This window comes from Schistocerca serialis, chromosome 9 (genome assembly GCF_023864345.2).
Source record: "Schistocerca serialis cubense isolate TAMUIC-IGC-003099 chromosome 9, iqSchSeri2.2, whole genome shotgun sequence".
Taxonomy (NCBI): domain Eukaryota; kingdom Metazoa; phylum Arthropoda; class Insecta; order Orthoptera; family Acrididae; genus Schistocerca; species Schistocerca serialis.
In genome coordinates, this window is record NC_064646.1 from 133,552,118 (window position 1) to 133,696,296 (window position 144,179).

Consider the following 144,179-nt stretch of genomic DNA (forward strand, 5'->3'; position numbering starts at 1 on the left):
TAGTCTAAAATATTTCAGAGCTGCCTGCATAAAATTAAATGTCTCACAACGTTAAATAATACTAATTTTGAAGACCTAAGAAACAAAACTGACAAAATCAGGAAACTCACAGACAAACAAACCAGACTGCAAACGAGAATCAACAAACACACAATAGGAAAGGTAATTTCCGATGAAGAAAGAATGAGATCCAAGAGAATGAAGAAGTACTGGGCTGACAGGAAACTGATAATTTCTTTGTATAAAGTTAGATACGGTGGTCAATGAAGGCCATAAAATGTAAATAATAATAATATTAATACTAATTTTGATGATTGTTAGAAGTATTTCATTTCATTAGAAAATATTTCAATGTTCTTCAAGTTATCAGGCATGTAGTATTTTCCCAGGACTGTGTGGACTGTCGTTTCACATCACATCTCCTGACACCAGCAGAAAGACCTCCTGCACAAGCGCCCTTGTTGGAGATATCATACATTCGTTCATGATTTAGAAATACTTTGGACCATGTATGTAGCTAACAGAAGTCCCAATACACCACCAATTGATTGCCATAAAAAATGAAGTAGCATCCCCTCTAGAAGTTAGTAGTCCATCAAATGAAAACGCGTATGGGATGATGTGAAGTATACCATTTGCTTGTTAGATCTGGTTATAGATCTAGCTGTTCAGTTTTTGGAAACTTGTGATAGGGTCTTACGGGGTCAAACTGCTGAGCTCATCGGTCCCTAAGCTTACACACTACTTAATCTAACTTAAACTAACTTACGCTAAAGACAACACACATACACACCCATACTCGAGGGAGTACTCGAACCTCCAACGGGGGGAACCGCACGGACCATGACAAGACGCCTCAGACTGTGCGGCTACCCTGCACGGCTGTTCAGTTTCATAGCTTTAGCGATTCTAAGTGAGTGGCAGTGTAAGTATAACTGACAACGAATTGTGAAAAGCTAGTAATTAAAACCAAAACCATGACTGAAAAGCCGACGTAACTAGATGGAAGAAATGGAAATGAGCGTTTGGCATCATTGGCTGGGAGGCCCCTTGCGGGGCACGTCCAGCCGCCTTGGTGCAGGTCTCATTACATTAGACTCCACATTGGGCAACTTGAGCACCGGATGGGGATGAAATGATGATGAAGACAGCACAACACCCAGTCCCTGAGCGGAGAAAATCACCGACCCAGCCGGGAATCGTACCCGGGCCCATAGGACGGCAATCCGTCAAGCTGACCACTCAGCTATTGGGGCGGACATGTAATTGAGATGAAGTGCCATCCTCGAGACTTACAGAGATTTGTAAGATTCATCATCAACGAATCTACTGCTATTTGCAGCGCTTGTAGGTGTACAAATCTTTCACACTGCTTGTCTCTGAAATTACAATACTGTTATCTTAGATGGTGTTAGCCAGAAATGATTTTGTTAGTCAGAAATGATTAGAAATTCCTTGGAAACGTTTGGTATCCGCACCTGCCGTTTATATGTAATGAGATATGGGACATGTTCAGTCCCATATAAGGAACCGTTTCCTCTGAATTGTAGGGAATGCCCTTGTGTGGAAACCCTTATCCTAAAAGAATCTGTTCTGTCACATCTATATTTGAAGACTGTTTTGAATAAACCGAAATGTTCGGTTACACAGCTGCAGCGATCTGTTCATTGACAGGAAGTGGCGATATTCTGTCAACACTATGCATATGTTTCTCGAATATCATCTGCGAAATCAAAGTGCTACATTCTCGCATAGTCATGCCCGAAAAGAGAGATAAAATTAGGATCTTGCCATCTTGTCAAAGAGTCAGAAAATTTTATACATTTGGCTGCCATCTAAACTTGACAAAAAAATGCCCTGCCGTCAAACAGAAGTCCCACATCCTATCAAACTAATATGGTCATTGAAACATTTCACAGTTCTTTTATTTCACAAAGTACAATTCTAATTCGAAAATATTACACGTGAAAAAATGGATTCTTCGTTTTGTGTCACAAATTCAGAACATATCAATGCTAACAGTAACATTCTCGTCTTGTGTGACACAGAATCGGCGATGGAATGTGTACTGATTTGCTATTTAGCAGCCATTGTCATTCTTCAAGAACTTGCTGTTAATCTCACATGTTTTCTGATTTTTGTAGAAACAATACCACTTTGCTCGTGATATTTCGACGTCCGACTTACAAATTTAGTGGAAACGTCTGAAGTCATTATATTTAGCATGAAACGTACCAAACGATCGAGAAGTGATACTTAGCCGGCCGAAGTGGCCGTGCGGTTAAAGGCGCTACAGTCTGGAACCGCAAGACCGCTACGGTCGCAGGTTCGAATCCTGCCTCGGGCATGGATGTTTGTGATGTCCTTAGGTTAGTTAGGTTTAACTAGTTCTAAGTTCTAGGGGACTAATGACCTCAGCAGTTGAGTCCCATAGTGCTCAGAGCCATTTTTGAAGTGATACTTCAGCAAGGTACCTATGTGAGAGGTGAATCGTTCATATGGCTGTCGCAACTGTAGTTTCTGTAAACTTCTGCATTAATGCTCCGCGAAATACGAGGTGCGTTCAAGTTCTAAGGCCTCAGATTTTTTTTCTAATTAACTACTCACCCGAAATCGATGAAACTGGCGTTACTTCTCGACGTAATCGCCCTGCAGACGTACACATTTTTCACAACGCTGACGCCATGATTCCATGGCAGCGGCGAAGGCTTCTTTACGAGTCTGTTTTGACCACTGGAAAATCGCTGAGTCAATAGCAGCACGGCTGGTGAATGTGCGGCCACGGAGAGTGTCTTTCATTGTTGGAAAAAGCCAAAAGTCACTAGGAGCCAGGTCAGGTGAGTAGGGAGCATGAGGAATCACTTCAAAGTTGTTATCACGAAGAAACTGTTGCGTAACGTTAGCTCGATGTGCGGGTGCGTTGTCTTGGTGAAACCGCACACGCGCAGCCCTTCCCGGACTTTTTGTTGCAGTGCAGGAAGGAATTTGTTCTTCAAAACATTTTCGTAGGATGCACCTGTTACCGTAGTGCCCTTTGGAACGCAATGGGTAAGGACTACGCCCTCGCTGTCCCAGAACATGGACACCATCATTTTTTCAGCACTGGCGGTTACCCGAAATTTTTTTGGTGGAGGTGAATCTGTGTGCTTCCATTGAGCTGACAGGCGCTTTGTTTCTGGATTGAAAAATGGCATCGACGTCTCATCCATTGTCACAACCGACGAAGAGAAAGTCCCATTCATGCTGTTGTTGCGTGTCAACATTGCTTGGCAACATGCCACACGGGCAGCCATGTGGTCGTCCGTCAGCACTCGTGGCACCCACCTGGATGACACTTTTCGCATTTTCAGGTCGTCATGCAGGATTGTGTGCACAGAACCCACAGAAATGCCAACTCTGGAGGCGATCTGTTCAACAGTCATTCGGCGATCCCCCAAAACAATTCTCTCCACTTTCTCGATCATGTCGTCAGACCGGCTTGTGCGAGCCCGAGGTTGTTTCGGTTTGTTGTCACATGATGTTCTGCCTTCATTAAACTGTCGCACCCACGAACGCACTTTTGACACATCCATAACTCCATCAACACATGTCTCCTTCAACTGTCGATGAATTTCAATTGGTTTCACACCACGCAAATTCAGAAAACGAATGATTGCACGCTGTTCAAGTAAGGAAAACGTCGCCATTTTAAGTATTTAAAACAGTTCTCATTCTCGCCACTGGCGGTAAAATTCCATCTGCCATATGGTGCTGCCATCTCTGGGACGTATTGACAATGAACGCGGCCTCATTTTAAAACAATGCGCATGTTTCTATCTCTTTCCAGTCCGGAGAAAAAAAATCGGGGACCTTAGAACTTGAATGCACCGCGTAAACTTCCACATGCTTCTGAATTGCTTTGATCCCTTCCATTCATCTGATTGCCTCATTAGAAAGTTCATCGCTTTATATCTCTACTGGAGTAGTAACACATGACATAGCCATGTGATTTCCACTTAGCTGCTGGCTGGACACTTGAGTTATAACATACATTTTCCTTCCACCAGATGGAGATAGTACTCTGTTGTATCACTGCTAGCCACCAGCACGAGTGGCACCAAACAAATGGGCCTATGGCTATCTGGCATCTCTGAGATATTTACCAAGCTACAGCAGCTTTGAATCTAATGGCTCTGAGCACTATGGGACTTAACATCTGTGGTCATCAATCCCCTAGAACTTACAACTACTTAAACCTAACTAACCTAAGGATATCACACGCATCCATGCCCGAGGCAGGATTCGAACCTGCGACCGTAGCAGTCGCGCGGTTCCGGACTGAGCGCCTAGAACTGCGAGACCACCGCAGCCGGCTAGCTTTGAATCTCAGTGGCCCATTCTGGCCTATATTTTCATACTTCTCTTTGTACAGGAGGCGTCTCGGTCATGCATCTAGAACTGTTGACCGTATTTCGAGTTGAACTGCTGCATGCAGCGATGTTATTGAGTTTTAATTCCGTAAAAAATGTTGTTTTAGATATTTGCATTTGTTCTGTTTTTGATGGTCCCGTTTCGGCTTTTCACTTCGTCTAAAGATGTTTTGCTTTCAATGTGCTTAGTACACGTCTGGTATACATGTAATCTTCACGTGTTTGGATGCACCTATGGGGCTAGTTTAAGATAGCTGCTGTCCATAAGACACACATATTTTTGTGGTGAATTTTTACAAGTATATTACCTCAATCTATTTTTTCTGGCTTCAAAACCATTTGCACAAGTTTTCCAAGATGACAAGTGTGGATTACCCAGTTTTTGAACTTCCCTGCAGAATGTTTGTGTGGGGAATAGATCGTTATAAACCTAACAGAATTTTGAATTTCGCTGCCATTTTTAAATATTGGTTAAAACATAAATTTGATGCTTTCATTTTCAAATTTCTCCTCCATATTAAATTGGGTCAATGGGCTGTGACAGCAGCGCTATCACAAACAGTAATACTATTGCTGGAGTTCAGAACTACTATTCTCCGATTCACATTAGAAAGATGAATCTGCAATATATGTGTGGCATCTCTGTACAAGGAGCTGTCACCAGTGAATGGTTGAACGACTGCAGGTCGACTTGGACTCGTGGGCTTTGGCTCAATCTGGCCTGGCTTGAACTGGCCTGTGACAGCAGGGCACAGCAAGGTGCAGAGCAGGGAGCGGGGGATTTGTTTAAAAATTTAGACTGCACTCGTTTTTAAACTTAAGACAAGTGAGCTGTAGGTTCATAGGACAACTAACAATTATTTTAATTCCCACCATTTTAAACTTAGGACCAGAGTTTATACTTCTAAACTTTCCCAGCATAGTACAAGTTGACGGATCCAAACTTAGGGTGACATCAGAGAGGAATTGCTTAAACTTTGGAGCTGGGCTAGCAACATTTTCACTTTTAGGGAAAGAGGACTTCCATTATGAACAGAACTGGACTGAAATCGGATCAAACTGGTTTCTACCTGTTGGGTGAAGAACATGTTAACTTATCTGCAGGCTGAGACTATCATCCTTTATCTAAGAGATAAAGGCTATGGATAGACCCCCTCCCACCTCCTCCAATGGGAACATTTTTTTACTTGGTTGAGACAGTGCTCTTTGTCCTAGGATTGCTACAGAGGGTGACTAACAATCTTTGTCTTAGAACCATGGGCTGAGACTCTGTCATCTGTTGTGCAAGAGCTAGGCCTGGACTTGTGGGGGAAACAAATTTCCTTGATGCCAGGGGGAAAATCCAGAATGTGTGGTAGCAACGCAGGGCATGCCAGTATCCCATGTCAGTCATGTTGGATTCCGAAGTCAAAGAGTCTGCGTCTTTATGCAAAGGTAGCAATCTTGGATCACGATCTTGCATTTTTTCACACCAACATGAAATTCAACATCTTGGATTTTTGAATTTGCCACCAATTTATACTCAAGGCAAAAGCTCTATTACCACAGTGACATGATAGCACTGTGGTGGGAAAACTGCTGTGGCACAGTTCGGCTATTTTTATTTTCTCATCACATTTTGAATTTCCCACTATTTTATACATAGAGAAATTGGCCATGTCAGAGGGGTTGAGGGTGGGTGAGCAGTCTGAAATCTGGCAACGGCGAATAACATTACAGAGGAGGGGAAAATCTAGCAACCACTTATTCTGTCCCAGAACTCTTCTTGTCTCGTCTGCTTAAGTTACCTGGAGTGGTCAGAAATAACTATAAAATCGGATAGTGAATATGACATTTTACGCTTCATTACAGGATCATTTAGTAATTGCGAAAGCGTTATGGAGATGACAGATAAACTCCAGTGGAAGACTTTGCAGGAGAGACGCTCAGTAGCTCGGTACGGGCTTTTGTTGAAGTTTCGAGAACATACCTTCACCGAGGAGTCAAGCAGTATATTGCTCCCTCCTACGTATATCTCGCGAAGAGACCATGAGGATAAAATCAGAGAGATTAGAGCCCACACAGAGGCATACCGACAATCTTTCTTTCCACGAACAATACGAAACTGGAATAGAAGGGAGAACCGATAGAGGTACTCAAAGTACCCTCCGCCACACATCGTCAGGTGGCTTGCGGATTGTGGATGTGGATGTAGATGTAGATGTAGCATTATTCATCAGAATGAAGGCAGATAAGACATTTAAGATGTTGACCTATTATTTGTGTAAGCATGAACTCAGAATTTATAAATACATTTCACCTGTCTAAGGAATCTGCACTGAGTCATTTCGATCTTGTGAGTAAGAAATAGGATTGTATATTTGAAAGTGGATCAGCATTTGTTCTCTTATAGCATAATTTTACCGTGTGCTGTACCAGTTGTACACAGTGTTAATTGGGTCATACGGTTTTCTTACCCACATTTCAAAATTTTGTTTCAGTACTTCATTTCAAAATGAAAAGAACAATTTAGTAGTTTCATTTATGCTGAAAGAATCTCAAATTTATCTCCTGATTAATATTATCGTGTCCCTGTATTACCATTGCTACAGTATTTTTCGATTTGTCTGTTTCTTTCGTAAAAACATTACAAAATGGCCCTAGCAGTGGTTTAAAACCTTTTCTCTCAAGATTTACATTTGGATTGACGTAAACATACTCCTTCTCCATCTAGTATTAGGAGTAGTTTCTTATGTTTCCACAGTGGAAGTACTTTTGTAGCATGAATTATTATTCTTGTCTCTCCCATTACGAGTGATGTTCTCTGTAAACAACCCAACAGGGGTCTGACAATTTTATATTATTTAGTGGAACTATGAAAATGACAGGTTCGTTAATACTGAAAAGAAACAAAACTGTCTTCCCTCACCATCATTTCCATTACTTTTGCTGGTGGGGACAGGTTTTTATAAACAATTAAGTCAGTATTTTTACTCCAGTTGTGACGACTGTATCTTCTAATTGTGCTCAGAATCTGTCGCCTATAAGTTCTGTATACTAAGAAAGAAATTCCTATAGTCGCACTGCTCACCCCTTTTTATTTTTCTGTTTTAGAAATAACTAGTCCACCGACGACTTAACTGCTGCTAACCATCAAGATATTTTTCTTTGGCAATTTTCTTTCTGTCACTTGAAGAATTTCATTGGTGTCAACAAGAAGATATTGAGCAGGACTATCCTTTAGAGTCTCAGTGTCCACTGTGCCCCTTTGTACCTACATACATCAAGCAACCAAACGTACAGGAGAAAAGTATTATAGCACAAGACAGCGTCTTAAAAATAGCTTTATTCCTATTAGTATCCAGTGCCATACGTGAGCATTTACAAAAATGAATTCGCCAGTTGGTAAAATCATGGTTCATTCTGTGGTGCAGTTAAATGAATTTCGTACACTCTAATTAGGAACTGACTTCGTCACATGAATAGTAAAACTATGTAAATAACAAAATATATTTACCACATGTTCATTTATCAAAAGGCTCCACACACAGGTAGCAACACTGATGGCAATGAATTATCTGAAAATCCACTCTGCTGTCTGGTAGCTTACAAGGAATAGGTACTACAATATTTGACAGTAATTACCTTCTGTGAATTTTACCTATGTGCTATGTGATAACAATTGCTGGTGTGTGACTTTTCATGCCTTCCTGACAGATCTGTTGCAAATACACTGCTCGGGTTTGTCGCCAGATGGTATTGTGTAAATAGCAAAATATTTTGTCGGTGCAACTGCTCGACATCTTCGGGTGGTGGTAGTTGCTGCTGTCATTGCTGCAAGGTGCGACTGATGATAATCTCATTCTTTTTTTTTTTGTTTATGGAATTTCAATTCCCTGTCTGGGATGGCCGGGCTGCAGCACAGGCACTGCTCTTCAGCCAAGAGACCATAAGTACATAACAGGAAGACTTAAAACAACATAAAGGAGAAAATATGTCAGGATGTAGATATAAAAAGGGGGAACACTATGGAAGAGAGTGTACAAAAGGGGATGACATTAAAAATGGAGGTAAAAATCTAAAAAAGTAAATTAGACGAAAAACCACACACTGTAACTATAAAAAGAACACAAAGCTAAGTACAGCTGGAGCATAAAGTCAAGCACACGATTAAAATCACAGCACTTGACGTCACTGTAGATTGACACTGAACACAACACTGACGTAGCACACTGATGACAAAGAACAAACTGCGAGCATCTGCCATGGGTAGGGATACAAGGGAGAAGAGAAGAAAAGGGGGGAAGAGGTGGTGTTAGAGAGGAGAAGGGGAAGATGGGGTGGGGGAGCGCTGAAGGGTGTTGGGGAGGGAAGGAGGGGAGAGGAAAACAGTTGAGGAGGGAGTGCAGAGACTCAAGGGCAAAGGAGGAGAAACCGCTCTGGAGAAAGAAGGGGAGGGACAGGGGGGCCCTCGAGAGGTGAGGGGGGGGGGACAAGCCCAGGCAAAGTTCATCATCTGGAAAGGAGGTGCTGGAAGTTACCCTGATGAAGGATATGGAGGATGTGGAGATGGAGACAGGGGGGATACAATGATAGAGGCACACCAACAGATAGAGGGTGGAGAGGAAGGAGGACACCAGAGGGTGGGGGGATCAATCCTGAAGACAGTGTAAAAGATGCGGATATGTTGGTGGAAAAGGAGGAGGTGTAGGAAGGTGGTGAGGTCGTACAGGAGCTGTGTGGCGAATGGAAGGTGGATACAAATGACAAGGCAGAGCAAGGATTTGGGCGGCCTTTAGGAATTTGTAGGTGTAGAGGATGGTGGAAGGATGCCATCCCCATGTCCTGCTGGACAGGAGTTTCAGGAGGTGGAGGCGGGTATGGGCTTCCAGCTGGATGGTAAGAAATGAGTGGGCCAGGTGAGGTGGCAGTTGAGGGTGAAGCCAAGGTATCTTAAGGTGGGGGTGAGGTGGATGGGACGACCATAAATGGTTAGGCAGAAATCATGTTGACGGAAGAAGCGCGTATTGCGGTCTATGATGATGATTGCCTCGGCCTTGGAAGGATTGATACGAAAGAATAATTATCGCGCGGCGGCGTCGAAATTTATCAGGCTGGGAGCAGGCAATACGCTTCGCGGGAAGACGCTCGCAGCTGGAGGAAAACGGTGCTTCTGGTGCCCCCTGCTGGGAGCCGCAGAAAGGCCTTCCATGCGTGTGATGTGGGAAATCACTGTGCTGCTGGACGCTCTTGTGGTTAAAATCTGAACTGACTCTGATGAATCGGAAGTTCTTGTTTTCCCTGTTTTGATTTAATGGCGGCTAGTGCTGCATTCCAGGCGGCACTTTGTTGAAAACCAGTATACTTGTTGATAATGTTGTCCGCCGTACGGATATGTATGGCCTCCTTAACAACACTGTTCCAGAAAGATGACGCTGGGGATAATATTTCAGTCTTTTCGTAAAACATACGATGTCCCATGTTTAATCAATGCTGCGCTACAGGTAATTTATCAGGTTGCTCCAGGCGTGTATGACGATGGTGTTCTGGTGTTTGACGAACCGTCCTTGCACGTTTTGGCATATAAGATTTTCCACATTGGTATGGGATCTTATACACACCACATTTCCTAAAGCCAAACTCGTCTTTGACCAAGCACACTAAATTCCTCAATTTTGCTGGTGGCCGAAAAACGCAATTGAGGCGAGCCTTTTGAGTGTTCTTTCTGTTCTTGAATATATGCCGCCAAAGTAGGGCAAGAACGCCGTTTTACTGGATGCCTCCGCATCGTCATTTACATCTCTGTTTCGAACTTCCATAGAACAGAATGCAAGGCGTATGTGTCTATCGGAATAGCCAATCTGTTGGAATAGCGTTCTTGGGTATTGTACCTCACCAGGTAGACTGTTGGCATGTGAGAGCACATGTGCTCTATGCACCAAAGAGCGTAAGACGCTACCGCGTTGTGCAGGGTGATGAAAACTTGTGGCCAGCAAATATAGCTCCGTATGAGTTTATCTGCTATAGACGCTATGCCCCAGTGTACCATCGGATTTTCTTCTGACTGTGACATCCAGGAATGGTAAAATGCCATTCTTCTCCACTTCCATTGTGAACTGTATATTGGGATGGAGCGAGTTCCAATGCCAGAGGTAATGTGTCTATTCTGTAGGGTCACACCACACATGAATCGTCTATGTACCGCCAGAAGCAGGAAGGTTTGAGACTTGCCGATTGTAGTGCTTTTTCCTCAAAGTCTTCCATGAAATAGTTGGCCACGATGGGAGAAAGAGGACTTCCCATAGCGACACTGTCCACTTGTTCAAAACATTGGCCATTGAATAAGAAATAATTTGAAGAAACATATTTTTTAAACAATGCCGTAATGTCTTTCTCAAAGTGGCTGCTGATAAGCTCTAACGAGTCCTGCAGAGGTACTTTCGTAAATAAAGATACAACGTCAAATCTAATCGAAAGATACGACGATTGTAGCTTAATTGCCTTCAGGCGCACTATGAAGTCCTCTGAATTCCTGTTATTGAGGTCACACTTGCCTATGAGAGGTCCCAACAATGTAGTAAGATGTTTGGCCAGAAAATAGGTAGGAGTTCCAATGGTGCTCACGAATGAGCGAAGAAGAATCCCATCCTTAACTATCTTGGTTGGGCTGTGCAGTGTTGGGGGAACTACAGCCTGTTGACATAGGCTTTTAATCACTTTTGAAGGAACAGAACTTTTCTTTAGAAGATCTAATGTTTTTCTCTGGACCTCTTTTATAAATTTCGACTCCTCAGTGCGATATTTATCAGTCGCGCCTTGCAACAGTGACAGCAGCAACTACCACCATCTGAAGATGTCGAGCAGTTGCGTTGATGAAATATTGTGCGACATACACAATACGATCTGGCGGCAAACACGAGAAGTGTATTTGCAATAGATTCGTCGGAAAAGCATGACAAGTCACATCTGGTACCTCTATGGAGAGGAGATGGCCACCCACATGCGTGAGTTTGACAAGCTGTGTAATAAGAGAGGTTACTTTGTGCACTATGGCGTTTTTATGGAAATGTCACGACAAGCAAACTGTCCCAACGTTTGCTAAATTTAAACATCTTATTGTCTCAGCAGCCACTCTTAGAATTAAACGACGTGCGAGTGCAGCCCTATTGAGAAAGAGGGTACTTTACACAAGACGGGAACTACACATGGTGTCCATGAAATTTCTATCATTTCATCTGAAGATATCTTCGAAACTCTTAGCTGCATTCTGGGACTGGGTAATAAGCGCTTCCTGGGCGCTAGCTGCCTGGTCAAAACAACACGCGAAGGTTCGCCAAATGTCAAAGTATATTTGTCTCAAGGCCCAACTGCAAGAAGGAAATGCACCACACTGATGCACACTGTGTTTAATCTCACGGACAGACTCCTGGACGACGCAGCCATTCCAGTGCTAAAGAAACGTTTGAACCATGCACTAACACCACGAGCAGCTACCGTTCGAGATGTCATAGCTGGCATAGAAAGGGCAATTTTGAAGCTTCCTAGTGACGTTACTGAAGAGATCAGGAGGGATACCTGTCTAATTTTTACACGAGCTCCACCAAGAATGTCCGACATCAGCTCAGGAAAGCGCAAGGCTCTGCGAGACTACAGAGCGGACAAAGACCTCGTCATTTAATCTGCCGACAAGGGGAACGCCACCGTCATTCTCTCAAGAGTTGAAGTTGGAGGCACTGCTCGACGATCCTACCTGTCACAAGCTAAGACAGGACCTGACTGGAAGGGTCCAGAGAAAAACATTAGACCTTCTAAAGAAGAGTTCTATTCCTTCACAAGTGATTAAGAGCCTATGTCAACAGGCTGCAGTTCCCCCAACACTGCACAGCCTAACCGAGACAGTTAAGGATATTCTTCTTCGCTTATTCGTGAGCACCATTGCAGCTCCTACCTTTTTTCTCGCCAAACATCTTACTACATTGTTGGGACCTCTCATAGGAAACTGTGACCACCATACCAGGAATTCAGAGGACTTCGTAGGACGCCTGAAGAGACTTACGCTACAATCGCCGCATCTTTTGATTAGCTATGACGTTGTATCTTTATTTACGAAATTACCGCTGCGGGACTCGTTAGAGCTTATGAGCAGCCGGTTTGAGAAAGACATTATGGCATTGTTTAAAGAATTGCATACTTCAAATTACTTCTTATTCAATGGCCAGTGTTTTGAACAAGTGGACAGTATCGCTATGGGAAGTCCTCTTTCTCCCACCGTGGCCAACTATTTCATGGAAGACTTTGAGGAAAAAGCACTGCAGTCGGCAAGTCTCAAACCTTCCCGCTTCTGGCGGTACATAGACGATTCATGTGAGGTGTGGCCCTACGGAATAGACACATTACCTCTGACATCAGAACTCGCTCCATCCCAATATACAGTTCACAATGGAAGTGGAGAATAATGGCATTTTACCATTCTTGGATGTCATCGTCAGAAGAAAATCCGATGGTACACTGGGACATAGCGTCTATCGCAAATAAACTCATATGGAGCTATATTTGCTGGCCACAAGTTTTCATCACCCTGCACAACGCGGTAGTGTCTTACGCTCTTTGGTGCATAGAGCACATGTGCTCTCACATGCCAACAGTCTACCTGGTGAGGTACAATACCCAAGAACGCTAATCCGACAGACTGCCTATTTGGATAAGCACATACACCTTGCATTCTGTTCAATGGAAATTCGAAACAGGGATGTAAATGAAGAAGCAGAGGCATCCAGTAAAACGGCGTTCTTGTCCTACTTTGGCGGTGTGGTGTGCGTACTGTAAGACATTCGGTACACACACCATCAGATTATTTGACTTGTCGCTCTAGCGAAGTAGGCGAGTGTCAGCAATATGTCTCGTGATCTTATCGTGGCGTATTTATCTTCTGCCGTTAGGTCAGATGATAGAAATGCCACTTGCACACTTACAGTAGGAGATTGACAGTGACCAACTTTAAACAGAACTTGATTAATTTTCACACAAATTTATTAAAATAATAATAATCGTAGACATTACGTAACTTAATTCTGGATTCTGTTTACAATTGACAATCTGACGTTCCTTTGGTCTTGGTACGTTAATCTTATTCTCACATATCTCTGATACTTGACAAAGTGTCTATACATTTCTCTTCATGGCTATGTACAGGAATATGATAATCTTGTTAGGTGCAGACTGAAACTTGACTATAGACTGGTACAGACTAATGCAGACTGACTAATCGGAGGTCTGTACACTCGTTATAATACCTCGAGCGTTCAGGTATCACTGCGCGAGTGTGATCCGCGAGGAGGAAAGGTTCTACGTTAGCAGCAATCTTATTGGCTGCGTTACATATTAATACGCGGATTGGCGCAAGCAGAATTTGGTCCATCTCTAAGACAGCGCCATCTCGTAGTGTGGAGACGGACGAGCGCTGCGCCTGCGCTGTTGTGCTTAGTGGGGCGCGCTCTATTAGGAAAATTGTGTACGCGCTGACTACGCGGAACTATGTACACAACAGGCGGCATATCTTCAAGAATAGAAAGAACCCTCAAAAGGCTCGACTCAACTGCGTTTTTCGGCCACCAGCAAAATTGAGGAATTCATTGTCCTTGGTCAAAGACAATCTTGGCCTTAGGAAATGTGGCGTATATATGTTCCCATACCAATGTGGAAAATCTTATATTGGGCAGACATGCCAAAACGTGCAAGGACATTGCGTCAAAAACCAGAGCACCATCGTCATACACGCCTGGAGAAACCGGATAAATCAGCTGTAGTGGAGCATTGCTTGAACATGGGACATCGTAAGTTTAACGAAAAGACTGAAATATTATCTCCAGCGTCATCTTTCTGGAACTGTGTTGTTAAGGAGGCCATACATATCCGTACGGCGGACAATATTATCAAAGAGTATATTGGTTTTCAACAAAGTGCCGCCTGGAATGCAGCACTAGCCGCCATTAAATCAAAACAGGGAATACGAGAACTTCCTATTCATCAGATTCAATTCATCTTTTAACCACAGGAGCGTCCACCAGTGGGGGATTTCCCACAGCACACGCGTGGAAGGCCTTTCTGCGGCTCCCAGCAGGGGGCAGCAGAAGCGCCGTTTTCCTCCAGCTGCGAGCGTCTTCCCACGAAGCGTATTGCCTGCTCCCAGCCTAATAAATTTCGACGCCGCCACGCGAGTATTATCAGTCGCGCCTTGCAGCAGTGACAGCAACAACTACCACCACCTGAAGATGTCGAGCAATTGCACCAATGAAATACTGTGCGATGTACACAATACCATCCGGCAGGAAACCCGATAACAGTATTTGCAACTAATGGTATAGTGACAGAAATGGTGGTAGTATATTCACTAGTGCAACATAATGGGCTTAGAAACTGTAAACAAAGCCAGGAATTAAATTAGTGAACCAAACACTTCAGATGCTCACGCACAGCTGCTAGTGAGCATTGCACAAATCACTGAGCCGACTTGTGTGGCCGAGCGGTTCTAGGTGCTTCAGTCTGGAACCGCGCTGCTGCTACTGTCACAGGTTCGAATCCTGCCTCGGGCATGGATGTGTGTGATGTCCTAAGGTTAGTTACGTTTAAGTAGTTCTAAGTTCTAGGGGACTGATGGCCTTAGAAGTTAAGACCCATAGTGCTCAGAGCCATTTGAACCATTTTTTGAACAAATCACTGTGATGCAGACAGTTTTGTTCTTCCAACATGCAGGGTAGACAAAACAAAAACATGCATTTCATGCGTTTGTGTCTGAGGTACAATTCTAATGCTGTAATGTCTAAGGAATTCTGTTGTTTATTGCAAAAACTGTAACTGTTGTTCTTCCCTGTATACATCCCACATAATTATTAATGATAACCACATGATAACAGTTGGACTTGCATATAATTGTACAAGAATTGTAGAAATTGATGTATACTAGATGGGTAAACAGAGGCCAACAGCTTACAGATTTTCTTTCTTTAGGCCACTGATTAACACATCGATTAATTAATTTTCAATGATGCAAATACAACAAATTAGCTGATGGAGATGGGAGGGGGTAATGATTCGGAACAGTGATCCAGTAAATTTACTTGGAAATCTCTATTTGTCAGAGAATGTACTTTCTAAATATAATGTAGTACACATGTACTAGTTTGTAATATCGTTTTAACAAGCAAATTACTATTTCACCATTACTGTTGCATTATGTACAATTAAAATAATTACAGAACTGTGTCAAAATTACTATTGTGTCAAATTCAATGCGCTCCATATATGAGATTTATGCTCAATGTATGGAACAGAACCAGTGTGCAACTTCTAGTCTTTGCTGAGCAAAATATTCCCCTGTTTCTGTTTCAGAGCATCCTTTCTCTGCCTCAACAATTCCCCTGATAGACATTCATACAGTGTGCACTTACAGCTATACTGTAATCAGCCTTTTCAATGAATAGTTATATCTGGCTTGATCCAGCGATCTTAAAACTAGTCCATGAACGGAATTCATCTATTATATCCCACTCTGAACGAAGTATCGTTCTCCACAGATATCAGAGTAGTTTCCAAAGAGCAGGGATATGACTGGTGTTCTTGAAAAAAGTATACTTTCTGTTGTGTTACATACTAATGCCTTAATGGATATTATTATGTAAGACCTCAGATGATTCACGTGTATGAGAGCTAATTCTGTCATGTAAAAATAAGAATAGTATCCAGTTAGACATCGAGAAAATGTCAGTGTCATGTAAATGGCAACTAACTCATAATGCAGAGGAAGGAAAAGTTGTCGTATCACCATATTGTGAGACCTTTAGAGGTGGTGGTCCAGACTGCTGTAAACACCAGTAACTCTAATACCCAGTAGCATGTCATCCTGCATTGATGCATGCCCATGTTCGTCGTGGCATAATATCCACATTGTCCCACTCCTCAATGGCGATTCGTCGTAGATCCCTCAGTACGGTTGGTGGGTCACATCGTCCATAAATTCCCCTTTTCAATCTATCCCAGGCATGTTCGATAGGGTTAGGGTTCATGTCTGAAGAACATGCTGGCCTATCTAGTCGAGTGATGCGGTTATCCTGAACGAAGTCATTGACAAGATGTGCACGATGGAGGTGTGAATTGTCGCACATGAAGACGAATGCCTCGCCAATATGCTGCCGATATGGTTCCACTATTGGTTGGAGGAGTGCGTTCACGTATCGTACAGCCATTACAGCGCCTTCCATGACCACCAGCGGTGTATTTCGGCCCCACATAATGCCAAACCAAAACAGCAGGGAACCTGTGCCTAAGACGTTCAGCCTGACCGGGTTGCCTCCAAACACGTCTCTAACCATTGTCAGGTTGAAAGCGTATGCGACAATCATTGGTAAAGAGAACATGATGTCAGCCCTGAGCGGTCCATTCGGCATGTTTTTGGGCCCATCTGTACCGTGCTGCGTGGTTTTGTGGTTGCAAAGATGGACCTCGCCATGGACGTCGGGAGTGAAGTTGCACATCATGCAGCCTATTGCGCAAGTTTGAGTCTTAACACGACGTCTTGTGGCTGCACGAAAAGCTTTATTCAATATGGTGGCTTTGGTGGCAGGGCTCCTCCGAGTCATAATCCGTAGGCAGCGGTCGTCCACTGCAGAAGTAGCCCTTGGGCGGCCTGAACGAGGCATGTCATCGACAGTTCCGGTCTCTCTGTATCTCCTCCATGTCCGAACAACATAGCTTTGGTTCACTCCAAGACGCCTGGACTGTTCCCTTGTTGAGAGCCATTCCTGGCATAAAGTAACAATGCCGACGCCATCGAACCATGATATTGACCGTTTAGGCATGGTTGAACTACAATCAACACGAGCCATGTACCTCCTTCCTGGTGGAATGACTGGAACTGATTGGCTGTTGGAGCCCATCCGTCTAATAGGCGCTGCTCATGCGTAATTGTTTACACCTTTGGGTGTGTTTAGTGACATCTCTGAACAGTCCAAGGGACTGTGTCTGTGATACAACATCCACAGTCAATGTGGAGTTCTGGTGGGAACCGGGCTGATGCATAACTTTTCGGATATATATATATATATATATATATATATATATATATATATATATATATATATATATGTGTGTGTGTGTGTGTGTGTGTGTGTGTGTGTGTGTGTGTGTGTGAAAAGAAAACGAGCATTAAAGCCCACAGAAGATGTTTTATAAATAAAAGAAGTGAAGCATATGTGATAAAAAAACAAACTGCCTTTCATTTGATTGAAAAGATGGAACACAGCTCCATGAAATTTTGAAGCAACTAAGGAATGACAGAAAGCGAAAAAAATGAAGATAATTAGTCATCATGTCATACAAATATAAGAGTAAGAATGTGTTGAAATATGAACTGGACTGACATTTAATTGTAGGGAAAACAGTTGATAAGGTCCTTGGAACTGCATTTTGTGTACTAAAGAGAGTGCACTCACAAAAGTTATATCGTCCATACTTGAAAATGTCTTTAATGTATGGTCAGGCTAAAGGCTACTCCACGTGCAATGACCTATCTGGGCAGATGTCTATACATGCACTGACCCACCACAAAACTTCTGGACCACACGACAGTTTCAAGCTACTGCATCCCCGTCAACTGTTGGTCAAGGAACAAACTTTCAGCAGCAAGCATCTACCCTCTCACAAAGGATATTTCAGTTTAGGACACTCATAATGTAGGAAATTCTGCTGTGGTCTGCGTTCGAAACTAGCCTCGAAAACGATAACAAAGTGCCAGAGGCGCAAAGAACGACATGGCTAAATTATCTATGAATGGATATATAGACGTTTATAGTGACACCATGTAACTCAGCAAATATTTGCATGAGGTGAGTAATTTCACCACACAAACGATTAATACCGACATTGTGACTTCTGGCAATGGGAAGAAATACAAACATTTTGAATTTTTCAAAATATTAATGTCCAAACAAGCATTGAGCGAATTATACTGATACATGTGAATCTCTATACACTGTTCTGAAAAAGGGTTTCAGAACAACAAGTGAAATATTTCAATAACATACGAAGTGTGACAAATTACAGATAATATTTTTACATTTTAGACATTTTTTGAAGTCTGTCTAAGTTGCTCTTGTGGTCTTCAGTCCAGAGACTGGTTTGATGCAGCTCTCCATGCTACTCTATCCTGTGTAAGCCTCTTCATCTCCGAATAAGTACCGCAACATACATCCTTCTGAATCTGTTTAGTGTATTCATCTCTTTATCTCCCTCTACTATTTTTACCCTCCACGCTTCCTTCCAATACTAAATTGGTGATCCCTTGATACCTCACAATGTGTCCTACCAACCGGCCCCTTCTTCTAGTCAAGTTGTGCCACAAATTCCTCTTCTCCCCAAATTTATTTATTACCTCCTCACTAGTAACATAATCTACCCATTGAAACTTCAGCATTTTTCTGTAGCACCACATTTCGAAAGCTTCTATTGTCTTTTTGTCTAAACCATTTATCGACCATGTTTCACTTCTCTAAATGGCTACTCTCCATACAAATACTTTCAAAAAAGACTTCCTGACACTTAAATCTATACTCGATGTTAACAAACTTCTCTTCTTCGGAAATGTTTTCCTTGTCATTGCCAGTCTACATTTTATATCCTCTCTACTTCGAAACTCATCGGTTATTTTGCTCCCCAAATAGCAAAACTCATCTAGTACTTTAAGTGTCTCATTTCCTAATCAAATTCCCTGGACATCACCTGATTTAATTCATCTCATTCTATCATTGTCGTTTTGCTTTTGTTGATGTTCATCTTATATCCTCCTTTCAAGACATTGTCCATTCCGATCAGCTGCTCTTCCAGGTCCTTCGCTGTCTCTGACAGAATTAGAATGTCGTCGGCAAACCTCAAAGCTTTTATTTCTTCTCCACGGGTTTTAATTCCTACTCCAAATTTCTATTTTGTTTCCTTCACTGCTTGCTCAATACACAGATCGAATCTTTTGTTGCTCTCGACACTTATAACTGCCATCTGGTTTCTGTAGAAATTGTAAACAGCCTTTTCCTCTCTGCATTGTACCCCTGCCACCTTCAGAATTTGGATGAGAGTATGCTAGTCAACATTGTCAAAAGCTTTTCGTAAGTATACATCTGCTAGAAACGTGGGTTTTGCCTTTCCTTAGCCTATGTTGTAAGATAAGTGGTATGAACAGTATTGCCTCACATGTTCCTGCATTTCTCCAGAATCCAAACTGATCTTCCCCAAGGTCGACTGCTACCAGTTTTTCCATTCTTCTGTGAAGGATTCGTGTGAGTATTTTGCAGGTGTCACTTATTAACTGATATTTCGGTAATTTTCACCCCTGTCAGCACCTACTTTCTTTGGGATTGGAATTATTATATTCTTATTGAAGTCTGAGGGTATTTCGCCTGTCTCATAAATCTTACTCACCAGATCGATAAGTTTTGTCATGGCTGGCTCTTCTAAGGCTATCAGTAGTTGTAATGCAATGTTGTCTACTCCTGGGACCTTGTTTCGACTTAAGTCTGTCAGTGTCCTGTCAAATTCTTCATGCAGTATCATATTTCCCATTTCGTCTTCAACTATGTCCTCTTCCATTTCTATAATATTATAAAATTTCCCTCAAGTACAACGCCCTTATATAGACCCTCTATATACTCCTTCCACCTTTCTACTTTCCCTTCTTTGCTTAGGACTGGTTTTCAATCTGCGCTCTTGATATTCGTACAGGTGGTTCTCATTTCTCCAAAGGTCTCTTTAATTTTCCTCTAGGCAGTATCTATTTTACTCGTCGTGATACATGCTTCTATCTCCTTACATTTGTCCTCTAGCCATCCCTGCTTAGCCATTTTTCACTTCATGTTAATCTCATTTTGGATACATTTGTATTCCTTTTCACCTGCTTCATTTACTGCATTTTTATATGTTCTTCTTTCATGAAAATCTCTTCCACTACCCAAGGATTTCTACTAGCCCTCGTCTTTTTACCTACTTGATCCTCTGCTGTCTTTTTCATCTATCAAAGCTACCCATTCTTCTAGTACTGTATCTCTTTCCCCTGTTCTTGTCAATCCTCCCCTAATGCTCTCTCTGAAAACTTTACAGCCTCTGGTTCTTTCAGTTCTATCTCCTTAATTTCCTAGCTTTTTCCAGTTTATTCAGTTTAGGCTACAGTTCATAATCAATAAATTGTGATCAGTGTCCCCATCTGCCCCTAGAAATGTCTTACAGTTTAAAACCTGGTTCCTAAATCTCTATCTTACCATTATATAATCAATCTGAAACCTTTCAATGTCTCCAGGCCTCTTCCACATACACAACCTTCTTTCATTATTCTTGAACCAAGTGTTAGCTATGGTTAAGTTATGCTCTGTGCAAAAGTCTACCAGGCAGCTTCCTCTTTCATTCCTTGCCCCCAGTCCATAGTCATCTATTACTTATCCTTCTCTTCCTTTTCCTACTATCGAATTCCAGTCACCTATGTCTATTAAATTTTCGTCTTCCTTCACTATACGAATTATTTCTTTTATCTCATCTTAAATTTCATCAATCTCTTCGTCGTCTGCTAAGCTAGTTGGCATATAAACTTGTACTACTGTAGTAGGCATGGGCTTTGTGTCTATCTTTGCTAGAATAATGCGTTCACTATGCTGTTTGTAGTAGCTTATCCGTGCTCCTATTTTTTATTCAATATTAAACCTACTCCTGCATTACCCCTATTTGATTTTGTATTTATAGCCCTGTATTCACCTGACCAGAAGTCTTGTTCCTTCTGCCACTGAACTTCCCTAATTCCCACTATATCTAGTTTTAACCTATCCATCTCCATTTTTAAATTTTCTAACCTATCTGCCCGATTAAGGGATCTGACATTCCACTCTTCGATTCATAGAATGTGAGTTTTGTTTCTCCTGATAACAACGTTCTCCTGAGTATTCCCCACCTGTAGATCCGAATGGGGGACTATTTTACCTCCGGAATATTCTACCCAAGAGGACACCATAATCATTTAACCAAATAGTAAAGCTGCATGTCCTTGAGAAAAATTACGAATGTAGTTTCCCCTTGCTTTCACCTGTTTGCAGTATCAGGCCAGCAAGACCATTTTAGTTTATGTTACAAGGCCAGATCAGTCAATCTCCCAGACTGCTGCCCCTGAAACTACTGAAAAGTTCACTGCTCCTTTTCAGGAACCACACGTTTGTCTGGCCTCTCAGCAGACAACCCTCCATTCTGGTTGCACCTACAGTACGGCTATCTGTATCGCTGAAGCACGAAGTCTCCCCACCAACGGCAAGGTCTCTGGTTCAGGAGGGGGATTCTATCTATATATTCTGTTAAATTATGGGAGTGGTCATTGAGGTATCTTTTAGTTTATTTCTGAGTATTTGGGGATTATCAACACCCTTTCTGTAGTCTACCAGCAACCTGTTACAAATTTTTGCACCAGCAAATAAAACTCCGTACTGAACTCTAGATAATGACGCAAAATTTTAATACTGTTATAGTGGTTTGTGCAGTTTAACTTTAATTCTCTCCTGCTATGAAGCATGTATTTCATAAGGGAGTAAATGTATTGACAGATGAATATAGAAATTCCCATGCCCAGAAGACACTGTGCAAGATGTTACTTATCGGCTTAACACAATATTCAGACTGCACTCTTCTGTAGAACTGCTTCGAAATGTCATGGCATTGGTCACCACCGAGTGATAGTGTGCTACCAGTCCACAGGTCAAAGTAATGAGAGAGATTTCAAAGCGCCAAACAGGCAGAACTTTGGTTAACTCTATAACGCTGTTTTTCTTTTTAATTAGTTGCCCTCTTTGCTGCGGGGTCTACTGCTCTTGTTTGCTCTATTAAAGCATTATTAGCAGCGGTCTGCTTATCCTGAATGCTGTAATCTTACTTTTCCTCAAACGTGTGTATCATCTATATATTTCACTAAATTCAGCCATAGACATCCTAAGGAAACAATGTGTATCAGCCATTTTAAAATTTACTGTATTTTCACCGACGAGAAATACAAAACGACAGTGACTTAAACACGTTTCGCACGCCAGATTTGCAACAATCTCCTGTCAGGGCACTACAGTCTGTCTGTGCAGACGTGATTTGCACAGATATTTGCGCTTGTGTGATGTGCGCAGACATTAGAGCAGGCGGATAGTTGCCTGTTGGCTGTTGCTTAGCCGGGTACGACAAGCACAAACAATCACTACGTTTACATGCGACATCTCTTCCGAAAGACGAAACCCGAATTTCGGAAACCGTTTATCACTGTCATGTTTACATGTTGAGTTCCGAAGCGGATTTGATAGCCCAGTTATATACGGCAGCTGGAAAACAGCTGTTCCAGTTTCTGATTTAGTCAGTTCAACCGCTATTTCTCTTCTCTTAAACATTAGAGGTAGACAGTTTCAGCTTCAGTATAATATTTCCGCTGCTCCTTCACTGCACAATAAGTCACCCCATTGATATTAGTCAAATATTTGTAAACAAGACGTAAACTGACAAACCAAGGACATTACAAAAACGGTTGTGCTTTTGTATAGAAGCGAAAATCGATTGTGGAAGTGGAAAAGCTAGAAAAGTATTACCAGAGTTTGGAGTGCTTACATGACTAATCAGAGACGGTAATGCGAAATCAGCTTGCGAAATCTGGTTATGGAAACCCCATGTAAACATAGTGAATGAAGACTGGAGCAATTTCTCGTATGCTTGAAAGGGCAATAGTATAACAGAAATACTGAAAACTCTTCACTAGAAGACTTTCAAAGAAAATGCCATAATTTTTTGTGATTCACACCTGCTTGTAGTTAAACTATGTTGAAAATTTACAAACATAGCCCTCGTAAAATTTTATAGTAGTATAGTCATCTGATGTTGCTGTCAGTAAAAATCCTGAGCCTGTTTTGGTGTGTTTGTATGAGACAATAACTTTTGTATGATAATATCTAGAAACGTCTGGTTCAAATTTACAAATAGATTTGTGCATAATCATAGAGCCAGTAGCTACAAGAACTATCAATAAATTCGATAGGCAACATATTAATCAGCCACTTAAAAGAGAGCACTGATCACTTGAAACTAATTTAGATGAAATAGACCTGGTACTAGGCTGTCATATGATCCTCCATAGGGAATGTAAGTCATGCTAGTCAGACAGTGTAAACGAGTATGCAATTCAGTTGTTTGAATTCAGAAGTGGGTCGATATGGATAAGTGACAGACTGGTAGAAATACATGATTTCACTCTGAATCATGTAGCCAGATTGGTTGATGAATGAACATGGACTATGCAACATGTCTACAAGAAATGGTGTATAATTTATAGTCATGTACCACATCATAAGGACAGTGGTTTTAAGGAGATCTAACTGACAGGGACCAGAGACGTGTGTCACACATTGTGAATGGGAATGGTTTTCAGACCTGACAGGAATTGTTACTATTAGTGAATGCAGGTCTGTCTCATTGAGTTTATGAGGAAACAATGTGAAGGAAACTGGATTCGATGGACATTCGGTGTCGCCCATCTAACAAAAGGCCACGACTTTCCCTGCTCTCAAAAAATGAAACGTGTTAGGTGCACCAACAGTCCAATGAAGCATTTAACCTGCAGTTTATGGAGAACATAGTTCAAACTGTAGGTGTTTCTGTAATGTTAGTGTTTTTAAGATAGTGGCTTGGATGCACTCATTGAGGTCACTGTGGAGTTAAACCAAAATCTTTTATTTCAACATTCTCATTAACTAAGTTTATCCTTTCCGCTACATCTACATTTTGGTAAGATGTGAGTATACACTCCTATGTTCCAAGATGACACAAGCCATGGTCACAAAGTTTCACATAAACGCTCCTGGCTTTATGAAACTCTAGCAGGGTATCGCTCCTTAAATGCTCTCTAAATTAATCTTAAGCCCGTGAGAACCGTCTGCGAGAACTTCTGTGAAGTTTGAAAAGTAGGGGACGAGGTACTGGCAGAACTGAAGCTGTGAGGACAGATCGTGAGTCGTGCTTGGGTAGCTCAGATGGTAGAATACTTGCCTGCGAAAGGCAAAGGTCCCGAGTTCGAGTCTTGGTCCGGCACACAGTTTAAATCTCCCAGGAAGTTTCATATCAGCAAGCACTCCCTTGCAGAGTGAAAATCTCTTTCTGGGTTCTTAAAACTGCGTGAATGATTAAGCCACACTTTGTCCGTTGGGCTCCATCTTTTACCTTGAAATAAAAGAAGATCTTCTACCTTGGAACATGTGATATTTGCAAATAACAAGAATTTTTTTTAATGTTTCAAAAGTGTTAGCTGTCTTGAAAATGGAAATTTGACCCTGTTTCCAATAACTTCTATTTCGAAATGTAGTTTACTTGTAAGTGGTTTCTGACAATACTTTTATTTCATTCGATATCATTAACTGATTATAATACTTCTGTTTAATTTGAGTTCATTAACTGATTGTTGATGTGTTGTAGAGTAGTTGTGTAACAGATAGACTTTTAAATACAGTATTCAGAATGAGTAAAGTGTCCTGAGGCTCAAGCTGTGTAAAATGTTTAAAAGTGCACATATAAATGTTAAATATCGCTGAATACTACATAAGAAGACAAACTTTGAGGCACCACTACCCATCTAGGAAATCACATGTAGTAGCCTCAAAGCACAAGATGCCCAGACCTACTGCACTTATGATATCATTCAGAAAGAGATAGTCAGCAAAGTAGCTGAAAAACCTGAAAAGAGAAGAAAAGAAGACCCACCCCAGGATGGGTGGACATACAAGAAATAATGCTTTCCTTGCAAATTAACAGCACATGAAATTTTGAAGAGAGGCATTGGCACTTCATTAGAAGATGGAAGGAAAATGACGTAGATTCTGCGAAATTGTGTGGCAAAAAAATCCCAGGTGATTTTACTCAGTCAAAGAATTTGTTTCAAATTATATATTTCCTGTTATGATGACAGTAGACCTACATATTACAAATAGAAAAAAATGAACATAAGGAAGTCGAAGTACATATAATATAAAAAGTCTTCACCTATACAGTTGTAGAGGCAACAAGCATACATCATTTAAGAAGTGAAATTTCTGGATGTATGGATTGGCAGAAACTGAGGGATGTGTCACAGAAAAACCGTATACACATAATTATGTAGTGAAAATTAAAACTGCAATACACAGTTAAAAAGAAAAAGCAACCAACATAATTATCAGCCAAGTTAAAAAATGAGATAGAACAAAACGTAGTCATAGAATGTTTTTCTGTCTCAGTAACTTCCTAAATCTCCTCCATAGGATAGGTGTCAGTGGCTTCCCAATTTGTTAATCAGAAACTATACTTCTGTTGGTGATTTCAGTTCTTTATTATTTTAGACTGAGTAATATCACGACAAATAAGCCAATCTGTGCAGTGACCATGGGACGTAAAGATCAGTTTCCCATCAATATAAGCATTACTTTCACATCAGACTATAAACAATTTACATAGTTGTCACGTTTATTTTTATCTGTGTATATGATTCTTTTACATCACAGATGCCATCTGTACCAGTGCAGGATCGGTAACTTCCTAGAATCCTTGGGTATCGTAGTGGCACCCACAATAAGAGCGGTATATGTAGAATGTTCTCTTGTCAAGTTGGCAGGTTTTTATATTGTTTTACTCGTTGACAACTCAGACAACAAACATGGCGGTGAATACAAAGTCATTAAATTACGAACAGGGTTAAAATGAATAATAAAAATTTCTACTGCTCTCACTTTCAGCAATGTAATGAAGGAATTCATAGACCGACTTTCCCAGTCATGAGCGACATCCTCAGCATGAGTAATGCTGCACGAGGTGTAGGGAGCTGGGATCATTCCTTTATTTCTGTATCTGGGATAAAGTAGTGAAATGTCTTTGCGATATATAAGGAGACTGTTAACGAATGAGATTTTTCTGATAGTCATAAATTGCGGATATACAGGTATTTGAAAATCTATAGTTCATCTCTATCCCCCAGTCGGTCCTTTCTCTCAATGTGTAGCTTTTATGACTTCCACAGCAGCTCTTTGTTTTGGATGTGCACAAATGGATCGTCCGAATATACAAACTTTGTTGAGTGATTCTCAAAATCGTGACTGAAACCCTTATTCTTCAATTTTTGATAGTGTTTGTAGACATCAGTTATCCCTTTTGTACCCAGAAGAATGACAGGCTTTATAGGTGGCACTAAAACTGTCTTATCCCAAGAACAAACACGAGCTATAATATACTTTTGTGATTCCCTTTTGATCCCGCTCTACACCCAAATGTGTTCTACATCATGTTTAAGGTGGCATTTCTTCCCATACTTGCAAGTAGTCATGTGCAACTCGTCAACCTCTACAATCTTATTGTTGCCACTGGTGGGAAAACTTTCGTTAGATACAATTACACAGCACACCTCCTGACCAAATCCATATTAATCACAGATGGTATTCACAGATATGTCACTTTCTGAAGCAGTCGCTCGCGATGTATAATCTCTTATCCATCACGAAATGATAGTTGCACTTTTCTCAATGCTGAACTTTAAGTTTTTGAACCAAATAAAATTCTAATTGAGGTCCTTTTTTGCATTGAGAACAATAAATTTAGAACAGAGAGTATCAGTCAGCTCAGCGGTCTTTTTCCTAGAGTTTCACACATGATCCTCTGTGACAATCCTTGCAATTTCTTTGATTTTGGTTCAGCAATAAACCATATTCCCAACAGAATTGTAAGTATTTCTCTACTGCACATATTCATGAAATTAAATTGCGCCATGTAATAATATTAGAACTCACTGTTACAGGAGATTTGCTCATGGCTCTTCAAAATGTTAAACAATATTCCCTTGTCAATCCGCAAAACATTATCCAAACCTGCAACCTCAGCAATCAAATGTTTGATATACATCACTTGCATTGTGGGTGCAACTTCAAAGCCATGACTTCGATACTCAAGACTTTTTGGACACAACTCAGAAGACACAAAGGAACTGTAGACATTGGCAGCGAGCAGGCATTGATTGAAATCAATCACACACTGCAGCCAATGTCTGCAGCAGTTGCACTATAGAACAAATTAGTATATTTGGAGTATTATTTGCCTTCATTTCATACTCTGATAATACTGAAGGACTGAATTTATGCCAGCCACTATGACATATTATTTTGATCTGATATAAGCTAATATGTTTTCTTTCTGAAGTATTTCTTTTAAAAACATCATATATAGTACTCCTGTATGTGGTACATACATCACAGACTGGTAACAAACAAATAAGACTACTTTGTCATTTATCTTGTAGACTATAATCCCACTGAAATGTGGGCATCTATTGCCTCTGTGATTTAATGGTTAGCAATGCTGATTACTGGCCTGAATGTCCATTGCTCATGTACAGTGATTAGTTTCGAATCTCCTGAAATGCAGTACACTTAACCTTGATAAGGGAGCTGAATATGTTTTAATTATACCAATATTGCCTATCTTAAATACTGGAGGCAGCATTTGTTCAGATAATTGTTATAGACATTTTAGTATAGAACAACTAATATTCTGAACATAATCCTCAGCAACGTGTTTTGGAGTCATGCTGACATCATCTGCTGTCTTAGGTTAAAGCTGCATAAACATGCACTTCAAAATCACTTTTGACCTTGTGTGTGTCTGAAGTGCACCCTTATGTAGCATATGAAGCCAGATGGTGTGAGCTTGACTCTCAAAACATATTGTTGAGGATTATGTTCCTAATATTAGTGGGTGCTTGCTAAAATATTTATAACAATATTTTACTTGTATTTTGTGTTGCATGCATATGTGATGTGGGTATATCACAAAGATGATGAAAGTGTCACATGTGTATCTACACAACAGTGTAGTGGCATTGTATGGTAAGCCACATGTGGCGTGCCTGCTGCAAGTTCATCTCAGTCAAGCTATTAATTTGCTCTATCCACAATAATGGTGTGCATCCTCTAGGTCTTTAGCCATCGAATTTTCTCGCTATCGATGTTCTTTCCATTGCTTCTTGGGCACTTATGCAGTTTAGCAGGTACGGAAAAAATTTTTCATTTTTTTTCAAAATTTGATCGATTATAGTCAAATTTGATACGCTGATTACGAATACGATATTTATTTTCGCCCCAGTCAATTATTTACATCAAAAAAATTGTTTTAAATTTTTTAAAATTTTTTATTTTTCAATATTTTGTCGATATAGTGAATTCTGATGCGCTGATTTCGAATATAACATCCATTTTCATTTTCCCTTGACCGTCGGCGATATCTTCTGCCCGATAAGCGCGGCGCTGCCGATGACGCAACATTGCGTAATACACTAACTAATCAGTATTTTCAAATGATAGGCGGCCGCTGCCGCGGCCGCATTCCAAAAAAAAAAAAAACTCCCAACCTAACCTCAAGTGGGCTACGCTACAGATCAATTTATGCAGTTTAGCAGGTACGGAAAAAATATTTCATTCCAAATGTATCTGGCTTGGAGAGCTTTGTGGGTGAATATGTAAAGTTTGTTGGTGATTGTACTTTGTATTTTCATAAATAAAGTGATATGTAGCGTAGCCCACTTGAGGTTAGGTTGGGAGTTTTTTTTTTTTGGAATGAGGCCGCAGCAGCGGCCGCCTATGATTTGAAAATACTGATTAGTGAGTGTATTACGCAATGTTGCGTCATCGGCAGCGCCGCGCTCATCGGGCAGAAGATATCGCCGACGGTCAAGGGAAAATGAAAATGGATGTTATATTCGAAATCAGCGCATCAGAATTCACTATATCGACAAAATATTAAAAAATAAAAAAATTAAAAAAAATTTAAAACAATTTTTTTATGTAAATAATTGACTGGGGCGAAAATAAATATCGTATTCGTAATCAGCGTATCAAATTTGATTATAATCGATCAAATTTTGAAAAAAATTGATAAATTTTTTCCGTACCTGCTAAACTGCAAATTTAAAAAAAATTTAAAACAATTTTTTTTATGTAAATAATTGACTGGGGCGAAAATAAATATCGTATTCGTAATCAGCGTATCAAATTTGACTATAATCGATCAAATTTTGAAAAAAATTGATAAATTTTTTCCGTACCTGCTAAACTGCATAAGTGCCGCTTCTTGCTTTCTGGCAGTGTGACCAAAATATTTCAACAGATTTTTGTTGAAAAGAGTCGACAGTCTTGTTCTGATGCTGTGCTGCCCCAAAATCTATTCATTTGTTTGATGTGCTCTCCAAGGTAATAGAAGTCGTTTTCTATAACACCATATTTCCACAGCATCACTCCTGAGGCGATCAGCCACCTTCTTTGTTCAAATTTCTGCTGAATAGATCATGATAGGGAAGATTAGAGTTCACAAGAGCCTGAAATTCTTCTCGGAGGTGAGGAGGTGTCCTTCCAGATGCAGGCACGTTTTGCTGTATAATTTCTCTCAATTGAAATGTGCCTACGGATCTCAGGCTCACAATCTCCAGTACAGTTGACAACGGCTCCTAAATACTCGAAGTGACTAATGATCTTGCAGCCTACAATATTTGTGACGTCAAGTCTGTTGTCATTAGGGCAGTCAACAATAATCACTTTGTTATTTGCATAGTTGATTTTAAGAGGAAATTAATTAATTAATAAAGGCTAGTTAAGTACAATATGTAACTTCATTGAAGTAGCAAAACTTAAATGAAGGTGTGCAGAAAAGACAGTAAGTCGAAATCTTTGATTAGCTTGTGATATGACAAACAATAATTGATTTCTAGCTGTCTAGAGTGCACATATTTATGCTTATGTAGTCATCTTGTGTAATGACATCTTTACATTAAAGATTGTAGTAAAAATAATACGAATTAGATCTTTATACTTAAGGTAAAATTATGCTGCATCAGTGGCGAAACAAACATTCAGTTTAACAGAACAAATAATGTGTAACATTTAAATCTCCATAAAGGAAACCATAGTCCACTTAAACAATTACAAAAGACTTGATTTACCTCCGCCATCAATTCTTTGGTCACTGCAATTTTCGGCTGCATCGTCCACCCAGGGTTGCGTGACATCCAGCTGCACACTCATTTTAACTTCTTTCCGGTTCAGAAGAATAAAAATCAGTAGGTTTTTCGTGGAGGTAGATATTAGCAATGATGCAGTGATTTTGTTGGTCAGGCTTTTTTTACATCGAGATTGGAAAAGACAGTGGCGCAGTTACTTTCTCCTCTTCACGTTGAAAGAAATGTAAAATATTGAACTTCTCGAATTGTTGAAGGCTTGGGTTCCTCTTACATCGTTCTTTTTTTTTTAACATTAACTTAATAACACTGTCCGCAAAAGGCCTAACAGCTCAAGATACTTTCCAAAACGAATGACAATTTTTGAACGTCACATAGCAATTGTGACGTTATGCAATGTCATTTGTCTTTTCAGATATAGAATTTTGTTTTAATACTCCTTGATGTTACTGAGCAACAGGAGGAAACTTGCACATCTAATAGAGCGAATGTTTTCCACTCCGCACGTTCATCTTGTGTTCTGTTCATCTTTGCTCCGTAAGTCATATCTTTGTGGCGTTGTAGCTTCTGAAAGCTGTCGGTTGGTGGATTTGTAGTTTGTGTCGCATTGTGTTTTAATTGTACAAATTTGTAAATTAAAATTTGTTATGATTCTTATGGAAACAGACTAGAAAATGAACATGTCCGCCTTATTTGCGTGCTCTAAGTGTTTCTCGAGGCATCCATTCGAGGAACTCTCCGTTGGCCAACAGTTGTGCAAAGTAAGTCTTGCGAAATAGATTTACTGGTGTAGTTTTAGGTGTTCCATGTTTCCTTACCAATTATTTATATGGAATCGATTCTACTTGAGTTGTTTTCATCTCTTCTAGTGTGATATTGATATGCGTTTGTAGAGTTAAGACCGTCAACACTCAGTGAAGGTGTTATAAGTTTGTTACTTGGTTTTAGGAATGCCGTGGCGCTTTTCCAGTTGTGAAGTGTACTTACTGCAGGTCTGAATTTCAGCAGACAAGGTAAGACGTCTTAGCTGAACCATTTTGCTGCTTGCTACATTAGTTATAAGCTATGATGCGATGAGCAATTTATAATTCCGTCATGGAAATATTTTGTGCTGATCGAATGAAAACAGACCATTATTGACGAAGCAGTGAATCTCGGAGAAGTGCTTAGTGACAACTTTTCTGATCTATATTTTCATTCTTATCTCGAACTATAGATCACTTCCGTATTATTGTTGGTGTAGGATATTTGTTACAGTTTAAATAACTTGCGGTGATGTGGCAGGGTTAAACTCTTAAATGAGTTTTGACCCTAAAGATGCCTTAGGTTTGATGATGATCACTACCAACGTCTCGCATTAAACTAGTGTATAAATTGAATTTCGAATCCTATAGACTGCTCCTTTGATGAGATAAGCGAAATTTTCATATTGTCCCCTTTTTTATTTTGTAAGGTAAGTATGTTTAAGTTATTTATTTAAATATTTAGTTTGGCATATAGATTTACTTTAGAGAGCAATAAATCTTATGTAACAAACCCCATAAGGAACAACTGACAACAAACCATCTTATCCTACATGATGAAGATATCAATAGACATTTTTATTGCTATATTAGTACCAAGAACAAAATTTTGTATTGTGTAGTTTATTTTATGAATGGAACAAAGTACAGTAATTAGAAATAGGATTTAGAGGGCCAGTTCAGTGCAAAGTTGCCCAAGAAATAAGAATTTATTTCCATGACTCCATTCTGGTAATAAACAGCAGGTTCCCAAGGTTTGTCTCTATCCGCAATAACTATTGTAACCATGTTTGTCTCATTTGCATTCTTGTGATACCAGTGAACTAATGTGAGGTTCCCGAAAAGTATGATTTCCATACTTTTTGTTCGTAGCTTATGGGTGATTTCATCTTGCATCATAGAGGTCAAAAGTGAATGTGTCACATTGCTATTTCAAAATTTGCTGCCAGGAAAAATCTATGTTGAATTTCCATGTGATACCTCTCCAAAACTACAATATTTTGATTTTCTGATGATTTGTTGGAAAATGCTAGATACCTCTCTAAATGAGCCTATTTGTGAATATGTTGTAACGAAAGGGAAAGTGAAAAATTGTAATAAAAAAACCAAAAGTGATAGAGATCTGAATTTATTTTCAATAAATACTTTGTTCCTAATACTATGAAATATGATAAATACATACACACTACTGAGCGCTCCCCCCCCCCCCCTTTTCCACCACCTCTCTCTCTCTCTCTCTCTCTCTCTCTCTCTCTCTCTCTCTCTCTCTCTCAATTCTCTCAATTATGAAGATTTGCGAGTCTCAAAGTTATGTTTTGAAAATATGAATAGTTGCTGAATGTTAACTGCCTTGTGAAATGATAAAGTGGAAGGACTGCTAACTAACAGCAATGACATTAACGCATGAAATTCTTAAACTCTCAAAATCTTTGTACGTAAAGATGAAAGAATCTGAAATTTTTTTGTTATTTAGAAAATCCTAAATGTTCTAAAATTTCATGGTACGTTAGTTGGTCATTATACTTGGGGAATGTATGATCAGAGTGAGCAATACTTGTCTGTAAAAATTTGTGGAATTTTTTAGGTAGGCCTAGCTCTACTCTCAAGGTCAGAAGATCATGGACACTTAAATATTTAAATCGATTGCTGATTTTAAGTAGGTGCTGTGCAAAACTGGTATTTCTGAATCAAAATAATTACTTTGCAACATTATAGTTGGGTGGGAAAACAATTCATAAATTTCTTCAGAGGCATTTTATAACAAAAATGAGGTATAGAGTCAAGTTATTATTGTCTTCTGTCATGATTTTACTTCTTCATGACTTTCCATGAATTAAAATTGCCTACAATGTAACAGTCAAAACTGCACTGTTGAAAAGAGTTCATTTTTTTCACCCGTTTGCTTCTCTTTGAATTTGAATAGCCGAGCTGAATTTGCACACTGATCTTATGATGATGGCCATCTGAAAGCATTAACAGGACGAGGTGGGGTCACAAAGGGGACAGTGTTATATCTTGCAGCTCTGTCTCACCCACCACTGATTGTCATACACACAAGAAATGAAGTGGCTCACTGCAAAGTCTTCTAATACATACTGTGGTCCCTGCATTTCACACACAGTAACAGGCTGCATTTTGTGGTTAATCACTCTTCCAATGTTTGTGCCACTCTGGGATACAGCCCAGTAGTGACTCGATTGAAGTCCTACCACAGGTTTCTTTCTTTTTTAAATGGAATTCCCTTAATGTACTTTCATTTAGAATTAAGAGTTTCTTGTTTGTTACTAATGTTGATACAGTGTGTACAAGTGCAGTAGCATCTCTTATAGCATTAACAGCCTCATACTGGAGGTCAAATCTTGTTGCAAGATGTTTACGGAGACCTCCTACATCATCACATGCACTTTTTCCATGACCTGTTGCTGAAAATATATTTTTTTCTGTACTACAATGTTGACTAAGATCATAAAGTTGAAAGTGGTTTTTAAAATTAGATACTGCATCATCAGTCAAATACACGTGTTTAGGAAATGCATGCCCTCTGCATGATATGTTATCAGTTATGCTGACAGCATAGAATGCATGTGCACTGTCATGAATGAGATCATCACTGACAATAGCAAAACAGTGTGATGTTCCATAGGAAGTGAGCAACACGTGTGAATATTGATACATATAATGTGTGCCAGTGTTAACTTTCAATTTCGTTCTGAAAGTAGTAGACCAGTTCTCAGCAAAGTTGAAATGAACAACAACTAATGTCTCAGTATTCTGGGATATGGCTGATTTTACTTCTGCTATGGCCTGGGATATGGCTGATTTTACTTATGTATGGCGTAGCCCAGGATCCTCCAGATGTGATGGTGAGCTATTCCTCTCATGACCCAATGCCTAACCTCTGTAATAAACTGTGGCTCTACTGTCTTCTTCAACAACTCTACTCCCTATCACAATGCACAGGTTATGTCCTTGTCAGTATCGTGAAGGTGTAATGCTCCAAGAGCCACCATTTCAGCATCAGGACACATTGCACCCTCCTACAACTAACATTTATCTTGCAGCTCTTGACGTACACACAAAAGCGTCAGGTCCATCTCTGTATAGGCTTACTTATTTCCTGTGACACTGCTTAATTGCAAAACAAATTTCAAATTAGTGTTTTAAATATATATGTATATTTCCTTAACTGGCTGGCATTTTAGCCATTTTGGGCGTAAGGAGTGGAATTTTGAGAGACCAATTTTCAAATTCGGGTTCTCCTTTTTCGTTAGGAGCTATGCTTCTCATATTTATCTTGTCGTGTATCTTTCTAACTTATTCATGATTTTCACTAACAGAGATTACATGAGCTTGATTAGGACTTTGCCTGCTACAATCTTTGTCATCACTTAAATAATATTCTGGAGCAACAGTAAGCTTATCATTTTACGATGGATGCCCACAGTAAGAATCTGGGCATGTTCGGGTGCCTTTCTCATTCTTTATTTTATGAGCTTTTGAAATCAGATAATGTGAGGAAGTGGATATGTATGTCTGTATCTGCTGCTTAGAATAACTACCTGGTATCAGGGTCAGTATCTGTACCTTCTCAGTGTAGGTGGTTGCTGAGATAGCAATATTTAGGTTCTGAAAAAGCACGTCACATTTTGTGTACATATCACTATCTTCAGGTTCTGCACCAAGTGCATCTACATTATACATGTCACAGTTTTGAAGATGTTACTTTCGTAAAACTTATTTCAATTTCTTCCACTTTTCTTTTTACATACTGTTTTCTTCTTGTGCTTCTTACCTTTCGTGGACATTTAAGGGGGGATGTGGTAGGGGCTACAAAAGAAGTGCTAACATTCAACACATCAACTACTTCACACGTAGGAATGTAAACGTCTGCATTGTCTTCTTCAGTTTCACATTCGGGTGATGGTGATCGTTCAGGTGGATTGTCACTAAATTTCTTCTTGTAGTTAGTTAGCAATTCCTGCACAATGGATGTAATGCTAATATCGTTACATGAGGACCAAGATATTTCTGCAATACCTCTTGACTTATTTCCGACCACTGGGAAGAGTTTTTCACTTTTCTTAAACATCACCTTCTTGTGGCTCTTTTTCATTGTCCACACACCTCACTGTTTCACTTCTGCATCTCCTCATTGACATTGTATCTTCAAAATAATTCGAACTAGACACACAACTTGATGCAGAATGGTTTTTGTGCAAGTCATTTGTTTATTATAAACAGAAGAGCACTGGAAACAGTATTGCCAACATGCATATTTTATGCTAGAAATTCAGTGATGCAAAATATGCAGAATGTTGAAATTTTTTTAACACTTTACACACTGTGTTCATACTGAATACTAACTTATTAACCAAACAATGTTTCGCATAATTCTCAAAATCTTTCGGATGGGGGATTGCGAGTAAATAATTTGCAAAGATGCAACTTTTTAAATTTTTAGTAATAAATATTTACAATATTCTTTAAGTGGAAAAATTAATTTAAATTTCATATTTTTGTCTTAAATTTGTAAGTTAATGGAAGCCCATATATGTGTGAGTATTAACTAAATTTCAACACTTTGAGAGGGAGCTTTAACGCTAAACATCTGCCAGGTCTCCAGTACTTTTGTTTTGATATATATCTGTTTTAAAAGTTATTTACAAAACATATGTTTTTCAAAAATTAATATAAAATGAAAATACTTTATTTCTTAACACTTACGATATAGAGGTCTAATATATATTTTTTCCCGGGGAAATTCATGACCATGAGTTGACAAGACCTTTATGATTTGAGATGAAATCATCCTTATTTTTATTTGCAATAGTTCTGATTATGTGTTTGTATTACTTCTGTAATGTTGCACAGCCTGAAAGTGATTCTGTAACTTAGCAAATTTTTCAGTCTGCAGTGGTGATTAGGCTCTGTGATACACCATTGTACTGGTCAAAAAGAATATTGCCTCAAGATACCTCTTTTGTCTGATGCTTCTGGTCTCATTTATCCACATAGATCTTGTAGCCATTATTTTATCTTGTGGGTAGTTGGTGTCTTCTTCTTTTTATATTGAATACAAATTCTTCCCTAGTATTCGACCAATGTTGATTTATTTATGGAACTGGGTGGCCCTCTTTAGCATTATTTCTTTTGTGATCAAGTTTAGTAGCTTTAATACATAGAGATTCTCACGGGTTTGAAAATAAAAAAAAAAAAAATTGTTTTCTGGGCCATAATTGGACAGTAGGCCCTTATGTCTGACATTGCGCATTCTACATATCATCAAAATTATTTTGCTGTACTACACAACAAAAACATCTCATGACTGGTTTATGGCAATGTCCAGTATGTGACTCACTGATGTTATTGCTGTTGGTTCAATAGACCATCAAATTGCTTCTTTAGTTTCACAAGGTGTACTGACTTCTATCTGAAATCAGAAGGCTCAAGAGTTATCTGTGTTAGTTGCTTGACTAGTTACAACAAGCAAGCTGAAATCTGTCTTCTTAGAATTAAAATAGTAAACACCTTTCTGCAAGGACATTTACCAGAATTGATGTAAAATTTAATACAACAAGTTCATGGTAATTGTGTTCTAAATTGCCCGTTCTTGTAAATTTTGTGATTTTAGTTAGGTGCTCTCGCAACACAATTGAAAGGAACTGAAGTTTGTAATAATAATGAGCTTGTGGTTGAAACTGAACATTTACAGTAAGGTATTGATTTAAAGAATAGCTTGTCAGTCCAAGTACTCTCTCTAGATACCATCTGCTATATTTAGATTTATTCATTGTGAATTAATTTTATTTTTCGTTTTATCTTAAGCTTGCATACTGTCTGTCTCTCAATCAACAGATACGTGATACTCTGGAAGCTTGTTACTTGTAGATGAGCAGTGGGATCAGTATGACTTAGACATTTTTCCAGAAAGTACGTGTGGCATACTCTTCCTTTCTTTTACAGGTTTATGTAAAGTGGTCTACCTAAATCTTCAGAACTGTCATATAATCTAGGGAATTAAATATTGTACAGTTATTCTGTGAAGTTTTAAGAGTTCCTTCTTTTTAACATTGAAATTTACAAGTTAAGGATAGGATGGTTGTAATCAGTGTTACGTTTTGAAGTAATAAGTTATAAGACAGAACTGCTGGCAAGTACTTTCTTTAGGGGGCAAAATATATAGTACCTCCAGTTAATACACTACATGTAAAAAGGACGTCCAACTTTTGTAGAGATGACACTTATCCTCACTACAGATCATGCTGTCTCATAGATGCCCACCCTCTCTATACTAAAGTAACTATACGAATGGTGTGAAGACAACTTTTTACTTCAGTTCTTGAAAACACAAGGTAGTTTAACATTCAAATAGAGGCTTAAAAATCCTCTCTGGAGACGTACGCTTCTGGGAAGTGCATACTGTCTTTCACAATCAGAACTGAGAGGCTAAAATGTCGTCAGAATTTAAGCTGTCTAGAAATCGAAAGGGATACATGTATCAACCTGATTAATAGCAGTAAGAATTTAGTGTGAAACAGACAACAAACTGGGACAACAAAGGAACGATTTCAGCATTTAACTTAAGAAACACCAGAAGATCTAAATTTGGATGGGTGGACAGCTATTTGGACAACCGTCCTCTTAAATGTGAGTCTGATGTCTTTCCAGTGTGACACCTTACTTTCTTAAATGTGTGTCCACACAATGCCTTTTTTCAGTTCAACTGTGCACATCCGCTTACATTTCCAACAGTGCAAGCAGGTAAGCATAATTGTGGCTGCATAATTTCTTCAAATTGGAGGGCCTTTGTCATAGTGCATTGCAACCTGAGTTTGGCTGTGATCTCGTGCACTGTTCAGTAGACGACAGGCAGGTGGGGCCAATATGTGTTTCGTTGTGTAATGTGTTGAAGTTAAGCTTTAAGACGATTTATGAGCAGTAAGGTCTGTGGACTCCAAAGAAAGCACACTGAAAACCAGGACGACTCATGGAATGCCACTTCTAAAGAGTATTTGAGTAGAAATTTGAGGTGTGATGCGCTTAGTGTCAAGTGTTGGATAAAGTCTCTGATCGTATTACTGTAAAGAAGAAGATAAGTCTCAAAGTAGGAAATCAAAAGAGAGGAGACTACAAACTTATGAAAAGTGCATAGAAAACTGTGCATAGGTATTCCTGTTATGGTGACTTAATTACACAAGTGAGGGCCGTAATACCTGAAAAAGAAAAAAAGAAAAAAATATGAAGTCGGAGTAGCTCCTCAACAAACCAATAGAAACTGGAATGAAGGACATTGATAAAAAATGAAAACACAACCTCCATTCTAATGGATTCTGGGGTCTGTAGCATTCCCAAGTTTGTGTGTGTATAATCTTTTTTAATTGAAGTTGTGTAGGCAACTTTTCATAAAATAAAATACTAATAATATACTGAAAGTCAATCTACCTTCACATAACGTAACATCTTAGAACCTCCCTGAAGTATTTCTCAGTTTGAGGAAAAATAACGAAGGCGGCCAGACATGCCCGGCCAATGACACCAAAAGCTCATTACCATTTACCGAAATGCTGTTGTTCTGTAGTATGAAGTAAATAGCTCAAACTGATATGTGTCACTGGTTGACAGATAATGATACGTTATTGCCAGCTGTATTGCTGCAGTTTCCCTAGCAGAAAATTTCAAATCTCACTGTGACCTCCTGAAATTTGTCAACAGAATCTCACGAAGTTTGTATTTCTCATACACGTATGTGCTGTTTTACCCATTACCACTTTAATGCTTTCTTTTTCTGTTGCCCTTAATTACAATAAAGACAGTACAGACAGCCAAGCAGACAAATGGGTTCTTAGCAGCCTGCTTGCACAGTGAAGCAATGTTTGGACAGGACAACACATGTGCTTACCTTTCATTCTTTGTACTAATTTTTGTGCGTGCGCTTTTGTTTCCAGACATCTGTGATTGCGGTTGAGAAAAGAGGCATCGTGTGGACGTACCTTAACCTTAACTTTTGGAAGTTGCCAAAAAAAAAAAAAAAATAATAATAATAAAAACCAAGAGGTCACAACAATAGTATTCGGAATAGAAATCAAGATTATGAAATTATAGTGACCAAGAAACAAATTCTAGGAGAGATGTTATGTGTAATGTTACAGAGGCAAAATGGTATAAAGGATAACCAGTGAGGAGAGATGATTAAGGTGGAAACATAGGAACAAGATTATGGTAAATAGTTGGGAGGAAAATAAAGTGATATAATTAACAATTTGGCAGCTTCAGACAGGGATAGAAGAGATTAAGATAAGCTGATATCAAGATGGAGGACTATTTTAAGATTGTATAACATTGCGACAATCATAGCGTTCAATATGCAAGCGAACAGTTACAAATAATATGAAATACATTTGATTGCAGAAATAACATTAAACTGATGGGGTAACTGTAGAAATTAGGTGGGTTGTGGGTGGGGACAAACTAGACATATAGCAGTCTTAATAATGTAGACATACCAAAAGTCTTAATAATGTAGACATACCAAAATAACAACTAATGCTCCCACGTCTGAAATGCAACAATTTTGGACATTCTCATACTTCTCTGTAAATGTAGAACTTCACACAGTCAGCAACTAAAGCGAATAACAGAAGGAATTTAATCAGGGCTAACATGTTGTCCCCCACTGCAGCATGCAGAATCCTACTTGTGAACTTCATTCTTGTATCCATAACTAACAAAAATTGGAACATAAAATTAAACCCTTGACAATGAACAACATACTACTCTAATAATACCAAACCTGAAAACAAATCTATTACCCACAACTGCCAACAATAAAATAACTCACTAATGAATGCCCAAAAATTCTTCCAGCATTATTCTCAACAACAGCTCTCAAGGAGCCAGAGAATAACTGTCAGCCTCAAACAGTGTAGAAACATAAACTTCCCACGCTGTTGAGTATCACCACATACTGCAGTACGGTCCGTATAAACACAATCCATTTCGAATACACCACACTGTCATAATGTCGCACAAAGCAGTTACATCACGGGTGAAAGCATTTGGGCACTACTGCGAAGTTTGGTTGACACACCCAAATCTTATCCAACGCTTGCCCCTCCACCCTTTCCTCTACTTTTTTAGACACCTTGTGTACATTTCCTTGCTCATCTGTTGTTTTTAGGGTATTTCTCCTGCCAAGTGCTATTTTTGTAATATGATTTATTGATTGTTTTGTCCTGTTCAGGACTTCAATAAATTATCAGAATTTTGAATTGTGATTGTTTCTCTCCGTTGGTTAAATTCTGTGCTTGCTACTATTTGATTCATTCATTTGATTAATTCATCTATGTGTTTAAAACTGTAGTTACGGGTGAATCATCAGGGTGAGATTCTTATTTCCTTTCTTTGGTTTTTCCTTCAAATCATACATGAAGAATTACAGTCAAACTTGGTACCTTATTTATCATGCTGTAGGCAATTTGTATCTTTTTGCATCTATATTCTGGCTTTCCCTTGCAAGTGCAGTTTGTATTTTCCCCTTGGACTTGGTGCCATGTATAGAGTTGTTTGCCGTTTCCCTTGCCCCCTTTAACCTTCATTTCCTGTTGTGTATACCTGCCAATAACATAAAGAATAGTAGTTCACAATAAAAATGTTATAGCCTAATCACAGTTACGGATTAATGTGGTTGTGCTGAAGCATCTTGTAAATTAGTTCTGCAAGACACCAGTATTATGAAAAAAATCTAGTGCTACTCGCCAATAGGGGAGACGTTGAGTTGCAAACAGGCACAATAAAAAGACTGTTAACTGTATAATAGTCTTTTCATTATGCCTGTTTGCATCTCAATGTCTCATCTATGTTGTGAGTAGTAATCTATCCATTTCATAATAGTCATTGTTCCATCCTGGACTTTCAGTTCTCCTAGATATTAATACAAATTTAAACTTTCGGTTACAGTATCAACTGATTTATTGATTCCAGTTAGTTTGAAAAGTGCATAGCTTAATCTGACGTAATATACTGTGTTTTGTATGGAATGTATTGACTTACTTTGTGATACAGTGTCGATTTCAAGACAACCCCAGTAACACAGATTGTATCTCTCTTTTGTTCTCAGTAAAGGAAGCCCCAGTGCAATTTGTAAAAAATGTGAGCAGAATGTAAAGCAGTTTGGTAAACCTTCAGCTTGTGAATATTGCAATACAATAGCAGCATTCATCGGGAACAAGTGTCAACGTTGTACCAACTCTGAGAAGAAATATGGTCCTCCGGTGACTTGTGAACAGTGCAAACAAAAATGTGCTTTTGATAGGAAAGATGAAGATAAGAAGGTATAGTTACACCACTACGTGTGAAACAACAACAGATACAAAGATGATATGAAAGTAGTCTCTATAGGCCAGATAAGTTGTACAAAAAAGTGAAAAGTTTGTAAAAAAAAAATTGTAAAACTGTTGTAATTAACATTTAAGAACATTCATTGTACAAATTTTATTGCTTTATGGTGCAATTTTAATATTATTGGATACGATGGTTAAAAAAAAAATATTTATACTTGAATACAGTTCAGTTTCAAAACGGTTGAGACTACCTTTGTCCTACAAGAGAATTTAAAAAATATACTTATGGTTTAATATTACTGGTGCAGGAAACTACTGTTGATTAGAGTGTTACAATGTGGTGCATATTAACAACACGGTTATAAACAAGTCTCTGGATGTACACCCCCCCCCCCCCCCCCCCCCACCCCAAACTCATCTGACAACAGAAATGTGTTGTTGTAATGAATCAGTTGAAGAATCTTGGCTATTTATGAAACACGCTAAAGTGTGTGTAGTGAGAGCCTTGTGGTTTCTAAATTAGATCTTTCACTGAATATGTAGAACTGTCCAGTAGATTGAGAATACATCTGGTTTGTTAAGGGGGCATCAACAGTGAAAACAACATACGTTATTCATATCACAACCTTCCTAAGGGCAACATTTTACTCGTAACATGATTTGGAGAAATTAGTGAATTAATAGAAGTACGTGATAGTCAAAAGAATAGTTAAATATAACAACGTTTTATTGCAAAACTTTGGTCAGTAAAACATTCTTGACTTGTAACTATGTGAGGCTCACTTTTAAAACCCCTGGTCTAATAGGAGAACAAATTTTTGTCAAGCTACTACTTGTTATGATGACCCAATTATGCAGTTCTGAAATATGCTCTTAGTTGTATCTTGTATAATTAATTTGGGATAGAGTTACCAGTATTACTTGCATACTGTAGTTACTGAAACTGGTTGTAGTGTGTTGAGTAATAGATAACAGTACAATGAATAGTGTTGTTCATCTTAAGTTTTAGTGTGTTTTAATGATGTTGTCAATATATTAATGTGACTAAAAGATTTCATTAGGTTTGTGATATTGGCTGATGGATCGTAAATTTCTTCCTCCATCCTGCCATTTTTCAAGAATCTAATCTGAATATCTTAAGCTTGGTAATTTGCAAGGTGATAAAATACAGTGGGAAATAGAACCCATAGAAAATTTTGAAAAATATGGAAAATGTGACCCACAGTTTTTCTGTAATACGCAGCTGTTAAAACGGGTGGTGGGGAGGGGGGGTCGGCTTGTCTTCAGCATTGAGTAATTAAAAAAAATTCAGACAAGAAAGAGAAACAGAGTATAAATGTCCTACTTGTCAGCATTGAAAGCTGTGATAAGTAGATTTGATGATGATCTGCAAATGCTTACTCTCTTTTTCATTGTAAATTGACAACAAAAATATCGTAACAGTTCAGTGAAACAAAAATATTGTAACAGTTCAGTGATTGAAACATGCTGGATTCCATCACTATTCTTTCAAACAGAGAAATTTCTTGCTGTATATTGCATTGTTACAGGTCATTATGCCGCCCCCCCCCCCCCCCCCAAAAAAAAAAAAAAAAAAAAAAAAAAAAAAAAAAAAAAAAAAAAAAGGGGAGAGAGAGAGAGAGAGAGAGAGAGAGAGAGAGAGAGAGAGAGAGAGAAAAGAAGAAAAAGAAAAAAGGGGTGGGATGTGTTTGATATTTCACCATTGGTGAATATAATGTAAAGTTCGATATCAAATATTACTTACTGCTATCTGAAAAGTTTTCTGACGATTTTCTATGTTTGTGTATAAAGTTTTCTGTGGCGTTGCTATGTTTTAAATGGGAATAATCATAACTGGAAGATGGTGGCAATGTCAGTAATTTGCAATAGGAATAAGCTAACAAGCAAACACAAAATAAACAGCCAGCAAAATTATTCAGTTTAATTTCTGTATAACATTTATTACTATAACATGATCAATGCATATAATGTGTGACTTGTGGACAATGGTACGACCATTTTGTTTTGAGAAGATTTGTTTAACTGGAAACACAAGAAATTAATTTATGACTTACGGAAACACTCCTCAGCTGTTTTTAATTTGATCAGCACAAAATTAAATAGTTTTACTTATTTGTACTGTTGCTTTTCATTGTAGTACTATTATTGCTATTGCCACTGCCACTTTTGCTGAAGCTTCTTCTGCATGTTTTACTACTGTTAATGCTGCTGCTGCTGCTGCTTTTATGTATCAGGAAAAGGGGATGTAGATTTGTGCAATTGTTTTTTGAAATTGACTTCTTGTTTGTAAAGACAATGGAAAGTCCAAGTAGGAATATCAACAATGTAGGAAAAGACAGATTGCTACTAAGACACTTACATAAAGCTTTCTGCCACAGCCTTCATTAGCAAACAAGAAACACAAGCAAGTACACCTCATGCACACATGATTGCCAACTTCAGCATCTTGTATTGGAATGCAGCTATCACGTGGGATGCAAGCAGCAACCTGGGTGGGGTGGGGAAGGGGAACGGGTAGTAGTGTACAGGCTGGGAGAGACAAAATGCTGGCTGGTGAAGTGTACAGGGACTAGAAAGACAACAAGTGCAGCATCAGGAGGTTTTGGGGCTGGGAGGTGGAGGAAAAAGGAGAGGAGTGGGAAAAGATCGGCAGGTGTGTTGGCAGATGGTGCCAAATAAACAGAGACGAGAATGGGGAAGAGACAGGATAGAGGTGGTGGAAAATGCTGGGTGGAGGTTGTGGGGCAGTATGTTACTGTAGATGAAGGCCGGGATAGTTACAGAAATAGAGAATGTGTTGTAAGGATAACACCCATCTCTGCAGTTTGAAAAAACTGCTGGTGGTAAGAAGCATCCAGATGACTCAGGTAGTGAAGCGGCCATTGAAATCAAGTTTATGTTCAGCTGCATGTTGTGCCCAGGTATTCTCCTTTGCTCTTAGCCACAGTTTGGCAGTGGCCGTTCATTCCGATGGACAGCTGGTTGATAGTCATACCAACATAAAAAGCTGTGCAATAATTGCAGCAGAGCTGGTAAATGACATGACTGCTTTCACAGGTGGCCCAGCCCTGTATTTGGTAGGATAAACCTGTGACAGCACTGGAATAGGAAGTGCAGGTTGGATGGATTGGGTGGTCTTACACCTTGCTCTTCCACGGGGATATGAGCCTTGTGGCAAGGGGTTGGGATTGGGAGTAGCATTGAGATGGACTAGGATCTTCTAGAGGTTGTATGAGTGACAGAACACCACCTTAGAAAGGGTGGGAATTATCTCGGGTAGGATGTCCTTCATTTCAGAGCATAATGATAGGTAATTAAAGAATTTTTTGGTATGGAAGGGATGACAAATCACTCCTGCCATAACAGCCTGGCCACCTAGGGACAGCATATCTGCAGTGAAGAGAACTCCCTTGCTCAGTATGCTGAAGATCTCACTAAGGCCTTCACAGACAGGCACTGTCCCCCAGACTTAGTCTGCAAACAGATTTCCCATGCCATTTCACCTCACACCCTCAGTCTTCCCACCACTTCCAAGAATCAGCCACAGAGGAGTGTCCACTTGTCTCCCAGTACCACTCTGGCCTGGAACAACTGAACCACATCCTTCACCAGGGCTTTGATGATTACCTATCATGATGCCCTGAAATGAGGAACATCCTACCCAAGAAACGTCCCACCCCTCATAAAGTGGTGTTCCATTGCCAACCCAACCTCCACAACATCCTAGTCTGCCCCTGTGCCACTCCCTATCCCAGCCCCTTGCCTTAAGCATCATATTCCTGTGGAAGACCAAGCTGCAAGTCCTGCCCAATCCACCCACACAGCATTCCCCATTTCAGGCCTGTCACAGGTTTACCTTGTTGCATCATGGACAGGGCCACCTGTGAAAACAGCCATGTCATTTACCAGCTCTGCTGCCATCCTTGTGCAGCTTTTTATGTTGGTGTGATTTCCAACCAGTTGTCCACCAGAATGAACGGCCACTGCCATACTGCAGCCAAGAGCAGAGGAGACCACCCTGTGGCACAACACGCAGCTGAACATAACATACTTGATTTCAGTGGTTGCTTCACTACCTGAGTCATCTGGATCCTTCCTACCACCAGCAGCTGTTTCGAACTGCGCAAATGGGAGTTACCTTCGCAACACATTCTCCACTTCCGCAACCATCCTGGCCTCAACCCAAGATAACATATTGCCTCAAACCCTCCCCCCAACAATTTCCATCCCCTCTATCCCATCAACTACTTCCCATTCTCATCTCCCACCGTGTTTATTTACCGTCCTCTGCCAACGCATCTGCCCATCTTTCCCTGCTCCTCTCTTTTTTCGCTCCTCTTTTCCCCACCTTCCTGCTCCACAATCTCCTAATGCTGCACTTGTTGTCATTCTAGTCCCTGCACACTCCACCAGACAGCATTCACCTGTCTACCCACTTGTACACTGCTATTACCCTTCCCCACTCCGTCCAGATTGCTCCTTGCATCCCACATGATAGCTGCATTCCGGCACTAGATGCTAAGGTTGGCAGTCATGAGTGCATGAGGTGTGTTTGCTTGTGTGTAAGAATGTTGTGTGTTTCTCTTTTGCTGATGAAGGCTGTGGCCGAAATCTATATGTATTCGTATGTAAGTGTCTTGTAATTATACCTGTATGCAATTTAATGTCTTCTTTATGGTCATTAGCAATCTATATTTTCCTACATTGTTGATATTCCTTTTTTGACAGTGAGAACATGTACTCACTGGCAAAGCAAATTGTCGGTCTGGAAGGGCAATGGTGCATTTTGGTACTTAAATTCAGTTTCCTGGAACATGCATTTCTGTGGACGAACAGCTCATTGCTCGACAAATGATACATTAGGTTTCGTTATGGTCACTAAAACATATGTAGAATTGTCCTCACGTTTGAGGGATGAGGAGATTTTGATGAATGCCTGTGAGTAGGCTATAATAAAGAATTCACTATACTTTGCAGTCCACTGTATGATGTACATAGAATACATATTGTGGTTGATTACTTCCCTACCTGTTGCATTCTAGAATGGAATTTTTTAAAAGAACGAGAGAGGACTTTGTGCTCATGAATTCTACACAGAAGTGAAAGTGGAGGTACAGATTTAATTTACGGTATATTGAAAGTATGGTTGATTGAAGTTACATAACCACTTGTCCCAAAATTATAATTATCTTACTTCAAATATTTCCTGTAAAAAAAATTCGTCCTGTAGCTTTCTAATGCAATAATACTGACTGTTATATTCTTTCAGTTTACTTAACTTTACACTGAATAGTAGAAGCATTGAGCTGTTGATACACACACAAAAATACATGTGCAATTTTTTGTGCCAGCTGAAATTAAAATGCTGGGACAACAGTTCGGCGGGTAGATTGGGGTGAAGGGTTGCGTTGGGCAAGATTGTCTGGAAGCTAGCAAAATTTTCATTCCAACTTGCATTTTTATTGTTTGTATGTAGCTTTCCTTAGAATTGCTCCATGTTGTTTCAATCTTTGATCACATGTTATTTCTTAAACAACCATTTTTAGTTGGATATTTATAAAGAAATTCATGATTCAGGGTTCTTTCTTGTTCTCATTTTAAGGTACTGCCATCTGTTTTCTTGCCGCCATTTAATCCTCCATCTTCGTACAAGTAGACTTATTCTGTGGTGTCATCCAGACCTTTGTTGAAGTGAATATGTTATATTGTAAATTTTATTAGACCTGTCAGTTTAGAATTTCAGGATCACATACAGCTTCTGAGCAGTGTATAATACGAAGTTTAGTTTAAAATTTGTCAGCTGGTCAGTGAGATACTGCTTTTAGCTCAAATATACGTCAATTATTTCACAGTTAACCACTTACGTAAATTCATTTAGTCCAGCATGTTTCTATGGACTTAAGTTTAAAGACTGTTTTGATGCAGCTCTCCAAGATCCAAGAAGTATCCAGTGGATGTATTTGATTCTTGAAGAGCAGTTGTGAATTACCTTTAAGATATATCTCTGTATATGCCGTCCATCTACATTTGCCTCAAAATGTTTTCCAGCTGCAAATTTCTTAAAATGTTGGAGTAGGGAGAAGTTGGAAGGTATCACCCTCCTTCCTTCCCTCACCACCCACTCCTCGTGCTTTTGCAAGCCAATCTTCTCTTTTTTTTATATAGTTGGGTCAGAAGTCTTGTACTATATTTGCCATTTGCTACTGTTCTCTTTGAAAGGTAGTCAATAAGATGATCCCTTCTTTATCAATGAAAGACTGGGCTTAGTCTTCTCAGTGAATTGATTGTACTTTGCTTTCTTGGACTGGTCCACTGGCTTTCATATACTGTACATTCTCTCTCTCTCTCTCTCTCTCTCTCTCTCTCTCTCTCTCTGCACCATGAAGTGATGGATATACAGGGTGACCCAGAAGTCCGTCAATGTATGAAAATTCGATACTTCTTGTAATAATGTAGATAAAGAGGTAAAAATTGACGCATTCTTGAAATACCATGACGTTTCATTGACACTAAAAAGAAAGTTCACAAAACAACCAACAGATGGTGCTACATATGATAAAAAAAAGCTATAATTAGCATAGTAATTGATGATTAGCATAATGATGTTCTTTATAACAAATGCTTGTGTCTGCCATCATTCATCATCAATATTTGTGGTTGAGGGACAATATTGTGAACAGCATTGTACAACGTACCAGCAGGTATGGTTTTCAGCATCCCTAATGAGATAAATCATGGTAGAGTTAAGGCTTCAGATAAAGATAACCCCCCGCCCTCCCCTCAAAAATAAAATAAAATAATCATGTGGATTGAGTTCAGGAACCTTGGGTGGCCAAGCATGACGGAACTAGCGGCTCATCACGCAATCCTCACCAAATGATGTTCGCAAGAAATATTTTGCACGTTTAGCAGTACAGGGCTAATCACCACCTCACATTCTAACACGGTTTTATCAGCCAGGCTAGGGATGGCGTGATTCTGTAACATACTGGCATACCTCACTTCCATCACACTGACTGTTTGAATAGCAGTGTCCCGCATTTCCTCAAAGAAAAAGGGTATAGTTATCATTGATGTACTAAATCCACACTACACCGTGATTTTCTCGTCATGCAGTGTGGTTTTCATGACAGTTCAAAGATTTTCAGCAGCTCAAGTTCTTCAGTTGTGGTTGTTGAGAGACCCTCAGATTATGAAATGGGCTTCATTGGTGCACAACACGTTAGACAACCAATCATCATCATCTCCCATTTTTTGAAGTGCCCACACTGCAGATACTGTCTTGAGTCGAAAAAGTGTGGCTAACAGTTCATGATGATACTGGATTTTGTACAGCTAACATTGAGGGTGTGTCTTAGCACTCCGTTGAACAGTAGTGCATGGAATCCTCGTGCCATGTGTGTCTTCACAAGTGCTGACTTAACTGTGCGGAGTTGAACCCGCTAATGTCTCCATTTCTTCCTAATTGTCTGAGTAGCAGTAGCACTTATGACTGGTCGCCCACTGTGCAGCTGATCATCTAAACAAAATGTTGCTTTGGACTGTGTGATAATTTTCTTCTCAATAACACTTGTTACAGGACCTTTAACAGTTCAAATACCCTCATGACAATAGGATCTTGAACCTGCAGAAGCGGATTCTTCATTCTGATAGTAAAGCTTCACTGACAGTGTCTTTCCTGGTAAAGTCAACATGCCGCGATTGCTCGTGCATCTGACGCTCTCTATCACTACAGCTCATTTTATATATGATTCTCATATGATATCATTGACATTTTGCTGTCAATTGCCATCTGATAGCCAGTTTTTCTGCACTTGTTGTTGATTTCAGTAAAACACTGTGCCATGTCAAGCATGTGTATCAATTTTTACCTCTTGTCTTCATTATTTCTTGAACTAGTGCATTTTCAAATGTTAACAGACTTTTGAGTCACACACTATGAATCATGGACAGTAACAAACCAACGCCCAAAAACAATTGGAGTTCATCTCTTCTGATATATCAGTGGCATCATTTATTTAATATTCTGTGGTTACCAGTCATCCAATAACATTGACAAACTTTTTGATGTTTATACACTTCAAGATGCAGTTGTGATGTGTGGTAGATCTTGCCACCCAAGACCATGTAATCGAGAGAGAGAGAGAGAGAGAGAGAGAGAGAACATGTTGCAGTTAGAAACGGAACAACAATAATCATACTATGCAGTATTACCAAGAAGAGTTATACTAATGAATTCATAGAGTTCTTTGATTGATTATGTGGTGTAGAATTTGAGATTGAATGTTGACCTCTTGGAATTTTTAGTTCTCATGTTATCAGTTTAGAAAATGGCTGTAAAGTATGTAAGTAATTGGGTGACATACCTCCTTCTCTGCAATGAATACCAAATATTGGAGTACATGAGGTTGAGGGTTGGAGAAAAGGAGGGTTTTAAAATATGAGGAGAAATATGGAAGTTTCAGCCATTAGCTTACACATCCCGCCCTCCACACTTTTTTTTTTCCATCTGCTTATAGAGTCCTAAAATATTATTTCATAATTTGTGCAGTGTTATTGTGTGATGTTATTTGTGCTATCATATGATAATATAATTGTAATTTGCTAGAATTGGTAATAAGGTGATTCCCATAGAAGCTGTGATATGCATAAAACATTGTACAAACTGCCTAATCCACACTAAAGATAATTAATTATTCCACATAAATCAGGAGGTTGTTACTTGTTTTCCGTGATATCCTGATCTTATTAATTTCATCTGGTGTCAAGCACAGTCTCATTTTTCAGAGAAAAAGCCTTGTCACATCTGTACATGTAACTTCGATGATTTGTTTGCAGGTCGATGGAAAACTTCTTTGTTGGCTGTGCACACTGTCATACAAAAGAGCTCTTGCCAAGACAAAGCAAACAGATGCCGAAAGAAGAGCTCACCTGAAACTTGCAGCTCAACGAGCCGCAAAGGGGAAAGATATTAAGTAAGTGGTGTAATAGTCTTTTTGTAATTTCTACCCAATGTACGTATAGAGGCAAATAAAGCAATGTACATTTTGCCACGCCAAATTTAGCAACTAATGATCAGAATATATAGTGAGTGGTTAATAAAACTTTGGTGGTCGAGCCGGCCGGCGTGGCCTAGCGGTTCTAGGCGCTTCAGACCGGAACCGCGCTGCTGCTACAGTCGCAGGTTCGAATCCTGCCTCAGGCATGGAAGTGTGTGATGTCCTTAAAGTTAGCTAGGTTTAAGTAGTTCTAAGTTCTAGGGGACTGATGACCTCAGAAGTTAAGTGCCATAGTGCTCAGAGCCATTTTGGCTGGTCGATAAAGGATATCTACCTTTCTTTGTATCTGTTTGACCAGCCAGGTTAAGTTGAACTAATAAGAGCAGATCTAGCATTTTTTCACAGGCTAATAGTTAACACCAAAGCAGCTGCAAAATCTTTTGTACTCATAGCAAGAGTGAAATAATTTGTTCAGTTACTTTGTTTCTCAGTTTGGCAGTTGCAAATTTTTGCAAGGATCATTTCATAAATTGGCATTGACAGATGCTGAGACTGATATTGAGACAGCTCTGCCAAGAACATTATTGTTATATGACCTTGTAGCTTCTAGTCTTTTTAGTAATTTATGTGAAGCGTAAATTTAGATTATCAGTGTCAGCAGCTTTCTTTTAAGTGTGCAACAAATCCAATGGCTTAATCTAAAGACAGTTGAACAGATATTATTGTAAGCATTGAAGAATCAATTTATAAAGTATCAGTTTAATTAAATTTATTTATTAGAACAATGTGGAGAATTGGTTTCAACTGGAACATGCTAATAGGCCAACATCGAAGAAAAAACTGTTCTCTGATTTTTAGACTCAATTCTACATTGACGTTTCCATGTTGAGTTAAAAAAGTAGTTTTATGCCAACTGCTTTATATGCAACCATTTTTACATACACAGGCCATAAGCAAATCATAAATATATCAGTGCTTTGATGGTACTGATGCTGAGACAGTATCAATGCAATTGAGTTTACCTGTATGTGGTACATACATCTTGTCATTTTAGGTGTGATGTAGGAGTCATTGGTGCATAATGACTGAGCGCTGTAAATTCGACTGTACAGGCCTTGTGGTCTTGGTTTACCAAAAAATACTCCCAAAATATTTAGGAGATGAAAACTTAAAATGGAGATTCTAAAAACATACATTAATCAAGGCCATAGTGGGCTTGCACACAGCCATTTCTTAGGTTCAAAAGAAATCATACAAAAAGGAATACACTAGAAAAATGTGCCACTACTTGAGGCTGGAGAGTCAGTTGAAATTATGGCCCAAAATGGTGCATGAGGTTTACAGAAGGAAATTGTCATGTTCCATTTATTACCAAGCATGCTCAGAATAAAACAAAGTGATGATAATTCCTAAGAGATTTTTTCCCCCGTTATTTCCATCGATAATTTTCTCCAGTTTAGGGGTACTTGGGTGACTTATTTAAAAACTTAAATTCTGCTTCTTTCCATATTGGTGAAAATTTCATACTGTACTCAAATGGACATTAGAATTAGACACTTACCTTCAAGTTTGTAGGGATCACCTACTTCTATATCTACATCTATACTCTGCAGATCATCAGGAGGAGCAGGGCAGAGGGTATGCCTTACTTTACAAGTTACTAGGGGATTGATACCCTATATAATCATACTTTTGACAATAATCATAGGTGTGGTACTGAGTCAAATGCTTTTCGGAAGTCAAGAAATACTGCCTCTACCTGATCACGTGAGAAAAGTGTAAGTTGGGTTTCACATGCTCTATGTTTTTGGAATCTGTGTTGGTTGGTATTGAGGAGGCCATAATGTTGGAGCTTACAAATATGTTCCGAGATTTTGCAACAAATTTGTGTTGGGGATATTGGACAGTAGTTTTCGTTAGCTGTTTCCCAACACCAGCGACACTAATACTTATTTCATTCATCTTTCCAGTGGTATGAGGATTACATTGGGGCAATTCTCCTGGGGTTTGCATTTGAAAATGGAATTAAGCATTTCAGCTTTTGCTTTCCTGCCCTCAGTTTCATTTCCTGTCTCGTGCAGTAGGGCCTGGACACTAACTTTGGTGCCACTTAACAGCCTTTACAAATGACCAGAATTTCTTCAGGTTTTGCAAAATATCATTTGACAGTATTCTGCTACTGTAGTCATTGAAGGCATCACACTTTACTTTCTTTACAGCCAAACCCGTCTCATTCAGTATCTCTGTATCTATAGTCCCATGCTTTCTTTTACACCTATTATGCAGTAATCTCTGGTTCCCTGATACTTTTGGCATTTCATGATGTGATGTGGAACCATGACTTAGGGGTGCTTATTAGTTTCTCCAAACATCTGGACATCAATCAGAGCAAGGTGTGTACATCTTTCTTGCCAGTGCTTTCACTTCCTGAACAAATTTGAAGTCCACGAACTGTTCATCATACCAGTCTGACTGTGTCTGATAATGATAGGCTATACTGTCGTTTTGGATTCACAGGTCTCCAGCTGAATGATGTTCAAGGTCAGACAGGTATATGTAGTATGTCCTTGCACTGTTTGTCTGTGTGTTGATGATGGGAGTCATTCAGCGTCCCCAGTTCATCTTGCATAAAAATTACCCTATAAAGATAGTACCATCAGTATTAATGGTACACACGCTTGTACCATGACACCGGCATATATCACATCATACAGTAGCTGTATGTACCCTGACATGTAGTAGATGCTTCTGAATCATTCTGCTTCTCTCTTTAGAATACCTCTGTATTCCTCACACTATGACTGTGAATCTGGCAGTTTTGTTAAATCAAGGTACTGCTTTTTAAATCTTAACAGGTTGGCTAAAAAAGATGACTTGTCTCAGATCTAGGCTCAGTTGGCTGTAACAAGATGAGAAGTACTGAGCATGTGACATCATACTTCCAATAGTGTCTACATGTTACTGTTTATGGGGCCAAGGTGCCTAACAAATTAAAAATAGTTAAAAAGTACATAAAAGGAAAGGTACACAAAAGAGGCTCAGAATATTATAATAAGCTCCAAAAGGGGAAAGATATACCATGATCAATTCGAGGTACGTTGAAGAACTGGCACCCATGTTACCAAGAAAAATGGAACAGTTTGGCATGTTACATTATCATCATGTTGTCAGCCCTTTCCATCAGCTCTGGTTTTTGCATAATGATAGTGTGGGATGAGCACACAAGAAATTAACCTACTTGGTCATGGCCACTTTATAGGTGCACTCCTGTGGGATGTTTCATCACAGGTTGTGCAGGCAATCAGATTTTTACACACCACATGCCATTGTGTCAAAGGCGTGGCTTGAGTATCTGGATTCAGGGAAAGCTACCAATGCCAGTGTCGAGTACCATATGCAGCATCATGTTTGGTAGGCTTACCGTCAATTATCAGAAATTGTAACAGGAAATATATATAAAACAATTACCCATTGAAGGAATCTGACAAACAATCCTCCGACTATAGGCCATTTGCATTCTGCCAAGATAACCAATGGCTTTAGAACAGCCTACTAAATATTTAACACCAAATAATGTTTTGGATTAATATTAGTCTGGTTCCTGGCAAAATCACAGCATGAAGACAGCTCTCATAAAAGTGACTGACAAATTGAAACAAGCTTTGTACAGCAGAAGGTGTCTGTTTTAAGGGCTTTTTGGATTTCAACAAAGCTTTCCACATTGTTGACTTTGATGTTCTACTCTCTAAACTCACAAGCAAAATTTTTTTTCAAGTGCAGTACAACAGTTCCACTGTGGGGCCATTACTTCTGTCATACAGGGTTATTCACAAAGATATGCAAATATTTTAATATGTTATTCTACAAGTAAAACTTGAGAAAAAAAGTTCATATAAACATAGGTTCGCAAATGTTTAGTTATGGGGTTACTGCTAATAAAAGCTAAGGAAAGCACAATTTCCATTTATTTTGTTGTTATTGGTGTGGTGAATCTAATAAAACATGCCCCAGACGTCTATCTGCAGTAGTTTCCCAGAACATCCTGAGAAGCAAAGAGGTAATGTCGTAAAATTTTTATTTATTAACTACTTGGCCCAATTTGTTTTTTAAATTCCAGACAATTGTGCAAAGCTTCCAACAGAAGTTGTGGAAAAATGATGGTGATAACGTTAACTGTATGAATGTGTCAGTTAATCTGCTTTTATTAATACCACAGCACACTTGAATTCATGTTAAACCAGAATATACAAAGCTCAGTATTAAGGAAATTGAACAACAGATTTTGTTGTTCGTTTCAGCTTCACCGGGTTGTTCTTAATTTCGTCTGTTGCATTCATAATGTGAACAAGTAATGCTTCACGTGTATTGACTTTGTTCTCATAAACTATGTCTTTTATCCATCCCGATACACAAAAATACATTGGCGTTAAATCAGGCAATCAGGGTGGCCACAGACGGGTAGCACCACGACCAATCCATTTCTGGGGAGACGGGTAGCACCACGACCAATCCATTTCTGGGGAAAATGTACATTTAAATGTGTAGTAATGGTGTTGGTGCAATGTGGAGGCACGCTATCATATTGAAAATACGTTTGCAATTGCGTAGTAGGTGGAACATCTTCGAGCAAGCGGTGCATTTCTTCTTAAAGGAATTGAAGTATGTCTCACCAATTAGACGTCCTGGGAAAATGAATGGTCCAATAAAGTGTGTGCTGATTATACCACCCCGCACATTTATGTTAAATCGCTGCTGGAAATGGCGGTGCACTGTTGCATGTGGGTTTGCTTCAGACCATATGTTCTTGTTATGTTAATTGTTGCCGAATTAGTATTTAACCAGTTGCACAACTCCGTAAGTAAAGGGCAGGATCTCCCGGGTGTAAATGAAGCACTTTTTTTTATAGTAAGGATACAATACAGATTATTGTACTTCAGTGTATGCCATACCTTAGATTGCGAACTCCGGATGTTCTGGAAAACTACTGCAGATACACGTCTGGGACATGTTTTATTAGATTCACCACACTAACAACAACAAAATAAATGGAAATCCTGCTTTACTGTAACCTCGTACAGTTTTGCGATGGCTTCGTATTAGTGAAGTTGCTAAATTTCAGGCAAAATCTTTTATTAGCTGTAACTCCGTAACTAAAAATTTGTGGACCTACGTTTATATGAACTTTTTTCTTTATTTCTACTTGCAGAATAACATATTGAGATATTTGCATGTCCGTGAATCTCCCTGTATATTAACCCCAGGGGGCTCGCCACTCTTTGGTGGGTTCGTGCTTGGCTACCACGGGGCCTGAGCATCTTTTGCCTTACATGCTGCATGTCTGCCCCCTTGCCATTCTTTTCCCTCTCCCTTGCGCAGCGTGTCTGGGGTGTTACTGGGAATGTTCCGCATTGTCTGTCGCTGACTAAGAACACTGTTCTTTCGCTCCCTTTTCCTTTTTTTATTTCTCTTCTCCTCTTGTTCCTCTGCTTCGATGTTTGAGGTTCCTCTTTTTCTTCTTCCTCCCTGTGCGCTCCTGAAGGCCAGCCCACGTATCTGATATGTAACAGGTGACTGGGAACACTTAATTCCCAGCCCCTGGTTGACAGGTAGGGTTTGCACGTACCCCTTGGTACAGGCCAGGCCCAGGGAGGGGTGAGGCCAGGCCCAGGGAGGGGTGATTGCCAGAGCTGCATCCTTCCCAAATTGCTGATTTGTCCCTCTGTCAGGCGTTTGGGAGGTGTGACCTGAGATGAGAATAATCACCTAATGCGGGTGCGGCCCCCTTTGAAGGGGAAGGAGCGCACCATTGGAGATGCTGGCAATCCTGGGGGATTTTATGACAATGAGCCAATCGTCTTCACAGTCAACGTTTACAAAACATAAATATAATGAGGCCAATGATTCAGAGACCCTTCCCTCTACACCGTGGTTCAGTCCTCCACCACGGTAAATCCGTTTATTATTCAGAAAGGTGGTTGATCAATTGCCGGCCCTGTGAAATCTTGCTCGTGTTTATGGAATGGCACTTTACTTTTGGAGACTATTTCTGATTCTCAAGCACAACAACTGCTTGTCACCTCGCTTCTCCATGGCTATCCTGTTTGTGTCGAGTCCCATAGAACTTTGAATTCTTCCCATGGTGTTATTTACACGAGGCTGCTCAGTGGTCTAACCGAGGCCGAAATCCAGTCTTACCTCTTTGATCAAGATGTCATTGCCGTCCATCAGGTGACGAAAAAGGCAAATTCCTCCATAGTGTCCACCCGCACTCTTTTTCTCATCTTTGATAGAGAGGTGCTTCCGTCCAAGATCAAAACAGGCTATGAAATTATCACAGTCCAGCCGTGCATTCCGAACTCGATGCAGTGTCATCGCTACGGGTGTCATCGTTTCAACCACACTATAATGTCTTGTCAACACCCAGCCAAATGTGTAACCTGTGGTAGGGATGCACACGAGGGCCATTGTCCGCCTCCTTATCCCCGTGGTATCAGCTCCTCTCAGGATTGTCCCGTGTATCTTGATGAGCGAGCTGTCCGATCCTGGTAAAGGAAAAAGTGCCTTACCCAGTCCCTCGCAACTTATCGGCTAGTCGCAAACCCCGTATTCTCCTGTCTGGCACCTATAGTTCTGTTCTTGTTACCCTTGCTCCATGAAGGACATGGCCACGCAGACATGCAACCTCAAACTTCAGCTCTGAGGTTGTGAAATTGCCTAGTGTCACGGTAGCATCACCATCCCTTCGTCCATCTGTGCAGCAAGCCATCAAACTTGATTCAAGGGGTGTAGCCTACACAAACGGTAGACCGGAAAGGACAGGAGTACTCCCGTGGCAAACCTTCTTCTTCTTCTCCTCCTCCTCGACACTGCTGCCACGTGATACCTTAGCCCAGCCAGCCTCCGTGTCACCAGTGCACACTACCAACCGTTTTTAAGCGTTGGACTCCGCAGACCGACAGCACAAGCCAGCTGATGCTTCTGTGCACCCCATGGAGCAGAATCCTCCCACGTCTGTGTGCTGCAGCAGCAACTCTACACAGGCTGTCACTCAGTAGCCACCGAGATGACATCTTTTCCTCATCATGACTCTTCTCCAATGGAACGTTCACAGCCTTCCGTCCCACAAAGAGGATTTACTGCCGCTTTTAGCATCGCAGCGTCCCCTTGTACTCTGCCTTCAGGAAACAAAATTGCGCCCTCACGACTGCTTTGATCTTTCACATTTCTTCCTGGTCCATTTTGACCTTCCCCCTGAGGTTGGCATTCCATTTCATGGGCGTGTCGTGCTGCTCATATGGGATGACATTCATGATCAACCCATCTACCTGACTGCCCATCTTCAGGCTGTTGCAGTTCACCTTTTTCTTCCCCACCTTACCTTTTGCATCTGTACCACTTATGTTCCTCCGTCATTCAACGTCACCAGAGCAGACTGCCTTCAGTTTATTGGGCAGCTACCTCCCCCATTTCTGCTACTGGGTGACTTTAATGCACATCATCCCGTTTGGTGTTCTCCCAGAAACTGTCATAGAGGTGCCCTGTTGGCTGACCTTAACCAACTTAACTTCTTCTGCCTTAACATTGGAGCACTTACTTTCCTTTCAGACTCCTCACACCCCTATTCCCATTTGGACCTATCGTTCTGCACTTCCCAGCTTGCCCATCATCTTGAGTGGTCCATTCTTTCTGATGCCTACTCGAGCGACCATTTCTCTTGTGCTATCCGTTTGACAACTCCTAACCCACCTGCGTGCACACTCATTTGGCAGCTTACTAAGGCTGACTGGCGGCTTTACTCCTCCCTGGCAACCTTCAAAGAACATGATATCCCCAGTTGTGATGACCGGGAGGAATATCTCACAAATGTTGTCTTTACTGTCGCGGGATGTTCCATTCCTCGCACTTCCTCATTACCATGCTGTGGCCCAGTCCCTTGGTGTATTGAGGCATGCCATGACGCAATTCGCGCACGGAGGTGTGCTCTCCACGTTTGTAACCATCATTCTACAATGGCGAACTGCATTCAGATGCGTGCAAATTGTTTCCTGTTCTTCAGGATAGCAGAAAAGCTAGCTGGATTTCATTCACTAGTTCTTTTAACAGTTTCACGCCTTCCTCTGTCATGTGGGCCAACTTCCGATGGCTCTCTGGGACCAAGATCCATTTGCCAATTCCCGGCCTGACAGTAGCAGACAATGTCATAATGGACCCTATTGCTATCGCTAACACCTTGGGTCGCCATTTTGCAGACGTTTCGAGCTCTTCCTACTATCACCCTTCCTTCCTCCATTGGAAGCATGTGGAGGAGGCTCAGGCAATACCCTTCTTTTCTCAGAATCAGGAGTGCTGCAACTCCGCCTTTACTATGTGGAAGCTAGATCATGCTCTCAGTTCCTCCCGATCCTCTGCCCCAGGGCCAGACGCTGTCCACATTCAGACGTTGCAGCACCTTTCTCTTGCAGGCAAGCACTTTGTGCTTAACGCGTACAACTGCATATGGCCAGAAGGCACATTCCCCTGACTTTGGCGTGAAGCCACTGTCATACCCATACCTAAGACCAGTAAGGACAAAAACCTTCCTTCTAGCTACTGCCCCATCTGTCTCACCAGTTGTGTTTGCAAGGTGATGGAATGTATTATTCATGCCCGTTTGGTATGGTGGCTCGAGACTCGCTATTTACTAACAAATGCACAGTGTGGATTTCGAGCGTGGTGTTCTGCAGTTGACCGTCTCATTACTTTGTCTACCCATGTCATGAATGGTTTTCTGCAGAAATCCCAAACTGTGACCATGTTTTTCGATTTGGAGGAGGCCAACGACACCTGCTGGAGAACTGTTATCGTTCGTACTCTTTACACGTGGGGCTTCCTTGGCCGCCTGCCTGTTTCCTTCAAGAATTTTTAAAAGAGTTTTCACGGTGCATGTGGGTTCTGCCTTGTCAGACACCTTTATCCAGGAAAAGCATGTGCCTCAGGGTTCCGTCTTGAGTGTCCTCTTTGCTATTGGCATTAATCCTATAATGTCCTGTCTCCTGCCGAGCATCTCTGGCTGCCTTTTTGTTGATGATTTTGCTGCCTATTGCAGTTCTCCACAGACCTGTCTCACTGAGCGGCATCTTCAGCGATGTCTTGATCGTCTTTACTCCTGGTACATTGACAGTGGCTTTCGTTTTTCCACTGAATTTCTGGTGGTGCCATCGGTTTATCCCACCATCATTACATCTTGGGCCTGTTGCCATCGTTCGTTAAAACTACAAAATTCCCGGGGATCATGATCAATAGGAAACTCTCTTGGTCTTGCCAAGTGTCTTAATGGCAGCCTGCTGTATGCGGTTCCTCAGTGTCCTATATGTCCTCAGTGGTACTTCCCGGGGTTCCGATCGAACCACCCTCCTACATTTGTACTGGTTCTTTGTCCGTTCGAAACTCGACTATAGGTATTTTGTTTATGCGGTTGCACATCCATCCCTCTTACGCTGTCTCAACATTATCCACCATCGTGGCATCCGTTTGACCACTGGTGCCTTTTACACTAACCCGGTTGAGAGTCTGTATGCTGAAGCTGCTGAGCTACCACTGTCCTACCACTGTGACTTTCTCCTCAACAGGTATGCATGCCATTTGTTTGCCATGTGTGGTCACCCATCCTATGCCTCCTCCTTCGATGATTCCTTTGATCACCAGTATGGGACGCGTCGCTCTTCTGTTACCTCCTGGAGTTCGCTTTTGGCACTTCCTATGGTGGCTTACCTTCACACTACCTGCAGTTTTCCCAGTGTGTGTGAACCCTTCACTGCCTAGGCTCTGTGAAGCGGCCCAACCTTGGCCTTCATTTGCTTCCTAAGGACTCTACTCCAGCCTCGGTTTATCACCTTCAGTTTCACGACCTTCGCATGGAGCTTTGCGATAGTATCGTATACACTGATGGCTCTCGGACTGACCATGTAGTCACGTGTGCCTTCGTCATTGGCACCTGTGTTTTTCGATATTGGCTTCCGGCACACTGCTCAGTATTTACAGCCGAGCTCTTCACCCTTTATCAGGCCACAGAGTACATCCGGTGACACAGACTTTTCAATTGTGTCCTCTGCTCGGACTTGCTCATCACCCTTCAAAGTCTAAGTGCGCTGTACACTGCCCATCCCTTAGTGCAGCAGGACATGGTAAACTGTCACTTGCTCACTCTTGGTGGAGCCACTGTGATGATTATGTGGGTTCCTGGTCATGTTGGTCTGCCAGGAAATGAGGCTGCTGATGCTTCTGCCAAGGCTGCAGTCCTCGTACCTCAGCCTGCTAGTTCCTGTATTCCCTCCGACGATATCTTGAGCTGCTGTCTATCAGGAGGTGGTGTCCCTTGACATCGACAATGGTCCTGCCTTCACAGGAATAAGCTCCGGTTTATTAAACCCTCTCCCAGCAGCTTGGACGACCTCCTCTTGGCCCTCCCACTGGGAGAAGGTCATTTTAACTAGGCTGCGTATTCGGCACTGTGTTTTTAGCCATTGTCAATTGATAAGTGACGCTACCCCACCACTTTGTACGCATTGCGCAGAAGTTTTGACTGTTTGCCACTTCCTGACGGAATGCCCATTTTTTAACCGTTTACATTCCCGCTTGGGTTTGCTGTCTTGAGTTATCGACCATTTTATGAAATGATGCTTGTGCTGTTGACTGCGGTTTACTTTTTATCGGCCAAAGCACTATGGCAAAGGCCATTTAATTTTTAGCTTTGGACCTCCATTTCTGTATGGTGTCTTTTTTAGCCCTTTATACACGTCCTTGTTTCATATGTCAATTGGGACTGACATACAGTTGTTTTTCAACTCCTCTCTGTCTTCGTGTTCTATAGTTGTGACTTGGGTGCATATGACCCCATTTGTTTTTTTCGCCCTAAAGCAAAACAAAACCGAAACCAAACCCTGTATATTAATGATATGTTAACTGTTTTCTTCCATTGCAAATATTACTTTAATGCTGATCATCTTCAGGTATGACCAAGTGCAAGTCCAACAAACCTGAGCACAGCCATGCAGCATGTAAACGCTAATTTTCTTGGCTTACGAAAGTAGGTGCAAAGCACAGGTTTGAAACTTAACCTATCTACAACGGAAGCAGTATTTGTCATATATAATAGACTTATTACCCCTCAGTTCAGAGAATCTCTTCCATCCTTAATCCTAAATGGCACAGAAATAACCTTTCCTTCCTTATACACAGAATTTGGAGATAATTCTGGACCGTCACTTGCACACAACTGCAATCTGTAAGATTATGTTAGTGTCACTTAATTCACGACAGAAATATTACAAAAAGTCCCATTTTCAGCTTAAAAAGAAACCCACGAAGTCAGTAATGCTTCCCATACTTAATTGTGGTGATCCTATTATTCAAGGACTTTCGTATTAGAGCTCACTTTGGTTGGAGCTTGTGCTGAATGCTTGTGTAAGATCAGTTTATGTGGTGTACACTTTTTCAACCATATCACTCCTTTCTATCATACTCTGTTTGCGCTATCATCTGTTCAGCCATTGCACTCCCTCTTATTTATCTTCAACTCACACACTGCTGTGTGAACAGCACAGAAAAATACTTGTTCTCAACAAAGTAAAATCCTCTCTGTGCCATTGCATAACATTGGTGTGCTCTCTAAATCATTTTTGGTATGGGTACACATCTATGGAACAATCTTCCTCAGAATATCGGAGAAATTAAATTCCCCTCAATCTTCAAAAGAAAGCTAATGGTCCCTCTTGTATCACAGTAGCAACATCTCCCCACATACTTGTATGCTGCTCACTCTTATCAATCACTCCCTCTCCTACAACTTTTCCTTCCCCCTCGTTTACAGATTTCTCTATTTAACTTGTGTTCTGTCCTGACCATCATTGTTACTGTCATTTCAATTTTCACCTCCTTCTCTATCCCTTCAGATTCCGATTATGTTAAACAAGGCATCAGCTGTGTTTAACTGGTGTACATAATTCTTAATGCCCTTTATTATTATTGTTGCTGTTATTATTGTAAATGTTTCGTTGTAATATAGTCGGTATGTATTGTTGCTGGAAAGCTGTAAGAGAGGGCCTTAAGGCCCTAGTTGGCTCGGGCTAAATGGGCAATGAAGGGTCACTGTGCATCAAAGCACTAACCATTTTAGTGCTGGATATCTGTGAATAGCCATATCTTCCAAACCGTGAACTTAAGTACGGAAGCCACCATGGCAGATGTACAGCCAGGCATAAGGCACAGAAATCATTACATGGTTAACTACACTGCCATAGGACATTCAAATTGGATTAAAAAAAAAGCAAAAACAAAAAAAACATGAGTGCATACATTACATGATGATGATGATGATGATGATGATGATGATGATGATGATGACGACGATGCCTATTGGTAATGTACATTTTTACCAGAAACAATGAGTCGATGCCTCGCACTTGCCAGTAGGATATCTTTCAGTCACAAGGTGGAACAAATCTATGTGAGGTGATGTTTATGTCGAATAAAGTGGGGCCTTAATACATTCGTGTTCACCTCTAACTGATGAACCATACTGGAACCCACTCTCAAATCGTGTGAATCCATTCATATGCTTAAAGTAGTCAACAGATGATCTGCACCTTCAGCACAACAATGCACCTCCCCACTGCTGCCAAAATGTCTCAGAATGTTTTGAGCAACACTTGACAGTCATGGAGTGCTTGTTTGTCTTACCAAGTCACATGTCCTCATCAACCCTGTTGAGCCCATCTGGTATACCATCAAGTAAGAGCTTTGGATCACATCTGTTCCTGCCATTGTTGAAGTGAAAGGAGGTGCCACGAGGTAGACATTTCCATTTCTGTTTCACAAAATTTATAACAGCTGACTCTTGAACCCATTCATCAGTAGAAACCAAATGTTTGTTTACATCCAAGTTTGAGATGGATTGTTGAACAAACATTGATACAGTAAAACCTTGCCTCTAAGAAATGCCTGCTTGTAATAAATATTTCTATCAGTCTCAGTGACACTGCCACAAAAATTTGTTTTCAATAAATCATTTTTTAAGAAAAAGTTGACTTTTATGGACTATTTATGCAATAATTGGGGCAGGAAATTTTCGAATTAATGATAAAATGACAAATGACATGAAATTGGCAGTTTTTACTGACACAATGTGAAATTGGTTGTTTAGCTACCAGGGTGACATAACAAGCATTATTGGCTTTTTTGTAACTTTGTTCATTACTAATGGTAGTGCATCTTTTTTAAAATGGTAACCTATATTTTTTAGTCGGTAATATACTTCCTGTCTTCAAGACCTATTCAAAAATATCACAGTGTCAAAATTGAGTTTGACTGTCCTGTATTAGCACACCATGCAGATACTGGAGGGTAATGTAACTTGTCCATTTGCTGCAATTAAAAGTAAACAAATGAGAATACAAGAAAATAGCACACCACATTCAGTGTACCATCTTCAGCTCAATTTTTGTGTGAGTAGAATGTACACCAATGATGAGAGAGTAGAAATGCTACTGATATATGGAGAATGTTTAAGTTATCAGAACAAAAATTGCAATAATGTTTCGTTACTCATGATGTAGGTATGTGTAGTATAGTGCTGCAGTACTTCTCAACAGTATGTTGTGTACAGTGAAGGCAGTCCTCTATTAAAATATTCATCATCATTACTTTTCTTTTATGATACAGGATGATGCAGTTAAATGTAGGCCACCTCCCCCTGAATGCTAATGCAATATTTTGACTTCTGCAAAAAAGAGCTACAACAATGGACAGTTTTATATAATAGTAGATTATTAGCATTCTTCTGTCAGTAATTCAGTTTATTTCATCAGTTTATATCTTTGCAGTCAGAAAGAATTGAAATGTGGAAGCATATGTGAAAACAGGTTTGATAAAGGAAACTTGCAAAATTTTTGGGCTTATGTACCCGGGTAGAGGACTACCAGCAAATAGAGCAATACAGGATCTGTATAAAAATTGGTGCATCTATGGAACTATGCGAAATGAAAAATTACAAAGGATTCCTTCAGTTTTGCACCAGAAGTTATTGCAGACATTTTCCAAAGAATTATTCAGAGCTGAAATAAGTCTACACATAATTGGCCCAACAGGCACATGTGAGGAAGAGGAGTTGGCCAGAGGATATTGAAAAGTCTTAATTTGAAACCATATTGTGATAGTTGTGCAGCAGTTACGGGAGGCTGACAGTCATAAATGTGTAAATTACTCCACGTAGCTTTTGAATAAAATCAGCAGTTGTTTGTTAGACCCTTTCCATTTCATTGTGAGTGATGAAGCATGATTTGATCTTTCTGGTCATGTGAAGTCACAGAACACGAGGTGGGGGCAGTAGGAGGGTAATGTCTATGAAACAAATCCACACACAAAACAGGAACTGAAAGACAGCACAGCAGTGAAGTTGCTGCCATTGATATCCGAAATTTATGCATGGTGTATCTGAATATGCTTAGACATGCACAGCTGTGTATTGTTGTTGTAGGGGATCACTTTCAACATTCTTCTATGAATGTGTTTTTCGCTGTATTCTCACTGTAAATAAATAGTAAGTCCATTTCAGCTCTTAGTTTCTGTAATTTCACTGCATCTCCTTTATACTTACACGGGCTGAGTTTATCTGCGCCACCTTGTACTACTCAGGCATAGGAATTCTACAGATTGCAGTATCCTGACTGGAATCCAATTTCTCATCTTACAACAGTTGCAGTTCTGCTAACTTAACATTCTCCTTGGATAAATAGCTTTTCTATGTTCTCTTTGTTCATATACAGTGTACTTCCACAGGTCGTCAACTGAATGACTGGCATGCATTGTGTTTGTGTTTTCGTTTATTATCAACTCCAGTGAGTGAATGAGTTACATTACCCTGAGTGCTTGTACAGGAGAGTCAAAATGAGTTTTGTTTTACATTTTCAGTAATGTCATGGTTATGTGAAAAGATATGCTGCTGTTCATATCTCTGTAACTAACAAAGTTACAAGAAAGGAAATCATTCTCATTAATGTCGCCCTGGCAACAAACATGTTGCTCAATAAAAAAAAATTTATTGTTCTTCTGAACCAAAAAGTCATTTTCTGTGGTGAAGATAAGTACAATGTTGTAACAAATGATTGACAGCAAATTGTCCCTGAATAGGAATTTGAAATTTCAAGGAATATTTTCTTTAGAAAAAAATTGAACTTTTTTTTTTATACAAAGTTATTTGTTCTTTAATTTGTTGGTTTCAGTAGGTTTGAAGTAAAGCTTTTTTTAAGTAATGTAATAAATGAGATGTGTGATGTTAATAAATATAATTGATAGATGAATGTTCATTTTCAGTATAAGACTTAAAAACAATGAAATATGACAAAAATAACATAGTTGAAAACTAATTTGTCAGAAAATAACACCAAATTGGGCAAAAAAGATTTTGACAAAATTCTTATCAATCCTGGATGTCGGCAGCTGTTCGTTTCTTATTGAAAACGAAAATTTTAATAGAATAAATGATAGTAATTAAAGTGACAAGTAGATCATAGCTTCTTGATTGGTGATTTCATACACCATTCTGATAGAAGTAATAGTAGTGAATTAATTGGTAAATTGTAACACCAATTGGAAGCAGCTTCATGACAATCAAAACATGAAGTTTATAATTTCTGGCTCATTTATGGAAGTTTATGTGATCGCTCTAAGATTGTGGTTATAGCTTGATACCAGTGCCTACCAATTTTAATTGTATATTACAGCACTGAGGATGGTCGCTAAGTGACTGAAAATCGATTTTGCTGACAATAAAACTACAAAATACAGCCAATGCTGATTTTCCTTTCAATTCTATCCATTATTTGGTCACGGTGCACACAACACGCCATTGAGTTGCCACTCAATATCATTTACTTCCAAAATGAAGTGATAGATAACTAAACAATCAGACTGTAGGACTTCATGCAGAAGTTTTCATCCAGGCTTTCTGGCCAGTGTGTGACAAGAGATCGTATGACTGGGCACCACAAATGTTTTAATCCCCATTGATTCCATTCATTTTCATGAGTTTAATTCAGTTGCTATTTATCCCTAGGGCAAGATACCGTCACAGCCCTCCATCAAATTCATTTTCCAAGTGTTGCTATTCCACTAATTCTGTAGGAGAAATTCAGTTATATTTATTTAGAAGTAATTGGAGAAAACATCAATGGTAATGCAAGTTTGAGTCAAGCTTGGAAACTTAATCAGATAACCTAATGGTTAAGGCAGCTGCTGCTAGTTGGTCCAGTATTGAATCCCAGTCTGGCACAACTAACATGACAGGGTCCCCTTTTCCTAAACAGACTTCAATGATGATATTACATATTTTAATGCTTGTACAAAAAAATACCTAGCCTTCTGCAGAGGGCTAGCATTAGATATTCCTCATTTCTGGGATCCATTATGGCTTTCAGGATCTCTTGTAAGAAGAGTGCAATTTGGGTTTGAGAATGGAACATGAGATAATACAGTACTGGCACACGAAGAAAATTTGCAGCCCGAAAACAGCACTGAAGAGCTTAGTACTTTGGAGCTTACTTCATAGTTAATTTCGACATACGAATATGCACTTTAAGCCGAATTATGCATTTTAGTATGGTTTACGAAATTCAGATGCTCTTGGAGTGTCCTCTGATGTCCTGTAAGATCTCTCAATGCTATATACAGGGTGTCCCATCTATCTTAACCACCCTAAATAACTGTTTGTCCAGATCCAGATTACAGAATGGTTCTTTAGCTGCCAGGGGGACATCAATCAGCATGATTGCCTTCATTTTAGCTTTGTTTTTTGCAAAGATATGAACAGTGGTGTGACTTTTTTAAATGGTACCCTGTATTTTTTATTCAGTAATTATTTCCTCTTCTAAAGACCTGTTCAAAAATGTATCACATTTTATCATTCACTGAAACACAGCGTTATTAATTACATAACACAAAATTGACTTTGAGCTGGGATCGCAAACTCGTCCACTTGCTGGAGTTGTCAAAAAATAATTGAAAACCAAGTAAAAACAGAACACAAAATTGACTTTGACTCTCCTGTACCATTGACCAGGAGTAGAACATTGAAAGGTGCTCGAAGTGGTGACCCTGGACACCGATACATTGGTTCGTTCGTTGAATGAAAGAAGTGTTGCCTGCTGAAGAGAATTACAAGCAAGCACGATACCTTCCTGCATGTCCTCTGGAGTTGGTGGAATATCGCAAAAGACAACGTATTTAATACATCCCTAAAGAAAAAATGTTCAGAGTATTTAAATCGCGACACCTAGCAGGCCAAGTAACTGTTCTTCCTTGACCAATCCATCTGGCAGGATACCTTTGGTTTAGAACGCAACATGCATGCAAGGCATTATGTGCTGGACATCCATCATGTTGATACCTCATAAGCATTCTGGTTCTTAGTGGCACTTCATCCAGAAGAGGAGGAACAATTCGTCTGAGGAAGTTGGCATATGCTGTGTCGTTTATACTACCATTGATGAAATAGGGGCCAATAATTGTAGTGCCAAGCATCCCACACCTGATGTTAACTCTCCATTGACGCTGATGTTCCACCTGTCTAAGCCATCGTGGATTGTCGCTGGACCAGTAATGCGTGTTCCTTTTATTTACCTGTCCTTTGTTTGAGAAGGAACATTCATTGGTAAATAGAACGTTGGAGAAGTAGTTCAGGTTGGCGAGGATTTGCTGCTGTGCCCACTGACAGAACTGTACACGATTCTGGAAATCATTCCCATGGAATTCTTGATGTAGGTGTACATGGTAAGGATGGAACCAGTGACGTGTAAGAATACGATGTACACTATTTTTAGGAATGCCAATGTCATGTTCAAGCTGTCGTATGCTCGGAAGCAAGAATAGTAACTTCGGCAGCTTTGGCTGTGCAAGTGCTATGATGATTGCATTGTCGTGGATTGAAACTTCCCGTTTTGTGAAGCTTCACAACAAGACAAAAAAACATCCATTGGGAAGGTGGGTTCTTGTCAGGATATCGCTCTCTGTATAGTTCTGCTGCCTGCATAGCATTTCACCTGCCTTCAACAACAACAGTAAAGAAAACATTATGTTGATGCAGTTTGTAGGAAGGACAGCCTTTACTGTATGCCTACTCTACACAACAGTATTTAAAAGGACGAAACTACTGTACCAAATGTACCCATACATAAGAAAACAGTATCGCAATTACTGTTCTGCTAACTTACATTCCCCATAGATGAGTAGCATTTCTTCCTTCTCTTCATTGGTGTACATTCTACTCACACAACTCCTCAACTGATGATGGTTGACGGAATGACAGGTGTGCATTCTACTTATGTTTACATTTGTCCTCTGTCGCTGTCAGCACATGGATGTGTTCCATTATCCCGAGTACCTGCTGTAAGCACTGGGAGTGTCAGCATTAATGTTGTGTTATGTAATTAATAACATTGTGTTTCAGTGAATGGTACACTGTAATACATTTTTGAATAGGTCTTTAGGAGAGGAAATGAATTACCGAATAAAAAATACAGGGTGCCGTTTAAAAAAGTCATACCGCTGTTCACAGCTTTGTAAAAAAAGCAACAATGAAGGCAATGCTGATTGATGTCCCCCCGATGGCTAAATAACATTTGCTTGAAACATTTCTTAATTTGCATCTGGACAAACACTTATTAAGGGTGGTAAAGATAAATGGAACACCTTGTATGTATGAACATATGGGCTTCTTACATCATCGTAGCCACTCACGTGTAGTAACACCTCTTCTCTGGCGCTCTCTGGCAACTGCTGAAATGAACCTAGTTCTAACAGGTAACGGGAAAATACTGCAAGTGGTGCTTTGAAAAGTGTTACTTTCAATGTAAATAACCTACACAGGTGAATTATGTTGTGTGTGAGAATGTGCAATGAATTTCTTAAATCACACAGCATCTGACTCTCATTTAAAACTTCCAACACTTTGAGGAACAGCCACTTAGAAGAATTTCGAGCCCAGAAAATTGAATGTTAATGTCATTATTTTAAATTTTTTTTTTGCACATTTGTGTGATGTATCTTAAAAGGGTGACATGCATGTGAAAGCTTAGCTTTTTTGTAGCTACATTATGTACATTAATTTAATCCATTTACTTTTCCTGTTTGTGTGTTCCCTGTGCTTAACATTACTGTCGCTATTGGCTTATTACATCATATCCTATAAGCTATGATTGGTTTACAAAATCTCTATATCAATGCTTCAGAAACAAACGTGCTGTGTTTGGTGGAATTCGAATTTATACTTTCATAAAACAAAAATACGCAGTGTATTGTAATATGAAAATATGCAGCGTACGTGTTGATACACATCAAAGATATTTCCAAAACACGTTTTTCCCCCCTTTCGTTTTCTGAAGTGCTGGGAAATTGTACTCTGCTGTATAAAACCTTTACCATCTGAAGGATTGATATTTACAGCTCTAAGGGAAAGTATGCTGTCACTTATCATGGAAAATGTGTATTTTCGCTGTGGAAAAAGTGTGTTTTTACGTGGGAAAAAGTGCATATTTAACTGGCAGATCTGGGATAAATGTGGAAATCTTTTTTCTTGTCCTCATATACACCCTGAAAGATGACACATTGACCTATAGCCAGGCACAGTTAAAAGGTTGTTACGCTGTAAGTTTTCAACCAAAACCATCAGAAAAGAGAGACACACATGCATAGCAACCAGATATAGCAGTCATGTATGTGTGAGGTGTGCTTGCTTTTGTGAATGCGTGTGTGTGGTTTTTTTTTTCTTCTCTGATGAAGGCTTTGGCTGAAAACTAATGTGTAACAGTCTTTTCGTTGTGCCTGTCTGCAACTCAACATGTCATCTTTATGGAGAGTAGCAATCTATCCTTTCTGTTATTGTTGATATTCCAACCTGAACTTTCATTGTTTGAAAATGTAAGTTAATGCAGATGAGAGGAAAAAAACAGTCCCGTAAATGTTCGAGTACAGCATTAGTAGTGTGCTGCTTGACACAGTCATGTTAATTAAATATGTAGTTGTAACATTGCAAACCGCTGCATTAAAGACACTAATGTGTATCCACTGGACATGTGGCCTGTAATTGACATTGTCATTACAGTATCTCCATTGGACCAGCCCCTGTCAGATTTCCAGGAGGGGAGTGTTGGGGGGGGGGGGGGGTGACCATGAGAAAAAGACTGAATAATCAATGAAGTAATAATGCTCTAAAAGTTGGGGTGTGGTAGGGAGACTAGAGAATCTGAAAAGGCTCAGTCTGAATATAGTGGATGTTAGGCAAGTGAAATGGAAAGCAGATTAGGAAATGGTCAGATTAGTATAGGATAATATCAGCAGCAGCAGAAAATGGTATAACAGGAGTAGGATTTATTATGATTGGGAAGGTAGGGGGAGAAAGTGAGTAACTGTGGACAGTTCGATAATAGGGTTTTTCTCATCAGAATTGACAGCAAACCAACACTGACAGTGATAGGTCCAGTATAGATGCCAATGTCACAAGCCGAAGATGATGAGATTGAGAATATATATGAGGATATTGAAAGGGTAATACATTACGTAAAGGGAGATTAATATCTAATAGTGGTGGGGGACTGGAAGGCGGTTGCAGGGGAAGGAGTAGAAGAAAGGTTTACAAGAGAGTATGGGCGTGGTACGAGGAGTGAGAGAGGAGAAAGTCTAATAAAGTTCTGCTATAAATTTCAGCTACTAATAGTGAATACTCTGTTCAAGATTCACAAGAGGAGGAGACATACGAGGAAAAGGCCAGGAGATATGGGAAGACTTCAGTTACGTTACATCATGGTCAGGCAGAGATTCTGAAATCGGATATTGGATTGTAAGGTGTACCCAGGAGTAGGCATTGACTCGGATCACAATTTAGTAGTGATGAAGAGTGGAGTAAAGTTTGAGAGACTTGTCAGAAAGAACCAGTGCGCAAGGAAGTGGGATATGGAAGTACCGAGGTATTAAGAAACACGCTTGAAGCTCCCTGAAGCTACACACATCAAAAAAAGTTTTGCATCACTCCGGTTCCCACAACTCCTGATGATAGACATTGACTGTGGGTATTGCATCACAGACACAGTCCCTTTGACTGTTCAGAGATGTCACTAAACCTGCCCAAAGATGTAAACAACCATGCATCAGCAGCGCCTATTAGACGGAGGGGGTCTTGCGGCTGATCAGTTCGTCATTCCACCAGGAAGGAGGTACACAGCTGGTGTTGCCTGTAGTTCAGTCATGCTTAGACGGTCAGTACCATGGTTCAATCACATCTGCATTGTTACTTTGTGCCAGGAAGGGTTCTCAACAAGGGAAATCTCCCGACGTCTCGGAGTGAAGCGATGTTGTTCGGACATGGAGGAGATACAGAGAGCTGCATCGGAAGTTGTGATTTTGATAACGCAGCCGCACCAGCAACGTTTGTCACAAGGTGTCAGTCACCGAGCAGCCGCACGAGCAGCAGCACGTACACACAGAGATGCCGCGCTACTACATGAGCAGGAGGCATACACGCCAGACAGTGTATAAAGCTATTGACAACATTAATATGAAAGTTGATAGCACTAATGGACAGGTGTTTTTGCATGGCCCTTCTGTTTTTTGTGGAGGAGTGTTAAAATCACAATTACATCGCAAAACACTGACAACAGTGAAAATTCACAGTATTATCGAAATACAGTATTCCAGATCTACCCGCATGTGATCTGTGAGCAGTGACGTCGCAGGCGAGCTCGCTGAACTGCATACCGGAACACAGTCGTGATTTTTCATGTTTTATTATTAATGCTAGAGACTCCTTGCTGCTACTTTCGTACAAAGCACCATCCTCTGTACCATCGAGCACATTAGAAATACAGTACTTTTTTTAAATGCATGATGAACAGTTTCACTTGGGAGACATTTCCAAGATTGACTAAAGCATCCGCACACTTGAGACAAGCTTGCACACTCAACATGTCCTGTAGGCGTTAATTGTCTATCTTCTTTTGTTAGTCACTGTGTATACATGTATTTCTGCTTGTCCATAAAAGGTTTAAACAAACACCTAACGGGTGCAGAATGGACGTCATCCATTTTGGAATTACAACTAAGTCCATTTTACCCTCTGCTAATTTTTTTTCACAGCTGGTGTACAGTGACCTGCGCACGAATCTGACACAAGCATTTTCTGCTAGCAAGGTACCAGGACGATGTTGCCAGACAAGTGTGATCCACTCTAAAACCATGTCCACCGTGAACCAGCCAATTTCGTTAGCACGTACAATAACCTCTTTAGGAAACACTTCGGACTTCAGTAAAGTCTTCTGTGTGAAATTAATGGTGGCAGTTTACGGCCATCGGCTGTACAGGCCAGTATAAGTTCCGGTGCGCAGTTTGATGATGTAGCGCTGAAATGTGATGAGTCTTTCCCCGTACTTTTGAGACCCAATTGTGGCTCCTTTTAAAATCCTGGGTTTTCTGATGTGCTTTTACTTGTATTCTTCCTGCAGTTGCAGGTAAGCACTGTTGCTGCTTCCTCACGAAATCGTTCATTATGGTTTCCACCCCATAGTGGCGGCCACATTTTGGCCCAGAAAACGCTTTTCTGTTGCTGGAACAAGCTGAAAGTTGTTACTTTTGGTGTCTCCATGTCTTACCGAAGTTCAAAAGCAGATTGTAACAAACGTTTTTATGAGCACTGTCGAAATGTAAAGAGCTTTTTTTAATTTCCATGAATATTTGAAAAATTGCTAAATTCGCCCATGATAAAAAATACCTTACATTAATTACTTGAAACTAACACAATGGCTCCTGTGGCGGCTTCTAACGGCAAAAAGCAGCAATAATGGCCGCTAGCTCTTACGGCGACAACTATCAGCATTTTACGGAACTTCTTAGGCTTTGAACCCAAATGTAAATTGCAGGCGGTTTTTTGGATTCCAAAAACCGGAAAAAGTGCAACTTGCATTCGGGCCACAAAAGCCACTATTGTATTGTTTTCAATATTTAATATTCTTAATGCTAAATGCAGGTTTTGCCGTGATTCGAATGACGTTAAATTGAATATAAAATTGCATTGCTCTTATCGATTAATTTTCGGGACTTGAAATTTCTTCCGTTAAATGCGGGTTTACACTAAACTGAGGTCACGCACAATGGAGGTTATACTGTAAAACATCAAATACTGTAATGTTAAGATTGGGAAGACATATGAAAATGCTCAGTGTTCGTTCGTAAACACGGGGCTTTGGGCATACCGAAATATGTTGCAGTAATATAGGTAAATAATAATAATATATGTTATACTAATACATCATAAAGTTGTATATAGCCACAAAACATCAGCATGTATGTATGTGAACCATTGTGTTTTGCCAAAATAATGTTCACAAAATAATTTTTTAAATTTATTATTTGAAATAAAAAAATTACAGTATGGGATGACCAAATTTTATTATATACGTTTTAAACGTACACTCTTAAGCTATTTTTCTACATAATCACAATTGAAATTGAGGTACTTATTCCGTGCAACAAGTTTTTCAATTCTCTCTCTCTCTATAAATCTGCCACCTGCAATTGCAACCATTGGTTTATACTGGCATGCAGTTCGCCGTTAGTATGGAAGTGTTGCGTCGCAGGACATGTCTTCATTGCTGGGAACATGTGATTGTTGCATGGTGCCAAATCTGTGCTGTATGGTGGATGATCAAATACCTCCCATCCAAAACCCCGTATGTGCTCTCAGGTAGCCATGTGTGGGTGTTAATTGTTAAGAAAAAGCAGAACTTTTTTGCTAAGTTTTCCCCAACTTATTATTTCTTTTCTGTGTTTATCATGGAGGTTGCAATAAATTTCAATTGGCTTGCAGATTTTTGAGAACAAAAACCTAATCACAGAACACATCTCATAAGCGATAACGTTTCCTATTGCAGTGGACATTTTAAAATGTCAAAGGAATCAAATTATCAGAGGCATAGACCACACACTACCACTGTTGGATGCATACTGAGTAGGAAATTTTATGGCACCAAGATGGTGGCTGGAGCCCCGCCCACCGTCATGATAGACAAAAACATCTGTGGGTTTCTGGATAGCCCTCATGTATACATTTGTAGAACTGTTCATTAAAGTAATAGTTCCGTCATCATTTTTCGTAGCTCTTGCACTGTCACACTGAACCGTAAAACAATTGTGGGTACTTTTGTTTGAGTCTATCTGCTTCTTCGCATTATTGCACTCAAATTAAACTTCAGTAACATACATTCATCTTACAGAAATTGTAATTCATGTAGCATGATATGTTCTACACATCCATGTGGAGCAGCAGTTCCAATCTTTCTTAGACCATTACCCCTGAGTGCAATCTCACAATAGCTAATATACCTGCCCTCCACCCCCGCCCCTGCTATCTGTTGCCCACCCCCCTCCTTCCTCCCCCACATTTTACCACTTATCACCTAACTAAACACTGCAGAATGAAAGACTTTTCTTGGATCACTTTTATTTTTAAAATTATGAAAGATGAATGATATTTAGTTTGTGTGTGTGTGTTTTTCAGAATGAATGACAAAGGAATTTGTGGTGCACTGCAAGTGCTACCTGTAACTCTTTCTTGGAAATGAACGCTATAACTATCCACAGTGATCGTACACACATATTACAAAACATGCTTGTCCTACATTACTCCTCTCCTTACCGATTTTTGCACTGTACTTTATACTGTTCATAAATCATTTGATTGCTGCACTTCATACATCTGAACTGGCAGAAATTGAACAACTTCAGGCTGATAATGCTTTGTGTTTAACCACCCTAATAATAATAATAATAATAATAATAATAAAATTGTATAAAATTCTAAATTAGCCCATATGTAGTTAACGCTGTGCTGTGCTGTCAATGAATTCATTTATCTGTTTTGAAGTGAATAATGAAGCAATTTCTGGACTACTGTAGGTACTATGTACATTTTGGAGAAGCCATTTTCTTCAGATGTTAAGCATTTGTTACATCTGTATGTCACTGTTATCAGTGATGTATGGAACAAAGCACAATGTGTGTGTAGTGGGTTGACTATGTGAGGAACCTGTAACCTCCACCGCACCAGTGTTACTGATAGAGAAAAAATAATTATTTGTAACTTATATAACTAGTATTAGAATCTTACAAAATTATAATAATATCATTCAGTTTTTACTTCTCAGATAATTCTGTTTTACCCCTCATGGGGTGATCACCTCCAGGTTGGGAACCACTGATGTGGAGGAAGCATTAGGTGATAACATTCTTAATAAGAGTTTCACACAATCATAGTAGGCACAGGCACAACCTGTATATACATCAATGTTAAACATAATTCACATTAAAATACGAAAATACAAATTTCATGAAACTTACTATCTCGTGCATTAATGTAAAATGGAAAAGAAATAAACCCTTACTGCACAGAGCGTAACTTAATCACAGCTAACACTTGGATCAAGAATCATGAAAGAAGGTTGTATACATGGAAGAGGCCTGGAGATATTGGAAGGTTTCGATAGATTATATAATGGTAAGACAGAGATTTAGGAACCAGGTTTTAAATTGTAAGGCATTTCCAGGGGCATATGTGGACTCTGACCACTATCTATTGGTTATGAACTGTAGCTTAAAGCTGAAGAAACTGCAAAAAGGTGGGAATTTAAGATGATGGGACCTGGATAAACTGACAAAACCAGAGGTTGTACAGAATTTCAGGGAGAGCATTAAGGAACGATTGACAGGAATGGGGGAAAGAGATACAGTAGAAGAAGAATGGGTAGCTTTGAGGGATGAAATAGTGAAGGCAGCAGAGGATCAAGTAGGTAAAAAGACGAGGGCTAGTAGAAATCCTTGGGTAACAGAAGAAATATTGAATTTAATTGATGAACGGAGAAAATATAAAACTGCAGTAAATAAAGCAGGCAAAAAGGAATACAAACGTCTCAGAAGCGAGATCGACAGGAAGTGCAAAATGGCTAAGCAGGGATGGCTAGAGGACAAATGTAAGGATGTAGAGGCTTATCTCACTAGGGGTAAGATAGATACTGCCTACAGGAAAATTAAAGACCTTTGGAGAAAAGAGAACTACTTGTATGAATATCAAGAGCTTAGATGCAAACCCATTTCTAAGCAAAGAAGGGAAAACAGAAAGATGGAAGTAGCATATAGAGGGTCTATACAAGGGCGATGTATTTGTGGATAATATTATGGAAATGGAAGAGGATGTAGATGATGATGAAATGGGAGCTATGATACTGCGTGAAGAGTTTGACAAAGCACTGAAAGACATAAGTTAAAATAAGGCCCTGGGAGTAGACAACATTCCATTAGAACTATTGACAGCCTTGGGAGAGCCAGCCCTGTCAAAACTCTACCATATGCTGAGCAAGATGAATGAGACAGGTAAAATACCTTCAGACTTCAAGAAGAATAAAATAACTCCAATCCCAAAGAAAGCAGGTGTGAAAATCACCGAACTATCAGTTTAATAAGTCATGGCTGCAGAATACTAACATGAATTCTTTACAGACAAATGGAAAAACTGATAGAAGCTGACCTCAGGGAATATCAGTTTGGATTCCATAGAAATGGACGATAAATAGTTTGGACAAGAAGAGAATAGAAGCTTTCGAAATGTGGTGCTACAGAAGAATGCTGAAGATTAGATGGGTAGATCACATAACTAATGAGGAAGTATTGAATAGGATTGGGGAGAAGAGAAGTTTGCGGCACAACTTGACCAGAAGAAGAGATAGGTTGGTAGGACATGTTCTGAGGCATCAAGGGATCACCAATTTAGTATTGGAGGGCAGCTTGGAGGGGAAAAATCGCAGAGGGAGACCAAGAGATGAATACACTAAGCAGATTCAGAAGGATGTAGGTTGCAGTAGGTACTGGAAGATGAAGAAGCTTGCACAGGATAGAGTAGCATGGAGAGCTGCATCAAACCAGTCATCAGGACTGAAGACCACAACAACAACAACAACAACAACAACAACAACAACAACAGAAATTTTGGAACACATGAGGCAATACTGACCCTATGACTTATCTTTGAAGATAGATTAAGGAAAGGCAAATCTACATTTCTAGCATTTGTAGACTTAGAGAAAGCTTTTGATAATGTTGACTGGACTACTCTTTCAAATTCTGAAGGTGGCAGTAGTAAAATACAGGGAGTTAAAGGCTATTTACAATTTGTACAGAAACCAGATGACATTTATGAGAGTCGAGGGGCATAAAAGGGAAACAGTGGTTGGGAAGGGAGTGAGACAGGGTTGTAGCCTATCCCCGATGTTATTCAATCTGTATATTGAGCAAGCAGTAAAGGAAACAAAAGAAAAATTTGGAGTAGGTATTAAAATCCATGGAGAGGAAATAAAAACTTTGAGGTTCGCCGATGACATTGTAATTCTGTTAGAGACAGCAAAGGACTTGGAAGAGCAGTTGAACGGAATGGACAGTGTCTTGAAAGGAGGATATAAGATGAACATCAACAAAAGCAAAACGAGGATAATGGAATGTAGTCGAATTAAGTTGGGTGATGCTGGGGGAATCAGATTAGGAAATGAGACACTTAAAGTAGTAAAGGAGTTTTGCTATTTGGGGAGCAAAATAACTGAGGATGGTCGAAGTAGAGAGGATATAAAATGTAGACTGGCAATGGCAAGGAAAGCGTTTCTGAAGAAGAGAAATTTGTTAACATCAAGTATAGATTTAAGTGTCAGGAAGTCGTTTCTGAAAGTATTTGTATGGAGTGTAGCCATGTACGAGAGTGAAACATGGACGATAAATAGTTTGGACAAGAAGAGAATAGATGCTTTCGAAATGTGGTGCTACAGAAGAATGCTGAAGATTAGATGGGTAGAGCACATAACTAACGAGGAGGTATTGAATAGGATTGGGGAGAAGAGTTTGTGGCACAACTTGACAAGAAGAAGGGACCGGTTGGTAGGACATGTTCTGAGGCATCAAGGGATCACCAATTTAGTATTGGAGGGCGGCATCAAGGGATCACCAATTTAGTATTGGAGGGCAGCGTGGAGGGGAAAAATCGCAGAGGGAGACCAAGAGATGAATACACTAAGTAGATTCAGAAGGATGTAGGATGCAGTAGGTACTGGGAGATGAAGCAGCTTGCACAGGATAGAGTAGCAGGGAGAGCTGCATCAAACCAGTCTCTGGACTGAAGACGACAACAACAACAACAACAACAACAACAACAACAACATGTGAGTTTTGTCATGTGCCATTGTACAACACATCAAGATATTTTAGAGTAATTATTATTACAAAACCACACATGGCACGGTCAGCATATGCCGCTGCAAAGTATCAGACTCCAAATGCCCATTGTGTGCACTGTTAGCTTGAGAACTACTTAAGATGAAACTGTATTCACCACCAGCTACAGTTCCTGTCATGTTGGAAACGAATCATTTTTGACAATTAATGAAACTCGTCTCAGGCCTTTATTGTTTAGCACATTTCTATGTTCACTGTTTTTCGCCGTATTTCACGGCTACAGTTGGTACACCATCCTTGTAGAGATGTTAGGCAGTCTGTGTTGATGTATTAACTAATTGTACAACCTCATTCATGGTGTGGTCATGAGCTAGATAGGAAGGGGAAAGATGAGTTAGCTTCTCAATTAGCAGTTACTGGGGGGGGGGGGGGGGGGCAGTCACACAAGGGAAGATCCCTGTGGTTAATGGGGCCAGGCAGACAGGTATTTTTTTAAGAACTGTAGAAGTAAGCAAATTTTGCTTCTGTCAGCACGTTGAAGTTTGTGCATGTGAACTAAAGCTAGGTAATGTAGTGTTGACATTAGCAACAGTGTACAGGTCATCATTAGGAGATTGGGAGCTATTCATAAAAAAAAGTTTGATTCCCTATATGCTGTCTGTCAGGCAGAAAGAAATAGTTATTAATCTGTGGTGATTTCAGTGTAAACTTTCTAAGCAGTCCTGACAGGAAAAGTGAACTAGAAGTGTTATTAATGACATATGACTTAGAATCTGTGATCAATTTCCCTACACGTATAGCTTAACTAACTAGCTGTTCAGGTGCGGTAGCTCCTTTCTGCCATTGTGTCACATCTTCATGTCGACCCATCTTACTGTGCTGATTCCGTATAACCTGATGATAATACCACTATACTGCCATGATTTAGCAGTGGAGGGTGATATGACCGTTCGGCAGCAGTTTTATGGTATCTGTAGCACCCTCTGTGCACCTTGCAGGAGGGTGACTAACATTACATTCAATTTTGTAACATGACATAGATGAGATTTTTTTCTTTGTTGCTGAGTAATGCAATGTCATGAGAAAATAATGAATAATCATGCTGTATACAACCCGGGACAACCTGGAAAGCTGGGAAAAATGCAGGAATTTTTACATCTGGGTAAAACCCAGGCACTTTTTAGAATTCTGGAAATTTTTCATTGTTTTAGTTTTCAGTTAAATTATTGTAATTTTGACTGGCAAGAACTGAAACTCTAACTAGGGTTTTTAATTTAGCCCACCATGGCAGAGTAATACGGTAGCAATAAAATATGAACAAGAGAATAACACCAAAATAAAACTTTAAATTGCAAAGAAAATGCACCCTTTACAGCAACAAAAGTCAGAGCACACACAAACATCGGCCAAAAGCAAAATGGGTCAAAGGCTTTAGGGTGAAGATTGTGCTAACTTCGTGACAACAAACTGCTTTCAATGAGTATGACGTCACAACTGTTTACATTTCTAACAGATCATGGGGAAATATTGTGATTTGTAGTTTGCGAAGTACTACTTTCATAGTAAATTTCATTTTCAACCAAATGAATTATGTTATACGTGAGAATGTGTGATGAATATCTTAAATCGTGGAATGTTTGACTCTCATTCAGAATTAACACTTTGAGGACCAGCCATTTATGCTTATTTAAAATTTTACAAGCAAATTTGTATTTGATATACCTTAAATATATGACACTAAAAAAAGACTAAGCTTCAAGGTTAAGTTATAGTTTTCTTGTAGTTTACAAATTATGCAATAACAATGCCAAAAAGTATAACTATCCCAAAAAAAAATTGTGAGATGAGTTCTTGAGCATTTCCACAGTTTTTTTTTTACGGGAAAGTCGAAGTACTTGTTGGAACGTGTATTCGGCCAGGTAACCCATGAAATAAATGTGTATTCAGCCAGGTAACCCATGAAATGTTCGGTGTGCAGCAGTGAAATTTATAATTGTGCTTGTAACAATTATTCTGTTGCTGCAATTTAAGCTGTGCACTTAGGATCCTGGCTAACCACACCCTCACAAAAAATAGTTTTTCTTGTAGCTATAGTGTATTTATATCAATTTAAACCATTAACTTTTCCTGTTTGGATGTTCTTGCTATTTAACAGTGATGTTACTGGCTGTCTACATCACCTGTCGTATATTCTTAATCTTTGCTATCATTGGCTGGCAAGATAACGTAACATGGGCTATGACTGGCTGACAAAACCTCAGCACAATCTTGATTTCAGTGCTTCGGAAGCTACCATGCTGTATTTGGTGAATCTGTGTTTATACTTTCGTAATAATGAAAATTTGCAGTGTACATGTTGTTGTGCATCGAAGATCTTATCAAAAAGCATCATTTTTTTACTAGCTTTTGTTTCCTAAAGTGCCGGGAAGTTCTACGCTGGTGTATAAAACCTTTACTATTCAAAAGATTGGTAAGTTTTGTAGCTCCAAGGGAATGTATATAGTCACCTAACATGGAAAAAAAGTACTTTCACCTGGGGACAGTTTATTTTAACTGGGAAATCTGGGAATTTATTTCCTTGTCTGTGTAAACAACCTGATAATAAATGTGCAAGGTTTTAGTATTTGCCCTTCTAGAGTGATGTTAAATGTGGAGGTGCTCTGGATGAAAACAGAATATCATGCAGGTGAAGATATGAGAGTTGTTGGAAACTGTGGTTCCACTCTTTACTTTTCAGGAGATGTATGTGCTGAAACTGTAGAAGAACTTAAAACTGCTGTAAATATTTTCTCTTATGAATATGTAGGAATACAGATTCAATCAGACTTGGAACATGTTGTTCAGAAATTAATACTTTTTTGAGGGAACATATGATATCTGTATTATCCTACTTAATACTTCAAATTAAGATCTGTTAAATTCAACTGTGCCATTTTGCTAATACCATAGCTTGTCAAATTTAAACTTAGTTACTTTGAAGTATAGAGATTTAAAAAAAAAAAAAAGAAAAAAAAAAAAAAAAAAAAAAAAAAAATATGTGTCTGATGATTTCTGTTTTGCATTTTCAGGCACAAAAGTCACAGCAAGCGACCGCACCGTGTTGATGTTACTAAACTTACTGCTGCTCCAGATGGCATGGACAAATCAGATGGCATTCCTCCAGCTAAACTTGCTCGCTCCTCAGGAAACAGTAGGGGAGATCCACTTGATCCGAATTCTTCAGACCATGTTGTTGCGATGACACAGCTCAAAGAACAAATTGCATCTCTGCAGAAACAGCTCACCCAAAAGGATGCCTTGCTGCTTTCTAAAGATAAACAGGTATGATGTCACCAGCTTAAACTGAAACATTTTGTGAGAAGCATTAGGCGGCATTGTTTTGTTCTCCATATGTGTAACTGTGAAAAATCACTTTTAATTTTGTGACATTATTTTGAGCTTATTTAAATGAGTGAATTACTATTACTGTAGTGAGAACCATTTTATGCATTGGGGATGCACAAGGTGCTATCCAAAAGTTTCTGAAATTTATGTGACCCACACCTACAAACAGTAGTACAACCAAACGGTGCTATGAGCAGTGTACAATATGTTTTGTGTGTCAGGATGCACAGCGGCTTTTATCTATGTGTGTGTGTTTATTGTTGGCCCACAGTTTTCAGTTGTGATGTTTGCTTGTGTTTGTAATCTTGCAGTGACCGTCTCGCAAGAACAGTGTTGCTGTATTGAATTCTGTTTTAATCGTGGTAAAACAGCTGCAGAAACACGCAAAATGTTACTGCAAGCATTCAGTAATGATGCTTTGGGCCAAACACAAACATATGACTGGTTTAAACATTTTAAAAATGACCAGATATCTGAAGATGATGAATGTTCAGGACAACCATCTACCAGCATTACAACAGAAAATCACAGTGTTGGGAATGTGATTGTGAAAGAGAATAGGCAGAGCATCCCTGACATCTGATGATGTCCTAAGGCGGCTAAGGGAAGCTGTGAGTAGGGAACGTCAAGAGAAGCGGTGACTGAACCCTTCACCATGACAATGCGAGGCCACATACAGCTTTTACCATGCGGCAGTTTTTTGGCAAAAAGACAACACAGCAGTTCGTCCTCATTCACCATATACCTGACTTGGCTCCGTGGGCTTTTTTACTGTTTCCCAAATTGAAAATGGGCTATGGGCTTGAAGAGATGAACATTTGACATGATAAAGGAGATTTGAGTGGAATCACAAATGATGCTGAACACACTGACTAAAAAAAGACTTCAGAATGCATTCTGTGTATGGTAGAAGTTCTGGAATCAATATCTGAGCTCCAAATTGGATTACTTTGAAGGCGACGATGCGCCGAATAAAAATCTGGTGTGATGTGATTGTATTTAGCGTTCGAGTTCGAGAATTTTTGTGTGGCATCCCATACGTGTTCTCCCACCCTCCCACATATTTCATTCTGCTGGAAAGATATCCTGGCTCAAAGAAGTGGTATACAAGTGGGCCAAGATATTGCTTTCATGTTCTGAGCAATCTTTTAGGAATTAACTTACGCCTTTAATTGATTTTCTACATTCTGACAATTTGAAGATAAACAAACAGAAAACATTGTCGGCAGTAGTATTAATATCCACTTCCTTCATTGCTTACTACCTAAGCCAGTTGTCTCTTTTGTTACTACGTGTAGTAGTAGTAGTAGTAGTAGTAGTAGTAGTAGTAGTAGTAGTAGTAGTAATCACTGACATCATTATCTAGAGTGATAATTTCACCTAACCAGTGAAAGTTGAGAAAAGAAGCAGTGTATTTCTATATATGTGTAGCAATGAAATATATAATCTTGGTTTGCTGGAAATATTTGGCTGTTTCTTCCAAATATGTTGTGATTTCTGATGATGTGGTTGCGGTGTGACCGTAGAACACAACTTTTTTTCGCTCTCCACCCCCACCCCGAAATACACAGTGGATTTCACATTGATACTGCTGTGAGACTATGAGAATATTTTCCTTAATCTCTTACTTCCAAATATGTCGTCTGTCTGCTGTGCTCTCATTGGCTACATAGAACCGGCAGCTGACACACATTCTTTTGTTCCTGTGATACCATAATGGCCAGCATTGACAAAATTGGTGTACAAAACATGCAAGTACGTCACTGGCCCGGATCCGGGCTTTTACCATCTCGTGCATAAATGTATGCAGTTGTTGAGTATTTGTCCAATTTTAAAGTCAGCTCAATCCTGACTACAAATGAAAAGGTAGTTAACTCTTTAGTTGCAATCTCTTTCTCATCACTACTACAAAAATAGTCTAGCTTTTTCTTTTTTTAGTGTATATGATATGTTGATAAAATCAATATTACATTTTGCTCGGTATAGCTTATTAACAAGTATTATTGCTTTTCGGATAACTTCCGCGAATCAGTCCAGAAAAAACAATTACCAATATTCTATTGTTAAAAAAGGAACAGCATTGAAGTAGTGCAAGGAGGTTAGATTAGATTGAAGCAGGGTCATAGAACTCGTCCTCTCAAAATCTTTGGCATGCGTGTAGCAGATGCTGGATGAGTGTATGTTAGGCTGCAATCAGCATCAACATTGGTAGATTCCAGCAACGACCGGCATTGGACAAAGATGGCCGAGCATTTCAAATCAATGTGGCAGGGTGTGCACAGTCACAAGCGTCCAAACATACACGTAATTCGGATGGTAATCGATGAAATTCAGATTAGTGTGTTTCCTTTGGTAGATTCAGCCAATGTTCTCACACATGAAATATGGACTATAAGAAACTAGGTTTCCTTCAAGAAAGGGGTTTGCGGAATCCTGAGGATAATAAGTCATTATATGGCTATATGAATTGAAATCACAGCTTTGTAGGAAATCACAAGTAGGTAAGATCTTAATCCGAAAATTTTAGGCATAAATTATAATAATTATCTTGAGGTTGAAGCTCTTCTGTCTGTGTTTGCTTTAACAATACCTATGTTTTTGAACGGGATCCACCTTTAGCAAAGCACAATTTTGTTTTTTATCCCAAACCTGTTTCACTGCAGTTGCAACATCATCAGTGGGCTTTTATTTTATGGTTTTTTACCACATGGTTTGGTTTTCCTGATGTATTATGTTTTTATAGTGCCTGTTTTCTTTCACAGTTTGTCATGTTTTCATTTTTCCTCATCTTCTTCACTGTGAAGTTCTGTATTTTGAGATGGCCATCTTGTTTTTACAGCTGGTAAACAGTGACAATGACAGCACAATATGCAGAACTTCACAGTGAAGAAGATCAGGAAAAATGAAAACATTACAAACTGTGAAAGAAAACACACTAATAACACATCAGGAAAACCAAACCATGTGGTAAAAAGCCATAAAATAAAAGCCCACTAATGGTGCTGCAACTGCAGTGAAACATGTTTGGGATAAAAACAAAATTGTGTTTTGCTAAAGGTGGATCCCATCCAAAAACACATGTATTATAAATTATAATCTCAAAAAATAAATTTTTGATGTGAGAATAGTGGCATATTCTACACACAGTTATTGTTGTGGATCTTTTTTGTAAGGAAGCATTAGCTGTCTTATTTACTGGTGTTTTTATGCCACTAGCATGGTGATTCTGTTATGAGACAGTTTGCAAATATGATGTCTGTTTTTTCCCCTTTTCAGTGTTTTAGGTGTTCAAACCATCTCATTCTAAAATTCATGTTTGTCCAAACCTATGCTGAATGAGAGTCATTGAAGGTTAATTGACTTAGTCTGTTTTACTGAACTTATTTGAAGCTATTCAGTTTGTTTGGAATCTGGCTATTTTAATAACTGAGGAAAAAGAGTGCAGTATTCTCTGTGTACTTTTGAAGACACACTCGCTGTGTGCTTTCCGAGACATTCACATGCGTTTGACATCTTTTTAATAGCAGAAGTTGCAGTGCAACACTCGGCTCCGAGCGCAGAGGCTTTGTGGTATCTACAGCTTAAAATCTGACCTAGTTCATACATAGAATAGCTTCTAACCTAACCTCCTTAACTCCGCCAAAAACTGACGAAAGAGATTGGATGTAATGGGAGCGAGCTGTCAGCCAATGTTATTTGGTGATGGCATCCGACTGCAGTTGTCGGCACCACTGTGAACACAGCCTTATGCAGCAGATGGACAGCAGTCAGCTGCAGCACTCGCCTATCTCACATGAAGTTAAATAAATAAATAAAAAAATTCTCATGTAAGCAGGAATTAAAGGTATTAAATAATAGTCCAGTAAAACAAATTGTAGTCAAATTAGATGTTGCTGTGATTGCACCAGTGGCAGGATTACAAACCCAAGTGTCAGCAATTTTGTGACACCACACAATCTTTCCAAATTTTTCAAAATGGATCTTCATGTGACCTCAGTCACAAAAGCTTATCTGTAACTGTATGATGATGCCTGTATTAAACTATTACATAACATAAAAATGTTGGCCCCCAGCAGCAGTAGTTCAATTTTTGAGAATGTCAGATGAGCCTGTATTTTTCAAATGATGTATTTTGGAGATAAAACCTCGTCTTACAATCAGGTAAATATGGTAAAACATGGGGAGCAGCACATCTGTCAATCCAAAGGCTGCTTTGAACATTGTAATGGCTTTACTGTAAATTGCAAGTTGTAGAATGTGTTATCTCCTATACCCTCTGATCTGTGAATTGTCTTACCTGTCCAATTACAGTAATGACATTACACAGTGCTCTGATGAGTCACACTTTAAGTGAAACTGGATCCTCTTCTTGTGGCCAAACTGTTTAACACATGTGAATACTTACCTGTGAATTGCAACTATTTTTAAACACACACTGTATATTCCTCTCTTTGTTTCTCAGTGTTCATCACATATTTACTGAAGTTTTTCTCTAATATGTTTGTTCCTTTATTTACATAACTCAAAGCAAAATAGGTAAAACAGTTAAATGAATGCCTGTTCTTTCAACGAATTCCCGACCATGAGTATGGATGCGCAATATGTTTGTCGTCCTGTGGGAATCTGAAAATAGCGAGCATGCAGGACGTGGATGGGGACTGCAGATAGGTGGCACTAAGTGGGAATGTGGGTCAGCTGAGATAGTCCACGCAGACTGTGCCCAGGTGGTGCAGTGGTTAATGCGAATGCCTAGTAAGCAGGAGATCCTGGGTTTGAATCCTGGTCTGGTGCACATTTTCACTTGTCACCTCTGGTTCTGCATAAAGTCCCTCTGATGTCAATAGTTCCTCCTCCTCCTCCTCCTCCTCTTCCCCCCCCCCCCCACCCCCCACCCCCACCCCCACCCCCCCCAAATTCACCTTCAGTGTACATATCAACATAATTGATGTGTTAGAAATTAATAAATGTTGTGAAATGAAAGGAATTTTTAGCTGAAACTGTAAAATAACTTTATTGTAAGAACACATTGTGTGTCCATCTGTGCCAGGGACATAGCATTGGGTAATTTACCCACTTAGAGTAAATTGTTAAAGTGCTTACTCATGGCCAATCAGGCAGCTTGACTGTGCCCTTCCCAGTCATAGCATATTAGCTGAGCACCAGCAAGCATGGGTGGTCAGTGATCCTGTGCATGCTCAGAATGTTTGCAGTAGGGCTGCCCGACGGTTACCAAATACGTCCTGCACTTTTTGCAAGCTTGATTTAGAGAATGATGTGCTTTTGGCCCACATTTTCACAGTATAAGATCATTCTCTACTGTTGTTATCTTGTTATGTTCTCCCACTGTCACAGGTAACTGCCCTGTGAAAAGCAGCCATGATTAAACTCCAGTGACCACAATGATGTGTAGCAATGAATCAAACTGAGCTGGACGGGAAGGCATATTATAAAATCACTTATTTACACAGACTTCATTACTGCTCCAGAGGTGTGCAGAGTTGATGTAACTCTGTCGTCATAATAATAATAATAATAATAATTATTATTATTATTATTGTTGTTGTTGTTGTTGTTGTTATTTGCATCAGTTGCTTCTACTAAGAAATTTGCCAGTGAAGTCTTAGGAGATGGTCACCAATAGATCCTTTAGATTGGTTTTAAATTGCACTGTATTAGTAGCTAAACTTAAATGTCAACTGGCAGTATTTTGCAAATGTGCATTTCTGCATAATTGACACATTTCTGGACCACAGTAAATGACTTTAAATCTTACCTGGTATTGATTCCATGAAATGAGATGTGTAAAATGATATATGCAGTACTATTTATGACAAATTTCACTAAGGAATAAATTTACTGGGAAGCAGTAGTTGGTATTTCCAGTTACCTGGCAAGCCTCTTCAGGACCTTGCAGTGTTTAACAACATCCACATTAGAAATGAAGATTTTTGAAGCATTTTGACAGTTGTGTGGTATGCTTCTCCCACCTGAATTCTATCGTCAAGCTGTAATCGCAAGAATTCTAAACCACCATGTCCTCCATCTGCTTGCCATCATATTTTAGACACATGCTGGGTAGAAACCACCTATAAGTTGGGAAAGCATGTACTTTGTCTCTTTGAAGTTTAGTGACAAAGAATTTGCTTGTTCAATGTTAGAAAGCAGGTATTTTATCCACTACTGGCTTGCTGGGCCCACTGTAGCTGGACTTATTAACAGGGTATCCTCTCTGGCTATTTGGTCCACAGGAAGTATTTTGCTTCTGTTCTACCCTTCAACAGCCAGGAGCTGCTGATGAGCATTTCCGGGTCCACTACTTATGGATATGGTCTCTAGGGTTAAACACGTTTGCAGATGACTTAAGTGTGGGAAATTAATTAGGAGGGGTAAAAGAAAGACAAAACACATGGGAAGACTGTATGGGTGGAAAATAATGCAAAGAAGTGTGAAGTGATAGTGACAATGAGGAATAAGAGGAGAGTAATAATGGATATAAGTTTTATACCCCAAGTCCTAAAGAAGTGGTGAGTTTCAAGTACCTGGGGAGCATAACAGAAGAAACTGGGAGGAATGATAAGGAAATTAGTGAAAAGGGAATGCAAGCCCAGTGTTTCCTGCAGAATGTAAAAAGAATGATCTGGAACAAGGATGACCCACTAAAAGCTAAACAAGTGTTATACCAAGCATATAATGCTTCAATACTCACGTATGTGTCAGAAATGCGAGGAATGAACAAGTGAGCAGTACACAGTCTTGCAAAATTTTAACGAAGCAGAATAGGACCTTTAATGGGTAGAGTAAGGAATGAGATGGTTAGAGAGATAGTGAAAGGGAAGCAATGAAAGAGGTCATAAAAAAGATAAGTTGGGCATGTGAAAGGAATGGAAATTGGCAGTATACTGATATAGGCCAATGAAACGATAATAGGAGGCAAGCGGCCTACAGGAAGACCGAGAGACAGATGGGTCATTTGAAGGAAGGAATATGTGATGATGAGAGGAGGAGACAGAGAAAGAGTGGAGAGAGAAACATGGTGGGTGGACAGGAAAAATGGAGAAGCCAGTGTTCTAAACAGACCCAGGTAAGAGCTGGAAATTGTAGATGATGATCATAAAGAATTCACTAGACACCAATGTCATTAACAGCTCTTGATGAAGTGATACTGTTTGTCATTTATCACAATTTTGTGCATCATCTGGAAACATAACAATCATGGCATCTTTAATGTTATTGAAGAAAGGTAATTAAGTACAGGAGAAAAAAATAAGGGCCCTAAAATAAAATCTTTCCGTTATCACATGTAATTTTTTTCTCGGTTGAATTACGATTGCTAGCGTAATACAAGGTTTATTCCTATCAATACTCTTTCTTTACTTTTATAAATAATTTAGGAATAAATGAATGCGCTCACTGAATAATGCAAGGGTTGAGTCATCGACAAGCTCATTCAGAAGAGAATGAAAATTTGCTAGCTTTCGGGGGGAAAAAATCCTTTGACAAGCCCAATGTAGGGGTACAGGTGTGTGTGTGTGTGTGTGTGTGTGTGTGTGTGTGTGTGTGGTGTTCTTCTACATGGATTTTTTTGCTGAAAACTGGCAAGTGTTCATTCCCTTTTGTGTGTGTCTGTCTGTGCCTCAGTACTTCTGCTGTTCAGTGAAAGGTCTCCTTTACTCTTAAATTATTTACATTCTGCCAAAACTTTCCTTACTATGTTTGCCTCCTTTTAGATAGATATGATTGAATCATTTCACTCCTTAACATTCTAATTTACTTAAAAGCAGTCAAACACATTTGATGCATCACTGATATATCAGTGGTCAGTAATTTATTATCTAATGAATTAACTGAATTCTCACCTTATGTGTAAATAGCCTTGTAGGTACTGGAAATCTTTAGTAATCCAAACTCTGACTTAGGTAGTATATTCTTTGTTGTCAAATAGCTGCTGCTTGTATACGTACTTTTCTCAAATTTTCAATATTGCTGCCAAAAGTGAAATTGGATGGTATTCTTTTACCTCTTTTGTTATACACATGCTTAACTGCAGCATATTTCCACCAGTCAGGGAATGTTTCAGTGATAAATAACTTCTGATACAAAAATATATCAAAAAATAATCAATTTTTGAAAATACAATGTAATTGGATAGATAAAAAAAAGCTCTACTCACCAGCATTTACAGCAGAACACACACGTATTAAAGGTATTAAAGTTTGCAAGCTTTCAGTGCCATTGGCTCCTTCTTCTGGCCACATGGTTGAAGGGGAGATCAAATGGTTGAAGGAGAGATAACATGGGCGAATGAAAAGGATTGGTGAGGTTTAGGAAAAGGGGTTGAGTCACAGGAGACTTACTGGATGGGATGAGAAGGAAAGACTGTTTGTTGGGGGACAAGATTTGAAAACATGAGAGTTTAAAGGTGTAAGATGGGGTAATAGACAAGACAGATTACTGTCAAAACATCAAGCATGATCAAAATATCCACGGGTATGCTGCCGGTCTATAGTGTCCAACGGGCACAATATTTCGGCGATCATACATGTCGCCATCATCAGGTGAACTGACGGACTGAGCTCCTGTGAACGTGCTGGCACGGAGATCCGTACGCTATGGCTGCTCAGAGGGAACTGGGTTCGGTCGCGGCGGCGGCCGATTTAAATACCCGCGGCGCGCTCCCTCCGCCGTCCGTGCCCCGCGCCACGGTCGCGCGGTGGAACAGATTGCGACGGCGTCTGAGATGACGTCGGTGTGATGGCTCTGTCCGCCGTGGCCGTCACAACTATACGTTTGCTCGATTTACTCTTGATTAACCCGATCGCTGGTTCCCAAGCCTTGCTAAGATTATAGCCACAGTCACGGTTTATGAGGTCGTCATTGGTGCGAATTTCGATGGCCTCTCTAACAACGCTGTCCCAGTATCTCGACGTCTGTACCAGAATACTCGTGCGGTCATACTCCATGGTGTGATTTTCCGACAAACAATGTTCAGCGACCGCCGACTTGCTCGGATACATCAGTCGAGTGTGCCTCTGGTGTTCACGGCATCGATCCTCGACGGTACGCATCGTCTGACCAATATACGACTTGCCACATTGACACGGAATCTGGTACACGCCGGCCTTCCTCAAACCCAGGTCATCTTTGGCGCTCCCCACCAGAGCACGAGTTTTATTTGGAGGACAAAACACAGTTCTGACCCGGTGTTTCTTCAGAATGAGAGAACGTTAAATCTGCCACTCTGAGTACCCATTTTTTCGAAATACAGTTCTCAGATGTTCCAATTCCTGGGGTAGACTCTCTGCGTCAGAGATAGTGTGCGCCCTATGTACTAGAGTTTTAAATACCCCATTCCTCTGTGAAGGGTGGTGGCAGCTGTCTACGTGTAAATACAGATCGGTGTGCGTAGTCTTCCGATACACCCCATGACCTAGGGTGCCGTCAGCCCTTCTCTTGACCAAGACGTCAAGGAAAGGTAATTTACCCTCCGTTTCAGTCTCCATAGGAAAACTGATGCTTAACGATTTTTTGGGACGCACGAGGCCCAATACTGGAACATTATGGGGAGAGGGGCACAACAATAAACAGTGTACATTACAGTGACTTGCTTACTGCCAGGCTAAAGCCTGCAGTTCAAAGCAAATGCCGAGGATTGCTTTCAAAAGGAGTTGTGTTGTTGCTCGACAATCCCTGTCTGCGTACCGCTGCCCACACTGCTGAAACGCTCCAGAAACTCAAATTTGAAGTACTGGATCATCCTCCATATAGTCCCAATCTTGCCCCTTCTGACTATCACTTGTTTGGTCCACTAAAACAGGCATTAAGGGGCCATTGATTTGCCTTGGACGAAGAAGTGAAAGAAGCAGTGTGTTCCTGGCTTGCAACTCAACCAAGAACCTTTTTTTATGAGGGCATCAGGAAGCTTGTGCAACAATGGACCAAGTATGTTGAAATGCAAGGAGACTGTCGAAAAATGGTGTTCTTGTAAGTTTGCTATTTGATTACAATAATATTTTATAACTACTTAGCAGATAATAATTGACTTACCCTTGTACGTTAAGGCCAGGTGTGTGGCAAGAACCAAAAATATGTTGTAGTGCGGGCTCCCATCTGTGGGCTTCTGAGAAACTGCTGTCTGGGGGAAGAATCCAGATGCCACATGTGAAACGGGCAATGAGGTCACTACTGTCACACTGTAGAGCATGCTCTGTGTTGTAGTATGGCCACTAGTTCTTGTGTTGGCATACTGTATGAGCTGCCTTGTGTATTTGGGGGTCACACGTGTTGCTGTTGTTGTGAGCGGGGGGGGGGGGGGGGGGGGGGGGGGATATTGTGATTTGTGGTTTGGCTGTCGCGTTGACACTGTGCCTGTGTTCACCTGTTTCATTGTTGGTTTGTTTGTTGTGGTGTTGTTGAAGTATTGTTTTTCAGGTTCCTTTGCCTTCTCTCCTGGTTTGTTGGCATGTTTTCTTTGATTTTGTGTGTGTAGCTGTCTGGCTTGGCCAGAGTCAATGAAGTGTTGTTTGGGATGAGCAGTGTTTGTACCGGTGCAGGAGTGGTGTTAGTTGTGGTGTGTATTGTTTATGGTACTGTTGCTGGGGGAGTGTTTTGTGTGTTTGTGGACGTCTGGGTGTCCTGGGCGCTTCTGCTGCCACTTATAACACCGGCAAAGGAGATTCCGCTCCTTGCTGGATGCAGCGACGCCTCGTAGCTTCTAGTGGTTGCTTGGTTTTCTTTGGCGTTTTTACACCTCAGAACTTCTTTCTAAGTGCTAAACCTTCTGTAGTTTACCACATGGGAACCATCGTAGTTGGTACATTTTATAGCCATTCTTGGTTTGCAATTTTGTGCTGTGGGGTTGCCAACATATTTGCGGCATCAGTGTTCCAGGTCACATTGTGTGGCCACATGGCCAAACCACTGGCAGTGGTGGCATTGTTGGGGGCACACGTTGGTGTGTGTTTTTTCTGCCACTACAGCCATAGGAAGGAGGAATGACTGCTTCAAAAAGCTGTGGGAGTGAGCCATGTTGGCCAACTGCATGAGGTAGTTGGTTGTGGCTTTTGTGTAAAGAAACTATGCATTCGGTTCACATTCACGCAATCCCAGCGGAGAACAGCTATTTGTTCCTGTAGTATGTTGTTGGCGATTGTAATGTCAACTCTTTTCACAACACACAGTTAAATTTTCTCATCTAGGGTCCTGTGTGTGGTATGTGCTGGGAGAGGTATTATGTACAAATGATGATTGATTTTTTAGCTTGCTGAGGCAAGTGTAGTTGCATGTTACAACCAGTGGGAAGCCAATCAGTGTGGTTGTATTCTTCTGAATAGATGCTTCTGTAGAGCTGTGTTAGTTAGATGCTGCAGTATACAAGGTGTCACATGTATTGGAGTGGGAACTGGGAAGGGGTAAGCAATTGGAGGATAAGGGGATTACAAAAGAAAAAAGGATACTTAGCAGGAAGAGTTTCCACCTGCGCAATTCAGGAAAGGTGGTGTGTCGGATAGAATCGAGATAGCATAGCCTGTGGAACAGTTGTTAAAATGAAGCCCATCATATTTGACTGCATGCTCAGTAACTGGTTGTTCAGCTGTCTTTTGGTCACAGTTTGATGATGGCCATTACCGTATTTACTCGAATCTAAGCTACACCTGAAAAATGAGACTCGAAATCAAGGAAAAAAAAATTTCCCGAGTCTAAGCTGCACCTGAAATTTGAGACTCGAAATTCAAGATGAGAGAAAAGTTTTAAGCCGCACCTCCAAATCGAAACAATGTTGGTCCATTGTAATATGAGACACAATTTAGGTCGAATGAATGACAATACAGCTACAGTAGTTTGGTTCGAGTCGTAAGTTTAGCAGTTAAGCTATACCAGGTAGCCATTGCTATGCGTCAGGCACTCCGTCCGTATTTATACAGGTACTCTTCCTTTTTCACGTGCTTCGTCTGGTTTGAATTGATTGCTTATTTTTCTTTGATATGATAAGTGCCGTTCTCTTTGTTATAGGTGTTTACGTCACTCTAACTAAAAATGTATTCCTATACTGTGTCATGCATTGTTTGTTGCATTCTGTGCTTACAACCTGTCGCCGCTCGTGGCATGACTTGCTTTTGTGCACGCTACTGCCTCTTACAATAAAAAAAAGGAGAGAGAGGAATCATCTCATTAGCGAAACAATGGCAAGAGACTGCTATTTGTTGTTAGTACACTGCTGCTTTCTTTGATAATGATCAACAAGAACCAAATAATAGATTGCGTATGATAGAAGATGTTCTGAACGAGAGTTTAGCGAAAATTTTTCTCCATTTGAAAATCTTTGCAGACACCTCTTTAGTACATTATGTTCTGCACAGAAATTAGTCATCTTAGATTTAAAAATCTAGTCAATTGCCGTGCTTCATTTCTGACTGTATCACTATTAGGCACAAGAATAATACATATATAAACATGACATGATATGTATATTCTTCCGCGTTTGCTGTTGTCTCACTCTAGTTTCGTAGTTTATTAGGCAGACAGGTTTTAAATGAGATAGCAGCAAACACGAAAGAATACATGGCAAAATGTTTATATTCGTATTATTCTTATGGTGAAGAAAATATTGCATGTGATTCACAATTCATAAGAGTTCCTATTAGCAACCATCTCTTCTCACAGGTAAGAAAAAATTCAGAACATAGAGTTGGCCATATTGACAAACATCCCAAACAGTCTTGCCAGTCGGATTTTCGTAGTACATTGAAATGCCGCTAAATTCGAAGATGAACAATACTTAATTTGTATTTACTTTGTTTGATAATGTATGAAAATGCAGTGGTTGAAACTCAGGGCGGAGAAAAAAGCTCGTCTTCCACCTTTTTTTTTTATTTTTTTAAAAATTTATTTACTGACACAGAGGTTTTGGCGCCAGTATTTATCTTTGTGCCTGCAAACCATGCCTGTGTAGCACTACATATATTCGATGGCAGAAGTTAGTTGTGGCGGCACCTACCAACATTTTTCAGAACTTCTGCTTACTTTGCACTCGATTCTAAGCCGCAGGCGGTTTTTTGGGTTACAAAAACCAGAAAAAAAGTGCGGCTTAGATTCGAGTAAATGCGGTAATCTGGACAGACAGCTTTTGTTAATAGTCATGCCCACATAAAATGCAGCACAGTGGTTGCAGCTAAGTTGGTAAGTCACATGACTGCTTTCACAGGTGACCGTGCCTTTAATGGGGTAGGAGATTACTGCGCCAGGACTGGAGTATGTGGTATTGGGTGAATATATATGACGGCTTACAGATAAGTTTGTTGCAGGGATGTGAATCATGGGGGCAAGCGATTGGCAGCAGGGGTGGAATAGGGATGGACAAGGGCGTTGTGTAGGCTGGATGGGTGAGCAGCGTTATTCCACTGTGGGAGCATTGGAATCTTTCTTGTTTCTCATTTGCTTCAATTCTGGGTGGTACTGAGTCACAAGAAGGATGCACCTGTGTGATCAGGCAGTGGGCTTGTTGCAAATGGTAGGTGACCTTGAAGACAAGGCACAAGAAAGCTGTTTTATGATTAGTTTGGAATGGTAATTTTGGTCTGTGAAAGCCTCAGTGAGATGCTTGGGACACTTGGACAGGGACTGGTTGTCATTTTAGGTGTGACAACCATGATTCTGGGTGGTGAGGAAAGATTCCTCTAGAAGCGGTATGAACAAGTTAGCATAGAATGGTGCCATGCCGTTGCCTATTGTACCACGCATTAGTTGTAGGTGATGCCTTCAAAGGAGAGGTAATATTGGGTGATGATATAGTTAATCATGATGACCAGGAAGAAACCAGTAACCACCCAAAAGTAAGCCTTGTCCTATACATCTTCCCACTCCCACCTACTCCAGTCTTGTCACAGGCATCCCCTACCCATCAAGGCAGGACTACCTGTGAATGGAGCCAAGTGATCCATCAAATGAACTGCAGCCACTGTGCCGCAGATAACAAGATATCCTTCAACATTAAGGGCCACTGCCAAACTGGACAAGAGGCAGCTGGAAACCCAAATGATTAGTGTGCCGTGCAACACGAAGTGCTTCAGTTAAACGACTGTTTCACACCTAGATCCTTTCCAACAACACTAAAACTGAACACTGTCTGAACAGACCTTGGAAAGCCCAACGGTAACGACCGACCACCATATCATCCATGGCTGACAGGTGTCACTGGATACAGATATGGATGGACATGTGGTCAGCACACCTTTCTCCCAACTGTTGTTAATTTTTGTATCCAGAGCTGCTACTTCTCAGTCAAGTAGCTCCTCAGTTAGCCCCACAAGGGCTAAGTGCACCCCACTTGCCAACAGCACATTGCCGACCAGGGTAGTCACCCATCCAAGTGCTAACCAAGCCCTGACAGTGCTCTACTTCGATGACCTGACTGGAACCAGTGTTACCACTGTGGCAAGGCCTTTGGCATACAGCAGCACTAGCTTTTGTGAATTGCACAGGTGAGAACACTCCCTGCAAAATTAACATTCATTCCCATTAAACCCCCTTCCCCATTGGCCTCAACTTCGGGTAGCCCTTCCACTGCCTGCCTATACCCTTCCCTGCTTCAACTCCAGTATTGCACATGCCCTCTGTCCCACCAAAGCATCTGCATAAACATTTCCCCTTCTCTGCTTCTCTCCTCTTCCTTTCCATCTATCCTCACCCCCACCCCTCCCCCGTCGCACCTTCTCCCTTCCCCAGCTGCATCTAGCAGCCCTGTCCTGTCCTCAGCATTTCCTGCACACTTCCATAGGCAGCACTAGCATCTTCCAGCATTCCTACTTTGCAATCTTTTCCCTCCTCGCTCCATTCCTCTTCCATACCCCTTTACAATCCTAGATGTAGTCACGGATGTGCCTTAGGGACCGGAGATGATAGTGGCCGTGGTGTATATGTGTGTTCAACGTCGTCAGAACTCAGGTAGCAGCTTATGAGCTTTCTTTGATCTCAGTTCTTTCATTACTGCTTGAAATTCCATTTTCATAATTGGACAAACCACTTCTTACGCTTGCAGTTTTCTTCCTTCTATGGAAAAGATTATCTTGTCCTTGGTTTTGAATTGTAATTTCATCACTCCATTTCTGCTGTCTCTTATATTGTTGTCCGATGTGGTTGTACTAAGTAATTTGCCACTACTAGTTGTCTCCTTCCTATGTTTCACTGAATTTTTGTGTGATGGGTGTCCTTTGGCTCTGTATCTTTTTCGGTCTGTTGTGCAGTATTTCTTCCTCTGTATTTGTTCCTTTCCTGAATTAAACTTATTACTGTGTTGTTCCCAACTATAAGATGAGATTTTTCTCCAAAGTTGTCATTAGAAAAACACAAGGTTGTCATTCATCATAGATTACATGATTGCTGCTGATGTCAGTGTGTATGTGTTGTGCAATAGATTACTGTAGGGGTCTTCTTATATTTACAGATGAAGCTTTGGCAATTAAGGTCAAGCACAGGTTTAATTTGAAGAATTCAGGAGCGTTGGATGGGGATCAGTGACAGCAACTTTGCTTAGCACTAGGATGAATGTGGGGAAGACAGTGGTGTGCAGGCAGCAAATTTTATCATGCCGTCAACCATGGGAATTTATACCACATACCTTAGCTTTTTATGGACACATACCATGTTTAAACTGCAGGTTGCTTGAATCAATTTGTAGTCAGAACTGAGTTAATGTTAACAATGGACAAATACTCAACAGTAGTGTACATTTCTACAGGAGATGATAAAAGTCTAGATTGAGGTCAGTGTCATAGTTTAACTCGTGAAACGGGGCACAACAATGAAACGCGATCTTTAGCAGTGGCACTAAAGCTGCTACTGCTGTACCAGCACTGTTGTTTTTCAAGGTTGGGTACAGTGTTAATCTGAAGTGGTAAGATTCAGCTATATTGAGCCACGAAGACAACATTTTGTTGCCATTCAGTTTGCTTACATTGTCACTGCTGTAAGAACTACAAATTGTATCATTCCGTAATGGGTGTCAGTTATGGTTGTGTCTGTTGAGAAATGTAGACTTATACGTTTGTGGTTCACAGTTGGCTCACACAGACAGTACGATTTTAATTTTGATTTAATGGTGATTCATGAAGCAGAGGGGTCTACATTACAGCACAGACATTGCTCGCTCAGTGACTTCCTGCTGTATCTGATGTAAAACTACTTACGTATCAGCATCATATAATCAGTCTAAGGAAACGGATCAACTATTTGCTTGGCCATATAGGCAACACCCATCAGGCACCTTTTTATTTTGGTATGTTGGCCACTGTCACACTCAGCATGAAGGACATTAAGTGTTCCTAAAATACACTTGGGCAGTAAAAATGCCAGGATGAGAGTAATGCTGGGTCCACTAGTAGATGGGAAAGAAGCTCTCTCCACCCACCAATGTGTGTTTTGCAGGCAATGTACACCAAAAGAAAAACTGCCTGCAATAGTTATTTTTAGATGCCTAGAAAAGGTATGGATGACAAATGACCTGATACTAAGATTGATTGAAGGTTGGTAGGAACAGAATTCCAGGCTCTTTGATTAACAGAAGGAAAATGTTGGTGCTGGTTTCTTTTAGGGGCACCTCGGCCAGAAATTTTAAGTTTCTGATAGCAAAGAACAATGCAACCTGGTAATCATTCCTTTGTGGCATGGCATCACAATTTCAAGTAATAGGTGTTGTTTTGAACATGCATTTTAAGGCTTACCAGTGATAGTTTTATAGCGTGTGTGTCCTTCAGAGAGACCATTTTGTCACTCCAGTACAGAGGTGGGAGTTAAGAGACCCTCAGTATCTATGTTTGGCCTGTGGATGGGGCAGGATCTCAAGTGAATCTATTATGAAAGGATTCAAAAAGTGCTACATATCTAATTCTGTGGACGGCCCAGATGGTGATATACTAAAGGACGAGTGTCAAGAAGGAAGAAATGTCACACTTACAAAAGAAGATAATTATAAGTGTGAGCTGATGATAATTAAGATTAAAAACTGTGTGCTACTGCTGGCATCTGGGTTAGATAGTAAGCAAAAAACAAAGTAAAGATAAAAAAGTATTTCTTTCATTTATTTTATTTCCCCTTGTATTACGATACACAGATTTAACATAGCCACCGTCAATAGAAATTCTGCAACTTTATGATCTCTCTACATTTTGGCTTTTCTTAATTGTCAATCTATGGCTTTTCTTAATTATCAGTCTGTGGCTTTTCTTAATTATAAATCTGTTCATAAGAAATCATGCTAGTTTTGTGAGCTGCGGTTTCGGCAATGTTCTGTAGTCAAGCTGGATGCCAACCTTCACAGAACAATGCTAATATAGTGTCCTCATCCCCCCCCCCCCCCCCCCACACACACACACACACACACACACACACACACACCTTCCCACCACCACATTCAGCCCTTGCTGAGCTGAAGAAAGGTCCAACACTGTTGTGCATGAATTCCGTTTGGCAATTACCAACATGTCATAAACATGGCAGCAGTATATGTTCAATTATTTCTCCCCATTTCTCATAAGGGTTCCCCCTCCTTCCTTGCTCCACAAAGGAATCTCAACAGTAATATTCTGTGTGTCTGTGGACAAGGAAAACCCAGAGTCTTGTAGTTCTTAATTCAGTTTTACGAGATTGTGTTTTTATAGTACACTTGCAAAAATACAGCCATGCAGTACTATAGGTGTGCATATCTATACTTAATCCATTTTATGCTCTGGAAGAGAGGGGGAAAAGGAATGGAATTTTGAGGTTGAGTAGATGTCCTCTCCATGAGTGGGACCACCTCAAAGTTTGCGAAGTGAAACGTAAGAATCTGTGAATCAATAGACTCCATACAGAATTCTTCTGTGTCAAGAAAAGTGCTACAGAAATATTTGCTTCTTATGCTTGAATACTTACTCATATGCTCTTGCTTTCAGCAAGATAAACTGCAATTATACACATATTCAAAAGTATTTTTTTCATGAATAAGTTGTACCTTATGTCACTAGATCAGCTGATTTTACATTTATTTCACAATAATTCATGTCCCTTGATAATTTACTGATGCTTCAAGTGCAATTAATACTAGCTTCCTTGCCATTAGGCATGCCAGTGTTGTTCCAACTGTCAGACAATAAAAACTTTTAAAGCACTGAGTGTCGCAGCTTTTTATGTACATTACTTTGCATGTACTATTGAAATATGCTTACACAGTTTCGGTACCAAAGCAGTCTGCTGTGAAAATACTAAGTAGATAACCATCAGTATTTTGAGACGTAGTAAATTTTGTGTATTTCTTGTCAATTTTCAAACTTGCTGATAAGTTATATGAAAACTGGCACAATTTCTCCCGTTGTGGAGAAATTCCTGTGCCGCCGCACACCCCCCCCCCCACCCCCCCCCCCCCCCCCCCCCACCCCCCACACCCCACCCCCCGTAAAAAGAAATAATACTTTTAATTTGAAGATCTCGGGATCTTTTAAATACCACCTCATATTTTTTTGTAAGAATTCTAGGAAGCCTTTGTGTGATGTTTAAGTGTCCATTTATACAAATTTCCTTGTGATCTGAGACTTTCCCAGTATATACTCTGCTTCCAAGGGGATCTGGTGTACTGCCAGAACCAGTCGTCAAAGGGCCACAATATTTCGGTGAACAACTGTTCAGCGATCATCAGGTGGTGCTGGTGGGATGATGTGTCTGCTGCATGCTGGCAGTATTTACACCTGCCAGTCCAGAGTTCAAGCCTCGTGCCGCCACACCACTGCGCTGTGCTTGGTGGTTGGGGAGGGGGGGAGGCTGCAGCTGCGGTGGTGGGAGATAAGAGTTTCAGTTGCCTTCCACACATTGACCTGTCGAATGTCTCATCCGGATGTCACCTTCTGTTTTGATGGAGCTTAGTATTGGCTCTCATGCCTTGCTCATTTTGCTCATTGTTAGCCCTATATTATATGTCACACAGATTTCAGTCATTTCTTTGAAAATGGAGCCCCAACATTTATCAATAGTAGCCAGGACTTTCATTTGTTGGCAGTTCATTTTATGTCCACTTTCAATGCAATGTTCTGCTACAGCAGACTTGTTGGGCAGCAGTAAGCAGGTGGGATGCTCATCTTCTCTACATCAGTTTTCGATTGTTCAGATCGTGTGCCCAGTATAATTTTTTCTGCATCAACATGGAACTTGGTACAACACTTTTTTGAGACCCAGGTCATCTTTCATTGTCCTGAATAAAGCTTGTATTTTGGCTGATGCGGAAAACTGGAATTATGTACTGTTTTTACAGTAGTTTATCAATTTTTGATGATACATTGTCAACAAATCTTCTTCTGTGTTTTTGGCCTCTGTGTTATTCCCGTGTCACAGGGCCATCTGAACCTGTCAGTTGCTGTATTCATTCTCATGGAAGATGAGTCCCACGTTTCCCTGCTCTGCTGTCAGACATCATTTGTCTGAAATAGAGTATGTCATGTGTATTTGAGGGTTGAGCTCACAATTCTGTGAGAGATGATGGCTGCTGGAGGCATGAGATACAAATTCGTATGCATTGAATTACGGTAAACCTGTGGGCAAGCGAGGCGTCAGGCCTATATGGAACTAGGACGTCAAGAAAAGAAAGTTTGCCCTCGTCTTCTATTTCAGTGGTAATTTCAATGTTTTCTTGGATGGAATTCAGATGTTCTAAGAATTTCTGTAGTTTTTTGGGGTCATGTGGCCAGATGACATGTGTGTAGTTGACATACCAAAAGAAACACGGGCTTTAGTTCAGTGATTTCCAGTGCTCTGGAAATGAAAACATGAAGAAATTAATTACAATTGGCAAGAGGGAGCTGCCCATCGCTACGCATCACTGCTCACAATGTTGTCTGTTGAAAGAAAATAGGTCGATGTTGGAACAAGTATATAAAACTGTGTCAGCCAAGTTTCTGGAGTCTTCCAATGGGGCTTGAGTCAAAAGTGAAATGATATCAAAGCTGACTGTTATATCGGTCTCATGCAGCCTTAGCTCCTTCAGCTGCAGTCTGAAAATTTCATTCTGGAAACATCCCCTAGGCTGTGACTAAGCCACATCTCTGTAGTATCCTTTCTTCTGGGAGTGCTAGTGCTGCAAGTTTCGCAAGAGAACTTCTGTGAAGTTTGGAAGATAGGAGATGCGGTGATGGCAGAAATAAATCTATGAGAATGGCTTGTTGGTAACTCAGTCGGTAGAGCACTTGTCCACAAAAGGTGAAAGTCTCTAGTTAGCATACAATCTGGCCCACAGTTTAAATCTGCCAGGAAGTTTCGTATTAGCGAATACATATTTTAATCGTTTATGTATCATATTTTCTGATGCTCAGATTGGGGACCAGACAAGCATTTGTCTAAAATGTAGAAAAGGGCCTGAAACTACACTGAAGCTGGCTGGTGTACCAGACCGACAGTCATTACTCTGTCATGCTGATGAACCAGGTGTGTCTCACCTCCCTGTCGTAACTACTGTATTCTTTGGAAGTGAGAAGAACTAGTTGTGAATCCAATTAGTGACTCACAAATGTGGAAGATCCCCAACAAAGCATATGAGCAGATTGTATCGTTAAACTCTTTGATAACTGATGTTCAGTAGCCATTTATTCTTTCGTCACATCACTTTCCAAGCCATTACCAGTTTGCTGTGAGTTGGCACTTTGGACTCAGTGCTGCAGTATTAGTTATAATAAACTCTCACAGGCAGACTTATCAATAGACCTAATCCAAATGATTAGTAGTATTTGCCAAGCCCTCATAAAATATCAACAGATGGTTTTCTTTTCTTAAAAAATAAAACAGTTGCAAACTTTAGGGTAGATTGTATTTAGTGAAATGAATCTGTAGCCTGAGTTATTCATTGAGAGATATTGCATTCAAGGTGGTGCAGAAGCTTACCAGTTTTGCCTTCTGGAACAGCAAAAGAACTTTCCTGTGGTACATTACTCATTCAATACCATTGAGTTCATCAATATTGATGAAACTTGTCGCAGTCTAAAGGCATACAGTGCATGGTCAAGAAACCATTTGCACACTAATACACCTTATCAAAATAGTTTCTTAATTGTGTGAATAGTGTTATTTCAGTTATTTTGTGTTAATACATATTAAGAACTAGTGGCCTGGTAAGTCCTTCTTTGAAGGTGAGAGGATTCCTCCCAGCAAAAATAATTAGTTACCTCTGATTGCAAACAATTGGTTTGACTCATTGCTGACCGTTCATGAGGAAGCTGTAACAAATCTGTTCACATTTATAAACAACTGTTCCTACAGATGGAACCTATTCCTAACCAAAGTGACTACCTTGTATAAGAACTCATCATAAAAAATATTTATGAATGTCCTACAATACACTACTTTGTCTCTTTGTAGATATAGTTATGTTCTTGTGGAATATTCCACAACACGCACACCCATGTTTTACCCCCCCCCCCCCCCCACCCACCCCCCCACCCCCCCCGCGCCCCCTCCTCCCTCCGGCCCTTTTTACCTTGCCTTCCATTGACATTCTATCTAATCATATCCACAAAGTATATGAATTAGATTTTCCACAGTTCTCAGTGGTTACATAATAATTGAAGTGAGAGCTTCTCTGATGACTTCATTATCTGTAGTATGTTTCAGAGATTCCTTCAAGTTGGGATACAAACAAGTATTTTGATTTAGTTTTTGTACTAAGCGTTTCAGATAATGCCCACTCATTAGCATAAATAAGTCCTTACATTTGTTCTTCATTACATTACGTCCTATATTAGAGCTCGTTTTTTTTTTATGTGGCCAAACAAATTTTTTTAGTGTGTGTGTGTGTGTGTGTTTCTAAATGTTAACTGTTTGCCACCTTAACAAATAAGAAAAACATTGAACAGTAAAATTTTTGTTCTTCGCCTTGCCAGTTCTTCATTGCAATTTTTATAAACAAATATTTTCTCGATTGAATGACTAAACATGCCTGATGGTACATCAAACACATTTCACTTTCACTGAAAAAGCATTACGAAGGCAGTTTGTGTTGTTTCTGGTTTATATTAAAATGGTGCTATCATACCTCAATGTTTGTAGTTAGTCAGTATGTATCGAGATAAGCCAGACTGTAAACTGTTTATACAGTAACAAATGAAAATAACTGTATTTTATTTTTGACATCCTACATTATCACCAACCCCCACAAAAAGCAGCAACAGCAGCGCGCGCGCGCTCACACACACACACACACACACACACACACACACACACACACACACACACACACACACACACACACTGTTAAGGCAGCAAAAGTAGTTAAATTTTGTTATTCTTATTGCTCAGGTAGTTGCTGCTAACATTCAAAGTGTGACTAATCATGTTTTCATCTTACCCAGCATATATTAAGGACTAGGGGATTGGTGTTGGATAACCATCAAGCATGATTAAGTTCTGACTGAATTAAGATATATTTGTGTTATATGTCACGTACCTAAATCTAATTGAGATTGTGCATGTCTTAACTACATCTATGCAGTGGAAATTGTCTTGCAGATGAATTAACAAATCAGTGAATGAATAAGTAAATAAATAAATTATTTTCTGTTTAAAGATGACAGAGCTCAAGGCGAAACATTTTACCACTGAGAGTGAGTTGAGGAATAAAATGAAGACAATGCAGAAGGAGCATGACAACAAAGTGGAACAGTTACACTTGAAGGTTAAATCACTGCAGAAGGAAGTAGCAACACTTTCCAAGAGCACAAAGAGGCAAGGTCTACTTGCAAATAAGGATGGTCTAAGTGGTGGTGGCACAGGCAGCGGTAGTGGCACCGACAGTCCGTCACTTGCTTGATTTATCTGCATCAGTGACATTCCCATGACCAAAGGCTCCATAACAAGTCCATCTGATCTATTTTATTGTGGTATGTGTATTGCATTTCTTCATTTGGCACAGTGAAGAGGGACATCTGTTACTCAGTTATTTTTTGTGAACTGTAATCTCTTAAGTCTTTTATGACAAGCCAAGACATACCAGAAAGATTTAATCCACATAATCATACCTGCAAATGTACTGGTAGTGATATACCAGGTGTCATTTTTATCTTTTGTGATGCTGAGCATGTGTTCTTTATCTATTGGGCATCCATCACAGACATTTTGAACTTCATTGGGTGAGTTTTTTTAAAAAAAAAAAAACACTTTTATGTTTATATTTTACCATTTGTGATTGCAGTTTTTTACTTTATTGTACTATTCATGTGAATTTTTTTTAAATATTGCCCTTACCATACTTTTGATGATTTTAGTAATTTAGCATATTTTTATAGTTTCACACATTCAGATCAATCATAAAAAATGTACCTGAAACTATTCTAGAGTCCAGCCCTAGAAAATCATTTTACCTTTTCAGGCCTTTAGCAACGGTATTTAGAGTTTTTTAAGAAAATAATGCAAAAAAATATTTGTGATGACATGTAGTTTTGGCTGTTAAAAATATAAAGTTTATTGATACAAGTGATACACTAACTTTGGAGTATTTATTTGTAACATCCCCATGTAACTCATTCCAACCCTTTAAGTCAGGTTGGTGCCATTTCTTACAAGTGATTTTGAATGTTACATCATAACATAAATATTAATTACTTTTATATATTTCTCAATTGTGATGATGTGCCCTGAATTGTAGGGGCAAGTAATTTAATTTTGAGATTTGGCCTATTGGAATACTGATGATGTTTTGGAACGTGCAGTGTGTGGGAATTTGAAACTAAAGTGAAGAAAGAAAATTCAAGATGCTTGGCAACTTTGACAGCACTTTCTCTTATGATTGACACTTCATGCAACAGATGCAGTGTAGATATGGTTAATTTTTATGCTTATGGCTTCCGTATAATTTTGTTAATTGAGTCTAAGTGTGGGCATAAATCATAATTGTTTGTGTTTATCAAGTAAATTGCCCTGGAAGTGTCATTTGTTGAAACTTATGTCCTCCACTGTTTTCATTATTCTCCATCCAGGATTTACTATTACACGTATTAAAATACGAGTCTGTTTAAATAGTGCTGGATGAGAACTAACTCCTGCTTATGAAGAATGTAGCAATTAAGTGACTTAACATTTTTGACTTCACAGAATTATGTATAGAAAGTTTTTGTCGATGCTCATATTGCTCATTTTATTCACAAATGTATATCCCCTTCTTTATTAGTAGAGAGGAAGAATTACAAAAGGTTTGCTGCTATGATATTTGTGTGACAGTAGTAAGAGGAGATGAATGGTTTGTCATAGGTTGATGTTAATGACATTCAGTACCTATTTTATAGAGTTATTGCATTATTACATGAAGAATTGTTTAGGCAGTCTAATTTCATGTACCTGTTATTTTCTCTGCCCTAAAAGATCACTGGATGGCACCTACTACATAACTGTATGGCAAAACGGCAATGGCTATCATGTGCTTGAAATCAGTTTTTGCTCAAGTCATATCCGTATGTATCACATTCTTAATGTATAAAATTTTGAGTTATCAAATTTTTTTCCAAAATTTTGTGTTAAGTCTTTTAAAAACTGTAACCATTAATTTTAATGCTCAGTGTCCTTGTTTTGGCATTGTTAGTGTTTTTTGAGTAAATGATTGTTGTGTAAAGAGCAGTATAATTAATATTTGCAATGTAGTTTTAATTAGGTACATAGAATGTATTGATAATTAAGTAGCAACAGTATAGTAAATGACATGGCCCTCAAGCAATGGTTTGCATGTTTCTGATTCAATGTAACTTTGTAACATGTAATTGTCTAAATGTTTTATTTAAATATTGTAAGCTCTTTTAGTAAATTGTCTATGGATTGGAAAGTTTATTCATGTAAACTCAGTTGACAAAAGACAAGTTTAACTGTAAACAATAGGTGAAACTTTCTGTATTGTTGTGATGTTGACACTTGTACCATTCAGTATGGTTTTCTTTGGGGGGGGGGGGGGGGGGGGTTGCAACAACTTCATACATGTTAACAAAGTTATTACAATCAGAGTCGTCATGTTGCACACATTTTTGTTTGGAGTTGGAAGATTGTTGTGTTTATTACAGTAGATGTTTAGCATGCGACATTTATAAATAAGCATTTCAAATTCTTTCTTTTTTGGTATTCACTTTTGTTGCTTGGGGGTCATATTGCAGTATTAATTTTGATACATTGCTTCAGAGAATAATTTCGTTTTTGATGTGAACTTTATTTTACTATAAGCGGAGGTCATACGTGTTTTGTGGTATTAATTCCTGCATAAAAGATGATTGACTTCATTAGGACTTCACAGAAAACAGTGTTTTGGATCACATTTTTTCAAGCATGATAGCAGGAAACCTCTTTTAACAATACAATATTTATATTATTGCAAACTCATTTCATAATGCTTTGATACGACATAACATGCTTAGTAACTTCTGCTAAACAAATGTGTGTACTAAGAGATATTTCTTTTGCCTCTGTTAAAATATTGTCCTATTTGAAGATTGTGTCCACATTTTATGTCACCGCACCACTGTTACATGACCATTGTTTGTGTGTGTTTATGGGCGGAAGTAAATTGCCGTACTCATTGCAGTTACACTAGAACTTCAGTAGCTTAGAAATGTAAGGGGCCCCTGCAGTGTTTTCCTAGCTGTAATACATTTCTGCACATGATTGGGTATAACTGTCCAAGTTGTAATTAGAGGAATCAGATGTGTTTTCATTTTTGGAAGTTGTAAAGATAATTTTTTTAAGTTCTCATGAATCATGTTTGCAGTCTTCAGAATAATGCAAGAAGACAGCTTATAGTCCGTTCTGTCGTTGGAAAAATAATAAATATTTTTACTTATTGCAATTTTAATATTATAAAGTTGGCTCTTTCTGTAATTTACATTTGACTTCACTGATTCTAAGTCAAATGCCTGAAAATCTATTTAAAACTAAATTTTTATCATAGTCACCTTGTGTGTAATTTTGTGTCAGTGTTAGAAATGTTTCGATCTCTATGAATTTATTAGTTGTAACATCACAAACATGAGTGTGTGTGTGTGTGTGTGTGTGTGTGTGTGTGTGTGTGTGTGTGTGTTAGTTTATATAGTGTCAGTATCTAAAATGTGACATACATTTTATTACATTTTTTTTATCATTTGCCTGAAGAGCCAATATTTAAGAGTTTAATTTGCATGCAGTCTTAACAAATAAATTGTAACATTATTGTTCAGTTTTCCTCCTAAGATACTGTCGTTGCATTTCATGTGCCTGTATAGCTATCCATTTTGTGTGTAACTGCTTTGTTTCTTTTACCAGATTCTGTGATGAAAAACATGTATGAACTATTCTCAGGGATTGAACTATATGTCATAATGTATAGACATACGTTCTATATCTCTCTCCTTATATGTAGATTTTTCATATATGTGTTGGCACAGCCCATCCCTTTCTTCAAGCAATCTGCAGACCACAGAGGAAACACTTACAGATTTGCAGTCACTTCAGATTAAGACGTCTGTTCTAGATTGAGACAGCATTCTAAAATCATGTTATTGTCTCCAGTTACCAAGCAAGCTCTGTATGCAGCTTGGCAGATTATGTTGGTTGATGAGAATGAAAGGTTCACAGTTTTTCTCAAGTCAGTGTTGCAGTTATATATCTGTTTGGCTGCATTCCTCACTGTTATATTCCACACAGTTAACATGTGTACAGTCCATAGTTAAATATTTGACAGTTATCAGTAGTATGATCATGAAGGAAACATTGGAGAAATCCTCGTATGATTATAAAGGAAACATTGGAGAAATCCTCTGACATTACTGCTTGTACTCTATTTTTGAATGAAGTAATTGACTCTTAAACTATAAATTATTTCCAATCCTCCCACTCCCTTTCAGTTATCCAGCTATTTTACATAGATACAGATTTTGCGGTAGATACTTCCAAGATTTTACCTATTGTATCCTTTCAGCAACTTTTGGAAATTCAGGTTTAACACCAGCTGTGGCAGGCGAAGGAACTCCGCTCCACCCCACCCCACCCCTCTCCTCTCCTCCCTAATGGCAGTACTAAAAAAAATTGTGTGGCTAAGAAAAGAGAGTGTTCATGGTGACACTGTAAAGAAACAATAGAGCACTTAGTGAATTATGCCTTTGTGCCAAACTCAAGATTATTGATTTGTGAGGTAACAGTAAATATGAGAACAGCAGAATTGTTGGAATGGAAAAATTTAACAGTTTACAGAAATAATTGGTAAAACAAAGCAAGAATGCAATTAAGTTTTGATTGTAGAGGATTCAAACAATGGAAAATCTAAGATGGAGTGTGACAATATTACGGAAAAGATAGTTGCTACTCACCATATAGCAGAGATGCTGAGTCGCAGATAGGCACAACAAAAAGACTGTCAGAAAGTGAGCATTCAGCCAACAAGGTTTTCATTGGAAATAGACAATGTACACACACACACACACACACACACACACACACACACACACACACACACACACACACGTGTGAGTTGTGCTTGCATGAGAGAATGTTGGTATATCTCGTCTATTTCCAACAAATGCCTTGTTGGCTGAAAGCTCACTTTTTGAGTCTTTTTGTTGGGCCTATCTGCAACTCAGCATCTCTGTTATATGGTGAGTAGCAATTTTCCTTTTCATAATATTATAGAGGAATTACCACACGAGGGAAAATATTTTGTGTACAAGCTGAAACAACAGCATTCAAATGGCATATCCTCAATAATGGGACATAATTTACATTGTAATGCTTTTGTTTTTGCTGTAATCTTAGTTTCTGTTATGTTTTTGTCCATCAATTGAACAGTGTCTTACCAACTATTTTAGTTCTGTTCTATGTTATAAGATCAGGGATAGGGAAACAGGTGTTGCATTGGGGGCATTGAGAAATCTTTGATTTCCACATAATATGACTGTCTACTCCCATTTCTCACATTTTCCTGCACCACATGCTATTTGTAGTGCCTATATATTATACTTATCATACTACACTGGTATATCTGTTACTTATTCACGTTTGGTTGCCCACTAAGAAATATGTAACAATGAATGTGTAAGTTCTGTAAAAGTTTTGTATTTGTAATTTATATTTTCTTCATTTTCTCATTATCAGCCTGTTGCCTGTGAAATATTGTTTGAATCTGTAAATGATATGTACATAATATAACGCAATGATTTGTTAGTCATGTTTTCTGCATTGTAGACAATCTTAAAATTTTTTCAGGTATTACAAGGTCTTTAACTTACTCTGACTCTTGGTTGTCTGTTTCAAAGTGATGATTTAAAATTTTCTGTCATAGACAGTAAAAATGTTTTAACTATCAAGAAGACACATTATTTGCTGCAAGTGGAGGGACAGCAATTTGTTATGATAGTAGGACACAGACCATTGTCTAATCCAGTGTTCTGTCATTTCCACTTCTGTGGCACTGAAGTAAATGTATCATTTCTTCATTGCTCGCAGTGTCTTAAAGAAGAAGGAAAAACTCTTTATCGGATACTTACAAAATGTTTTGTCTTAATGTTGTTGTTGTTAAAGAAATGATGTTTACAGGCACAACACCAAGACCTGTTAAGGCTGACAGTCCTGATGTGGCAGGCATTAACTCACCTCCCACAAAAACATTGGTTTTTGCCCCCTAAATTGTTTTTGTTTCACTTCCTTTCCTAAGATCGTTTTGTATCAGTTTTCTTTTCTAAAATGGTTTGTATACTCACATACTGACTTCATATTGTACTTCTTTTGAGACAGTGCAGTGGTGTATTTCAAATAACAGGATGTCTTAAAATCATATTGTTTAAAGATATTACGTTTTCTATCATTTCATCCCTTTTTAGTGGTAAAGCATATATTAGATCTATGAATATTTATTTATTACAGGTCAGAAAAGTGAAATGTATTTAAATATGATGTAGTCTAAATTTTATTGTTGTGTGTAAGATGTGCTTAAGTGTACCTGTTGTTTATGAGCAATTTAATAAATGATCTTGTATGGCCAAGACCTGATTTCTTTGCAACTGATGGAGTATTTTTTTTCTTTCAGACCCTTCTTTAAGATTCAAATTTGATTGAGCAGCTCTATCTTGACTCTCAGTTTTGTTACATATAAACAAATAGTTAAAACTGTCTTAAGTATATGTTCTGCCTCAGGCTCCAAAATAAATAATCTTTCCAGTTTTGTAATAGTTCAAATAAAAACTTCACAAATAAATTGAGGCAGTGATATTTGGATAGAAGTTTCAATCATATGGGTTGGTGCATTGTCTCTTTGGAACTAATCAAATCCATGGTTAGACCCAGGGGATCACGTGTTGCTGGTCACACTGCTTCACTTTGTCAGTAAGGCCTCATTGGATGATGCAGTGGAGATATGTGCTTGGCACACCACTCTCCTTAAAGTTGAACATTTACTGTTGAAACTGGAGCTCCTGTCCCTTTTCGAAATAACTCCTCAGTTGTCCTCATGAGGCTGGGTGGACTCCTTCCAGTCCTCTCAAAAAAGACTGTATTTTGTGGTAGTCTGGTCTCTTAACTGCTCACATAGGGAGATGAACATTCCGGCAACATTTGAATTTTGGCACAGCTACAGAAGCGTGTGGCAAATCCAGTAAATGTTAATGGTTGATGCAGAAACAATGCTACAGCAGTGAATTACTGAATACCGAATGCATTGCTAATCGACTGTCGTAGAAAGCTACAAAAAAAGTTTGAAATGATGATAAAATCAATAAAATTTGTTAAAATTATGATGAAAGTGATGACTTTTAAATAGTGATGTATGTTACTGCATCATTTTGATGGTAATGCCCAACCTGAATTTGAAGTAAAATAGCACTGTCCAGTGCTAGCACAACACGTATCAAAACTGGTCACTGATGGGAATACTAATTTGATAGGTTGTGGAGCTAAACCAAAATTGTGTTAAATTTCTCCAAATTCCACTACAGTGAATGTGGAATTTCTACCTAGTCAACTGACATGAAAAAGGTATATGTAACTTTGCCGGCTTATTTCCCAGAAATAGAAAAAAGTCCTTTGTTAAAAGTTATGTTATAGAATGCTTACAAATGGCCAATTTAGTGATCGATTCATGTGAAAGTCTGTTTGAATTTGAAGATCTGATTGCTGAATGCTATTCAAACTAAAGACAACATGGTGTAGGATACACCACATACCATAAATGAAATAACTGAATGATTGATTGATGCTACCATTGCACTGACTATATCCTTGTAGGGTAAGGCAAATGTTTGTAGCATTTCCAAGAATGTGTACAGAAGTATTCCTGGGTTTTACAGAAAGACTAGGCAATGTTGTCATGTATTTGGGTAGATCACATTCAGGTTGAAAGATGACTTTGTGGTAGAGTAGGATAGAGTGTAAATAATGTAAATGTGAAAAGGTTTCAGAGTAGACAGTCGTGATACTGAGGGAAAAAGTAGATGGTCATATAGGACATCGGGAAGGGAGAGAATCAAATACACTCCTGGAAATTGAAATAAGAACACCATGAATTCATTGTCCCAGGACGGGGAAACTTTATTGACACATTCCTGGGGTCAGATGCATCACATGATCACACTGACAGAACCACAGGCACATAGACACAGGCAACAGAGCATGCACAATGTCGGCACTAGTACAGTGTATATCCACCTTTCGCAGCAATGCAGGCTGCTATTCTCCCATGGAGACGATTGTAGAGATGCTGGATGTAGTCCTGTGGAACGGCTTGCCATGCCATTTCCACCTGGCGCCTCAGTTGGACCAGCGTTCGTGCTGGACGTGCAGACCGCGTGAGACGACGCTTCATCCAGTCCCAAACATGCTCAATGGGGGACAGATCCGGAGATCTTGCTGGCCAGGGTAGTTGACTTACACCTTCTAGAGCATGTTGGGTGGCACGGGATACATGCGGACGTGCATTGTCCTGTTGGAACAGCAAGTTCCCTTGCCGGTCTAGGAATGGTAGAACGATGGGTTTGATGACGGTTTGGATGTACCGTGCACTATTCAGTGTCCCCTCGACGATCACCAGTGGTGTACGGCCAGTGTAAGAGATCGCTCCCCACACCATGATGCCGGGTGTTGGCCCTGTGTGCCTCGGTCGTATGCAGTCCTGATTGTGGCGCTCACCTGCACGGCGCCAAACACGCATACGACCATCATTGGCACCAAGGCAGAAGCGACTCTCATCGCTGAAGACGACACGTCTCCATTCGTCCCTCCATTCACGCCTGTCGCGACACCACTGGAGGCGGGCTGCACGGTGTTGGGGTGTGAGCGGAAGACGGCCTAACGGTGTGCGGGACCGTAGCCCAGCTTCATGGAGATGGTTGCGAATGGTCCTCGCCGATACCCCAGGAGCAACAGTGTCCCTAATTTGCTGGAAAGTGGCGGTGCGGTCCCCTACGGCACTGCGTAGGTTCCTACGGTCTTGGCGTGCATCCGTGCGTCGCTGCGGTCCGGTCCCAGGTCGACGGGCACGTGCACCTTCCGCTGACCACTGGCGACAACATCGATGTACTGTGGAGACCTCACGCCCCACGTGTTGAGCAATTCGGCGGTACGTCCACCCGGCCTCCCGCATGCCCACTATACGCCCTCGCTCAAAGTCCGTCAACTGCACATACGGTTCACGTCCACGCTGTCGCGGCATGCTACTAGTGTTAAAGACTGCGATGGAGCTCCGTATGCCACGGCAAACTGGCTGACACTGACGGCGGCGGTGCACAAATGCTGCGCAGCTAGCGCCATTCGACGGCCAACACCGCGGTTCCTGGTGTGTCCGCTGTGCCGTGCGTGTGATCATTGCTTGTACAGCCCTCTCGCAGTGTCCGGAGCAAGTATGGTGGGTCTGACACACCGGTGTCAATGTGTTCTTTTTTCCATTTCCAGGAGTGTAGATATTTAATATAAAAACAAAAGAAGTTAAGAGAAGGCAAGAAAACTTCTTTAATTGACGTTTGATCTAGAATGTAGTCAAAGAATAATAAAACTGATTAGGAACAAAAATAAGTGCTAACTTAACAAGTTAGTTGACTGTAGGCAGGATTGCTAACATACTTTCACTCATTGTCATACCCAGTTCCATCCTGAGGGAAAAAATTTTTAAACTTTATCTGACATGTAGCAATTTCCATACATTATGACCTGCAGAATCAGATTAAAATATTGAAAAAAAATCTTGTGGTGACAGTTTGTTAAAAAAAATATTCCCCGTCTAAAATAATGCAGGAATTACTTTAAACTAACGAAATGCAGGAAAATGTAATGTATTTACCTTGGGGATGCATGCCTCTGTCTTATGATTGAATTTTGAAATGAGCTGTTGTTCTCAGGAGATCACAATGTGAAACAAAACAGAAGCTCAGAACTCAATCATTGCAGTCTGGAGTGGCACAGAAAAGTGATGTAGTTGAGCTGTGGCAAATTTAAAACCAAACGCATGATAGTGCAGCCCAGAATGGAAAGATGTAAGGCGTGGTCTTCTGGTACAGTGCAATTAAGGTCAAAGAAGTATTTATTCTAAAAAGAATTGCATTAAGGATATTTTGCAAAATTGGTAACAAAACATCAACTGAAGTTTCTCACATGTTAATGCCAATATGCTTATTCTGTAAAAGTATAACAAGGGTGAAAATAGGTTGTAATGTGTAGTTCACAATCACAAAATTAGGAGTAAAAATGATACATATAGATTTTGCATTGCTGCTTGGGTTAGTCAAATGGAATGGCAATTTGGGTACAAACACTAAAACTTGGAAACCTCCAATTCAGAAATAATTATTTATACAAGTTTTGTGTGTAGTCTTCTTTACAGAAGTTGTCTTCTGCAGGGGCCAATTCTACTTGTTAATTTATTTTATGTAACAACCCACATTCCTGAAGACTTCGTTAAGATGATTTTAAAGGAGGTGATGTGTGTCAATGAAAGAATACCAAATGCTGTTGCTTTTGCAGAGTGCAATCAATGTGAGAAAAATTGTGATGTGGTGGACTCTAAGCAATAAAGGCAAAGGTTCTGTGCATCTTATAAAATAAGCTGGCAGAAAATTAGAAGAGAAAGATAAATAATTTAAAAGACAATTTAAAGTCAGGACATACAGCAGAGAAAGAAGAGAGTGAATCAAACCATATACAAATGGAAAATGTGAGCAAGTTAAGCAAAGATTTCAAATAGTTTATAACTGATTGTGAGGCAGTCCTAGAAGCTCTATATATTGGATGAAGTGCAGAAGTGTCATTTTTCATTGGGTAGACGGAACTTAGTGAACATATGCTTGCTGAGGATAATTGATGAGCAGTGTGGGATTGAGATGATGTACCCTAGGGAGTTCTTCAGTTTCTATCTGCTTGTGGAGAAACAGGTGAAGGATCCTACCATCCTGTTTGCAAAATAAATTATAACACAGAAAGCTGTTGGAAGTTGTTAGATATTAACTGAATTATGTTAGATTTGTCTGGTATTCTTTGAAACTGTCAATATGAATGCAACAACTTGTGGAGGCGCCATTAGTGCCTTGGAGGTTCCTGAGAAAACCCCAGAAAAGGGTATTTTTACCTTTTTCTCCAAAACCCAGCCACAGATTCCCAGACAATCACACACAGAAAGTGTCTGAAATTTTTATGATACACTCCTGAGATCCCGATCTTGAACAACATTGAAAATTTTGTTGATATCTTTATCCATTTCAGAGATATACTTAAAGTGTCTCCATTACCGTCAGAAGTGTTATAAGAACCTCATGTTGTGGTACAGAAGCACACTGAAAATTTTTGTGCATGTTAAATGAAATGTTTTGTGTTAATGTTGTTGCCGACTAAGAACTGACTGACTGAAAAGTGAGATATCTGCTGTATCATTCTATCTTCCTAAGAACCGTTAAAAATTTTGGTGTGTAAACATACACTTTTTAATGCTGAGAGAGGAGGAGACAGTGGCAGTGGAAAAAGAGACAGCAAAGTAATAAATACTGAAACATAGTATAGACTGGTTGTGGTATAGAGAGAATGAAGAAGACAGTGGTGGTGTGCGAGAGAGGGACACAGTTTCAGTGGAACATGACATTAACAGTGCTTGGAAAAGAGTGAATGAGGCAGTGCCCTTGAGACATGACTGAAGAGAAGGGAAAAGTGGAAGTGAGTTACAGGCAGTGATAATGAGAGGCAGAGTCTATGTCAATGACATTAAGGAACAGAGAAATAGTGACAATGAGAAGTGACAGCAGCAGTAGGAAGGAATGGGTGAGATAGTAGCAGTAAGGCTGCATTTACAGTGGCACCAAACCAACAAAGACACTGTTACCAGAGGTTGACCAATACTGTGGTCATAATGCGTCCAATCTCCATCAGTTTTTGGCAGGGTCAAAGGAGGTTTGGTTAAGTTAGAATCTATTCTACGTATGAAATAGGCTAGCTTTCAGCCTCTTGGGGTGGGGTGGATACCACGAGGCCTCTGTGCTTGGATATGAGTGCAGCATAGAGACTCCTGCTATTAGAGAGATGCTGAATGCACGTGAATGAGCTTTCTTCTCTTGTAAAGGATGTCTGTGCTTGGATATGAGTGCACCATAGAAGCTTGTGCTATTAGAGACGCCGAATGTGCGAGCTTTCTGTCTTGTAAAGAATGTGGCAAGTACTAAACACTCTCTCCTTACTTATCGGAATAACCGGATAAATTTTACGAATATATGAGATGACGATAGAAACGTTCTGTTACATACTCGAGATAATTCATGGCAACCTCGAAAAGCAAGTTATAAACACACAGTTTCACAGTATTTATTTAAAATTATGGAGACGTACGTCAATTAACCTTCAGTAACAGTCGTTTAGCACGTGGGTGAAAGACAGAGAGAAAGTGTAGCGTATGATACTCTGAAAACCTAAAGCATTAAAAGTGGAAATCATAGCATCCCACATCTGAAACCACTTCTTATTAATGGAATCACTACCCTACTGGCATAAAATACCAGTAAGCACTAATAATAATTTGTAGACAACCTACCACAAAAAAGGTCCAGTACAGTAGCTATAAGCATATGAGATATGCCACCCTTGTCACTTGAAATTATTTCTTGAGGTTATAATCTAAGCCTAAAATTTCTAATGAAGATTTTGGATATTTGAGGTTTCGAATAAACGTACTTTTTCAGCCCATAGATTCCAAACTACATCCAAATTATAATTTCATCCTCAGGATGCCACAAACTCATTCTTTCTTGGACTAAACATATCAGTTTCTCACGCTCCATATTTTGTGTGCGAAAACGTCAGTTGATTAGGCCAAAGAAAACAAAGCGATTTGAATTTCACTGATTACCCTCTGAAGTATGTACATTCAGGAGATAAGATCGACTATAGTGTGATTGTGCACATAGTGGTGTACTGATTTGAAAAGATCGGCCGTCTCTGGCTGATGTTGGTCATTGGCAGAATCCACCAATATCGGAAACACTGTGACTGCAGCCAAAGAGAGAGCATTAGGAAGACAGTAACAATGAGATGAGACAGTAGTAGTAGTAGGATAGAATGAAGGGGACTGTGGCTGTGAGACAGGAGACATTGGCAGTTAGGGGGAGACAAAAAGACAATGACAATGAGTTGGTCTGAATGAGTGGGTGAGAATGGGCAAGTGGAAGTGGACGGGTATGAGCAATTTACAGTAATGGACTAGTGAATGTGAGTGAGTTACAATTACAGGAGCTCCTGGGGGATGAGAGGTGTTGCATGCGAATAAAAGAGTGTGAATATGTTTGCCTGCCAAAATTTTTAAAGGTGTTGAAGGCAGAATAAGGCAGCTGGTACCCCATTTTTCAGTCAGGTTGTTTTAAACAAGAGCATATTCGCCTTTATTGTGCTCTGATAGGAGCATTTTTCCACTGGTAAGTGATAATGAACATGTGGTTGGTAACAGCCGTCTAAGAAATGTGCTGATCACCCACTCTGAAAAGACCCTTGGTGCAGTAACTGATGGGAGTTGCACAATTGGCAAAAGGTTCAAGGCCATATATGACTTTGGACTGATATTAACTTTATTTTGGACCACTACCAACTGTAGCCCAGCATAAAGTGCACTGTGTACAGCATTTTATCACCATTCACTGTTGTCTTCACTATGCTAGTTTTGTATGTTCACCATCAACATAAACAAATGTAACGTATTATACCTAAGTAGATGGATAGGACATTATTACATGCTTACATGATTGCTGGACAGGCTCTGTAAGCAGTCTCATCCATTAAATATGTGGTAGGTCCACTTGTAAAGGATATAGCTCACAAAAGAACCTTTAACCAACTGATACTTGAATACTGTTCATCAGCTTGGGACCTGCGTCAGTGAAAAAGGATTGATAGAGGGAACAGAGAAGAGTATGCATTTTACCACAAGCTCATTTAGTAAGCTTTAAATTGTCACAGACATGTGGAGGAAGGGTACTAAGGCATACTAGAACCACTAGCGAACGATATAGAGCATGGTTATACTTGAATACACTGCTTATCTCTGTCTGTCAAGAATGTACTGTTAGTCACTGCTTTTTCTCCCCCAATGATCTTCTCCCTGAGATGTCATAGGTTTTGACCTGCCAGTGTTCCCACAAAGCTCCTCAGGGGGACTGCAGAGCACTGTGGGTTGCTTCAACAGCGAGTGCTGGGACTGGCTGCCATAGCTGGTGCATGAACAAGACACGGTCAGACCATTTCTCATTTAGGCATGTTTTGGATGGATGCTGTATAATGATGGTAAGCTCATTTGAGGCCTCCAGTGTGCATAGGTATTCATATCTATCATGGAGGGGACATGCGTGTTGGCGAATGGCATACAGGTGATATTGCGTCAGGTGTTGAGGTGACCATCTGACACGGATGTAACACAGTTTGGAAGTGGCACACAGTGCTGGTGACAGCAATGTTAGCTCTGTGAGTAGCTCGCTAAGTGGAGCTGGTACAGGGGGTGAAGTTGCAGGCATTGGCTTAATCTGTTCGCCTGTGTTGGAATCGTGTGATCTGATGTTTGTAAGGGGTGTAGTGTGGTTGTCCTGCCGAACCCTCGCAGGTTTGAGCCTCACGAGCAACACTGTTGTGCTACACACTAGTACACTGAACATTTTGTTTACCCCAGGACAGCACTTTGTGAAACCCTTTGTATGGTGTTTGGAGGACTGAACATATGGATTTGTCATGCATCATTATGCACTCCAAGTGGTGAGGGACCTCGTGAATGAAGACTTTTGGTTGTGCATGGTGATGATGGCAGCAATTAAATATTTTCTATATGTGTGCAAACTCGGTCCACCAATGCCTGCACATCTGTGTGTGCTGTGTCGAGCATAGGCTGTGCAAAGCCTGCAGGCAGTCATTAGGGTTTTGCCATATAGGATCTTGGCAAGCGATGCCTGAATGTCACTTTGTATGCTGAGGAACACCCACTTGACTTGGTGGTCCAGGAGCCACTGTGGCATGTCAGAGCTGCCTTCATAGTCCTGTGCTACCTCTCGACCAGTCTGTTGCTTGGGGGGAGGGGGGTAAGATATGATATGATTGTGATTGATACTGTATAGGGCTGTGAACAGATGCAACTTGAACAGCCAGCCCTCATCCTTGGTTATCTGTAGTGGGATTCAAAAGTGCAGGACCCACATTTATAAATGTGTGCGCTGTCATTTCCACTGTAATATCGCATATGGGTACTGCCTCAACCCATCTTGATATTCTGTCAATGATTGAAAGCGGTACCAGAAGCCTTATGATTGAGGAAGAGGTCCTACAGAGTCAGTATGTATGCGTTTGAAACATGCTTTGGGTATCGTAAAGTGTCTGGCCTGTTGCTGGGCCTGTCAACCAGTTTTGCTTCGTGACAGGCTAGGCAGCCCTGTGCCCAGCACCTGCAGTCTTGATGAAATCCATGCCACAAGAACCTGTCTGTCACCAGGTGTGTCATTTTTTTTAATTCCTGGGTGGCTCAAGTTGTGCAGCCTGTTGAGCACTTCCCGTTGCATACTAGTGGCACAATGGGGCACTATCTTGGGACACATCTCATAGCAGTGTTAGCACAATACTGCATAAGGTTCAGCGTTCATTTTGAAGATTCATCATCTGATATGCCACGAGTTTGTTGATGGAAGGGTCATTGCTTTACTCTGTGGCCATGAGTTCATAGTTGTATTGCAACGAAATTGCACCAGTCTGTGAGAGGTAATCTGCAATTATGTTGTCTGCCCCTTGAATGTGGCGGATGTCAGTAGCTTACTGTAAAGTGAGGTGGCAGAAATGGTGTAGGCCGATGTCATGTGGCAAGTTCTTAATTGTATTCACAAAGGGCTTATGATCCGGGTAAACTGTTATGTTGTGCCCATCTGCGTCGTCTTGAAAATGCTTGATCGCAGTGTAGATCACAAGCAGATCACAGTCGAAGCAGACCACTTGGGCTGTGGAGGCACGAGCTTCTTGGAGAAGAATCCAAGTGGCTGCTGTACGTTGACAGTACATCATCCATCATGGTATTACTGTCATCTGTTGTAAGGGTGAGTTGCATGTTTGGGTTGGAATGGGCTAGGGGACCGTGTTAACTAGCAATTTTTTTAGGTCTGGAATGCTTCTTTCAAGCTGGCCATCCCATTCGTTCTTTTTACTGCCACGTTTGCCCTTTCAGCTGGCACATCTATTAGCAGCGACTGTGAAGCAGCCACTTGTGGTAAGTTTTAGCTGTAAAAGTTTAGTCTGCCAAGGAAACGTGTCACCTGCAGAAGCAGGCTCTGGACCATACATACACACACTGCCCTGGGGTGGATGCCATCGGTGTTCAGGATGTGGCCCAGGAACTTGACCTAAGGTTACTTAACTTGAGAATTAGCCTTATTAATGATAACCCTTCATTTGCAGAGGGCAACTAAGACCCTCTGTAAATGAACCGAATGATGTTCGAGGTAACTAGAGTAGATCAAAATATCGTCTAATCATGTGTAGCAGTGGGGAGGCGGAAGAAGAGTCAGTCAATGAACTGCTGCCATGTCCGGGTCCCATTCTTTAAAGAGTATGGCATATACAGGTACTCAAAAAGGGTTTCCACAAGTTCTGGAAATCAGAGAATTTAAAATATATCAGAGAAATTTGAAAAAATTGGAAAAAACCTGTTTTTTGTCTCAGCAGCATGAAATTATTTGTTTACTGAGATGTCATGCTTCATCGCTGGCTGGGTGCAGCTGAGTACATGTGCTGCTTCCCTACTCTCTCATTCTTACTGCTTCTCCCCTTCCCACCCCTGCCCCCAAACTTGCAGTCAGTGCTGTCACCACTACTTGCTGCTAGCCTCACAGCTGCTGATTAGAGGCAGGGAGGCGTGGGGAGTCATTTGTTTGGATCTGATTCTCAGAGCTTGTTGACATAGCAGTCAGAGACACAATGATCATGTGTGCATTTTTGCACACATTTAGTTGTGTGAGAGTGATTATTTTCTATGTGCCTGTCTGTGGCTCAGTGTTCATCTTTACGGTGAGTTGCTACCTATCCTCATCGATTGTCAGAGTATTTGCGCAAGTTATCTGTTGCGTGGGTGATCACCGTGGTCTCATTTCATCAACATAGTGTCTGTGACATGTGAATAGCTTGCCAAACGAGTGGACTTCCATGACAGGCCAAAACCACAGGCCATTTCTGTCGATCTGAAGCCCATAGTTTCCCACTAATGTGCAGGCCCTACCTGTCAGATCTGGTCTCACCAATCTGCCCACAGGCCAGGTCTGTCTGTGTGTGGCATAATTCAGGGATTTTCATGGCCATGGACCCAGGACTGTGGTGTTCCTCAGCAGGCCAGATGCCACTGGCGATGGATCTCAGGAATTGCAAATGTCACATTGCAAGTACACTACTGGCCATTAAAATTGTTACACCAAGAAGAAATGCAGATGATGCTGGGTATTCATTGGACAAATATATTATACTAGAACTGACATGTAATTACATTTTCATGCAATTTGGGTGCATAGATCCTGAGAAATCAGTACCCAGAACAACCACATCTGGCCATAATAACGGCCTTGATACGTCTGGGCATTGAGTCAAACAGATGGCGTGTACAGATACAGCTGCCCATGCAGCTTCAACACGATACCACAGTTCATCAAGAGTAGTGACTGGCATATTGTGACGAACCAGTTGCTCGGCCACCATTGACCAGACGTTTTCAATTGGTGAGAGATCTGGAGAATGTGCTGGCCAGGGCAGCAGTCGAATGTTTTCTGTATCCAGAAAGGCCCGTACAGGACCTGCAACATGTGGTCGTGCATTATCCTGTTGAAATGTAGGGTTTCGGAGGGACCGAATGAAGAGAAGAGCTATGGGTTGTAACACATCTGAAATTAACAAAGTGCCATCAATGCGAACAAGAGGTGACCGAGATGTGTAACCAATGGCACCCCATACTATCACGCTGGGTGATATGCCAGTATGGTGATGACGAATACACGCTTCCAATGTGCGTCCACCGCGATGTTGCCAAACATGAATGTGACCAGCATGATGCTGTAAACAGAACCTGGATTCATCCGAAAAAGTGATGTTTTGCCTTTTGTGCACCCAGGTTCGTCGTTGAGTACGCCATAGCAGCTGCTCCTGTCTGTGATGCAGCGGCAATGGTAACCGCAGCCACGGTCTCCAAGCTGATAGTCCATGCTGCTGCAAACGTTGTCGAACTGTTCGTGCAGATGGTTGTTGTCTTGCAAACGTCCCCATCTGTTGACTCAGGGATCGAGACGTGGCTGCACGATCCGTTACAGCCATGCGGATAAGATGCCTGTCATCTCGACTGCTAGTGATACGAGGCCGTTGGAATCCAGCACAGCATTCCGTATTACCCTCCTGAACGCACCGATTCCGTATTCTGCTAACAGTCATTGGATCTCGACCAACGCGAGCAGCAGTGTCGCGATACAATAAACCACAATCAAAGTAGGCTACAATCCGACCTTTATTAAAGTTGGAAACGTGATGGTACGTATTTCTACTCCTTACACGAGGCATCACAAAAACGTTTCACCAGGCAATGCTGGTCAACTGCTGTTTGTGTATGAGAAATCGGTTGGAAACTTTCCTCATGTCAGCACGTTGTAGGTGTCGCCGCTGGCACCAACCTTGTGTGAATGCTCTGAAAAGATAATCATTTGCATATCGCATCATCTTCTTCCTGTCGGTTAAATTTTGCATCTGTAGCACGTCATCTTTATGGTGTAGCAATTTTAATGGCCAGTAGTGTACATTGTACAGTGTGGCATTTCATAGACTTTTATCTATTCCAGTGCATTTGGGCAATTCAAAAGTAGTTGATATATTAGAAAGTATGGATGATAAGAAAAAGAAAATTATGGCAGTCGCTGGCAGTTTGTACGCTATGTACTCGTGTATTTCTTGAAAGAAAAATCACACAATACCTCTATTATTATAGACATAACACCGTGGCTAACTACTGACAGTAGTGAACATAGTAGAACCAATGTTTTATTGGTGGTCACCTATAGTGTTGGTTTACATAACTCTTCTCCACCTTATACATTTCTTTCAAGAGGCCAAATTTTTTCTGAGGTTATTTATGAAGGCAGTGAAGGCATTTTAAATCTGTCTTGCGACTCAAAAAAAAATGCCTATTTTTGTCACCAAACGTGTTTCACTTTATTGAAATAAAAATAATGTCAGTGGTCTTAATGAAATATGTATAACATGTGTCTTGCTTTCTCCAACTAAAAACAGTTAATTACAAAAGATTTGATGTTAGTACTTAAGAGTTTTGCTCACACGTTTCAAAATACAGAAGTCCTTACATTTTTTGTCAACTTATGTCTTTACTTACCCTTGAGATCTCAAAATTTGTTATGAAAAATGCTAAAATTTGCCTGGAAATCAGGGAATTTCACTTGGAGGAAACTTGTGTCATTGTTGAATAATGGTGGTATTCACAATGTTGGCTGGGTGCATTGGAATCTGCAGGGGCGCACGTTTATAGCTGATGACAGTGAACACTGTGGCACCTGCGTGTGTGTGAGTAAAATGTTGTATGTTAGGAATCCAGTAACTGCCATGAATTGGCTGTAATCATCAGTGTCCCTCATAGTAATGACCTTTTTGGGAAAAGTTTGATCCTAGAGCCCCACAGACTGTCCAATTGTCACAAGATCACTGCTGGGAGCAGTTTGTCAATAGTGTTCTTTGCAATCTGCAGATGCATTGGACAGAGGTGGTGTGGTTTGTGATGGTTGGGTGGACCTTCTGTCATATTGATACACTGCATTGTACCATCTTCAGCCACGTAGATGAGTGCTATGGAGCAAGAAGTGGAGGTATGGGAAGCATTGTTTGTCAACATCATACATTGCCTTGTACTAATATAGGCATGATAGTTGTCCGTGGTGGCTGTGTTGATGGTGGTAGGGTGGCACCTTTGTTGTGAGTGGAGCTGGTTGGCAGCCCATTTGGTGCAACCAGCTGTTGTCAGAATAATGACCACAGGTAGTCGTGTCCTGATGTGAGTGCTGTAATGGTGGTTTTGATATGGTTTGCGAGACATATTCTAACTGTAGGTTTTGTGATTGTGACTGACATTCGGGAATTTGTTGATGTGTGGTAGGAATATTGTTTACTGTGTGAAAACATTTGCAGAGCATCTTCACACAGGCATTGTCAAAGATGTAATGTTCCGATGGGCAGGTCACGTTACATCAGGTCATAGGTGGGGAGCGATGACACTGCACGATATTCTGTTATATACTGTGTGACTGAGGCTCACACTACATCTGGTAAAAGCTGATTGGTGCTTAGGAAGTTGATTCCCAGGACTGACTCTGTGATGTCAGTTATGTAGAAGTCCCACTGATATGTAACATTTGCTGTGAGGTGAACAGTGATTGACATCATGCTCTATACCTGTATCTTGGTATTGTTAGCATAAGGTCAACATCGGTTGAAATGCTGGCATGCTACCAACTGGAGTGAGCTAACGTCTGACTCTGTATCCACTGGAAAGTACATTTGGATGGTGAGTTCAAGGACGAAAAGATGTCTGCATGGCGGCATTGGTTGAGTGTCCTGTATTTGAGTGATACTGGAGAGGTGTAGATGGGTTTGGTCATTAGCATGGACCAGACTATCTGATTCAACCCATGGTTGATGTTTGGGTGGTATCCGTAGGGTATGTGGCACTTGCATGTGGTTGTCCAAACTGGCGATGAAACGAGTAGACCAAAGGCTCAGCTCCAGTCATATCTTCCAATGTGGCAGGTGCCTGCGCTGAAGGTGTTTGTGGTGTAGAATGGTGTGGTGCCAGTGGCGAGTGCCATGTGGCACTGCCTACGTCGGCTGTTGTGGAAGCTAGGCGTGGTTTGGGTGGTGGGAAGCGCATCATTTGCTGGGCTTAGCACAGGGCATTTGAGCATTGTGTGTTAATGGTGTGTCGATGACATTACCAAGAACAGACAATCTGCAAGCAGGACTGTTGATCGAGTGGTCCAGCTTATGGTGAACTGCATGTCCGTTGGCAGGTTGATGAGCCATAGAGTCCACAGAGTTGCGTCGAATAGTAGGTTAGTATCAACACTTATTTGTTCGTCAAGAGGAACACTGTCACTAATTTAGGGAAGAAATGCATGAACAATAACACATTGATTGAGTTAGAAACAAGCTGTTTCATACTAAAACTGTTCAAACTATCACACCTAGCTGTGGTCAACTGCCTGCTGGTGACGCGTATCACAGATGATGAGTCCTTGATAAACCCAGACCTGACTAACAGAGGCACATGTACGTAAATAAAACACTGGAAATGGTATGGGGAGACTAAGTGGGGAGTTGGACCATCTGAGGTCAGATTGTTCATTAAATGGTGGAAAAGCTTTAAACACAGGAGGTGTACCTGCTATGTTCGCTAATGCTGACACTGCCTGTAATATAGCAGTCATAAGCTCCTGATAACCCTGTACAGTTTGCATTAGTAGTAGTTATAGTTCCACCATGGTTGAAAATTCCACACGCTAGGCAAATCACAACAATGTTCAAAGTCTGATTTGCATGTGTCAACAGGCCTGATCGTAACCAATTTTGTTAAGGTAAGTTACACATGAGCTAGAGGAGATTACTTTTTTTACAGCGAGAGATATATACACTCCTCAGAAACAGTACAAGCTAACCTAAATCCATATGCCAAAGCAAAGTCCAGTTCACCCTATATCAGTGTTCTACCAATGGCAAACGGAAGACACAGTATTAGAACCTGAGCCAGACCAGTAGCACATTCACTGCCCACTTCACAAATCACATCACAACAGATTCAGAATGCCGTATCCCGATATAATCCTGCCAGAGGCCACTCATGATGACCAGTGGCCTCTGGGCAGTGGTGCCACAGCAGATTACAGTAATGTTGTGCTAACTACTTGTTTTCCATACTGACATCAGACAGTGCCACAACAGTTGTGTATGCTTAATATGACAGAGTTGTTTCCTCGCTTTATACTGAAGTGTATGCTGTTTGTTTTCTTTTTGTTCAGTATTTATTACGTACTGCCCAATTGTGAACATCCTTGATGATTTCATTTTCCTTCTGTACATGGAGTTCTGGTGTTTTCTCAGTGATTATGATATTGCTGTTATCAACAAAGAGAACTTTTTCTCGGTGTGCTACATTGCCTGAAAAGTCTTTGATGTACTGTACATTAAGAATAGAGTTGGACCCAGTATACTATCATGAGGAACACCAACATTTTTTAGTGTCTTGTGATTAATTATTTACTAAAAATTTGTCATCAACAGAAGAGTGAACTATCTCTTATCTTTTGCAACCTATTTTCCAGGTGAGACTGGAGTTACTCATTTGCTGTTCCTGTTGCACCTAGTCCCTCTAGTTTCATTAGCAGTATTTCATGGACAAAGTCTAAGAACATGCCTGTAACACAGATATCTTTGTCAAAAGAGACCTCTGTGCCTCTATTGTACTTCTCCTACTCATTAGCCTATCTTTCATGATTGATTCAATTATTTTTGGTAATGCTGACAGTGCTAGAAGTGGCATGTAGTTTTCTATACTCTCAGCATTACCTTTCGTTAGCAAGGACATAAGTCATGAGTGCTTGAGTACTCCACAAAAATATGTGAATTAAAGGCCTCATTTATTATGTTTGTGAGTAGAATTTGTACCCTGTCAATTCACACCTTCAGAACAGATGGCTTCTTATTTTTTAATTTGTGTATTGTCTTCCAGTTTTTGAGCTCTGTTGTACATCTACATCTATACTCTGCAAACCACTGTGAAGTGCACAGCAGTCTGTGCATCACATTATACCAGTTATTAGTGCCTTTTCCCATACCAGTTCTTGGTTTCACAGGAAGATTGATTCCTTAAATGCCCTGTGTGTGTTGTAATTATTTCAATCGTGTCATTGCAATCCCTGTGGGAGTGTAAAATATTCCTAAAGTCATCACTTAAAGCCGGCTCTTGGAACATTGTTAGTAGACTTTCTTGGATAGTTTATGTCTATCTTCTGTCACTTCAGTTGCTTCAGCATCTCTGTGAAATCTCCCACAGGTCAAGCAAACCTATGACCTTTCATGTTGCCCTTCTTTGTATCTGTTCAATGTCCACTGTTAGTGCTGTTTGGTAGGGTTCCCACACACTTGAGCAATATTCTAGGATGTGTCATACAAGTGTTTTGTTTGCAGTCTCCTTTGTAAACTGATTACATTTTCCTGATATTCTACCAATAGACTGCAGTCTGCCACCTGCTTTGCTTACGACTGAAAGTACTTGATTGTTCCATTTCATATCCGTACAGATTGTTAGAACAAGTTAATTTGTATGAGTTGAAAGATTCCAGCTGTGACTAGTTGGTATTATAGTAATAAGATATTATGTTTTTTTCATTTGTGAAGGACATAGTTTTACATTTCTGAATATTTAAAGCAAGTTGCCAGTCTTTTCACCAGTGTGAAATATTATCAAGATCTGACTGAATATTGCACAACTCCTTTCAGATAATATTCCATTATAGGTGACCGCATCGTCTGAAAGAAGTCCGAGGTTGTTATTACTATCGTACGCAAGGCCCTTAACATGCAACATGATAAGCAGGGGCCTCAACACACTTCCCTGGGGAAACCCAAAGTTAATTCTATATCTGTTGACTCTCCATCCAAGATTACATGCTGCACTGTCTCTTATCAGAATATCTTCAGTCCAGTCACAGATTTAGCTTAGTATCTCATATAATACTACTTTTGATGATAAAGTTCAGTTGTGGTACTGATGAGGAAAGGTCACGATGCCAGAATCATAGATTTACTTCCTTTGCACACCTTTAGTAGGTCATTAAAACAATGTAATGTGCAAGTAATAAGGTGAACTAACTTTGCAATTCCAAGAAAATCGCAAGAGAAGTTTTACGTGTCTATTGTGTGGCTTATGTACCTGTGCGTAGGTGCCAAATGTTAAGACTTCATGGTGGTCAAATGATCAGCATTCCATCATTGTAAGATGAGTGTGTATGATGCGGGGGTTCAACTCTTGCTTGAACTTAATTATTAATCTATTTTTTCATCACTGGTCATATTATTTAATTTATTTGATATTTGAGTAGTAATACAATGAAAAAACCATGAGTGTTTGCATGAAGTTTCAATTTATGTTTTCCGTGTTGTATGACAAGTACAGTCCTGCAAAGTGTGATGTTGAGAACACATCCGCCGAGTAATTGTACATTACTCTTGTGGTCTGGCACATTGTGACTTACTATATTACTGATTGTGAGTAATGTCATTCACATCATTATTTATCAAAGTTTGACTTGGACTTTCCAAGCCTGTCCCTGTCCTTGACAGTTTAATTACAAATGGTAAGTAGTCAAATAACATTTGAAATTCATGATAACTGCATGAAAATGCACGCATATTTTTTATTATATTACCTCTCAGATATCATATAAATTAAATAATGAGACCAGTGAAGAAAAAATATTGATTAAAATGTAGGTGTTAGCAGGACTCGAACCATTGCCTCGTCCCCAACCCTCTTGCAACGTGCTAATGTTAACCACTTGACCACATTGACTTTTTAGCCCAGGTAACTTTGCACAAATAATTTAGTTTCATAACAGATGCATAAAACTTCTCTTGCAATTTTTTCAGAATTACAAGAGTAGTGAACCTTACTGCTTGCACAGTTTTGTTGTTCTTATGGTCTACTAAAGGTGTACAAAGTTTGAATTAAATGCAAGTGGCCTCCCCTTGTGAGTCAAATTAGGAATACTGCATCTGCCTGACTGCCACGATCCATGGCTTTTGGTGTCACATGAGAAAAGTGTGAGCTGGATTTAAGATGATCTGTCTTTTCAGAATCCATACTTGTTTGTGTAAGTCTGTTCAAAATACCTCATTACACTTGAGCTCAAAATAATATTGTACAACAAATGGATGTCAAGGACATTGGACAGTAATATTGTGATTTGCTTCTTGTAAATCTGTGCTTTCTTCCAACGACTTGGCATGATTTTTTGTTCAAGAGATCTACAGTAGTTTACAGTTAAAAGAGAAGCTAGCTCAGCTGCAAATTCAGCACAGAATCTGATACAGATTCCATGAAGCCATGGAACATTGTTCAGTTTTAATGACTCCAGCTGTTTCTCAATGTCACTGACACTAATATCTATTTCACTCATATTTTCGTGGTATGAGAAATTGGTGCAATACTGCATTTTCCTTTGTAAAGAAACATTTGAAAACAGTACTAATCATATCTGCCTTTGCTTTGCTACTCTCAGTTTCAGTTCCTGTCTTGTCCATGAGTGACTGGTACTAATTTTGGTGCGACTGTAAGCTTTTATTAATTTTGGTGCCACTATAAGCCTTTCTAAACAACCAAAGATTCTTTTGGTTTTCTGAAACCCTTGACAGCCAAAGGTGTTTCATTGAACATCTCTTTATCTTGTCATAGGAAACATCATCATTGTGCTTGCTGTGTAATTCATCATGAGTGCTTTGTGCTTTTCTCGAGATTTTGTTACAACTCGTCTGCAATATCAGAAAAACATTCACTTGTACAATTTGCCAGTTCCTGTTGATTTTCTCTTACTCTACTCCAATCTTTGATTTGCATGTTGTTATGAGAGTGGTTTGAAAAGTTCTTGGAATCACTACAAGAGGTCAGCACTATGGCAACGAGTTGTTCACGTGATATTCATTGGACAGTTGCCCATAAACACATGCCACGTCAGTGCTCTTGGAAGAGAACTGTGGCGGTGATGTGGCTCTGTTGTTGTTCCTATGTAGTGATTTGTGAAGATGGAAAAAATATCGAGATTTGAGCAGCGATTAAGTACTTAATAAAGAAAGGTATAAAAGCAAAGGACATTCATGCTGATTTCCAGAATAGACTGGGGGGCTGTGCTGCTTCATATTCAACTGTTGCCAAATGGACAAATGAATTTAAATTTGGTCGGGAGAGCTTAGATGATGATCCGCACGGTGGTCGGCCAAGATGTGTCGCTACTCCAGAAATCATTGCAAAAGTGCACAAAATGGTCATGGAGGATCACTGAATGAAAGTGTTTGAAATTGCCCACGCTTGCCAGATGTCATCTGAAAGGGTATATCCCATTTTAACTGAAGAATTAGAAATGAAAAAATTATCTGCAAGATGGGTGCCGCAACTCTGGCCCACTTTAGGAGAAATGAACAAGACTTTTTGTGATGGTTTGTGACCACAGATGAAATTTGGGTGCACTACTACACCCCAGGGACAAAACAACTATCAAAGCAGTGGAAATATGCCGATTCTCTGCCACCAAAGAAAGCAAAGACAATTCCTTTGGCGGGAAAGGTCATGGCATGAATGTTCTGGGATCCAAAGGGGACTCTGTTTGTAGATGATCTCCCCATTGGGCAAATAATTACTGGAGAATACTATGATAACCTCTTGGACAAATTGCAACAAAAGATATGCAAAAAAAAGGCCACGTTTAGCAAGGCAGAAGTCATCTTCCATCAAGATAATGTGTGCCTGCCCACATGTGCCATTGCCATTGCAAATTTACGCAAACTAAGGTATGAATTGTTGCCACTCCCACCTTATTCACCAGATATGGCTCCATCCGACTTCTATCTCTTCCCAAAACTGAAAATTTTTCTTGGCGGACAAAGATTTGCTTCAAACGAAGAATTGATAGCCAGAGTTGACAACTACTTTGCAGACCTGGAGGAAACTCATTTTCGAGATGGGATCAAGGCACTGGAACATCGGTGGATGAAGTGCATTAATCTACAAGGAGACTACATTGAAAAATAAAGTTTCAGTGAAGTAAGTACTTTTGTTCTATTCTGTTCTGAGAACTTCTCAAACCACCCTCATATATCTGTGCCTGCCTTTCCCACTTTTATGACATTGGAGACTACTTTGCTTTTATTTTTAGCATTGTTATCATTATTATTATTATTATTTACTGCAAGTAGCTGTGTTCGGTATATCTTTTTGTATCTGTGATAGTAATTTAGAAACTGGATTAGTGTACTGGTTTTGTAAAGAACTGAGAAATTTAAATGTCTGGGAAGGCTTTTTAATACCTGCAATTATCCATCTATTTTCCCTAGCTGATGTTGTTGAAGGATTAGTTTTGGCATCAATTCTTTTTCCATGTAGACTTAATCACGATGTTTTGCCATCATGGTACATCCAGAACATATCCTTTTGTAGGCCTTCAGCTTTGTGGGTTTTACCAAACCTCTTTTTAGCTTTATTATCTGGCATTAGTGATCAGAGAGGTGAAGATCGTTTGTCTATATTTTAAAACTGGCTCTGTCAATATATGTAATTACATGGCCTAAGACTGATGCTGCACTTTTTGAAACTCTAGTAACAGTGTTTTCTGTTTATGCCCTACTTAAGGAATTCAAAATATTCAGGAAGTTCGTACTAGCTTCATCCTCAACACTTGTGTTTATAATCATGTCTCTACATATTATTATCTTAGTTTTGAGGGCTAAGGCTTTTTACAGAACTTTAGAAAATTTGTTGGAAAAATCTGTCCACGTTGCCATTAGGTCAACAGTGATAACCCGTAATGATTAACTTTTTATGGAGATCTATCTTTGCTAGTTCAGGGGCTGTCAATTCAAAATATCTAACTAACCTAATTGAGATCAGATCTTCTCTAGCTTTAAAGTAAATTCCACTTCTCATACAAATACATGGTGTCCCACCCATTAAGGTAGAATAGCAACTTGTATGTTCACATGGAGGTAGCACTGTATGCTGCATTTCAGTATCTCTACACCAGTGCACTGTAATGCATACCACTAAACTCTTCAAAGTGTCTAATTCAGCTTTGAGATGGTATACTTTATTTTTAATAGACTACACATTTTGTCAAAGTATAGATAATTCTAGCAAATTTCTGTGGTGTTTGTTTACCATTAAGATTTCTTTTTCTCTATGATAAATGGTGAGAGTGCACTTAGGTGTGGTGCATTCTATCTTCTGTGGTAAATGGTGATGAAATCCCTAAACAAGTTGAGAACTTTCAAAGGGAGGGGAGACTGTTAGCATGATTTATTCCAAAACAGGCCTAATCCTACCTAAGACAACAGATATTTGGCCATATATAGTCCATTACCCACCCACTATATTCTCATTAATTAACTCCACCAAACACCCCTTCCCAATTCTGTTTAGGTGCAGACCATGCCGAATGTAATCCCATCCCCCAGCAATCCCCACTGAGACTTATCACTTTGTGCCTGGTCAACATTCGTCAGCATTCTTGACAGCTCCGTATTAACTCACTATACAGCACTGCCAAAATGAGGCCAATTGTGCAGTTCAAGTGGACCCACATTTGTGCTACCAATTGGGAAACTGTCTTGTTCACCACACATGATGTGTGCCTCATCGCTATCCAAGCAGCCCGCTGAATCATTCACAGTCACTATCTTCTTCAGCTGCCAGAAAGTTTTAGACCACTATCTGATCATACTCTGTGAAGTCCTCACACAAAGGCCCTAAAAGTTTTATCACATGAATTCAGCAGAACACTAAGGCTTGAAAATTCTGATGATTCTCTTCCTTTGACTTGTCCTGTAACTGAGGGCCTACACCTCTGCCATGATTTCTATCCAGGAGCAGTACTCTTTTCTTCCTGATGCTGGTGGTATTCGTTCTTAGCCTCCCTTCTCATACCACATTATGAAATTGACTATTCCTTGATGACCGAGTGAGGTGGTGCAGTGGTTAGCACATTGGACTCGCATTCGGGAGGTCGACGGTTCAATCACGCATCCGGCCATCCTGATTTAGGTTTTCTGTGATTTCCCTAAATCGCTCCAGGCAAATGCTGGGTGGTTCCTTCGAAAGGGCACGGCCGACTTCCTTCCCCATCCTTCCCTAATCCGTTGAGACTGATGACCTCACTGTTTGGCCTCCTCCCCCAAACTAAGGCCAAGGATTTTTACTTTGTTGGAGGACTGGTACAGGCTGCACTCAGCTTCATGATGCCAATTGAGGAGTTGCTGGAATAAGTAGTGGCTGCATGGTCTGGAAAGTCGGCAAAACAGCCAGGAGAGTAACGAACTGACCACGTGTCTCTTCATACCGCATCCGCACGACATCGTAAGGCTGAGGATCAGACAGCAGCTGGTTGACATCCCTTGGGCTTTTGCAGCCTGGACAAGGAAGTTGAGCAGTTACTGATGGCAAATGCTGGGTGGTTCCTTCGAAAGGGCACGGCCGACTTCCTTCCCCATCCTTCCCTAATCCGTTGAGACTGATGACCTCACTGTTTGGCCTCCTCCCCCAAACTAAGGCCAAGGATTTTTACTTTGTTGGAGGACTGGTACAGGCTGCACTCAGCTTCATGATGCCAATTGAGGAGTTGCTGGAATAAGTAGTGGCTCCATGGTCTGGAAAGTCGGCAAAACAGCCAGGAGAGTAACGAACTGACCACGTGTCTCTTCATACCGCATCCGCACGACATCGTAAGGCTGAGGATCAGACAGCAGCTGGTTGACATCCCTTGGGCTTTTGCAGCCTGGACAAGGAAGTTGAGCAGTTCTATTTACACTATGTGATCAAAAGTATCCAACCACCACCCCAAAACATATGTTTTTCATATGAGGTGCATTGTGCTGCCATCTACTGCCAGTTACTCCATATCAGCGACCTCAGTAATCATTAGACATCATGAGACAGCAGAATGGGTTGCTCCGCAGAACTCACAGACTTCGAACGTGGTCAGGCGATAGGATGTCACTTGTGCCATAAGTCTGTATGCTAGATTTCCACACTCCTAAACATCACTAGGTCCACTGTTTCTGATGTGATAGTGAAGTGGAAACATGAAGGGACACGTACAGCACAAAAGTGTACAGGTCAACCTCGTCTGTTGACTGACAGAGACTGCCAACAGTTGAAGAGGGTTGTAATGTGTAATAGGCAGACATCTATACATCACACAGGAATTCCAAACTACATCAGGATCCACTGCAAGTACTATGACAGTTAGGCGGGAGGTGAGAAACCTTGGATTTCATGGTCGAGCGGTTGCTCATAAGCCACACATCACGCCAGTAAATGCCAAATGACGCCTCTCTTGGTGTAAGGAGCGTAAACTTTGGACGATTGAACAGTAGAAAAACGTTGTGTGAAGTGACGAATCATGGTACACAATGTGGCGATCCGATGGCAGGGTGTTGATATGGCGAATTCCTGGTGAATGTTGTCTGCCAGTGAGTATAGCGCCAACAGTAAAATTTGGAGGTGGTAGTGTTATGGTGTGGCCGTGTTTCTCACGGAGGGGCTTGCACCCCTTGTTGTTTTGCGTGGCACTATCACAGCACAGACCTACATTGACGTTTTAAGCACTTTCTTGCTTCCCACTGTTGCAGAGCAATTTGGGGATGGCGATTGCATCTTTCAACACGATCGAGCACCTGTTCATAATTCACGGCCTGTGGCGGAGTGGTTACATAACAATAACATCCCTGTAATGGACTGGCCTGCACAGATGGACTGACCTGAATCCTATAGAACACCTTTGGTATGTTTTGGAGCGCCGACTTTGTGCCAGGCCTCACCGACCGACATCGATGCAGCTCCTCAGTGCAGCACTCCGTGACAAATGGGCTGCCATTCCCCAAGACACCTTCCAGCACCTGATTGAATGTATGCTTGCGAGAGTGGAAGCTATCATCAAGGCTAGGGGTGGGTCAACACCATATTGAATTCCAGTATCAGCGATGGAGGGCGCCACGAACTTGTAAGTCATTTTCAGCCAAGTGTCCGGATGCTTTTGATCACATAGCGTATTATGTGAAGTAATATTCCTGTAACACTCCCTTGGAGCATGTCTGAAGTTACTTTTACATCTGAAGGTTTCTCCCCATTCTACTATACTATGTTATATTTGTTAGAAACACTTTAGTTGAGTCACACATCTGGTCTGATATTCCGTACACCTGTCTTTTGTATGTATGTGGCAATGGGTCACTGTATTGAATACTTTCTGGAAATCATGGAACACGGCACCAACCTGGGTGCCTGTATCTACAGCTTTCTAGGTCTCGTGGAGGAACAGAGTGAGCTGGGTTTCACATGATCATTGGTTATTGAACCTACGCTTATTCCTGCAGAGTAGATATGCGCTCTCCAGAAATGTGATAACATACGACCACACATCATAATCAGAGAGATACGCCTATAGTTTCCTACCTCTGTTTGAGGGCTCTTCCTGAAAACGGGAATGACATGCGCTTTTTTCCAATCATTGGAAATGCTTCACTTCTCCAGTGACCTGTGGTTCACTGCTGCTACAAGAGGGGCCACTTTCGCATAATCTACATAGAATCGTATTGGTGTCTCGTCAGGTCCAGTGGCCTTTCCTCTGTCGAGTGTATTCAGTTGTTTTTTTATCCTATGGTCACTTATTTGGAAATCTCTCGTTTTGATGTTCGTGTGACAGTTTAAGGGGCGAACTGCAGTGCGATCTTCCTCAGTGAAACAGCTTTGGAAAATTTTTTTTAGTACTTTGGCCTTCTCTCTTTCTCTGTTTCGATGTCATGTTTACAGAATGTCTGAACACATGACTTCAATCTCTTTACTGTTGTACCATAAGGCCAACACTTCTTAGGATTTTGTAGGCTATCAAGTTGGTAGATAAAATTTTACTTTCTAATTCCTTGAACACTTCATATGTCTCGTCTTACGCTAATTTTGGCTTCATTCAGTTTTTATTTGTCACTGAAGCTTTGATTACATTTCGTTTTGTAATAGGGTATTTTTGCTTTCATAGCATGCAGAAGCATCTTCGTACCTTTCATTTTATTCCTATTTACAACCATATTCAGTGATGCTGTAACATCTTATGATCACCGTTTCCCTGTTCTACCAAAGACATAGCCCAAGTGGGTTCCGCCCCCCTCCCCACCCCTCCCTTCACCCAAATGAAATTACACACTGTTGTGACTTGGCAAGACAACCAAGCCACTCTGAGGAAGCCGAAAGGCACGTGTTTAAGCTCACGCAGGCTGGCGTGAGGTCTGGAACAGATATAGGAGTTGAGTCTAGTAAAAAAGGTACGTAGCTTCTGGAATACTTAACTTTGATCCATAATTGGTGAACATCGGTCTGATGGTACATGCATCACAAGATAAATAGCAAATGATAATGGCGCCTTGCTAGGTCGTAGCAAATGACGTAGCTGAAGGCTATGCTAACTTTCGTCTCGGTAAATGAGAGCGTAATTTGTCAGTGAACCATCTCTAGCAAAGTCAGCGGTACAACTGGGGCGAGTGCTAAGAAGTCTCTCTAGACCTGCCGTGTGGCGGCGCTCGGTCTGCAATCACTGATAGTGGCGACACGCGGGTCCGACGTATACTAACAGACCGCGGCCGATTTAAAGGCTACCACCTAGCAAGTGTGGTGTCTGGTGGTGACACCACACACACGACCTAGTTGCCATGTAATGAAACTGAAAGATAAAATGGGCGATCAAAAAAGTTTCCGTTTTTACGACACTGCTGCAGGTTATATGCTACGTAGTGCGACTCCGAAGTGGGTATATAAGCACCGACATGTAGGCAAGGCAGCAGTCCCCGTGGGTGGCATGCGTGGAGTTGGCACTTTATGCCGACGACACGGTGTTGTTTACCCGCAGCATGAACGCGGCTGAGATGCGCGTCGCCTCGAGCTTGGATGCAACATCCTGGGCGCCTGGTCCACGAAATGACGCTTAAAGTTCAACGCTGCGAAGAGTCAGGCTGTCATCTTCAGCAGAAAGAGGCTGCCACCGGACCTACCGCCGGTCACGATCATGGGGGGCCCCATCCCATGGTTGCAGACCGGCAAATTCCTCGGGGTGACGTTGGACAGGCACCTGACGTGGCTGCCACACGTCCGAGACGTCAGAGGGCGGGCAGTGGGGCGCCTTCATGCGCTTTACCCACTGCTCAACCCTTCATCGACACTTCCTCCACGCCACGGCCTCACCATGTATCTGTCCCTTGTCTGGCCGGTACTGGAATACGCGGCCGTGGTGTGGGGTAACGCGGCAGCGACGCACATTGCGACGCTCCAACGCATGCAAAATAGGGCGCTGTGACTTGCGCTCCACAAGCCGCCTCGCTACCCGACGAGGCTGCTCCATGAGGAAGCTGGCATCCCTTTCCTGCGGGATCGCTTCCGGCAAATCGCCAGAGTGTTCTACAGCAATGCAGAACAGTCTGGCAGCCGCCTGATTCGTGGTCTGGGCCGCCAGGTCCACCACAGGCCGACGACTCGTTGGACAGACCTACTGCGAGAGTAATCATCTCCTGCAGACCGATGTCGAAAAAAAGGGCATCACAATGAATGACGCCCAGTGAGTACAGCTCAACCCGTTAGGTCCCACTGCACCCCAAAGAGGTCACCGCAGGAACAGCAGCTCCGCTGCTTAAACTGCCCCCACACCTGGCATATGTAGCCAGAGTTTTAGAGTGAGCGAGCAAGGCAGCAGTGTGGCATTCGTGTCTTCCCAACGTGCGTGCAGTAAATGCGGAAACTTGAACTACAGTGACGTTGTTATCAAATGCGCCTAAACAGGACCAACGTGCTGTTATTCTTTTCCTGTGTGCCGTAGGTCAAACACCGGCAGGCATCCATCGGAGAATAAATAATGTGTAAGGGGCAACATGTCTGTTGAAAACCACCGTCATGGAATGGTGCGACAACGGATGTTGCAGCTTCATGATTGTAAGCTCCCCACAAAAATTTTTTAAATATGAAACCAAGAACCAAGTGTACCTCCGCACAAAAATAATAATTAAATGGATTTTATATATTGTAACCTCTGAACAAAATTAATTTTAATGTAACCTCTGAACAAAATTGGTTCCCATTTATAGTCTCCGTGCAGAAATGCATTCACATTTAATGTAACCACAAAATTCAATTCCTAAACACAGAAATAATAAAAAAAATTCAGTAACCTGGTAAATTTTATGACAGCAGCACTGCGCCTCGGCCCTGTATTCTGAGTTAACAAAAAGGGAACAATTCTTACCTCAATAAAAACTGCGAATATATCTGCTCTTACGTAAAAATTTTTCGGCACAGCTTCGTGCAATGCTGGCCTATATTTTTTCTGATTCTTGGAAGGAATGATCATGCATTGGAAATATTCTTTAAATTGAAATGAATGCTTTTCTTAAAAAAAATTACTTTATATTATAAAAATTATTATTGTGGCATTTTTTTAAAAGAAATTAATGACAATTAATATACATTACTAGATATGTGCAAGGCTGCTTCTTTACCTTCTACAATAATACTCATCCTCCAAAGTCCCGACCAGAGCAGACTGCCGACACGCGCAGGCACGCGCCGACTACTGCAGACTACTGCCGACTAGCGACAAGCAACAACTAACTACATACTACTCTCTGGTCAGAGACTCTGCCATGCCTCGCCCATCGCCGGCAATGCATACGTCTTACATAACCCTCCACTGGGGGGCCAAAAATTTGGCAGCGATGGTGAGTCAATTGGACTTGCCATGAGCAACAAATATTTCTTAATTAACTAAGTTTTCAGTCACAGAATATATACATATATATAAGTGCAGAACATGAAATGAAATATAGTACACATGCACAGAGTACGGAACATATCAAGCAAAGACAAAATGTATACACAATGAGTACAAATCATATTAACAAATGACATAAAGTGCACACGCACTGTAGTTCAGAATATATCAGCAAATCACAAAATGTATACGGAATGAGTACAAATCATATTAACAAATGACATAAAGTGCACACGCACTGTAGTACTGAACATATCAGGAAATCACAAATGTATAGGCAATGGGTACAAATCATATTAACAAATGACAAAAGTGCACACGCACTGTAGTTCAGAACATATCAGCAAATCACAAAATGTATATGCAATGAATACAAATCATGTTAACAAAATGACAAAAGTGCACACGCACTGTATATACTTTATTTACTATTTTACAAGAACTAGGATAGGAAAGGGAAGGATTGCATCATGGTTGTAGCACATTAGGTTGCACGCAGCTGCACTGAAAGTCCATATCTTTCTACAGAAGCACAACACCAAGTGAGACAATCTGAGTTCTTTTCCTTGAAGTATTAATCAGTGTAGCCAAGACACTGAAATGTTGTAGTAATATTCCATGTTATCATTTTGGTAGTACATTAGGTACACCAAACAGTGGGACCATAATAACATCTCCATCGTTCAAGGTGGTGGACAGCATGTCGTGTCAACACCACGTTCTTGTAAGGTATACCAACGTAGAATTAGTGCAAAAACCAAATATAGTGCTCCATGATCATGAGGATAGACAGGACAAACGGATATTGCAGTAATTTCTGGTAATTAGGTCAGAAGGTGAAGGACATTAAGTCACATACTAGTCTTCGTTGAGAATTACACTAGTCTAACAACTGATTTGAGTAATTGGTGGCACTCATCGCCCAGTTACTGAACATTTCTGTACCATGTATGAAGTATTACGGAATAATGTTCATAAATCATCTGATTACAGTGAACATTGTCACTCATTGGCCAGTTACAAACCATCAGAAGTCATCATTGAAAACAGAAGCTAATGAATGGCATAGTATTAACATAATTTACTTAGTTATAGTAATCGTTGGCACCCATTGGCCAGTTACAAAACATATAGCAAGTATTGAATAGTACAAAACATTTTTCATCATTCAAGTGACATACGACATATTTAAAATAATTATTAGCACTCATTGGCCAGTTACAAAGTATTCTTATATTTTTATAAAACCTTATTCAGTATTATTCAGAAGTCATCATTCAAAATGAGAGTCAATTATTGACATAGCATTTATAGAGTATAACAAAATATTATTTACAGAAATTATTGGCATAGTATTTATGCATTATTACAAAGCATCATTCAGTATTACTCAGAACTGATCATTCCAGTGACATAGGACATATTGAAAATGTAACATACTGTAACTATTATTCAACGTCTGTGACTAGAAAACATCATTCAGTATTACTCAGAACTCTCTTAAACTGGTAGCATTATTTGGGACAGGTAATACATTTTTTATTGTTTTGTGCTAGCAATGCATTGCGTTGGGATCGATAATTAATTACTGGGGCATAACAATATTTGCATTTGACTTATTGCTGCAAATGAAGATGTGTAACGTCATTCGTCATGAGTCAGCTGTAGCAAGGTTATGAAACAAGTAGAGTATATGTGATCACATTCATGAATGACACACACAAATTGGTAAGAAAAAATGCAAGAACTAGAACAGGTTTAATGATTAACTGCTTATAGCATATTAATTTCGTGAATAATTTCTCCTAGAAAAATACAAAATGGATTATTAAGCTGAAAGAAGAAACGCATATTATGCTGAAAAGTAGTGAACTACGAATTAACAGGTAGTGAAATGTGTATTAAATATATATGTTCTCTGGCTGTCCTTTCCAAAACCTTCAGTCATCATACCATGCGACATAAGACATACTGTCAAAACGAACTGCACAAATACGTAAATAACTACATAGCATTTCGTAACTAACAGTAAATATATAAACTTCATCATTATTTTCATCTGCAAAGAAAACTTCATTATCCATATCATCATCATCACCTGTAAAGAAAAATTTCATTATCCATATTAACATATTCTTCATCATTATTCATCACCATTCATTATCATCTGCAAAAAAGTAACTTCATTATTCATTATACAACTATTCCTTATTTCTAGCATATTTCATCACTAAAACTAAGATGTGTAGTTCTGTCTGACAGCCTGCATCAATCGCCTCGTATTCTGAAAGAAAAAATTAGTTAAGACTGCTATCATACGATGTGTATAGTATATTCTCGTTAATGCTTGTTAATTCTGATCCATTTACTCTTCGTGACGAGGTATTGCATCTTCTTTCGTTCATTCCGAAGGTGAGATTCACATTTCTGTTTAATTTATTTCTTTTACACGTTATTTCTTTCTGAAAATGATGAACAAAGATTAATGTCTTGCATTTAAATCATATACCCATTAAATAGAAACTGGTTTCTAGTGATATAATTGAGCATACAGCATAGCATGACGGAAAACGTAATATGTCAAAAACACAGACAGTGTGCAGGTGCAAAAATGTACACAGAGTATCACAATGTAGCAGCAAAAAAAAAAAAAATGTAAAATAGTCACGATGTTGAGATATCATGAGGCAAAATGTTAAGGTCAACTGGTGTTTGTTATATCTTAAATATTTCATAGTGCATACAAACAAAACAGGAAAACAATCATACATACATAAAAAATGGAAAATGTACACGGTCTGATATATAACGGCAAGAAATGACTTTCTTTGTGTTCAGCTTGTATGTTGTGTGGTTAATAGAGACGAGAATTGAAGACTTTAATGGAGAGAGAATTTGATAAAATTAATATGTCACTAGATAGAATTGCATAATTGTTCATAAAATATGTAAGTTTATCTGGAAAAATGTGCACGGTCTGATGTGTAACGACAAGAAGAGCGACCTGCTAACCTTACCTTGCCGGGCACTTGCCAAGAAAAAATACGATAATCATCAGTAAGTGTTCATGTGAATATAATTGCATAAATGGTCATAAAAAATCAGGAAATGGCATTACAGTGTGATAAATCATAAAGTATGTTCATTCAATAAAGGGTTTGATGTTGGAGATATGATGATTGCCCTTGCTTTTTCTGGTTCTCAAAGTTTCGACGTGTACTACATTGGGCTGAGGAATGCTGCGAATTCGATATGGACCTGCATATAGAAGTTCAAATTTACTGCATCTATTCTTTCCTCTGTTGGATAAATAGTGTGTACGTACTAATATCTTCTGTCCAATGTGAAAGTCACGACGTGTACAAACCTGTTTTTGCTGTCTTCTCCGGTGCTCTGCGGCACGTTTGATGGTGTTCAGCGCAATGTCAATTATTTCATGGTGTCGTAGTCGACGAGATGTAGGAAAGGTTATTAATTCTTTAATTTTGTTAGGTGGTTCAACATTTTTCAGTATAACAGACGGAGATAGCATAGTAGATTCATTTGGTATGGAATTAATTACATCCTGGAATGAGAGTATGTGTGTGTCCCAATCAATATGTCTTTTATGGCAGTATATTCTACACAGTTTACCAATTTCTTTCATTAATCGTTCACAAGGGTTCGAAGAAGCATGGTACCTGGATATATAGATCGGAGAAATGTTTCTAGCTCGTAACATACGTGTCCATATAGCAGATCGAAACTGTGGTCCATTGTCGGAAATTACTCTCAACACATGCCCTACTTGAAATAGAAAATGTTTTACAAATGCTTTCGAAACAGTTTTAGCAGTAGCTTTGCGTAACGGAGTGAAGGTAACAAATTTTGAAGTGAGTTCAACAGCGACAAAGATGTAGCAAAAACCTCGAATATACGGAATGGGATAATGTTTCGCTTTAAATGTGTCGTGCTGTTTAACTTGAAATTCATACATAAAACCGGACATAGTACCAGGAACGTTGTCAAAAACTGGAGCTTGCTGTAAAAGAATTTTGCGTAGTTGCGTGCGTTCGTCGTCTGTATTTGCACTACTCTGTTTAATTTTTTAAGAAATCATCTGTATAACGTCATAGTCGGCTTCGTCTGGAGTATTATAGTTGTGTACGTACGTATCTGTTAACAATGTGTAATGACAGTCTATGTTACATGATGCGGAAAAGACCTCTGTACGATTAATTGTTTGTTCTTCTGCAGATAAAGAGTGCTGAAATTCTAAAGCCAGTTGTACATTTTCATCCTTTAACATTAAATAAGAATTTTGAAAGTCAATAATTGCGTCGTGTTGTAACAGAAAATTCGTACCTAAAGTAACGTCTGTCGTCAATAAGGGAACAATCCAAAAATTTGAGTGAAATAATTGCGTCGTGTTGTACCAGAAAATTCGTACCTAAAATAACGTCTGTCGTCAATAAGGGAACAATCCAAAAATTTGAGGCTGCAATACAAAATGGTAAATGTGTCTGTAATTTAACATCTATTCCTTTACCAGATACTGCTCCTTTTACTTTCATTTTGCCTAATGGTAACGTGGGATAAGTATTCTCTTTGTTACACTCGTTGAAAGTTTCCTCA

The 144,179-nt window shown here is 40.0% G+C and overlaps 1 protein-coding gene across 1 annotated transcript; it reads left to right on the forward strand.

Moving 5' to 3' along the window:
* Positions 1–31,006: 31,006 nt before the first annotated feature.
* Positions 31,007–111,469, forward strand: LOC126418710 (protein FAM76A). The gene is made up of 6 exons (XM_050085613.1): positions 31,007–31,205; positions 31,393–31,457; positions 41,584–41,797; positions 50,666–50,802; positions 82,179–82,431; positions 105,065–111,469. The coding sequence occupies exons 1-6, from the start codon at positions 31,119–31,121 to the stop codon at positions 105,305–105,307; spliced, it is 999 nt and encodes a 332-aa protein (XP_049941570.1). The 5' UTR covers positions 31,007–31,118; the 3' UTR covers positions 105,308–111,469.
* Positions 111,470–144,179: the final 32,710 nt, after the last annotated feature.

What these genes read in the sequence shown, in the direction of transcription:
- LOC126418710 (XM_050085613.1), top strand. Translation starts at nt 31,119, where the DNA reads ATGAACATGTCCGCCTTATTTGCGTGCTCTAAGTGTTTCTCGAGGCAT. An exon ending in TTGGCCAACAGTTGTGCAAA is followed by an intron (nt 31,206 to 31,392) that starts GTAAGTCTTGCG and finishes ACTTGGTTTTAG; the next exon opens with GAATGCCGTGGCGCTTTTCC. An exon ending in TCTGAATTTCAGCAGACAAG is followed by an intron (nt 31,458 to 41,583) that starts GTAAGACGTCTT and finishes TTTTGTTCTCAG; the next exon opens with TAAAGGAAGCCCCAGTGCAA.